The 114,292-nt window shown below is 56.3% G+C and overlaps 2 protein-coding genes across 10 annotated transcripts; one reads left to right on the plus strand and one right to left on the minus strand.

Annotated features, from left to right (window-relative positions):
- The first annotated feature begins 1,766 nt into the window (after positions 1-1,766).
- On the plus strand, positions 1,767-58,843 carry ADCY7 (adenylate cyclase 7). Of its 7 annotated transcripts, none has more exons than XM_066243943.1 (26): positions 1,767-1,877; positions 31,073-31,509; positions 33,517-33,726; positions 34,867-35,028; positions 35,778-35,927; positions 36,334-36,482; positions 36,971-37,082; positions 40,873-41,000; positions 42,370-42,528; positions 42,737-42,869; positions 45,241-45,432; positions 45,769-45,803; positions 46,278-46,361; positions 46,453-46,525; positions 47,772-47,869; positions 48,670-48,754; positions 49,097-49,222; positions 50,679-50,756; positions 51,783-51,976; positions 52,836-52,926; positions 53,298-53,453; positions 54,859-55,005; positions 55,462-55,566; positions 55,960-56,074; positions 56,569-56,693; positions 56,879-58,843. In XM_066243943.1, the coding sequence occupies exons 2-26, from the start codon at positions 31,339-31,341 to the stop codon at positions 57,023-57,025; spliced, it is 3,225 nt and encodes a 1,074-aa protein (XP_066100040.1). In that variant the 5' UTR covers positions 1,767-1,877; positions 31,073-31,338; the 3' UTR covers positions 57,026-58,843. The 7 variants fall into 7 exon arrangements, with proteins under 7 accessions (XP_066100040.1, XP_066100035.1, XP_066100037.1 ...); XM_066243938.1 differs by lacking the exon at positions 1,767-1,877 and adding an exon at positions 2,183-2,267; XM_066243940.1 differs by lacking the exon at positions 1,767-1,877 and adding an exon at positions 10,237-10,474.
- Positions 58,844-59,649: 806 nt separating this feature from the next.
- Positions 59,650-91,672, minus strand: BRD7 (bromodomain containing 7). Of its 3 annotated transcripts, none has more exons than XM_066243947.1 (17): positions 91,361-91,672; positions 90,931-91,139; positions 82,124-82,253; positions 81,760-81,817; positions 79,192-79,336; positions 76,121-76,231; positions 69,925-70,106; positions 68,845-68,968; positions 68,202-68,277; positions 66,073-66,180; positions 64,818-64,953; positions 64,254-64,365; positions 62,851-62,907; positions 60,967-61,081; positions 60,561-60,704; positions 60,062-60,205; positions 59,650-59,864 (listed from the first exon to the last, which is right to left on the minus strand). In XM_066243947.1, exons 1-17 carry the CDS (start codon positions 91,407-91,409, stop codon positions 59,818-59,820), a joined length of 1,947 nt encoding a protein of 648 aa, XP_066100044.1. In that variant the 5' UTR covers positions 91,410-91,672; the 3' UTR covers positions 59,650-59,817. The 3 variants fall into 3 exon arrangements, with proteins under 3 accessions (XP_066100044.1, XP_066100043.1, XP_066100042.1); XM_066243946.1 differs by having other exon boundaries at positions 59,650-59,824; positions 60,967-61,078; positions 91,361-91,671; XM_066243945.1 differs by having other exon boundaries at positions 59,650-59,824; positions 91,361-91,671.
- Between the last annotated feature and the right edge of the window lie 22,620 nt (positions 91,673-114,292).

Raw genomic sequence — 114,292 nt, forward strand, 5'->3', positions numbered from 1 at the left:
ATGGCCCTTCCTCAGATGGCATCCAGTCCATGCAAGGCCACCTATGGAAGAAGACACCCCCTGCCCGTCGAAAGTGCCGCCCGCCATTCACTAAGCTCCCCTGGGTTCGCAAGGGCGCACATTCGCAGAGCCTGCCCAGGGCCAGGGTCTCTGGGAGTGGGATGCCAACTGGTTTCGGAAAGCAGGCTCTCAGAGCTCGCTACCCAGGCTGATCGGAGGACCTGACAGACGGCATTGGTATCCCCCGGGGGCTCGGGAGGAGGTGAGCTCTGGGAGCCATGCCAGACCTGCTGAACCGGAAACTCAAGCTAGGCCCAGCCGTGTGACTTTGCTACCAGGCCCCGGGCGGCCCTGATATTGGCTCCACTTGGAGAATCACTGAGGACTGAGCCGGCCTCACGGCCAGGCCAGGCCGCTGAGGCGACCGAGGTGACCGCAGCCCAGGTGATGGGGCTGTCTGGGCAGGGAAGCGTGAGCAGTGCAGCAAGAGGTGTGTTTAACTCACTCTCTTCAGTTGTTTTCCCGCTCCTGTTGGGAGAGGAGGTCATAGGTGTGCGTAATGATGACACATGGGACACTGCGAAAGGCTGAGAGCTCCTGGTGCTGTGAAGGGGCCAGCGGGGAGAGCACACGGCCCAGCAGGGCCATCTCACGCCCAGGGGTTCCCCCTTGTTCCTCAGAATGGACTGTGGCCGCAGGCGGCCACCTCTGGGCTGAGGGGCTCACTGCTCTGACGCACATAGGTGCGTTCTGCTGAGGGGTAGGTGGGGCCCCGTGCAGGCGTTGGCTTCGACGAGGACCAGGTGTGCCCATCACCATGTTCATCCTGGCACAGGGGAGTCCCAGCTGCTGACGTCTACCCCAGCGAGCCCTCAGGACAGAGCAGCGGCCTTGGCGGGGAAGTGGCTCCATCCCAGAGCCTGGGGCCTCCTCTCCCGCTCCCTGCGGTGGAAATCAGATATTCACCTTCCAGGATTCCACCCTCTGCTTCCTCAGCACCCTTCCAAAGCAGGTGGCCTCTGGGCTGGGCTCCGCTGTGAGGTCACGGCTGTGACACAGCCAGGGGTCCCCTCTAAGGTCAGCTGTGGTAGCTGGCTCCAGGACCTCTCCACAGGGTTCTGAGTGGACCTAGAGCTTGTCCACTCTGCTGGTCATAGGGTCACCTGGGTGCTTGTGAAACTGTAGACTCCCGGGACTCTCTCCCCTGGTGCTCTGGCCAGGGCCACCCAGGTCGGACCTGAGAAATGGACTTAGCAGTGGCACACGTGGTCCCTGTCAGCAAAGCAGGTGTCCTGGGTCCTCGGTGTGCGTAAGTGCGCTTTGCACAAGTGGGGAGGGAGAGACTCGTGAAGGCCTATGGTCCTGATTATCGCTGCAGCCTGTGTCCTTTGTCCCGCCCAGTGGTGACTCAGGAGTGCTCTCCTGCTCACCCAGCCTGGGTGTCTCAGAACAGGACAACTGATGTATGTATATTTTTTCCTGCCAGCTCTGGGGCCCCACCCTGGGTTGTGAGAAGCAGTGAGTGAGGTCATGACGAGGTTGTGACACCTACTTTCTTAGGCCAGCTTTGTCTTCCTGGTGTCAGAACGGACAGGTGGATAAAAGGTGGACCCACGGGGTGCAGGGGGTGAGGAGGGGGCGTGCCCAAGGCTCCCACCGCCTGACCCTCTCCGAAACCTGAGTGGGACAGCACTTTTCTATCCCAAGCTTCCTTCATCTCTGCAGGAGGACATTCGCTTGCAGAGTATGGATCCTTCTAGAAACAGGGCATACTGGAGTAGGAGAGGATCCGGGGCCAGTGTTTGCTAGAAAGTGTTTCCCTCTGGGGCAAGGCAGCAGCCGGAGCTGCAAACACCTGCCTGGCTTTGAGAACACAGGTTTGAAAAGGTTTTATTTCCTGCCTGGGTTCCGAGGTGCCCAGCTTTGCCTTCCACCCTGACCTGGGCAGGTGGGCGGCCGTGAGTGGGTGTTCGTGCGTTTCAACATTTCTGGTGAAGACTGAGCAGGACAGTGGCAGATGGTGCCGGAATGGGGAACGCGGCGTCAAGGGCGCCCCTCCTTGCCGCCCACCTCGCCAGCGACAGCGGCGACGGCCCGGGGCTGGGCTGGGCTGCGCTGCGCTGGACCGGACCCCGACCACCAGCGGGGGGCGCCTGCGGCCACGCCGTCCCTGCCCGCACCGCCGGATCCCGCCCGTGGGCGGTGCGCGCTGACACTCAGGCAGCGGGGACGCAGGGGCCGAGGCCGCCGAGGGAGCAGCAGGGCAGGTGAGCGCTGCAGCGGGACCCCGCGGAGGCGGCGCGGCCACTGGGCCGATGGCGCGCGCGCCGCGGGTGGGGGGTGCGCGGCGGCTGGGATGCGCGTATCTGTGGGCTCCTAGCCCCGCGCCGCAGGGCCCCAGCCGTGGAGGGTTGAGCCGGCCCCTCCCTCGGCTTCCCTCCCAGGCTGGAGAGGGGGGACAGCGGCGGGATGCCGGCTCCGTGGGACCACAGCCCTGCCCCCTGCAATCAGGCGGACCAAAGCCTCGGGTGGTCTCTCAGAAGCCCCCTCGGCCCTCTGTCCCCCGCCCCCCCGCAGGGCCCTTGTCCGGGAATGTGCCTAGATAGGGCCCCAGCTGGCAGGACAAAACGGGGACCAGTGCCACTGTCCCGACCAGAAGGCAGACCTGGTGGAGGGACATGGCTGTGTCCACCCCCCCCTCCACCCCGGCCCAGGCCCGCACCCTCGCGGTTCTATTGGAAAGCTCTGTGGCTTATGATGGCGGAGAGGGGCAGTTTCCCAGACATCGACGGGCAGTGGGGAGGGGGCCACCCTGGAGGGTCGGTATACAGATGACCCTTGAGCAACAGGGGTTTGAGCTGCTAGGGTCCACTTACATGCGGGTTTTTCTCAGTAAACGCAGCCAGTCCACCGCATTCCCCAGGCAGGCTTTGCATCTTGGATTCAGCCGAGGGCAGATGGAAAATGGTCTTTCTGACTGAGACCCCCGTGGTTGGAATCAGGGTGGGGGAGGGCTGGCGAGCTGTGTGCCCCGTCCTGACCCAGGGCCTTGTTCAGCACTGCTTCTCACGGGGGACTGAGCATCCTGGGATTTTGGTATTGGATGCCACAGTACTGTAGTCAAGTTTTGCCAGGAGTCAAAAGTTTATATATGCGATTTTTCCACTGTGTGGGCGTGGGTGCCCCTAACCCCCTCCCCCCTGGGTCAGGGGTCAACTGTAGGCTGTGTCAAGTAAAAACAGCTCAAGGGGAGAAGACTGAGTGAGGGCAAGGCTGGGGCTTGGAGCAATCCAGCCACAGCGGCCAGTGAGCAGGACCCCTCCCTAGCGGAAAGGGTGTGTGTGTGTGTGTGTGTGTGTGTGTGTGTGAGACAGTGGGTAGACGCTGGCCCCTGACTTGGAGCCCCACTGGGGGAAACCCAGACCTAACCTTTCCTACGATGGAAATGGGCAGAGGTGGTGACTGAGCCTGGTGGGAGGTGGGGTGTGTGGCCTGGAAGTGTACTCTCTCCAGGCTTATACCTTGGGTCCCTGCTCTCAAAGGCCAGGAACCCGTGTTCTGAGTCCCAGACCCAAAGCTGGAAATGCATCTGGGTCCCATTGCTAGAAGTAGATAGATCCTCTAAGATCAGGACCGTAGACGCCCGATGAGACCATAGACGCCCTGGGTGCCTGAGTTGTGCCTTTGACGGCCAGGCCTGGGCACCGGGGTCCCCGCAGCGCGCTGAAACCTGGTCCAGGGGGCTGTGCACGGAGGTAGGAGTGAGTGAATGGCCCGCCGGCCTGCAGTGGTCTCAGGAACAACAGGCAGGCCGGGGCTTGTGGCAGGCAGTCCCTGCTGTCCACGTGGGCCAGCGCCCTTGTAGAGGAGGGAGGCTGGTCTGCTGTGGATCCTGAGCTTGGAGCGGGTGGGGGGTGGTCGGGGAGGGTAGACCCCAGGAGTGGCCGGCTGGGTATGGGGACTAGAGGCGGACGGCCTCACGCATGGAGAGTCGGGTCCCCGGGGGGTCTTTTGGAGCTGCACCCCCCCCAACCAAGGGCTGAATGCTCAGGACCCTCAGATGCTGAGTCCTCTTCCGTCAGCCCTCGGACTTTCTGTGGTGGGTGCGCCGGGGCCTTTTATGGGGGGGGGGGGGGGAGGCAGGGAGCCCTCCAGTTTCCGAGGCCAGATGGCTTACAAAGCCCGGGTCTCCCCTTTCATTGTTTCATCCTGTGAATTAGGGCAGAATGAGGGGCCACATGTACAAGTGGGAAAGTTGATGTCATCCAAGGTCTGGTAGCAAGTTAGGCCCGGGGCCAGGATGGGGCCTGGCCTCTGGCTTTCCCATGGTCCTGGCAGAGTCCTCTGCATAACCGTTTGGGAGCCAACCTCACCTGAGCAGGCAGCGTCTCAAGTGGGCCTGTTAAGTCCTTCCCCAAGGGAAAACACACTGCCTGCCCACCTCCCTGCCTCCTGTTCCTGCCCCACACCCGGGGGTGCTCTGGGGCTCTGCTGCTGACTACCACCTCTGAACCTCCTTTCTCTGTAGTTGGGCAGAAGGGGCCTGCTGATGGGTGACAAGGACTTAGTTGACTCCAACAGAGGAGCCTCCAAGTGGCGTCCCTGTGCCTGGGTGGGGGGCGGAGATGTGCTAGGCATGGTCCCTGCCTTCCTGAACCTGCGAGCCAATAGGAGGGACAAAGTGGCTGCACCTTGACCCCAAGCACTCTGGAGAGAGGCTCACACAGGGGCACCAGTCCGCACTGTGCCCCGAGGAGGGTGGGGAGGAGCATTCACTGGGGTGTCTTTGAGGAGTTTGTTGACAGGTCCTTCTACTTATTCACACTTTCTGTATCTTCACAATTGTCTATAATCAGGAGGAAAAGCAAAACTTGATTCTTTTTCTGTTTGTTCTGGGGAAGGTTTAAGAGCAGCTCTGTTGGTTTGAAATGTGGCATTGGGTTTACAGGTGGGGCTGGGAGACCGTGTAAACTTCTGAATTCAATAGGGGGACCCGTGGGAAGGTCCCAGGATTCTGAGGTGTTTCAGTACCGATTAGCCTCAAAACCTCGCAGAGCGGCCTGGACCTTGGGCACAGGAGCTGCTCATTGGCATGTCACCTCTCCCTGAGTCTGCTGGCATCTGTCAGAGATCCACCTGATGGGGGCTGGCCTGCAGGTGGGTGGGAGCCAGGATGATGACGGCCCCTTTCCATGGGGGGCCCAGGCCAGGGGTGACAGTGACAAGGTTGATGGGAGTCTCCAGGCCCTGAGCCACCTCCACTTGGTTCCCGATAGGCACTTCCTCCTCTTTGCAGTATTGCTGTGTGACCCCGAGTCCTGGGCCCGCTGTGGGCCCTCTCCCTCCCCCTCCCGTCGCTGCTGTGCCCTCCTTCTGCAAAGCCTTCCCTCCAGGGCAGCCCCACCCTGGGTCTTAGGACAGGCTCAGTGCTCAGCCCCCTCTCGGACAGTTGACCTCAGGGGTCCCCTTTGGCGCTGGTGGTCCTGTGGGTCAGGGACACGGCCTGGGACCCATCTAACTTCGGAATCAGGTTCTAGGGCATGTGCCTTTCTCTGCTTGTTGGACATGGGCATTTGGGCCTGGATTGTCAGTCTTAAGAGGGGGAAAGGAAGGCAGGAGCTGCTGCCCCTCCCAGCCCTGCACAGCCCTCTCTGCCCCCCCAGCGTGCACAGAGGAAGCTGGTGGGGCCCCTCAGGGTGGGGGGCTGGGCACTGGGCCAGGTGCAGGGTGCTGGCCGCCCAGCCAGTGTATACTTGGGGCAGGGGCGCCGTTCCTTCAGGTGATGACCACCTGCTGGGTGAGCAGCGGGCCAGCTGTTTGCAGAAGGCGTGGTGTTTTCAGTTATTAACGACCATGGCTGTTATTTGTTGAGGTCTGATGTATGAAGGACAGGAACTTGGGCTCTTTCTTGAGGGAACCCCCTAGGCTGGAGTCCCAGCTCCACACTCTCTAGCCACGTGACTTGGGGCAAGTGCTTCAGCTTCCGTTTCTCGTGTATAAAAATGGAGACGCTAAGGATGCTTACCTCAGAGGCCAAGGAGCGGTGCCAGGTGACAGGGAGCCAGAGACAGGACAGCCAGATGCAGCAGGTGAACTTCAGCGGAAAGACCCTGTAGAGAGGGCGTTATTGGGACAGTTGGTGAAATGGGTTATGGACTGTAGATTATTGTGCCCATATGAAATGACCTATGACTATTTATATGGGCCCTTGTTCTTAGGAAGAATGCCCTGAAGTACTGGGGTTAGAGAGACATAGTATAAGCATCCCACTCTCAAACAGTGAAGAGAAATAAAATGAGGCAAAATGGTACAAATAGGCAAGTTAGGGATAAAAAGTTTAGGTGCATTCTTTGTACTTTTTCTGAATGTTTGCAATTACTTCAGAATACAAAGTTTGAAAACAATACCACCCCACCCCCCCAAAAATATTAAAAAATATAAAGTAGGCCCTGGCTAGTCGGCTCAGTGGTAGAGCATCGGCCCAGCGTGTGGATGTTCCGGGCTCAATTCAAATTCGGTCAGGGCACACAGGAGAGGCACCCATCTGCTTCTCCACCCCTCCTCCTCTCGCCTCTTTCTCTCTCTCTCCCTCTCTTCTACTCCCTTCCTGCAGCCATGGCTCAATTGGAGTGAGTTGGCCCTGGGCACTGAGGATGGCTCCATGGCCTCCGCCTCAGGTGCTAAAAAAAAAATGGCCCCAGTTGCAACAGAGCAATGGCCCCAGATGGGCAGAATATTGCCCCATACTGGGCTTGCAGGGTGGATCCCGGTTGGGATGCATGTAGGAATCTGTCTTTGCCTCCCTCCTATTGCTAAATTAAAAAGTAAATAAATAAAGCAATGCCCAAATAATGGTGTGAATGAAATGACATTAATTCATGTTACTTAGGACAGTGCCCACACTCAGTGACCATTAGCTGTTCTATTACTGTTGCTTTTATCATTTGTGTGGGCAGTGTGTGTCTGATCTCACTGTCACAGTAACCTGTGTAATTTTCCCATTTTTTAGATGACCTAATTGAAGCCCAGAGAGGTTAAGGGGTTTGCTCAGGGCCACACAGCAGTGAGTCCAGAGCACTGATAGGAGACCTGCTTAAAGTTTTAGATTGGTTGCCAGCATCTGAAACCATGAGATTTTACATGACAACCCAGATTTCTGGTTTCCGTGCTTACTTGGAGGGCCTGCAGCGCTGAGTGGCAGCTCCTGCTCCTTACATACTGGGCCCCAGTCCCCAGCCGGCCAGCGGCCTCACTTGCTGATGTCCCATCTGGACTCTGGGGGCTCCACATTTGCTGTCCTGGGGAAGTACCATTGTACACCTGATCCCAGGGTGTCAGGGCCCAAGACGTGGGTTTTCCCTTCCCCTAAGAGGCCCCCACCTTATACTCTCCCCTCCCCCACTTGCTCTTCCATTCTTCCATTCAGAGGGTGCTGCATAACATGGGGGGGAGGGCTGTTCTGGAGCTCTGCCCACATGTGGGAGGGGCTGGGCTGCAGGGGATAAGGAGGACAAGGTGGGGGCGGAGCCTGAGGCTTTGTGGCCCTGTCACATCCCTAGTTCTCCCTGGGTCCCGCCCACTGCCCTCAGTGGGGCACCTGGCTCTTCAGAAGGGGTGCTGGGTGGTGTGCTCACTGCCCCAGGAGGAGGGTGGAGGAGGCACTCACCAAGGGGCCCCCCGGGTTTGGTGTGTGGAGGTGGGCAGTTTTCTTCTCTCTTTCAGCCTCTGGTAGCTTCCTCTGTAAAATGGGGCTCTCCTGCCCCCTGGAGGGCTCTTGGAAGGAGTGGAGCGAAGGGGGGGGGGCGCTCTGTAAGTGGCCGTGAGGACTTCCTGCCATGTTTGGCCTCTGGTTTGGCTCCAGCCTGGGTGCAGGGGCCGTAGATGCTGGAGAGGGGGAGGGGGAGGAGAAGGAAGAGGAAAGAGCGAATAGGTACAGGTGATGGGGGCTGTGGGCGAGGGCTGGCCAGGCCTGGCTTACCTGATTTGTAGGCATGCCTTCTATCCCCATCTCCAGTGAAGATAGGGACACTGAGGCTCAGAGAGGCAGCGTGGCCCCCAGAGGTCCTGCAGCCAGGAGCGTCTGTCTCCTGGGCCCCCGCTCTGCGCTCCACTCCTGGGGACGGGGAGGAACCCCCCTCCCCCCTTACCTTTGAGCGGCTGCAGAAATGATTCACCTTTATGACTGAAAAATCAGAAAACCTAAGCAATCTAGGGGGAAACACCCAGAATCTGTGTTCTTTAAAGGAGTCCGTTAACATCCTGGTGTATAATACATCTTTCTGGGTGGCTTTTGTTTTTTTGTTTGTTTTTTAACATATGACCATAAAAAACATTGAGCATCCCAGTTTCTTCGCTGCCGTCTGAGGAAGTGCCGTCCGTCCAGCTGGCCCGGGCTGTCAGTGGGGTCCTGGGTGTTCCGGACAGACCTGGCTTCCGCCAGCATGTGGTCCGCGAGGAGCCTGGTTGATTTGCTCTGTCCCTGTTGCTGGTCATCGCGGTTGTTTCTGTGCCGCTGCGGTCTGAGCGCGGCGCTGTGGAGCTGGTAGCCGAGTCGTTGCATACAACGGGGGTTCTTTGTGAAAGGGTCCATTAAGATGGGTCTGTTTCTCAACTTGGTGCGACTCACAGACTGGATGCGGGTTTGCGGGCGTGGAGGTCCCAGAGCTCTCCGTGCCCCCGGTAAACGGCTTTGCGGTCAGAGGATGAGACGGGGAGGCTCCCACGAGAGGGTTCTGCCGGGAGAGGAGTTAAGACGCTGTGCCCGGGCTGGTACTGGAAGCCATTAAGCTCCTTTGGGGGAGGTGGATGGAGGGGAGGAGGAGGTGGCGGAAGGTTTTCCACGCTGGGAGGTGACCGTGGAGTCTGCAGCCCTGCACGGGGGCCTGCGTTTCCTCCGCCAGTCCTGCTGGTGCGCAGGCTGGGAACGGGCACGGGGAGCCGGTGGACCCTGGTTGTGTCAGTACCAGCTCTGAGACCTGGGTGAATCGACTTCCCCTTCTGCCACACATCCGTCCCCTGTAGGAAGGGGGCTGAAAAGGATCCTGTGGGTACGTGAGACTCAAAGGAGACCCCTGATACTGGAGTTATTTGACGAGGTTTCAGTATTGCATTATGGGAAAATGAAACGTAGCAAAGGAAGACAGAGGAGCTGTGACCACCGCCACGGGCCCCTCCTGTCGCTGCCCTGGTTTGTTCTTAGCTCTTGGCCAACCTGGGGTCATCTCTGGGTCCCCCAGACGTCCCCTCCAGACCTCGTACTGCTTTGTGGAAGCTGTGGGATTCGTTCCTAAAACAACGTTCTTTAAGATCACAGCTATTCATCAGCGTTCAATGTATATTTTCAGTTTTTTAGAGTCAGGATCCGAATGAGGTCTAGGTAATGAGGTGGAGTGATGTCTCAGGTCTTAGCTGTAGGATTGAAACCATTTGTCCTCTTCCGTGCCATGCTTCTGCTTGGAGGTTGGGTCCCTTTTCCTGTAGAGTCCCCTATCATGTGTAACACGTCCCTTATCCCCTGAACCTTCTTTAAATTGGTAGTTGTATCGGGAGGCTTGCTCTAATTCAGTGTTGATTTTTCCCCCCTCTGCATAAGAGTACGTTGGCGGTGGGGTTACAAACTTCTGGGATGTTGACACTGCCTGGTTGCATTTTGGGGGGGTCATGCTGGCAGCCAGTGATGTTCAGTTGAGGCTTAAAGGAGCAGTCTTTTTTTTTTTTTTCAGTGATCATAAAATTCCGTTTCACCTGGTGACGGGCTGCTGACTTTGATCTTGTGGTCTTGGCTAGAGAGACCTGCCTCTCTCGGGCCGTTGTGTTTTCTATAGCTTTTCTCCACTGTTGCTGAATTACATGGTGGTGTGTTTCACTAGAGAAATTGAACACAGCCATGACAAGAACAAAACGCAATTAAAACAGTAGCAGATTCGAGCCGCCTCGTGATAACTCCTCTAAGATTGGGAGAATATTCTTCCAGATTTTCTGGAATGTGAAAACACACATGCACGCACACGCGCGCGCACGCACGCACACACGCACGCACGCACACGCACACACATCTGCGATATCTTTAGATGAATAAGAAACGGCCCTTCTCATGTCGTTCCAAGGGCTGCCGCTCTCAGGGCCTGGCATCTCCCCTTCCAGGATCTGTGGGGCGGGGCGGGGCGGGGCGGGGTGGGTCGAGTCCTCCTCCCTGCCCTTCTACCGCTCACATCTGCTGGGCGTGGGGAAGGACAGGCGTCCGCTGGTGTCACCCAGCTGCCAGGATTTTCAAAGGAAACAAGGCCTTGGGGTTGGCAGAGCCGTTGCTTTCACATCTGTTGTTTTAGCATTCTCTGCTGTTACTCAACACGCTGCCTGACCCGGGCTGCCCCTTCCCTTAGCCAGAGCCCCGTTGTCCAGGCTTGGCCGAGGCGGGGGCCGTGGGAGCCATGGAGCCAGTCCCCAGCCCTCAGGCGGGCTGTGCCAACACGAGGTAGAGTTGTTCATCTCTCTTCTCTAAGGCTGTGGAAGTGGGACAGAAACCATCCTGGAAATGTCTACACAGAAGGGGCAGCCGCTATGTGGGTGGGGGCTGAAGCTGTTAGCAAAGGTGCTGTTTACCCAGCACACGTGTATCTGTGGGGGGCTCAGAGGCTCACACCGCCACCCCTAAGCACCTCCCACGACTGGCAGTCCAGAGGCCCTCGTTCTGTGCTATAACTTGTAACTGACCCCAGAGGGCCCCTCTACTCTGGAAACTCAAGTTTCCTGCCTGTTCAGAGAAAGGGCAAAGGAGAGCCCTACCATGTGTTCCCAGCCTGGGAAGGGAAGGGACCCGGCACACCCCCTGAACACCGAGGAGGTGAGTGGATACATTGGAATGTATCCCCACCCCCACTGTGAAACATCAGTCTGGGGCCTTGAGGCTGAGCCTGTCTCAGCGAGGCGCTCCCAGGGCGGGGTGAGCGCGCCAGGACGCACGCACGCACGCACGCACGCACGCACGCACATGGCTAGCTGTCCCGCGTGCGCTCTGCATTTCTCTGGGTTCTTACTGGGAGAGTCTGGGTGCCGGTTGATTTGGTAGAAATGTCGTGAAGGTGTCTTGAGTGCCCATGTGGGGAGAGGTGACCCTCACTCACTCCTGAGCAGGCGACAGGGAAGATGAGTCCAGCCAGGACCGGGGCTGGGGGACCTGCTTCCATGATAGCAGGTTGGTGCTGGCTTTGGCAGGAGGCCTCCGTCCCTTGCCACACGTGCGCTCGCAACGTGGTGGCTGGCTTTCCCCCACCGGCTGATCCAGCAGGGAGCATGGACCTCAGAGGCCCCACGCTGTGTTTCTGCAATATTTTGTTGGTCATCTAGGTGCTGTGGGAGGGACTGTGCAGGGGCGTGAATGGCAGGAGGTCTGGGTCGTTGGAGGCAGCCTGGGAGACTGACCACCCCAGGGTCCCCCAGATCACGTCCTACCAGCCTAGTGACTGACAGCATTCTTCCTTCACAGTTTAAACAAAAGCTCCAGGATTGAATTTCACGGGACCAGTCTAAGTCCCCTTCCCGTTTCTCAGACCCTGGGGGATCGGTTTCCCATAGGAACATGGAACTGTCACCAGAGTGGAAGGAAGGTCACAGTAGTATATATCCACTATGGAGAGGCCTGTGGCCCAGGGGAGATGATGGGGGCAATGGGGAAGGCTTCCTGGAAGAGGTGGCATTTGCACTTTTCTTGGCAGGATGTATAGCATTTTCACCATTCCAGGTGGCAAAAAGGCATGGAGGAGAGAGGCCACTGGGTAGCAGGGTCAGGGCCATCAGGATGGAATGACGGGTTGGGCCAGGCATGGGGGGTCAGGAGGAGGAGCCAGGATTTGGCTCAGGGGGCACCATGAAGCGATGGAAGGTTGTTGACCAAGGAGAGCATGTCATCCAGCCAGGAACTAGGATGTGGAACTGAGAGAACACCCGTTGTCTGGCTTCCCTTGTCTGCCAGTTTTAAGTGAGCTCTTACTACACGCCTTGCTCACATCCCACTGAACCCTCACAGCCTCCCAGGGATTTGAATGACGTTGTCCTGACTTTTGGCTCCACCCCCTTGCTTCCCAGGCCCTTCTAGTCTGCTGCCTGACCCTGATCCCAATGGGGAAACTGAGGCCTGGCAAATCAAAAGGGGAGCTGGGGTTTGCGTCCGGTCCGGGCCTTGTGGGACGTGGGGCTGCCAGGTTCTCCGAGGGCTCCGGCTGTTTGGAATAGGAACTGCAAGCGTGGGCTGTGGCCCAGCACCAGCTCCGGGCAGCTGTGACATGCAGAGGCTGCGGACGAGGCTGCAGAGCTTGCACCCCTCAGAGATGGATGACACACCCCCCCCAGCTATGTGGGTGGGAAACTGAGGCCCAGGGCCTGTGTGTGAGCGGCAGAGCCAGTCAAGGCTCCGTGCCAGGCCGCTCTCGCCCTAATTGCTCATTATAAGGATACATTTACTCTTCCCTGCCTCCAACCGTCGTCTCGGGGCTTCTAATGGAGGTTTTTGGTGCTTGATTTATTTTCACTTTTTGAAAATTGTTCCAGCTTAAAGCTTCCAGTTTCCATGAAGTCATTGGAGCCAGGAGCCTGGCTGACAGTTCCCCGCCCCCCACCCCTGTTGAGGGCTCGGCTGCAGCTAGCTGGGAGGGGGCCCCCACGCACCCCTAGAGGCGCTGGGCCGAGGCTCTGCTGCCCCCGCCGTCGCCGCCGCGGAGCAGGAAGTTGTGGGTCCCAGATGTGACTCACTCGCATTAGGTAGCCGGGAGACGGAGCCTCACATGTGTGAGGCTGGATGCCGGCTGAGGGGGCGGGCAAGGGCCGGGCCACCTCCAAGCCGGCTCTGACCCTGGCCCGGCTGCCCAGGAGCCCTGGAGGAGAGCCAGGTAAGCCGGGGTGCGGGGACAGGGTGCTGTCTGTGCCCGCGGCCCGGCCCTGAGGGGACCATTGGGCAACAGCCTCTCCGGGCTGGGCAGTGGATGGCCAGGGTCTGGGCTGGGGGCAGGGGGGTGGAGGAGGCGCTCAGAAGCTCCTGGCCAGATGGCTGGGCAGGGTGGGTCCCGGATGAAGGACCAGAGACAAGTAAGTTGTCACTGGCATTTTGTGGCTGCCAGAGGTGCCGTGGCTACCGTGGTGTCAGTTTGGTTGGCCCGTTCTGCCTAGAACTCCGTGCCCGACAGCCTCTCAGAGCCCACGTTGCTCGCCAAGCTGTAATTTACATGTCCAAGTGCATGTTGCTTTCCTCAGTGACTGAAGTCCAGCCAGGGAAGGGCCAGCGAGTTTATTTTACTCAGTGAAGAAAATAAACGAAAGGCCCACACACTGGCAGGGAGGGATGCGTGCTGAGCCCGAGAACCAGGGTGCCCGGAGAAATGCACTGGCCTCCCTTTCCGTCCAGCCCCTCCGGCCTGGGGCCCCGGGACCGGTGCGGATCATCGCGAGTGGGTCCTTCCTCCTTCCAGATCTTTCTGCATGCTCACCAAACACATGTGCACAGACCCAGCGGGAAGCGGGGGCCTCTTCCCTGTCACCGTGTGGCATGCAGGACAGTGGGCACCGAGGGCTTCCTCTGTGACCAGCCTCGGGGAGAGAGGCCCGAGGAGGCAGGAAAGCAGAGGGCTGAGCTAGGCTCCCAGCGACAGGCCCCCTGGGCCCGAGGCCTGGACCGGCGCCCGTGTCCCGGCTGGCTCTGCCTGCTGTGTGACCGTGGGCGGCCACTAGCTCTCTGGGCCTCAGAGTGCAGGTGGGCGATGTGAGGGGTGCCCAGACTGGCCTTGCTCCGAGTAAGGGCCTGCTCGTCTGGGGGCCCTTGGGGGGGGCGGTAGCCTGTGTGTGCGTCAGCATGTTCAAAACACGCTCTGTGCTGACTGTAATGTGTTTCAGACGGAAAAAAAACCCTGTCCATGGGACCTTGAATGTGTGACTTCGTGACTGTGTTTTTGCCCCGGACAAGGCTGAAATACTACAATGAAAAGTGAGGACATTTGAGAGGAAGTGTGTGTGTGTGGGGGGGGGGGGCAGGCTGGCAGGAAGTGCAGGGTCTGCGGGGTGCCGTCTTGGGGGGCCTTCTCGGCACCCTCCTCTCCGCCCTGTCTGCAGTCTGCCCACCTCTCGCCGGGCCCTGGGCTTTCTGGGGGCCCATGGCTACGGGTGTGAGGTGTGGGTGTGCAGGAGGGAGGGGAGGCCCTGGGATTGCTCAGGATTCTTGGCCCTCAGGAGGGCAGGTGTGAGCTCGGGGGTAGGGGAAGAGTCTCCTGTGGAATTTTAGGGAGAAAGATGTGGCCGTTTTCTTGGGGTGGGGGCATTGAGGAGTGCGATGGGGCTGGCGTGGGGCCTCCGGCAGCTCTCGGGCTCTGCAAGGAGACAGAGGTCCGACCTGGTGTCACTTCGGGGAGTGCCACCCCTCTTTACAGTTTGTAACTATGGCTTTAATCCAGTCCCCGCCTCTCCTGCCAGCGCGTGTGGTAGGCACCTTCTGCCCCAGCTCCCAGAGGAGAAGACAGAGACCCAGGGGGCACTGTCTCATCCTGGTCACAGGGAGTGGGTTTCCAGGGGTGTCCACTCATAGCACCTCCTGGGGGAGCTGCCACGTGTGAGGTCAGGACCCTGTGCCTGTCTGTGGGGAGGCTAGGCGGGACACGGCCCAGCAGGGGCTCTGGGTGGTTTTGAAGGGCGGCTGCGGGGGGGCTGGCTCTCACTGGCGGAGGGCGGGCTCAGGCTTCTCTGCAGAAGGGGCCCCTGCTCTGCGCTCCCTGCTGGGCGGCTGGGGCTGAGTTGGGGCCCTGTGTTCTCAGACATGCTCTCGAGTCCAGCCTCAGCTGGGAGGTAGGTGATCGACCCTTTGGGGTTTGCATAACGAGCCATCCCACCAGCTCCAGGGATCACAGAGAGGGGGCTAGTGGCCATCCCTCAGCGCCCCCCTCCTGTCCTGGAGGAAGAGGGGGTGGGCACTTTCACACAAGCCGATGGCAGCTTTGCCCAGTCGTGGCGGCCAACGCTTAACCTGCTGGGAAGTTCCAGGACCTCTGAGGGAGCAGGCAGCGCGGTCACCCTGGACCCCTCCCTCAGAGCATCCGAGTCCGGCCTTTCATAGGTCTCAGCTCAGGGTGGGGGGGTTGCTGACAGCGGACCTTTGGGGCGTTTGCTTAAAAACCTATGCAGCTGCTCTGGCCAGATAGCTGGGTTGGTGAGAGCATCGTCCCAAAGCACAGAGGCTGCTGGTTTGATCCCTGGTCAGGGCACACACAGGAGCAGATTGGTGTTCTCAGGCCTGTCTGTCTGTCTGTCTGCCTCTCCCCCCCGCCCAGTTCACTGGGGCTGGGTTGCGGTGAGGGCATGAGCCCACCACATCCGAACAGCAGCCAGAGCGGCAGAGGCCTCTGGAGGCCGTGGGGTCCAGCAGTGAGCCAGGAGTGTGGGGGAGACCAGCGGGCCTCTGGCGTCTGCGCGGTGGTAGCTCTGTCCCCAGAGTGTCCGGTGCTGGTAGGGTCAAGGGAGGAGATGCACGTTCTGCGCCTGGCGTGGGAGCCACTGACCAAGGGGGGTGCTTGTCATCGCCGGTGTGTGGCGTGTGGTGGCGCTGCTCTGTCTGTCTGTCCTGCCTCGGGTGGGAGGGCGGACATGTCAGGGGTGGGTCCCTGGGAGGGGAGGGTGGGCAGGGCCAGGTGAGGGGCCTCCCCGGCAGCCTGTGCCCCAGGCTAATCCTCACTCCTCAGTTTCCTCATCTGTAGAATGGCAGCGCCCGGGGGAGTTAAAGGCATGAGAAACATGTCCCAGGCGTCTGAGCCCAGCACGCTCAGGGCTTCCCTCCTGCCATGTGGCCCTCTGCCACCTCCTACCTTACTTGCCCACCTGTGGCCCCACCCTTCCCCCCGCCCCCTGAGGCGTGCCCACCTGATAGTCATCAGCATCCAGCTCCACCTGCCACTGCCCACGGATTTCACAGCTGGCCGCGTCACAGCTGGGCACTGTCCAATGCTGGGCGCACACCCGGGGTTCCCATGCACCCCACCCCGCCCTGGAAACCCTGTAGGTGTTGGTGGGGCGGGTGGTGAGCCTGGGGCCAGAGGTGGGCTCAGCTTCTCTTGGGTGACTTTCCTCCTGTGACACTTGAGACCATCCTTTCTCCAGCCCTCTCTGATCTCTTTGACAGGTCTGTTTGTTTTTATCTTTTTATTGAATGTATTGGGGCGACATTGGTTTATAAAACTACACGGGTGTCAGGTGCACAGTCCCACAGTGTATCCCCTGTACGTTCACTGCGCGTTCACCACCCGAGCCAAGCCCCTCCACCACCCCCACCCCTGTTCCTCCTACAATTCCCACGCTGTTGTCTGTGTCCAGAAATTTTTTCCTTTGCTTGTTCCCTTCCCCTTGTTCACCCTGCCCCTCTGACAGCCGTCAGTCTGCTCTCTGTGTCTGTGAGTCAGTTTCTGTTTGGTTTATTTTGTTCATTAGACTCCACATGTAAGTGGAATCATATGGTACTTGTCTCTCTCTGACTGGCTTATTTCACTCGGCATCAGGCTCTCCGGGTCCATCCATGCTGTCGCAAAGGGTAAGACTTCCTTCCCTGTAATAGCTGAGTCGTATTCCATTGTGTAAACAGACCACAGCTCCTTTTTTTTTTTTTTTTTTTTTTTTTTTTTTTTTTTTTTTACAGAGAGAGAGAGAGAGGGATAGACAGGGACAGACAGACAGGAATGGAGAGATGAGAAGCATCAATTATTAGTTTTTCGTTGTGTGTTGTGACACCTTAGTTGTTCACTGATTGCTTTCTCATATGTGCCTTGACCGTGGGGCTACAGCAGACCGAGTAACCCGAGCCAGTGACCTTGGGTCCAAGCTGGTGAGCTTTGCTCAAACCAGATGAGCCTGCGCTCAAGTTGGTGACCTCGGGGTCTCAAACCTGGGTCCTCCGCATCCCAGTCCGACGCTCTATCCACTGTGCCACCGCCTGGTCAGGCTGACCACAGCTGTTCTATGCACTCATCTGCTGAGGGGCACCTGGGCTGCTCCCATGTCCTGGCGACTGTGAGTGACGCTGCAGTGAACATGCCCGTCTTCTTCCGAGTCAGTGTTTTGGGTTTCTTTGGACACACAGTATTCCCAGAAGTGGGACTGCTGGGTCACGAGGTGGTTCCGTGTTTAGTTGACAGGTCTGTTTCACAGGTGTTTTCTGAGCACCAACCGAGTGCTGTGCCGGGGTGGTCAACCCGAGCTGACCTGTTGTTGAGATGGACGGACGGACGGCTGATTCCCCCCCCCCCCCAAGGAGCGGGAATCAGTTTCCCTCCCTCTGGTGCCGCTGACTTGGGTCAGTGGTTTCTGATGTCACTGACTGGCTAAGCAGGGGGAGGTCCAGGATCCTGGGGTGCAGCTGTTCTCTGCACGGATAGGGAAATTGAGGCCCCGAGGGCTGCACAGCCTCGGGGCTGGTGTGAGTTTCGGTGAGGGGGGGCTGTGAGGGAGGCGCATTCCCCTCAGTTTCAGTGCAGGGGGTGTGTACTGGGGACCAGTGGCCGCGCCCTCCCGGCCTGGGCAGGCGGACTCCCTGCCATCTCCCTGCCGTGCAGGCGTGGGCTCTCCAGGGTGTGCCTGTCCCTGCTCCCAGCCCCCCAGCCCCCCAGCCCACGTCCCTGTCTCCCTGCGGCCCCTCCCACTGGCGGAGGAGGAGACCTTGGAGGTTTAGTGCGGGCCCTGGGCTAATGGGGTGTCCTCTTTGGAGACCTCCTGACCCCCTGGAGTCGCTGCTCAGGTCCCCTGGGGAGCAGCTCCCCTGCATTCCTTTGACAGGTCCCCCTTTCTGGGTAGGAGGGCAAGAGGAGAGCAGTGCCTTTTCTTGGGGGCTGGCAAGATGTGAGCCCGAGCCCCCGGGGCCTCGAGTGCGTCCCCAGTGCCTGCTGGGGGCGGGGTTTCTCCGCTGCCGCCCCTTCCTTGCGGTGGGTGTCAGCCAGCCTCTGTGTGAAGCCCTGAGTCTTTGGTACCATTTCCAGTCTGTTCAGTGAGTGAGGAAATGGAGGCCCAGAGAGGTTACTGAGCACAGCCCGGGTCACACAGCCCCTCTGCTGTGGACCTAAGGTTCATACCTGTTTGATCTCAGAGCCAGTGCTCCTGCCCAGTAGGCTCTCCTGCCTCCCCTACTGCCTGGCCTGCGCTGTCCTGCTGTTGCCCACCTGGCATTTCCCCCTCACGGGGCTCATTTATCACACATCTCTGTGCCCCCCCACCACCACCATGCGCTCTGCGAGGGACCCCCCACGTGTTGGTGGTTGTGATGTCAGCACCTGTCTGGGTACCCGGCCGGCTGGGCAGGAGCCCAGGGAGCGCTTCCTGGTTGGATGGGCATGTGGGGGCCCAGGGCACCTGGTTCCCTCCGGCAGAGACAGCACAGCAAGGTCCAGGCTGGCCCCTGCCATGGGCAGTGTCTGGACTTACGAGTTTTTGTAGCCGGGAGGTCATCTCTCTGCCAGGCAGGTTGGGGAGTGGGGGACGCTTTCATCCCCGCTGTGCAGGGGAGAAACCGAGTCCCGAGAGGCGGGTGTCCTGCCGGAGCTCCTGCAGGGAGGACTGGGGATGGCGGGGCTGGGGCCCGGCCCTGATTCCTGGCGCGGCGCAGGTTGTATTTGACCCAGTCCGTGCTGTTTGGGGTCTGAGTGTCTCATGTGTGCCAGGCAGTATTGGATCCTAGAAGCTGGACAGCATGTGGCCAGACATCAGCCTGGGAGGACGTGTCACCTCACCAGGCAGTGGCAGGCCCGGCGCCTGGGGTGCTGAGGATGGCTCTGCATCCCAATGAGGTGGGGATCAGGTGGCCCTCCTGGAGGAGGTGGCAGCTGAGCGTGGCTCGGAAGGGTGGGCAGGAGTCCGCCAGGCAGAGGGAGTTTGGGGGTGGGAAGGTAGGCCATGCTTTTAGGCTGCCAGAGCCTAGAGTCCGGGTGGGGCTTGTTTGGGGAACCGAAATCAGTCAAATCGTACAGCCCTGAAGAAGGCCTCGGGAGCTCTGGAGGGCTTTTCTGGCCAGCGGTGAGCAGGACCGGGTGGCCTGTTCTGGGGGTTCTGGGCGGGTGCGGGGGGCCCTGGTGGGGGCTTGGGTTTAGGGGACGTGGGGCGCTGTGGGCTGAGACTCCATCATGGCCCTCTGCATGCCCAGCCTGACCCTGGCTCGGGGACGCAGGGGCTTGTGGAAGGAAGGAGAGTGACCGGAGGCGGCAGCTCCAGGGCGCCTGGGGGGAGGGCCTCCCCAGCGCAGCCGCTGTGTGGGTGCCGCTCCGGAAGCCGGGCTGTGGTTGGGGGGTGGTCGGCTGGGGCCGCTTCCCTGCAGGAGGGCTCTTCCGGCTGGTCTGGGCCTCACCGGGCAGCCCCGCCCCCCGCGTGTCCTCACAGCCTCGCTCCGCGCTCAGGAAGCTGTGGGGACGTGGGGGACGTGGGGGACGCGGGGTCCAGGCCGCCGGCGTTAGGATTGTGGGGAAGGGCGCTGCAGGAGCCCATCCGGGGGCCTCCGCCCGAGGCCTGCCTCCAGGGGCACCGGGATGGGCTCCGCGAATGGCCAGGCGGGAAGGAACCCCCCACGGTCTGCTGAGCTCTGGGTGGGGTGCTTCCCCACGGACCTGTCTGTGGTTAGCTTGCCTGCTCGTCTGAATGAGGCGGGCCCTCGCAGACCCTCAAGACCTTTCCTGCCCTGGAAGAGTCGGGCCCAGGAGGGTGGGGGTGGTGAGGGGCCCAGCGGAGACTCGGCCTCCTGACAGACAGTCAGCCCAGGGCTTTGCCCATGGCAGGTGGGGAGACTGAGGCAGGGGCCACCTCCCGCCTTGCAGGGGAGAGGCAGGAAGTGGCAGGAGGCTCTTTCCTGCTCGCTCTTCTCCAGGGCACTTCTCCTCCCTGAACTGAAAGCTGCCAGGGCGGGGCCGGCCCCCCCACCAGCACCATGTGCTCAGCCGGCCCAGCCCCTGGGCAGGTAGATGTGGGGGCGTGGTGAGCTCCCCAGGCTGCCAGAAAAGGGGAGGACTCTGGTCTCTGGGGGCACCGTGGCCCAGGAAGTCTTCTTGGGGGAGAAGCTCCAAACTGACTCTTGGAGACGCCAAAGTCAGCGTTTGCCAAAGAGGGTGCATTAGGGATTCCGTGCAAACGGTGTCTGGGTGATGTTGAGCCGGTTCATTCAGCGAGTGTCTACGGACTGGACTCGCACTGGCGCTGCCTGTGACCGACCGGCGCTGGGGTGGGGGTGTGGCTAGGTCTGATCGCTGCTCGCGGCCTGGCTGTTGGGCAGAGCACATCTCAGGAAGTGCAGGTGCAGGGTTCAGAAGGAGCTGGGGCTTTGGAGGGAAGCAGGTCTGGGTTTGAATCTCAGTTTGGCTGCTTCCCCGCTGGGGGGCTTTGGACAAGTAGGTTAGGATCCTGGTGTTGGCTGCCCTGGTTGGAAATAGAGCGAGAGCCACCCTGTCCCCACCCTGGGGGTCAGGACGGAGGGACCTTTCCCCCCGCCGCCCCCAGCCGGAGCTCACTTGCATGGAGGCTCTCAGAGACTGACCTGCTGGTTTTCTGCCTCCCTTATCTCTTTGGTTGGGTTCAGAGGTCGCAGTGTGTGTCTGGAGGGCTGGGTGTTATGTTTTCTCTCCTGTCGGGGGGACCTTGAGGGCTTGGGGCGGGGACCAGATGCCCCCTGGGAGGGAGTTCTCTCTGGCTCAGACTGACAGCCCCCAACCCCTGTCCCCAGCTGACAGCCACTCCCTTCGAGACCTGACCAGGCACCGAGGGGGGTGCTGCTGCGCGTGGCCCCAGAAAGCAGTCCTGAGGTGCTGACCGCTGCCCTGTCCACCCCTGGAGGCGAGGCCACTTCCAGGGTAGAGCGGGGAGCCTGGGCTGGGTGACCCCTCCAGCACTGTGGCGTGTGACAGGTGGCAGGCGGGGGCAAGGTCTGGGCTCACTGCCAACCTGACAGTATTTGTCCTCTCGACCTGGTCCTCCGTGCCTGGGGCAGCCTCAGCCTGCTTCACCCCATTGAGCCCTCTCAACGTCCTGGGTGGTCAGAATGCCACTCTCCCCTGTTTCCAAATGGGAAACTGAGGCACAGAGGGTAGGTAACTTCCTCATGATCATGCAGCTTAGACATCATGGACCTAAGATTTGTTCTTTCTTTTTCTTCTCTCTCTCTCTCTCTCTCTTTCTTTCTTGCTTTCTTTTTAAAGATTTTGTTTATTCATTTTAGGGGAGGGAGGGGGGAGAGAGAGAGAGAGAGAGAGAGAGAGAGAGAAAAGGAGGGGAGGAGAAGGAAGCATCAACTTGTGGTTACTTCTCATATGTGCCTTGACCAGGCAAGCCCACAGCCCGGGGTTTTGAACCTGTGACCTCAGCATTCTGGGTTGACGCTCTATCCACTGTGCCACTACAGGCCAGGCTGTTTTTTCTTTTTCTTTTTTTTAAAAAGCATTTTAACGTACTTTTATATATACACACATATATGTATCTCTGCACCCCCCCCCTCCCAACAAACATGCCAGGAAGACTTTTCATGTTGACATATTAAACTTATAGTTAACTTTCACCTGTTGCCTTCTATTGTCCTTTGAGTTTTTCTGCTGGTGTCTTTAATTTTTACTTTAGTTGGAAAACCACTTCCTTGAGGTGTGATGGACACACAGAAAGCTGGACGCACTTAAGGTGCACAACTGCATAGGCGTGGTGATGAGTTCCCGGGAAGCCACCACCCTATGCTCTGCCACACATCTTTCCTCACCTCCAAAAGTTTCCCTTCACTCTGCTGTTTTTGTTGTGATAACACATAAAGCTGACCCTCTTGGAAAAAAAAAATTATAGTCTACGATATGGTGTTGTGAGTTATAGATGCTATGTCTATATACCGTAGATGCTGGTTTTTCTATTAAAAAACTTAAAAAAAAAAAAGATTGCACAAGTTCCATTCTGACAGTAGACACAGAAACCGGAGGTAAATGCAGGATGATTTGTTCGCTGTTGGAGCTCCCGTGTGGGCGCTCCGGTGTTCTGGTTCCATCCCTCTCCGTTCCAGCGGTCGCTGTGGCCACGTGGATTTATTTTTACCGGATCCTTCTGGACGGTATGGTTCTAGCTCCTGCATGCTTTTTGACAGCTGCATGGTCTTCCAGTGTGAGGATGTACCCCGATTTACTTCACCGGCTCCTGACGGACAGATGGGTTGCCTGCAGTCTTTTGCTATTCCAAATAACGCTGTGGGGAAGAATAACTCAGGCACCTCGTTTCACGCACCTGGACGCGTTTGTAAGATAAATTCCTCAGAGTACATAGATCGGCTAGGTCAAAGGTCTGTGTGCACATGAGTGAACTGTTAGATATGACTTAATTGCCTTTCCCAGGGGTGGTGCTGAATCACACTCCTGTGGTGGGGGGCAGGGGGGAATGTGAGTGTGTGTCTACCCAGCCTGGCCAACACAGGGTGATGAAATGTTCTGATCGTTGGCAGTCGGCTCTGTAAGAATGGCTTTTCGTGGTAGTCTTAATTTACGTTTCTCTTATTATGGGTGGGGTCCGCTTCTTTCCAAAGTTGTTAAGAGCCTTTCCGTGAACTTCCTGTTCAGACCCTTCTCCTGTTTTCCCGTTGGGTTATTGGTCTCGTTCTCTCCGATTTTTGTAGGCACTCTTTACACACGAGGGAGGTTGATTCTTTTTTTTTTTCTGAAGCTGGAAACAGGGAGAGACAGTCAGACAGACTCCCGCATGCGCCCGACCGGGATCCACCCGGCATGCCCACCAGGGGCGACGCTCTGCCCACCAGGGGGCGATGCTCTGCCCATCCTGGGCGTTGCCATGTTGCGACCAGAGCCACTCCAGCGCCTGAGGCAGAGGCCACAGAGCCATCCCCAGCGCCCAGGCCATCTTTGCTCCAATGGAGCCTCAGCTGCGGGAGGGGAAGAGAGAGACAGAGAGGAAAGCGCGGCGGAGGGGTGGAGAAGCAAATGGGTGCTTCTCCTGTGTGCCCTGGCCGGGAATCGAACCCGGGTCCTCCGCACGCTAGGCCGATGCTCTACCGCTGAGCCAACCAGCCAGGGCCTGGAGGTTGATTCTTTGCGATGAGGTGCAAATGTTTTCCTAAATCTCTCATCTTTTGATTTTGCTTTTGGTAGTGTTTACGACGTAGTGGGAAGGAAAGGTCTTTCATTGTACTTATCTGTCCTTTTCATTATGGCTTTTTGGGTTTTGTGTCAGGTTAGGAAGGACTTACCCACTACAGCATTCAGCGAGGATTCTACCCTGGTTCCTTGTGCTCTGGCATCCATCCCGATGTAAACGATGGGTCCTGCTTGGTGTGTCTCCTCTGGCCTCCGCTGGGTCTTTAAACAGGCTGCTAGCCGCGCAGGCCTGAAGACGCGAGCGTCCATCCCTCCTTCCCTCTCCCGCTCTGTGGTTGCTCTGGTCACGTCTGTCTTCGGGCGTGTGGGATGGATTCCGTCTCCCACCTCCCAGCCCCCGTTCACGCCTTGCTGTCCGGGTAGACCGTGGGAAGCCCACTCTTTTGTCATCCTGGGCAGGACTAGCATCACATGAGGTCCCCGAAGGCCAGCTAGACTTCCCTCTTTCTGTTTCCTTTTTCCTTAAAAGGATTCAGATATGTGTTAAGCATGGACATGAAAGTGTTTCCATTCATCCTCAAAGGGGAGCCCAGTGAGGTCAGTGCTTAAAGGAATGAATCACTAATGGTGAAATTTCAGGCAAGAATTGGCGGGGGGGGGGGTAGGGGGTAGGGGGAATGCTGCCATTTTTTCCAACAGGGTGCCTGGTTGATGAGTCAGTCAGTTAGTAAGCACCGTTGCCTGAACAGCCGCCAACTGCAGAGCCCTTGCAGATGCCTGGGAGAGGTGGGGACCGAGGTCTCTGTCTTCTGGGAGCTTCTGCCTCCGGGCCCCTGACCTGGGGCCTGGCACACAGAGGTTCTGGCAAATCTCTGTTGAATGAATGAACGAATGAATGAATACATGTGTCTCTCTGAGGTGGGCGGATGCACTCCCCCAGGCAGTCACTGGCCTGTCACTAGAATGAATGAATGAACGAATGAATGGATACATGTGTCTCTCTGAGGTGGGGGGATGCACTCTCCCCAGGCAGTCACTGGCCTGTCATTAGAATGAATGAATGAACGAACGAATGAATGGATACATGTGTCTCTCTGAGGTGGATGGATGCACTCCCCCCAGGCAGTCACTGTCATTAGAATGAATGAATGAACGAATGAATGGATACATGTGTCTCTCTGGGGTGGGCGGATGCACTCTCCCCAGGCAGTCACTGGCCTGTCACTAGAATGAATGAATGAACGAATGAATGGATACATGTGTCTCTCTGAGGGTGGGGGGATGCACTCCCCCAGGCAGTCCCTGGCCTGTCACTAGAATGAATGAATGAACGAATGAATGAACACATGTGTCTCTCTGAGGGTGGGTGGATGCACTCTCCCCAGGGAGTCACTGGCCTGTCACTAGAATGAATGAATGAATGTGTCTCTCTGGGGTGGGTGGATGCACTCCCCCAGGCAGTCACTGGCCTGTCACTAGAATGAATGAATGAATGAATGCATGTGTCTCTCTGGGGTGGGTGGATGCACTCCCCCAGGCAGTCACTGGCCTGTCATTAGAATGAATGAATGAACGAATGAATGAACACGTGTGTCTCTCTGGGGTGGGCGGATGCACTCCCCCAGGCAGTCCCTGGCCTGTCACTAGAATTGGCACAGGAGATAGCAAACTGGATTTATTATGCCTGGCAGCTGGTGTCTGGGGTGCGGGGTAAGTGGGGCACTTTGCGAAGGGGACAGACTGATGAAGGTAATGCTCAATCCAGGGGAAAAGCAGCAGAGAGGACTTCAGGTGCAAAGAGTAACTCCCCCGCTTCCAGAACTGGCCCTCTGGGGCCAGGTGGCAACACCCAGGCTGTCCCCTCCCTCAGTTTTTCCTTTGTCCCCCCCCCCCCGCCCCCAAGCAGCCCATAGCTGGGCCTCGGAGGTCTGAGGTCACCACGCCTTTGCAGGAGGGAAACCAAGGCCCAGCGCAGGGAAGGGACTTGTCCAGGGTCAGGGAGCAGGCGGTGGCCCAGCTGGGCTGGCACGCAGGCCTCCGGACCTCAGACGGCTCTGAGCCTGTCGTTGTTGGAGGATGGGGTAGCCAGCTGGGGGTTTTGGGGAGCAGAGAAGGAGAGTGGAGCTGATCACATCATGGGGGGAATTCAGCTTTTACCCCTGCCTGGTGGCTTTGCAGGCTGTCACCGGGAGGTGCAGTGGGGGGTCCCGGGAACCCTGCCCCCTCTGCGTCTCTGCCCCATGGCTGGGTCTCCCCAGCTCTGGGGACTGAGCCTTCTTTCCGGGCTCATTTGCCATTTCGTTCTGCAAACTTGGCCAGTCCGCAATGCTGACATGCACTTCACTCTCCTCTCAACTTGGACGTTAGCGCCCGAGTCTGCTGATGAGGAAGGTGTGGCCCAGAGTGCGGGCAGCTCCTCACAGAGCCAGTGATGGTGGAGCTGGGATCTGAACCTGGGGATCCTCCCTCCCCCGCACGGCTTACCTGGGGACAGGTGGGATGCAGCAGCGCTTCCTGTTCTCAGGGTGACCCTCTTCCTGTTTCCATCTCCTTCCTCATCGAAGCCATTCGACTGCCTCTCTTGGACTTTCTGCCCGGTTCAGGATTCCAGCTGGTCGGTTCATCCATGTGTCTATTCTCCTCTCCCCTCCTGTGTCCCCCCTCTCCCCTCCTCAGTCCCCCCTCTCCTCTGTCCCTCTTTTCCCACCCTCTGTTCCCCCTCTCCCCACCTCTGTCCCCCCTCTCCCCTCCTCTGTCCCCCTCTCCCCTCCTCTGTCCTCCCTCTCCCCTCCTCTGTCCCCCCTCTCCCCTCCTCTGTCCCCCCTTCCCCCCTCTGTCCCCCCTCTCTTCTGTCCCTCTTCTCCCCCCTCTGTTCCCCCTCTTCCCCCCTCTGTTCCCCCTCTCCCCTCCTCTGTCCCCCTTCTCCACCCCTCTGCCCCCCTCTCCCCTCCTAAGTCCCCCCTCTCCCCTCCTCTGTCCCCCTCTCCCCTCCTCTGTCCCCTCTCTCCCCTCCTCTGTCCCCTCTCTCCTCTCCTCTGTCCCCTCTCTCCTCTCCTCTGTCCCCCCCTCCCCTCCTCTGTCACCCTCTCTCCTCTCTCCCACACCCAGTGCCAGGGCCCAGCTGCAGGATGTAGACACAGATCCTCTGACCACAGTTTGGGGAGCAGGTGCTGGTGTTTGGCAGGAGTCTGGGATGGCCTCCTGACTGGGCTGTGGGGGCGGGGGTTGGGGGCGTCTCGGGAGAGAAGGGCGTGGGGGGCAGTCTGAGCACAGGCTGCGGGCTGCGGGCTCAGGGGGACGGGAGGCTGGCATTGGCGGAGGGCAGGGCTTGCGTGTCAGTGAGGCTGGCGTCCTCCGGCCCCACGAGGTTCCCCTTTGTGCCAGGCCTGTGCCGAGCACACGGCCGCTGGGCTCCTTCAGAACGCTGCGGGTCTGCTGAGGGCCTTGGCCTCCAGGTGAGACGTGGCACAGGGCAGCTCTGTGGGGGACCAGGTGACCCCGCGCCTGCCGGGCGCCCAGGGACCGGGGAGCCTGTGCTGCAGGCTGTTGGCTGCGGCGCTCTGGTGGCCCTGGTGGGGTGTGGGCACAGGGCCGGGGCCTGAGGAACGGGCCTCTCCTTGGGCCTGCCCGCCCCCACTTCCTCTTTCTGCGGCCAGCGCCAGGGCCCCGGGCCCTGTGCAGCACGGGGCCTCTGCCGGGGCCAGAGGAAGCCAGACGGGGGCTCCTGCCGGTGCTGCTCCGTGAGGAAGTGGGTGCCCTGTGTCTGTGAAGGCTGGGGGCGGTCAGAGCTCCCCGAGGATGTGGGAGGGGTGCTGGCCACTGGCCCAGCCGGTTCCACGGGGGAGGTTTCCTGAGCTCCCTGAGGGCCCAGTCCTGAAGTCATAATTTGCAGTCCGAAACCCGATTTCTGGCAGCTCTTTGGGCTGAGGCCCCTGGGCCCTGCCAGTCAGCACCAGGGGCATAGCTCAGAGGCCTTCCTGGAAACGGAGGCCCTCCTGGATCTTGCTGGTCCTGAGCAGGCTGCCTGGCCTTGCCCGGGGCCCTGATTGGGAAGGGCAGGAAGGGGTTGACGTCTGAGATGTTATGGGCTCTTTGGGTGTCGGCTCCCTGAGGGCAGCAGGCAGGGTGGACCCTGGTGTCCTGTGTGCCCTGAGGGAATGACTGACCCTCTCTGTGCCTCAGTCCCCACACCATGCAATGGAAGCAGTAGTCATGTCCACCCACAGGGCAGGTGAGTGGGTTTAGAGCCCACAGCCGCGGGCACTCGGTCCATTCTGTGGGTGGCATCCTCCCCCGCTCCGTCCAGGTGCCGGGGCTGCAGGGAGCCCAGTCCCCAGCAGGGTCACCCGGGGGACGGGATTAATACTCCTGGTATCCGTTTCTACCTAAGCGTGCCCCTGAGCTCCCTGATTGCTCCCTGAGAGGAGTCTCTGGGGGCCACTAGAGAGGGTCCGAGGAGCCCTCCCCAGCCTCCCCCAGCCCTGGGGTCTCCTGCTGCCCCAGGTCCTCTGCAGCCCGGCTGGCTGGGCCTGGGCCGTGGAGCCTGGCACACGGGGACAGCTCTGCGTGTAAGGGAAGCCATAGGCCTGTCTGCGTCTTTGTGGGCCCAGTCTTACCTCTGACCTAAGTGGGACCGTGCCCCAACTCTGGACCCACCGAGGGGCCACACGGTATCCTGGATATAGCGAGCAGGGGGCCCCACATGGACCTTGGGACTCTTGGTTGCAAGTGACAGAAACTCAAACTGGCTTTAGCTGCAAGTGGCATCGCTTGTCCCACGGGAGTCGGACATCTGGAGGTCGCCCGAGTTTCCGGACAGCTGGATCCAGGGGCCCGGGGGGGGTTCTGGCCTCTGTCTCCCACCAGCACTCCACGTTGGCTGTATTCTCAGCTGGGCCGTCTCCCCGTGTTTCGGGGTCCATCAGCCGCTCCAGCCAGGAGCAGATGGAGCGCCCCTTTCCAACGGGTCAGAAAGCGTCCCAAAGAGGATGCTTGCTGAAATGGTTGGTCACATGTCCTTCCTTAAGCCAGCCACCAGGGCTTGAGAGACTCTGCTGACCAGCCAGACCCGGGTCACGCGGCCTCTGAACCAGGGGACTGCCTCACAGAAGTACGAGAGACTCTTCCCCCTACTGGATCCTTTGGGGTCCCCCTCCGCCACAAAAGGGGGCTGCTCCCCCTGCTCCCACCAGGGTTATCATGAGGTGTGGATGACAGGGAGGGAGGCTGGGACTGCTGTCCATCCAGGCCAAGGGGCTTGACTCTCCCAAGCACATAGCTCCGCTCTTGGTGTCTGTGGAGTTTGTCCAGGGTGAGGGAGGGACAGGGTGGCAGGGCTTGGCCAGACCTAAGGTAGGACCGGTGGCAGGAGTACTCCGTGGTGGAGGACTGCCTTGTGAGGTGATGAGCGCCCTGTCACTGAGGTGTGCAAGCTGAGGCTGCCGGGTTATTTGTTAGAAACACGGCAAAGGAGTTCCCCCCTCCCCGCTGCCCGCCGAGTCGGCGACCAGCAGAGGAACTGGGGACTGCACAGAGGGGCCTTGAGACCGTCCCTGGCGCGGGTGGGGGCTCTGCTGGGTCTCATTTGGGGGGCTGGCTCCTAGGGAAGAGCTGGCCTTGGCGGAGTCTGATGGTGGGGTTCCCAGGCCATCTTTCCAGGAACGACAAGGGCAGGCTCTCCTCCCGGCCCTGCCTGGCCCTGCCCTTCCAGGAGCTGGACGAGCTCCCTGGATGGGCCCAAGAGTGCGGGCACTGTCCACCTCTGTTTCTCCTGCCGCTGCCCAGGAAGCGGTCTCATTAGATCCCTGAGAGGAGTGTTGACCAGGCCTGGGTTCCCACGGACTCTTGCAGCTGGTCCCTCTCTCTGCATGCCTGCTTCAGCCAGGTTTAGTGCGCCTGGCAGGGCAGGGCCGTGGCGGGGGGCGAAGGGCAGCGTGGGGCGAAGGGCAGCGTGGGTGCGTGCATGTACGCGCGTGCCTGTGCATGTGTACACGTGTGTATGCATGTGCACGCCCGTGCGTGTGTACGCGGGTGTGCGCGTATGCATGTGTGTGTGTGTGTGTGGTTTTGCCCGAGGGTGGCCCAGCTGTGGATGTTGCCCCAGCCCCTGGTGTTTGAGGGTTCTCTGGCCGGCAGCCCTGCTGCTCAGGCGTTGGCACCAGGCCCGAGGGACGGGCCGTGTTGGGTACACTGGTGGTAGCTGGTTTGGTCTGGGAGCTGCCGCTGCTGGAAGGGGCTCAGGAGGCAAGCCTCTCCGCTGAGCGAGACGGCGGGGCTGGGCCGGCCAAGGGCGCTGCTTTGGGGGCCGACAGACCTGGGATTGAGCTCCAGCCCTGTGCCCGGCCCGACCTGACCCGCCATCCGGCCTCCCTGGACTCAGATTTGTGTCTGTGACATGTCCTCAGCAGATATGAGGATGGAAGTGGGTAGGGGGTGACACTGTTGCTGTTGTTAGGACTGCAAACAGCTACTTGAGGCATGCCCTGGACGGGGGCTTCTCAGGGCAGGGACCTTATTCTGTGTTACCAACCCTGCAGCACAGGGTTGGCATTTACGGTTAGTACTGAAAACAACAAAACAAAGCACCTCTTGTGGAATCAAGACTGGCACCTGTAGATTTCGAGGCTGTAAACCAGTGGGCTGGACCATTCACAAATCTTAAAATTAGCTGCCAGCATTAATAAATTGGTGTTTCACACAGCGATCAGACTGCAGCTTGTCGAAGCGCTTCGGGTGCTTTGGCAGCTGGGGCCCAGCCTCCGCCCCCGGGCTTGCCCAGGTGAAGTACCTGCCGTGGCTTGTGGACCCCTGTCTGGTCCTGGGGGGAGCCAGGGCCCCCGGCAAACAGCCTGCCTCCACCCCCGGATGTGTGGCTTCCCCTTACTGCCCCTGGGTTTGTGGGACAGGCGCCCTCGAGGCGGGCCTGGGGTGTGGCAGCTGGCCCCAAGCCCTAGTCACTGTGTCTAGGGGTTGTGTGGCTTTATGTAACTTCTTGTGTTTCGGGACCAGCAGCCCCAGGCAGGGAGATCCAGCCTGGCACACGGGCGTGGTAGTGGGCCTTGTGTGCCACGGGCACAATTCACAAGAATTTTTGGAGCACGTGAATGAGCACGTGAATGGATGATGTCGGGAAAAACGGGGCGAGCGTCGCAAGCCGGCAGCCCGCGCCCACCTCTGTCCCCAAGGGTCCGCCGTGCTCCTCTCCGCGGTTCAGGCTCCTCTTCTGTGACGTGGGGCCCGCAGACGGCTCAAAGCCTCGCCCGTGGGCCCTTTGTAAGGAATGCAGTCTTACGTGGACACTGAACACAAGGGGGACTCTGGCCCAAGTGGGTGTGGGGAGGGTCTGAGACACAAGACTCACAGACCAGGGCGATCTTTACACAAGGGCCATCGGAGCAGAAGAAAGCCTGCGAGCACGCGCCAGGGGCGTGCTCCCCAAACGCAGGGCAGAGGCGGCTCCTCTGACGTTCCTGAGGAAGCGAGGGCAGTGGCAGGAGCCGCAGTGGGAGTGCTTAGATATCCACGTGGAAGAAGGAAACAGTGCCCGCTCCCTGCCTCACACCGTACACACTACTCATCGAGCTGATCAGAGACCCACCCGTGACAGCCAAACAGTCAAACCTCGAGAGCGGTGCTGCCCAGCAGAGGTGCCCAGACGCCCCCCGTAATAGTCACTGGCTATTATATTCATGTGGATGTTGAGCCCTTGAGATGTGACTGGTGTGACTGAGGGACTGACATTTTCATTTTGTTTTAAGCGACTTTAATTTTAAAGAGCCACGTGTGGCTGGTGACTACTGTACCTCGTGGGAGCAGTTTGAGGGAACACACAGAACTAGCTTTATGACCTCGGGGTGCACAGAGCTTTGTACAGGACTCACAGTTAGGTTCAGGTGAAGGCTGACCAACCAGACCCAGGCTGTGGAAGCCTGTCCTGCTGGGCCCTGATGCCAGCCCTTCCCTGATTCGGCCTGTCCAGGTCAAATCTGGGTCCCTTTGTGTGTCTGCAGAGCTGAGGAGCCCACGTGTCTGGTCAGCCCAGCCTGGATGCCCAGGAAGAGGCCAGAAGCACAGTGACCGAGGCCTGGCAGGGGAGCAGGCCGGCCCCGGGTGGCCCAGAGCGCTGCAAGCTGACGGGACCCCTCCCCAACCCTGCCTGCCGGACTCGGAGAGGCCAGAGGCCTAGGCCCGCAGGGGAGGGTGTCGGCACCCAGATGCCCCCCAGGCTGTGGGGTCTCCTGAGTGGACCGCCGGGCAGGTGTGCCCACGTGGGAGCATGCCGGCCAAGGGGCGTTACTTCCTCAACGAGGGCGAGGAGGGCCCGGACCAGGACGCCCTGTATGAGAAGTACCGCCTCACCAGCCAGCATGGGCCACTGCTGCTCCTGCTCCTGCTGGTGGCCATGGCGGCCTGCGTGGCCCTCATCGTCATCGCCTTCAGCTCCGGGGTGAGTGAGCGCGGCCCCCCCCCCCCCGGCAGTGGGGGCTTCTCTGGGGTTCGGATCTCCGCTCTGACGCTGGGTGGTTGTGAGGCCTTGGGCGAGTCCCTGAGCCTGGCTTTCTGCAGCTGTGAAGTGCTATGCTGGCAGAAAGGCAGGTTGCTCATCTTAAATTTTGAAATCTGGGGCGGTTTTAGCTATTAACATGAATTTGGCCAAATAAGCTACTCTCACTTTTTTTTTTTCTCCACAATGAATTTTGATTCTGTTGAAGACCATGGTCAGGGATGGCATGTGCATCCGTGCTGCCACTGCTGGTACCATGGCAGACATCATGAATCAATCCCAGCACTCCTTCTCATGGAGCCTGGTTCTATTGAGGACCATGGTCAGGGATGGCATGTGCATCCGTGCTGCCACTGCTGGTACCATGGCAGACATCGTGAATCAATCCCAGCACTCCTTCTCATGGAGCCTGGTTCTATTGAGGACCATGGTCAGGGATGGCATGTGCATCCGTGCTGCCACTGCTGGTACCATGGCAGACATCGTGAATCAATCCCAGCACTCCTTCTCATGGAGCCTGGTTCTATTGAGGACCATGGTCAGGGATGGCATGTGCATCCGTGCTGCCACTGCTGGGACCATGGCAGACATCGTGAATCAATCCCAGCACTCCTTCTCATGGAGCCTGGTTCTATTGAGGACCATGGTCAGGGATGGCATGTGCATCCGTGCTGCCACTGCTGGGACCATGGCAGACATCGTGAATCAATCCCAGCACTCCTTCTCATGGAGCCTGGTTCTATTGAATACCATGGTCAGGGATGGCATGTGCATCCGTGCTGCCACTGCTGGTACCATGGCAGACATCGTGAATCAATCCCAGCACTCCTTCTCATGGAGCCTGGTTCTATTGAGGACCATGGTCAGGGATGGCATGTGCATCCGTGCTGCCACTGCTGGGACCATGGCAGACATCGTGAATCAATCCCAGTACTCCTTCTCATGGAGCCTGGTTCTATTGAGGACCATGGTCAGGGATGGCATGTGCATCCGTGCTGCCACTGCTGGGACCATGGCAGACATCGTGAGTCAATCCCAGCACTCCTTCTCATGGGCCTGGCTATGGTGTCAGAATCCTTGTGACCACAGCTGTCCAGTTGACACCATTAATGTCACCTCTGACCTGGGCCCTGTCCTGCGACAGCTGCTCCCGTGTGCCACTGTTGGGCACTTGGAATGTGGCTGGTGTGGCTGAGAAACTGATTTTTAATTAGTGTAAACTCAATAATGAATAGTCGAATGTGGCCAGTGGCTCCCGTATGAGACGGCAGGGGCTTAGACGAAAACGAGAGTGTGGACAGGACGATACGTGTAAAGTGCCCGGCACGCAGTAGGTGCTCTGTGGGAGCTGCATAAACCACAGGGCATTTGTTCCAGCATTTGGCAAACAGTTACCGAGTACCCCTGTGCGTAGGCGCTTAGGCCGGCCTCTGCTCATTGGGCTTCAGGGCCACTGCGGACACCGTCTCTCCTGCGAGCCCCCCAGGGTCCCCGTCTGCATCTCCATCCAGTGCCTCCCTTGTCCAGGATGTCTTTGCTCGTTTCCTCAGAAGCCTCTGTCCGTTCTTTAAGAGTCGGGGCCGTAGCCTCTCCTCTACCAGGCTTTCATAGATATGCGCAGAGCACCCCGGGGGCCCGGGGAGACATGATGGGGAGGGGCAGAGAGTGAGCATGGCAGGGCTGGACGGTACAGGAGGCTGAGGGCTTTGCGGGGACTGGGGCAAGGCCATGGAGCCTGCAGCTGTCTCAGACAGCAGCAGAGACCAAGCTCAGAGGCCACAGAGCACCTGATGTTTATAGAGTGCATAGACACCACGCAAGTGGAGGAAGCCTCGGGCGATGCTGCTCGGGGCAGGCTGGACAGGCTAACCCGGCAGGCTTCCTGGAGGAGGTGGCACCCTACTGGAGAAAACCATGGCATTTGTGTGTGTGTGTGTGTCTCACGCCCAGGACCCTTCCACGCAGCATGCTGTTCTGGGGACGGCGTTCTTCACGCTTGCCGTGTTCGTGGTTCTCTACGTGCTGGTGTACATCGAATGCCTTGTTCGGCGGTGGCTCCGGGCCTCAGCGCTGCTCATCTGGCTCTGCCTTGTGACGCTGGGCTACATGCTGGTGTCCGAGTCGCAGATGAAGGCGGGCTGTGTGTGGGAGCAGGAGCAGGTACTAGGGGACCCGGGCACCCCTGGGGGCTGGATGCCCCTGGTTGGCCGTACCCTCTCTGGGCATCGGGCCCCTCTGGAAGCTGGAGCAGCATCTGGCATGGTGGCCCCAGCGGCCTCCCTGCTCCCACGGCTGTGGTTCTAGGACTTAGGATGGGCCCTGTGACCTCGTCCTGTTAGTTCTCTGTCCCGATGGGGTGGGACTGAGGTGGGAGGGTGTCTGCTTGGCTGTCTGGCTGTGGCTTTTCTGGGGACTCTCATGGGGTTGGCAGTGACATCTCCAGCTCAGAAAGGCACAAAGGCGTGGAGTGGCTCACGCGCCAGGAAAGGCAGAGGGGGTGTCCTGGTGCTCCCGCAGGGTGGCCACATCCTGGTTCCTCTTGGCTCTGCCTCGATTCGTGTTGTTCATTTCGGGGGCAGGCCATCCCGGGTCAGGGCAGAGATGGCCTCAGGGCCGCCCACCAGCCTCCCCTCGCCAGCTGAGAGAGAGACAGAAAGCCCTTCCTCAACCAGCTTGAGTCACATTGGCCTGGCCTGGTCACGGACCCAGCCCTGAATGGTCACGATTGCCGAGGGGTTTACCGTTTGGCCCGTGGGCCTGGGTCCTCTGCTGCTCCCAGGCTGGGCTGGGCTGGGCTGGGGCCCGTGGCCGCCGTGCCCCCTAGAAGCTCAGGGGCGGAGCGCGCTGCTCTCGGAAAGGGCAGGTGCCGGGCAGGCAGCATAGCTGCGGTCAGGTCTGGGTGTGGGTGGCACGTGGGGCTGTGCGGTGCAGGTGAGCAGGACCTGCCCGGCCTTCCCGGCCTAAATTCCCTGTGGAGGGACAGTGGGCAGCGAGCCGGAGCTCCTGGGGTCATGCCTGCAGGCCTGGGGGGCTCCCAGGAGGCGGTGGATAAAGCCGACTGGTCTGACCCCGAAGCAGGCTTTGCTGTTTTCCTTCTGCACTGGGGCCCATCCCCATGTCTGACCAAGCAGGGGAGGGAGCGAGGGGTCCTTTGGAGGGCAGAGGGCACCCGGTGGCCTGGATTCAGGTGTCTGCCCCCCACCCCGTCACCAGGAGACGCGGCCAGGGCCAGACAGCAGCTCCACCTGGGGCTGCGTGCTGGGCCGTGGGGGGGGTGGCCTCACGCCGCCCTGTCCCCAGGTGCCCTTCTTCCTGTTCGTGGTCTTCGTGGTGTACACGCTGCTGCCCCTCAGCATGCAGGGGGCCGTCACAGTGGGCGTGCTCTCCAGCGCCTCCCACCTCCTGGTGCTCGGCTTCCTGCTGGGGGTCTTCCCGTCCTCCCATCGCCAGAGGGTGCTGCAGGTGAGGGCCCCGGGGGCGGGCCGGTCCTGAAGCCGGGGAGCCGTGTGTGCAGACCAGCGCCCCCAGCAGCAGGGTTTCTTGGGCAGCCCCACCTCGTGGGCAGGCACCCGACCCTGTGGACTTTGCTGGCCTGTGGTGCCCCAGAGACTCAGCCCCTCACTCGAACCCTGGCCCTCGGGCCGCCTTGCCCGGTACAATGCGCAGTGGCCCCATCCGGACAGGGCAGGGTCATCTCGGGTGTTCTGTCTCGTGTCTTTGTGTTGAGTGAGCAGAATTTGTTCCTACTTGGGGGTGACTTGTATGTACATGTGTTGAGCCCCTGAATGGGTTGGGGGTCTGCTCCAGGGGGTGGAGGCTGGAGCCCTGGGCAGCCAGGGGGACGCTGTGCTCTTCGTGACAGTCCTCGGTGCTCCCCTCGGGCTCTGGGCTCTGGGAGGTGCCATGCTCCAGCTGCCCCAGATGTCGCTGGCTTCCCTGGTCTCTGCGTCCATCCCTTCTGGACCGGGCAATGCCTGGCAGAGACCAAGATGGGCCTGAGCCCTGGTCCTGTGGTCACAATGACTCCCTAGGAGACCCGCCCCTGTCTGGGCCTCAGTTTCCTTGCCTGCCCCGGGGGGGGGGCAGCCTGAAGGGGTTGGAGGTCAGGCAGTGGGCAGGGGTGCCATCACCAGCTCACCAGGAGGACAGTGCCCAGGGGCGTGGGCTGGGCCGCACCCTGAGCCCGCCTCCGCCCGCCCGCCCGCCCGCAGCTGCTGGCCAATGCGGTCATCTTCCTGTGCGGGAACGTCACGGGCGCCTTCCACAAGCACCAGATGCAGGACGCCTCCCGCGACCTCTTCACCTACACCGTGAAGTGTATCCAGATACGCAGGAAGCTGCGAATCGAGAAGCGCCAGCAGGTGGGGTCTCTCCCCCATTCCGGAGCCACAGTCTGGCCCAGCCCAGTCCACCCTAGCTGTCCCCCGGGTCCCGGGCCCTCCCGGCCTGACTTCCCTGTGGAGGGACAGTGGGCAGTGAGCCGGAGGTCACCCGGGCCCCAGGTCCCAGCCCCTACACCCTTGCCCTCTGGACACCAGGCTCTCCTAGAGCAGGACATGCCTGGGCCCCAGGGCTGGACGCTGGGCAGGCCTCACCCCAGGGGGGTGCCGGGGACCAGGGACAGTGAGTGCCCAGCCGGGTTGGTGGCAGGACACAGGCCAGCAGAGGTGGAGGGGACGGTGGGCAGAGCAGAAAGGAGAGGCGTGTTGGCCCAGTCTGGGCCCTGATGTCCTCCTGCCTGTCCCCCTGGCCCTGCCCCTGTGTCAGGAGAACCTGCTGCTGTCGGTGCTCCCGGCCCACATCTCCATGGGCATGAAGCTGACCATCATCGAACGGCTCAAGGAGTGTGGGGACCGTCGCTACATGCCCGACAACAACTTCCACAGCCTCTACGTCAAGCGGCACCAGAACGTCAGGTGGGCGTGGTGTCCCCCGGGGGGGCCGCCCTGCCTCTTGTCTGCGCTGTGGACGGCCCAGAACTCAGACTTCGGAGCTGGGGGGGTCTGGTGCTTCCCGGGAAGTCTTGGTCTCCCTGAGCCTCGGGTTGCCCCTCTGTAGAATGGGAGTCCTGTATACAGGGGAGGATGGAGTGGCATCTTATGAGGGACTTCAGTCCCGAAGTCTGTGCAGAGGTGACAGTCCAGGTACAGGGAGGAGAAGGAAGTCCCCCGGTGCCAGAGCCCTCGCCTGTGGGAGCAGCTTCCCGTCCTCTGCAGGGGGCTGGGGGGGGGTGTCTGCAGGTCCCCTGCGCAGGCTTCGGACCCTCTGGAAAGTTCCGCTCTGTTTGTGGCGGGAGCCTCTCTCCCGTCCCTCTGGGGGCTGCGGAGTAGCCGGGAGACGAGGACTCCGGGTGGTCCCCGTCTTCCACGGGTCGGCTCTGACCCTCTGCTCACCCCGCCCCCAGCATTCTCTACGCCGACATCGTGGGCTTCACGCGGCTGGCCAGCGACTGCTCCCCCAAAGAGCTGGTGGTGATGCTGAACGAGCTCTTCGGGAAGTTCGACCAGATCGCCAAGGTGAGCCGGATGGCGGTGCGGCCCTCCCCTCTGCTGACTGGGAGGTCCAGAGCCCAGCCCTCGTGTCCATGGGCGCCCTGCCCCGAGCGCCCGGCGCCGTGCTGAGACGGGTGCGAGAGGCCTGGGCTGAATTGTCGTCTTCGGTCAGTACATGCTCCCGACTGCTCCGTGGTGGGAGTGGAGGTCAAGTGGTGGCCGAGGCTGCTAGAATTCTGCCCCCAGAATGCAGAGCCGGTGAGGAGACTGACCACAGCAGGGGATGCACAGGGGCCCGGGAGCTCAGATGGGGGCTCCGGAAGGCTGCCCGGAGGAGGAGGAGGATGGCTCCACCTCCTCATTGCTGCAGTGTCGGCAGCCTTGGCCTCACCTGAGAGCTTGGGAGGCCGACCCAAATCTGCCTTTTGACAACATCCCAGGGGAACTGTACGCATTAAAGTTTGAGAATCCTAAAAAGAGACCCAAAGAGGACAGGGAACAGTGTTCTGGGAAGAGGGAATAGCCTATGCAGAAGCCTGGAGTAGAAAGTTCGTGTACCCATGGGATGAAGGTGGCTCAGCGTGAGTGGGACGAGAGTGTGAAGGGGCCAAAGTCACAGGGTTCGTCGTGCAAGGACTTGAGGCCTGAAGTCGGACTTGACCTAGGGCTCTGATGAACACAGCCGGTGACAGCAGGGGAGGTCACTGGGCAAAGAAAGTCTCCAGGGTACAGCTGGTGGGACAGATCTGGAGACCGGACCGGGTGAAGTGGGGTCTCACTATTTTGCCTGTGCGAGCAGCACCCAGCCCAGGAGGCCCGTGTGTTTAGGGGGAGGGGCCTCAGCTATTTATTTACGTGTGTAACGGTCCCAGGCCCTGCTGAGTGACAGCCCAGAGCTTGTATGGGGCCTCGTGCCTGTCCTTAACTTGTTCCCAGCCTACATGCCCTGTGGTCTGGAGAGGGCTGCAGGGGGTGGGACTGGGGAGTGCCTAGCCCAGACTCGAGTGGTCAAGGCCGGCTTCCTGGAAGAGGTAGCCATCAAGTAGAGACCCACATGTAAGATTTAAAGCAGGGCCTCTCTATCCTGGTTGCATATATTTGAATCATGCGGAAAGTGGAAAGCAATTTGTGTCCACACCTGTGAGAGTTAAGAGCCTCCCAGGCTGCTTTGTGTGCGGAGGACCAATGGTCTCAACTTGATGGGAGGCAAGTTCTGGGCCACACACTAGGAAGAGATTTTCATGGTCAGAGCTGGTCAGTCTTCAGAGAGACTGTCTTGCCAGGAGTGGGCTACATTTCAGGAGATGAGCTTCCCATCACAGGGGTAACCAAATTATAGTTGGACATTACTGGCCAATAGTGCCCTGGAGAACTGTCCCCCCACCTGCAACCCCCCAGGTATTATGGGGTGAATGACTGAGACCTGTCTACCCTGGAGCCTTCCTTCAGCAATTCCTTCCTTCCTCCCTCCCTCCCTCCTTCCCTCCCTCCCTCCCTTCTTTCCTCCCTCCCTCCCTCCCTCCCTCCCCCCTCCCTCCAGGTCCTTTCCCTGCCACAAAGCCCAAGGACCTGCCCTTGCCCTCGGTGACAGCCCCAGGAGGCAGCCCCATTTTATAGATGGGATCAGGAAGGCTGTGGCAGGTGCCCCTGACAGACGGGCAGGGCAGACCCCAGGCTTCTCTCCTATCAGTAGTCAGCTCCCAGGACTGAGGCTCCTGAGAGAGGGCCTGCTCTCTGGGGGGTCACGTCGCATCGGGGCTCAGAACTCACTGCCCACAGCACGCCCGCACCACTTCCCCTGTTTGTGTCAGAGACTGAGCCTGCCGGCCGGCCAGAAGAACAGCCTGGGGAAGGGGAACCGCTGGAAACCCCCGCCCGTGGGCTGGGTCCTGAGGAGATGAGGGAGCCCTGGCTGGGTCTGGGCGCCCGGGGGAGCCCTGGCTGGGTCTGGGCGCCCGGGGGAGCCCTGGCTGGGTCTGGGCGCCCGGGGGAGCCCTGGCTGGGTCTGGGCGCCCGGGGGAGCCCTGGCTGGGTCTGGGCGCCCGGGGGAGCCCTGGCTGGGTCTGGGCGTCTGGGGGAGCCCTGGCTGGGTCTGGGCGCCCGGGGGAGCCCTGGCTGGGTCTGGGCACCCGGGGGAGCCCTGGCTGGGTCTGGGTGTCCAGGTCCTTTCCGGACTTCCTGCTGCTCCCAGAATAGCCGCTCTGCTTGTGCCCCTTGGCCGGGCCGTTTAGAGCAGTGGTCCCCAACCCCCGGGCCGCGGACCGATACCGATCCACAGAGAAAGAATAAATAACTTACATTATTTCCGTTTTATTATATTTAAGTGAACGATGTTTTATTTTTAAAAAATGACCAGATTCCCTCTGTTACATCCGTCTAAGACTCACTCTTGACGCTTGTCTCGGTCACGTGATACATTGATCCGTCCCACCCTAAAGGCCGGTCCGTGAAAATATTTTCTGACATTAAACCAGTCCGTGGCCCAAAAAAGGTTGGGGACCAGTGGCCTAGAGTTCGGCGTGTGCCAGTCGGGCCCAGCAGGGAGCAGCTGGCACGCTCCGGTGGGGTCACGGGTGGGGGGTTTGGGGAAGGGACTGCTCAGAAAAGCATGACAGGTACGGGGACCTGAGAGAGCGATGGTGCCCCATCCGGTCACTGACGCTAGGCTGTCACCCCCAGTCCTTACGGGCACGGGAGCGGGTAGGCACTGGACCTGGGGATAGAGGGTACCTCGGTGCAAGGAGGTAGCCAGCCCTTTGTTACCGTACAGGAGCGAGTTGAGGGGTCCGTATCAGGAGCCAGGGGGCAAGGCTGCTTGCTGAGGCCTCCCTGGGGGGCCGGGGTGGGGAGTGGAACTAGCATGTGGTTCTTCATGTTCCCGAAAACTGTACCCACTTGGCTTTAGTATGTGTGGCCGTCTGTGCTGAGGGCTTACAGAGCATCTAGTGGCCACAGAGCCACCTCAGATGGAACCTCTGACAGCTGGCCTGGGCCTCCCCTTTCCCCCATGGGCATTTTCTTATGTGACTCTGGCCTCTCTCATCCTCATCTTTTCTCTCTGCTTTCTCCTCACACCCCAGACCCTGCAGCCCTAGCAGCATAGCCATCTTCTTGGCTTAACCTTAGCTTAACGTACCTGCAACCTCTCTGTCTTTATCTCCCTTATTCAACCCACTTCAGCCACGCTGCTGTATTGCTTCAGCTGTCTGGCCTCAGGGCCTTTGCACATGCCATTTTCTTCTTTTTTCCTGGAATGCTGTTCCTCTGGATACTGGTGTGGCTTGCTCCCTTGGTTGGTTTGTTTGTATTTTTTTAGGCTCAAACATTATCTTCTCCAAGAAGCATTTTCTGGTCTCCTGGGAACTCCCTTTCCCCTCCCCGGCCTCATTTTTCTCCTTAGCAATTATCACCGTTAGATGTCTAAGATTTTATCACGTGTAATGTCCACTCCCGCCACCAGTGTGGGAACTGCATGGCTGTCTGGGGTATTTTGTCGCTGTTTACGGCTGTGTCCCTGGGCCTGGGCGGGGCACTCAGCAGGTGCTCAAACATTGCACGGGTGAAGGAAACAGAGGGCATTCAGGTGGCCGCCCTGAGTAACGCTTGTTTTCGCCACTGATGCTTGGAGTTCCTCCTGGAGAGTCCCAGTGTCCCCAGTCCTTTTACCAGAAGCAGCTACGGGTGACTGGACCCCCAGGAGGAAGCCCCTGGCCAGAAAAGAGCCTGGTTTACCCTGGAGGGTGCGGGGGAGGTGGCTGGCTGGCCTGTGCAACCCCGGGCCCCACGCTGACCAGGCCTCTCCCTTGCCCCGCAGGCCAATGAGTGCATGCGAATCAAGATTCTGGGTGACTGCTACTACTGTGTGTCGGGCCTGCCCGTGTCCCTGCCCACCCACGCCCGGAACTGTGTGAAGATGGGGCTGGACATGTGTGAGGCCATTAAGTAGGTACCGCGGGCAGGTCCGGGGCACTGGGGCCCGTTCCTACGACCATCCCCTCCTGCCTCCCAGGACATGATGGGGAATGCTCTGTCCCCATTTTCCAGATGAGGACACTGAGGCTGGGGGTGCAGGTGGCCTGACTGGATCGCTCAGCTGTTGGGTTTGCATCCCTCCCAGTGGGACCCTGAGTGTCCGTGAGCTCAGAGCTGGGGGCGCGAGGCCGGGCAGCTGGGCCACCTTCCCCCAAGGACAGTCTCAGCCGCGCCAGGAGACACTCGCAGCCTTGGGGACTGACTCCAAGGCTCCGTCTGCTTCTCGCTCCTTGTGCAGACCCTGGGGTCAGAGGGGCTGGCCCTCAGAGCTGCAGGGAGACCCCCAGCTCCCCGGGGCTCCTTCCCACCAGCATCCACTTCTCGTGAGGGTCTGGGAGCCCCAGCAGCCATGGTGGTCCCCCAGGTGGGCGATGGAGAGCCAGGTGGACCGGGCTGAGCCAAACCGGCTGTAGTTCAGAGCAGACGGAGCTGGCACAGCCGGCTCCCTGTGGGGTCATAGCTCCAGCTCGCTCTTCCCCTTGAAATGTCACCAGAAATGGTGGGGACAGCACTTCTCAGGGAGCTGGGGTCCAGGTTCTAACCTGGCTCTGCATCCCTGCCCACGGGACCTCAGGCAGCCTCCCCCATCCCAGAATATGTGGAGGTTGTGCAGGTCCCTGCTGCTCCTTCTGCCTGTCACCCTGTCCCCAGCCCTAGTGATGGACACATGGCCCTGGCTGCTCCCTGAGCCCTCATTCTCTTCTCAAGGGACCCAGAGGCTTTGCTCATGTTTGGGGGTGCCCTGGGCCCTGGGGAAGGTCTAACTTGGCTCCTTGTGCTGAGTGATGCTAATGACCCGCTGAGCTCATTCCTAGAGAAGGTCCCCAAAGGCTGGCTGGCCCTGTGTTCTTCGGGTCTGTGGCTTTGGAGGGCCCCTCTGCAGACCCTGCAGCCGTTTCTAACTCAGTCAGGGCTGCCGGCCTGGGAATACCTGGTGATGGTATTTGAGGACCTTCAAAACGAGCCTCAGTGACTGGTGACACTTAGCATCCTGCCTCCTCCTCCCAGCCTCTGAGCTTGGGGGTGGCCACACCATTTGCCCGGTCCCAGAGATGGGCTGCTAGGTCGCTTTTGAGGAGGCAGCCCCATCACACTGAGAACCTTCCCCCTGTGAGCTGGGCCTGCCCTGTTCCTGCCCCGTGCCTGCCCCCTCACCCACAATGCTTGCCCCGTCCCTGCCCTGCACCACACCTCATACTGGGACCTCGACCCCGTCCCAGGGTTCAGGGTCCCCCACGCAGCCCAGGCTGCGGTGAGGTGACCCGGTGGCTCTGCCCAGGCAGGTGCGGGAGGCCACGGGCGTGGACATCAGCATGCGCGTGGGCATTCACTCGGGGAACGTGCTGTGTGGTGTCATCGGGCTGCGCAAGTGGCAGTATGACGTGTGGTCCCACGACGTGTCCCTCGCCAACAGAATGGAGGCGGCCGGAGTCCCTGGGTGAGGCTCAGCTGGACAGCTGTGGGGTCAGAGGCCGACTCTGGGCTGGAGGTGTCGGGGGGGGGGTCAGAGACGGAATCAGCGACACCTCGCGGTGCGGGGAGCCGGCCTGGGTTCCGGTCCGCTGGGCTCTGGCTGCAGTGCGTCCTTGGGTGGGTGCCAGCCCTCTCTGGGCCCCACTGCGCTGTCTGACGTGGACCCTCCCCAGCCGGGTGCACATCACAGAGGCGACGCTGAGCCACCTGGACAAGGCGTACGAGGTGGAGGACGGGCACGGGCAGCAGCGGGACCCCTACCTGAAGGAGATGAACATCCGTACCTACCTGGTCATCGACCCCCGGGTACGAGGGCCCAGATGCCGCGGGCTGGGGGTGGTTCCGGGGCGAAGGGGGGTCATCGACCCCCGGGTACAAGGGCCCAGAGGCCCGGGCTGGGGGTGGCTCCAGGGCGGGGGGGGGGGTGTCATCGACTCCCGGGTATGAGAGCCCAGATGCCGCGGGCTGGGGGTGGCTCCGGGGCGGGGGGGCGGTCATCGACTCCCTGGGTACAAGGGCCCAGATGCCGCGGGCTGGGGGTGGCTCCGGGGCGGGGGGGGGGGGTCATCGACCCCCGGGTACGAGGGCCCAGATGCCCCGGGCTGGGGGTGGCTCCGGGGTGAGGGGGGGGTCATTGACCCCCGGGTACGAGGGCCCAGATGCCGCGGGCTGGGGGTGGCTCGGGGGGGGGGGGGTCATCGACTTCCGAGTACGAGGGCCCAGATGCCGCGGGCTGGGGGTGGCTCCGGGGCGGAGGGGGGTCATTGACCCCCGGGTACGAGGGCCCAGATGCCGCGGGCTGGGGGTGGCTCCGGGGTGGGGGGGGCAGGGGAGGCTGGCCGGGGTGGGCATGAGCGCCTCATCGCTGGGCATGGTCCAGGCCCCAAGCGGCAGCTTCCCTGGGTCTTCATGTTCTCTCCTACGAAACTGGGGGGGACAGGGGGGGCCTCCCTCACAAGGGGGACAGCTAATCCAGTGACACCCTCGCCATGGCCTGGCGCATCGTAAACACCCTGGAAATAAGTCACTGAGTGTGTTTTCCATGCGGTTTTCACTAATCTCCCGGATTTTCGAAAGACATTTTAAACACGCTTTGGATGAGACGCAGGGAAGTGGGAACTGGCCATGGGGCCAGGCCTCCCCGTGTCCTGGGCTCTGACCCACGGCGTCGGCCTGGTGGGCCAGCGATGCCTCCGCATCCATCAGGACCCCGTGGTGGTGGGGCCCTCGGGCTGCTCCTGGCCGCCCATCCCTGCGCCCGCTGGGCTGCCCCCCCCCTTGTCCTGTGGGTGCCGGTGAATCATCCTTGGGACTCGCTCAAGAATGCCGGCTGTGCAGGCTCTTCACGCTCCCTCCAGCTAAGCTCCGGCCGGCCTCAGGCTGGCCTGCTGCTGCCGCTGGCCTCCAGGGAGCGGAGAGCCTCCTCCAGCCTCTGCCGACCCGTCTGCCGCCCCTCCCCCGTCCCCTGGGCCTCCGCCTGCTGACCTCCTGTGACCCACAAGGGTTCAGTAAGAGTGTGTCAAGCGGGACTGGACCGGGTCCGGCACTGGACCTGCTGCCCTGCCTCCCACCCCACCCTTGTCCAGTCTCGTCCCATCTCCTAGTGGACAATGCAGACAGCAGCAGGGGGTGTCGTGGAGAGTGTCCATGCGCCCTGTCCATGGCCAGCACGTCCCCGTAAAGGGGGCATGTGATTTCTTGAGTCCCTGCTGCAGGGATGTCAGACAGGGGGAGGGGGACAGGCATGTGACCCCCCCCCCCCATGCCCAGGCAGGTGCTCACTGAGGGCACGGTGCATTCTGGGACCCTGGGACTGTCACAGTGGCCAGGTCCATGCCATCCCCTCTGGCTCGGCGGGCAGAAGCCTCTCAGCGTTTAGAAATGCTTCTACCCCAGACGGAGGCTGGGGATTGGCTGGGAGGTTTGCCGCGGTGGCTTTGCGAGTGTTTGTGGGACCCAAGGAGATGGGGGCCCCTGGACAGCAGTCCAGGGGGGGATGGGGGTACGGGGACAGCACCCTTCTCCCCCCCCGGCTGGTCCCCACGGAAGGGACATGTACCAGCTGCAGGCAGGAGGGGCGGGCCAGGTGCCCGTGGCTTCCCTGGGTGGGGTGCCGTCACAGGGTGGGGCGCTTGGGGGGACTTTCAGGCCCCAAGGACTGTATCTGGTGGCTTTGCAACTTAGGACCTGAACCCTTGTCTGTCCCTGGGGAGGCAGAGAAGGGTGTGAGGGCTGGGCTTGTGTGTGTGTGTGAGAGTGTATGTGTGTGTGAGCGTGTGTGTGTATGTGTGTGAGTGTGTGAGTGTGTGTGAGTGTGATTGTGTGTGTGTATGTGAGTGTGTGTGTGAGTGTGTGTGAGTGTGTGTGTGAGTGTGTGTGAGTGTGAGTGTGTGTGAGCGTGAGTGTGTGTGTGAGTGTGTGTGTGTGTGAGAGTATGTGTGTGTGAGTGTGTCATTCATCTTTACTCCTGGCCTGGGGAGGGCCGGTCCCCAGGTTGGGGCTACCCCTCCAGCCCAGCCAAGGGGCGCCCTGAGCTCATCCAATCCCCAAGGACTGCAGACCCAGCAGCTGGTTTGCCATTTTCCTCTTGGCCAGATGGGCCACGCTCCGGGCAGCCTTGCATGTTGGGGGCTGGAAGGCGAGGGGCGGGCCGAGCCGTGTCCGTGTTCACCCGCAGAGCCAGCAGCCGCCCCCGCCCAGCCACCACCTCCCCAAGCCCAAGGGGGACGCAGCCCTGAAGATGCGGGCGTCCTTACGCATGACCCGCTACCTCGAGTCCTGGGGGGCTGCGCGGCCCTTTGCCCACCTCAACCACCGAGAGAGTGTGAGCAGCAGCGAGGCCCCTGTCCCCAACGGCCGGAGGCCCAAGGTAGGACCCGGTCCGGGGACCTGGGGGCCGGGATGCCTTTCAAAGGGGGCAGCAGAGCCTGTGCGCCAGTGCCCTTTCAGCCAACTCTGTTTCTCCCTCTGTGAAACGGGTCTGGTTTCTGCCCTGCCCCCTGCTGGGGACGTGAGGGCACATGGAGGGTGCTTCCCCGTGGCTGGGAGCCCTCCGTCCTCCTCACTCCCCGGACGAGTTCCGCTTCGGTTCAGGATGCCGGCAGCTGGCATAGTCCCTGGCACCCTGCCTGCGTCTCTGAGACAGTAGACCCAGACCTGTGAGGGCCCCGCCTGCTGAAGAATAACTGTCCCTTCTCCCCTCCAGGCCATTCCCCTGCGGCGCCACCGGACCCCCGACAGGTAGATGTGCTGTTCCCTTCCCTGTCAGACTGTGGCCTGCCTTTCTGGCCAAGTCTTATCCCAGTCACCTCCTCCAGGCAGGCTGCCCTGATCAGCCTCCGCCGAGGAGGGCAGCTCTGCAAGGCCCAGCCCTGACCACGGGGTTTGCTGAGGCTCGGGTCAGAGTGTGTCTGGAAACCAGAAGTGCACAATGATTGGGCGCTTGTCACAGACCCCCTGGTAGCAGGTCGGGGGTGGAGTGAGGGCACCCTGTGGGTCTAGAGGAAGAGGCGTTGGAGTGGGGGCCGGGGGTCTAGTCTCTGTTTCTTGCTGGGCCGCTGGCCAGCTGGGCCATGCCGGGCTTTCGTTTGCCCTCTCGGGCCTCAGTGGGACCTGCCTGTCCTTTGACCGTCCTGCACGGGGCTCGCCACCCCTGCCTCTGCTCACGTGGACGGGGCTCCCTGTGGTGATGCCATTGTGGGTGTCTGATTCCAGGAGTGCGTCCCCCAAGGGGCGGTCGGAGGACGACTCCTATGACGATGAGATGCTGTCGGCCATCGAAGGTCTCAGCTCCACGAGGTGAGGAGTCCTAGACGTCGGCTGGCCTTGTCCCCCCCCCCTTCCCCCTCCCCCCTCCCCCCCTAACTCACTGCCGTGTCTGGCCCTGCAGGCCCTGCTGCTCTAAGTCTGATGACTTTTACACCTTTGGGTCCATCTTCCTGGAGAAGAACTTTGAGCAAGAAGTAAGGGCCCTGGGCCAGCCCATGAAAAGGGGCTCCAAGGCTTGGGGTGGGTGGGGGGTCTCAGGCCATGGGGCAGCCATGTGCCCACAGCTGTTCAGGATGGTGTATGGGAATCGCTCCAGCTGGCTGTTTTGGGGGTGGGGTCAGAGACTCAACCTGCTGGCCTCACCCCGGGGTCTGACGGGCCCCCACGTGTGACTCACCCACTTGGGTTTGGGAGACTTTGCTCCCTTCAAATGCAAGACCCTTGGTGGCTGAGCACCCAGTGTGGCCTCAGGGCGACATCGGCCTTGCGGTCAGGGAAGAGTGTTGAAGGGACCTGGACTGGTCACCTGGCTGCCACAGCAACGTGCTTTTATAGCTGCTTTTATAGCATTAGTGACAATTCACTTGTTTACTGAGCGCTTACTAGGGCCTGGCAACGTCCCAGGCACCCACGGCCTGTCATTAACCCTCACACGGCCGGCCGAGGTGACACTGTCCTTCATCTCACAGACCCTTGGAGGTCTCGGGGTGTCTTGACCTCAGGGGTGGCCCGTCTGAGAGGGCGGCCCAGCCCACGTGCTCTAGTGCCGGGACCTCTCCTGCGCCGGCCCTCAGGACTGGGGGGCCTCCTCTAGCTGGGGCTCCCTGAGTTGGGGGGTCCCTGGGTGTGGAGCTGGGGTCTGGAGGCAGATGTGGTCACCGGGAAACGTGCCTGGGGACCTCCCTGGGCCGTGTGACAATGCAGCCAGGCTGCAGGGACGCTGAGCTTGGCTTGCTCCCTTGCAGCAGGAGCCCTTGTGGGCTGAGGCTGTGCAAGGAGGCCTGGTGTGGAGAGGCAGCCGGCCTGGGGTCCCCGCCTGACAGCTCAGGGCTCCGCTCGGCCTCACTCCTCGGTGTGGGGGGAGGACAGACCCAGCTTCCACCCCCTCCCCCCCCCGCCGCCACAGCAGCCCCTGACCTCAGATTCAGTTCCTGGGCTTTTCAGGGACCTCAGAAATCAAAGGGAAGACCTGAGCAGGGTGGGGGAGGGACAGTGTCACCTCCAAACCCCAAAATGGGAGCAAGTGAGCGTTGTTCTTCCGTGATGATGATGGGCCATCATCACCGCCACTCAAGGAGGGCTGCGAGGTTTGTAAGGTGATTAACGTGAGCCGGCCTGAGAGGGAGGGGTCAGAGCAGGCGGCCCTCCAGCCCGGGGTGGGGTGGGGTGGGGGTGGCATCAGCTGTCCTGGGCACCCCTCACTGCCTCCGTCACCCCCAGTACCGCCTGGCGCCCATCCCCCGGGCCCGCCACTACTTCGCCTGTGCGAGCCTCGTGTTCATCTGCATCCTGCTGGTCCACCTCCTGCTCATGCCCAGGTTGGTCGGGGCGGCAGACGGCCGAGCCCACTGGGGGTCGGGCAGGAGGGGCGGCAGCTGGCGGCAGGGGACCAGCTGATAAGAGCGCAGCAGCATGAGGCCTCACGGTCCCCCACACCTGGAGTTCCTAGCGCTTGGTTTTTTGCTGTAATCGAATGTGCTGGCTCCCTTGAGCCTCAGGCCTCCCTACTCCCTGATGCCTCTCACCTTGGAAGTCCCCCGGTTCCCTGCACAGCCCGCAGGCATTTCAACTGGGACTCCTGCCCCAGGAGTTTGTCCCGCCCTCCTCCCCTTTCCCCCTCAGCTGTGGGAAACTGAGGCTCAGAGGGGGTGGGCGAGGCCTTATCCAGGGTGCAGACTCTGAGATGCGTGTCTCTGCCTCCAGGCAGGGGTGGGGGTGCGAGGTCCCAGGGAGGCAGTTGGTTCTGGAAGTTGGTTAGGCCACGGGCCCACGAGCCCTGTGGTTTAGGATGTCTTGACTAAAGAGAAAACAGGTCCTTTTCTTCCACAGTATGTCTGTGCCAGACCTGAGTCTCAGGGCTGTGTAGTCACTCATTTCTTACATTCTTGACCCAGAAAGAGGGACGTGAGTTGATCTTGGGCTTCCTGTTTTGGCCGGGCCTCGTGTGCTGTTTGTGGGGCAGCGGGGCCACGGTTTTTAAAGGGCCCCTTTGCTGAGTGTAGAAGAGCAGTTTGGGTGGGGGCAGAAGGGGACTGTGCACCTGAGAACTGGGGTGTGGGGCGGGGTTGGGGAGCGTTGGCAGATGGTCCCCAGAACTTAGGTTTTCCCTCCTCCCCAGGACGGCAGCTCTGGGACTGTCCTTTGGGCTAGTGGCCTGCGTGCTGGGGCTGGTGCTGACCCTGTGCTTCGCTGACGAGTTCTTGGTGAGTTGGGAGGGGGCACTGAGCACCCACTTGGGCCCCACAGGTGTCAGGGCTGTGGACGTGTGGGCCCCTGAGCCCTGGCCCGTCAGCCCCTCCGAGCCCTGCTGTCTCACGGACAGTCACCAAGTGCCCGAGCTTCTCCTGAGAGGGGTCTCCTGGTGGTCCCCAGGTGGGCATGCCCTCTGTCTGTGCTCCGCACATGTGCTGTGCTCTGGCACAGTGCCCGCCGACTCCCCCCTCGCTGAGCTCCTGGGGGCTGTCACGCCTGCTGGGCCGTTGGGCTGTGGGCTCCCCTCCTGCCCGGGGGCTGCAGCCGGGTGACTCAGCCCTGTGACTCCACAGAGGTGCTGCCCAGCCTGGGGGACCCTCCGGGCCATCTCCGAGAGGGTGGAGACTCACCCGCTGCTGCGCTTGTCCCTGGCCATCCTGACCATCGGCAGCCTGCTCACCATCGCCGTCGTCAACCTGGTGGGTTCTAGGTCGGGGGGTCCCCACGTGCACCTCCAGGGGGGCGGGAGCCAGTGCTGATCCCAGAAGCCCCCGGACTCGACTCTAGTCACGCAGCCTCTCCAGAGCCCCGAGGCCAGGCCTGTGAGGTTCCATGGCTGGGGCCAACCCTTCACCCTCTGTTTTTCAAGCGGGGTTTGGGGCCCCGAGCGCTCCTGGGCCGGCCCCACAGGAGATGTCCTGAAGCACCTGTGTCCTTGACACCCCCCGTCTCACACGCTGGGAGGACGCCGGGCCCCTCGGGCCGTGCCCACGCGCCCCAGACCCCCCTCGCTCCTGCCGGTCCCCCCAGGGAGGACGCCGGGCCCCTCGGGCCGTGCCCACGCGCCCCAGACCCCCCTCCCTCGCTCCTGCCCGTCCCCCCAGGGAGGACGCCGGGCCCCTCGGGCCGTGCCCACGCGCCCCAGACCCCCCTCCCTCGCTCCTGCCGGTCCCCCCAGGGAGGACGCCGGGCCCCTCGGGCCGAGCCCACGCGCCCCCGACCCCCCTCCCTCGCTCCTGCCGGTCCTCCCAGGGAGGACGCCGGGCCCCTCGGGCCGTGCCCACGCGCCCCAGACCCCCCTCCCTCGCTCCTGCCGGTCCCCCCAGGGAGGACGCCGGGCCCCTCGGGCCGTGCCCACGTGCCCCAGACCCCCCTCCCTCGCTCCTGCCGGTCCTCCCAGGGAGGACGCCGGGCCCCTCGGGCCGTGCCCACGCGCCCCAGACCCCCCTCCCTCGCTCCTGCCGGTCCCCCCAGGGAGGACGCCGGGCCCCTCGGGCCGTGCCCACGCGCCCCAGACCCCCCTCCCTCGCTCCTGCCGGTCCCCCCAGGGAGGACGCCGGGCCCCTCGGGCCGTGCCCACGCGCCCCAGAGCCCCCTCGCTCCGGCCGGTCCCCCCAGGGAGGATACCAGGCCCCTCGGGCCGTGCCCACGCGCCCCAGAGCCCCCTCGCTCCGGCCGGTCCCCCCAGGGAGGATACCAGGCCCCTCGGGCCGTACCCACGCACCCCAGACCCCCCTCCCTCGCTCCTGCCCGTCCCCCCAGGGAGGACGCCGGGCCCCTCGGGCCGTGCCCACGCACCCCAGACCCCCCTCGCTCCGGCCGATCCTCCCAGGTCCCACAGCTAGAGTCAGGGGCTGTCCCCACTCCATGCCCGACACCCGAGTAGGCTCTGCCCACCTCCCTCAGTGTCCCCGGCAGGGCTGGGGGCTCATTGGAAGCGCTGATGCGTGTCAGCCTCAAGCTCAGGGTGGTGCCTGTGTACCCGTGTGTCACACCCTCCTCTCCGCTGCCCCCTCCCCGCTGGGGAGCTGGTCGCTGCTCCGGGGAGCCGGGCACAGCGGCTCTGCCAGCTCAGCTGCTGCAGAGGCCTCGGGCCCAGCCCTGCGTGCCCCGGCGGGTCCTGGACCCCTCTCACGAGGCCCGTCTCCTTTGCAGCCGTGGCAGCCCACCGGGAATGGGACACGCCTGGGGGCCGTGAGCAGCAGGGAGGGCAGCCCGTGCGAGCTGCTCCCGGTGAGTGAGACCCGGGCTGTGCGCCCCCCCAGGAGCAGGTGGAGAAGCGGGGCCCACGTGGGGCTGAGTGGGAGGCTGCAGGGCCCTGGGGCTGGCGCCCTTTGTCCAGGGCGGTCGGGCGGCGGCACAGGGTGCCAGCACAGGTCCCGACCCTCACTCCGTGGCAACCATTACAATGCCCGTGTGGCAGGCTCAGGGTGATTGCGGTCAGTCGTGGAGCCAGGACGGGACCCCGGGCAGGACGGGACCCCGGGCAGGACGGGACCCCGGGCAGGACGGGACCCCGGGCAGGCCGGGGTCCCAGGCAGGCCGAGGTCCCAGGCAGGACGGGGGCCCCAGGCAGGCCGGGGTCCCAGGCAGGACGGGGGCCCCAGGCAGGACGAGACCCCGGGCAGGACGGGGCCCCGGGCAGGACGAGGCCCCAGGCAGGCCGACACCGGATGCCATCCCTGGTGTGCTCTGCCCACCGCAGGACAAGGGTTGTGGGACTTCGGGGTGGAGGGGGGCAGCGGCACATTCGGAGCTGTTCTCTACAGGGCAGGAAGGTTACAGAGGCGGGCAGGGGAGGGGACGGTGAGGAAAAGCCGAGGCAGGGGAGGGGAGCAGGCAGCAGTGGTTGTATCAGGGGCAGGGTGGTGGCCAGAGAGGTTCGCTCCAGCTCGGGGTGGTGGTGAGTGCCAGGGAGGTCTGGTTTACACTCTAGGGGCAGCACAGGGGCCGCGAGCCGCAGAGGAACGTGGGCAGACGGGCACTGGGCGAGCTCAAGGCAGAGCGTGAGGCAGGGCGCTCGCTGCTCAGGTGTGCGCACGCCCCTGCCCTGCTCTTGGTCACATCCCCGAGCGCTGGCCTTGTCGGTGCCCTCGTCCCCTTTGAGGGCACGCACTCCGAGTGGACGCACTCTGAGTGGACGCAGAGCTGCCGTGAGAACAGCATGGCACTGGTTCAGCAGGGAGGCCCCAAGGGCAGAAGGGCTTCCGGCGGGGTCTCTTCAGGATGTGGTGGGGTGACCAGTGCCCGTCTCCCCAGTATTACACCTGCAGCTGCCTCCTGGCTTTTGTCGCCTGCTCCGTCTTCCTGAGGATGAGCCTGGAGCTGAAGGTCGTGCTGTTGACCGTGGCCTTGGTGGTTTACCTGGTGCTCTTCAACGTCTCCCTGTGCTCGCAGTGGGACTGCTGCAGCCACGACCCGGGCAACCTCACCACGGCCAATGACACCCTCAGGTGGGGCCCGAAGCACTCACCGCCCTGACTGTGGCCCTTCATCTGTCGTTTCCCACGGAGGAGCTTTTGAGTCCCAGCCCTGTCAGCTGGGCCCACTGCGGGGGCGAGGGCTTGCTGGGTCCCACTCCGCAGCACGGAGGAGATGGGTCGAGGTCTGCAGCTCTCGGGGCTCAGTGTCACTCATCTGCAGGCTCTCTCGGGAATGTCCCTGGTCTCATGGAGGCCGCCTGGGCCGTCCCGTCTTTAGGCCAGTCTCAGGGTAGGGAGGAGGAGGCTGCAGCCGCAGCCCAGCGCCCAGCTTCGAGCCAGAGTGCTGGAACGAGCAGCTGTGTCTGCTCTGTTCTGGAAAGGTGGGTGACAGCTGTCGCACAGGAAGGGCTGTGTGGTTCTGGGGGCTCCAGGCCGCAGCTGGACTGAGAAGAGGGCCTGGCTCCCCGTGACCTAAAGGCTGGAATGTGGGGACCTGGGACTAAACTGGCGCCTGGCTTGCACCTGCCAGCCCCCGCCTGTCCCCACGACTGGACTCACCGAGGAGCACCGTCTGTCACCGCTCCCTCCTGCCTAGGGGCTTTCTCTTCAGGCTTGGCAAGGCTATTCCTTGTCGCCCGGGCCTGGGCTTGGATGTCCCCTCAGTGAGGCCTCCCCCACCGCCCAGCCAGCCTCTCCCCTGTGCCCCCCCCCCTATTATTTCACCTGAGGTTTTGTCTTGTTTACTGTCTGCACCACGGGAACCGAGGGCTGAGGGCAGAGACGGCCGGGCTCGGTGGCTCTCCCCAGGGGGCACTGAGTCTGGGCCCCACGCCACCCGCTGTGTTTGGGGCTGGGTGGGAGCCGGAGATGACCCCCCCATGCCCTGCAGCTCCCCAGCCTGTTTGTGGAGCGACCTGAAGACCATGAGCAACTTCTACCTGGTTCTGTTCTACGTCACCCTCATCATGCTCTCCAGACAGGTGAGGCCAGGAGGGCCCGCCATGCTCCCCCCCCCTCCCCGCTCCTCTGGCCGGATCTGTCCTCGGCTTGGGGAGGGCGCGGGTGGCGCTGGGCTGCCTTGGACTCGGGGTGGACGGCCCTGTGGGAAAGCCCCAGTCCTGCATCCGGGTCCCAAATCAGTGTCCTTAGCTTCCGGAGTCACCTGTCGGGACCCACATGACCTGAGGTGGGGGGGGGTCTTGTGAGGATGGTGAGCGGTGGCCAGCCGGGATTTTAAGGCTGTTGAGTGAGGTGTTGGCCACGGGCACGGGGCAGGGTTCTGCGTGGGCCCAGTGCTCAGGGGTGGTGTCCCGCGCCCACGGGGGCCAGACACTGCTGTCGCCGTCTGCAGATCGACTACTACTGCCGCCTGGACTGCCTGTGGAAGAAGAAGTTCAAGAAGGAGCACGAGGAGTTCGAGACCATGGAGAGCGTGAACCGCCTGCTGCTGGAGAACGTCCTGCCGGCCCACGTGGCCGCTCACTTCATCGGGGACAAGCTGAACGAGGTGTGCGAGGGGCAGGAGGTGTGCGGGGGGCAGCTCGCTCTCGGCCAGGGGTGGGGGGGCACTGAGAGCACGCTGCCGTCCTGTGCGGTGAATGAGGTGTGTGTGGGGGGCACTGAGAACACGCTGCCGTCCTGTGCGGTGAATGAGGTGTGTGTGGGGGGCACTGAGAACACGCTGCCGTCCTGTGCGGTGAACGAGGTGTGTGTGGGGGGCACTGAGAGCACGCTGCCGTCCTGTGCGGTGAATGAGGTGTGTGTGGGGGGCACTGAGAACACGCTGCCGTCCTGTGCGGTGAATGAGGTGTGTGGGGGCGGGGGCACTGAGAGCACGCTGCCGTCCTGTGCGGTGAATGAGGTGTGTGTGGGGGGCACTGAGAACACGCTGCCATCCTGTGCGGTGAACGAGGTGTGTGTGGGGGGGCACTGAGAACACGCTGCCGTCCTGTGCGGTGAATGAGGTGTGTGTGGGGGGGCACTGAGAACACGCTGCCGTCCTGTGCGGTGAACGAGGTGTGTGTGGGGGGCACTGAGAGCACGCTGCCGTCCTGTGCGGTGAATGAGGTGTGTGTGGGGGGCACTGAGAACACGCTGCCGTCCTGTGCGGTGAATGAGGTGTGCGGGGGCGGGGGCACTGAGAGCACGCTGCCGTCCTGTGCGGTGAACGAGGTGTGTGTGGGGGGCACTGAGAGCACGCTGCCGTCCTGTGCGGTGAATGAGGTGTGTGTGGGGGGCACTGAGAACACGCTGCCGTCCTGTGCGGTGAACGAGGTGTGTGTGGGGGGGCACTGAGAACACGCTGCCGTCCTGTGCGGTGAATGAGGTGTGTGTGGGGGGGGCACTGAGAACACGCTGCCGTCCTGTGCGGTGAACGAGGTGTGTGTGTGGGGGGGCACTGAGAGCACGCTGCCATCCTGTGCGGTGAAGGTGGGCGGCTACAAGGTGCTCTCCGCGGCCCTCGGCCTCCCCCGTGTGCCCCGATGACAGCTGTCGGGACACAGGCTCCCCGGCCTGGGTCTTCAGCCCTGGGAGATGGGGACCACTGTGTGTGCCCGACAGGGTGGCTGTGAGGGTCGGATGGGTCAGGTGTTGGCATCAGGACAATCTGTGACGAACACGTGTGTGTTCCCCCAGTTAGTTTGTGCACCCAGTGTTAGAACCTGTCTCCTGATGCCTTCCTTCTCCCTTGGGGGGCTCTCAGCCCCACTCTGCAGACAGGGTGTTTGAGAGCAAAAACACCACCCCAAGACTAGCCCTCCCCGACTAACGGACAGACCACCCCTCCACCAGCCTCCTGTGCAGCCAGGCTGAGAACCACTGTGCTGCCCTCACCCTTTCCGGGGCCCCCGCCTGCGCCCTGCGCCCTGCAGCGGCCGGCCCTAAGGCGCCTTTCCCTGTTCCCGCCCCAGGACTGGTACCATCAGTCCTACGACTGCGTCTGCGTCATGTTCGCGTCCGTGCCGGAGTTCAAGGTGTTCTACACGGAGTGCGACGTCAACAAGGAGGGCCTGGAGTGTCTGCGGCTGCTCAATGAGATCATCGCCGACTTCGACGAGGTGGGACCCGAGTCCAGGCAGCAGGGCGGGCCGGCCGGGCACCAGCATCCTGGCCGCAACAGCTCCCTCATGGGTGGGGGATACATTTCCATCATCTTTATTCAGCAGGTGTCTGCTCTGGGACGGGTGGCTGGCTGAGATTAGTGGTAGGTCCTTGCAGGAGAGGAGTCCCCAGCTAAGCCCAGGTGGTCAGTCTGCCTGACTGGGAGAAGGAGACAGGCGACCCTCCAGTGGAGTGGCTGTAGAGCTAGCTGGCTCTCTGCACCTCAGCAGGGACCGGCGTCCAGGGACGGGAGGAACGGGGAAGCTGGCGGTGTCAGGAGGACCCTGCTTGTGCTTACTTAGGTGTGAGCTCGGGCAGCGCCCCGTATGAAGTGGCAGCGGGCACCCCACCCCCTCGCGGAATCAAGGACAGGCCACTGCAGCTGCCGAACTGCCCTGCCCCCTCTCTTGCAGCTGCTGCTCAAGCCCAAGTTCAGCAGCGTGGAGAAGATCAAGACCATCGGCAGCACCTACATGGCCGCAGCAGGGCTCAGCGTCCCCTCAGGGCACGAGAACCAGGTACTTGCCCAGTCTGGTGGTCACACAACCCAGCCCTGTCACCTCAAAGGGAGCCCCCTCCCATGCTCTGCTTGCTGGTGTGGGGGCAGGTCCGCTGAGCAGAAGCCTCTAGTCTGCCTGCCAATAGCCCCTCCCATGGGCCTCGTGCCCACGTGGTGCCCCTGGTCAGGGTGCCCTGGAGCATCAAGGAAGAAGTCCTGGCAGGAAGACCCGCCCCAGCCCCTGTCCCGCCCCCGCGGACATCGCTCTGTCCCGCCCCGGCCCCGCCCTGCCCCCACAGACAGAGCTCTGTCCCACTCCAGCCTCATCCAGCCCCCTGGCCCCGCCCCCACAGACAGCGCTTTTCCTGCCCCGCCCCAGCCCCGACCCCACGGACAGCGCTCTGTCCCGCAGGATCTGGAGCGGCAGCACGCCCACATTGGCATCATGGTGGAGTTCAGCATGGCCCTGATGAACAAGCTGGACGGCATCAACAGGCACTCCTTCAACTCCTTCCGCCTCCGCGTCGGTGAGGGCCTGATGGAGGACGGGTGGGTGGGCGGACTGACGGACCTCTGGTGGGAGACAGCGCCCACCCCTGGCAAGCCCCTCTCTGGCCTGTCTGCTGTCCTTGGCCACCTACTGTAACAGGTCCTAGAGAGCCCAGATTTCACGATCCCAGTGGTTGGGTACTCTCTCTTTGCCTACCAGTGACACAGTTAACCTTTGAAAGTTTTAATACTACATCCCTACAGGAAAGGGGGGATCACCAGCTGTAAGTGGGTCACCTTAAAGGACACTGAGAACTGAGGTATTAACTTGAGCAGTCACTGCTGGCCACAAGGGCCGGAGCTTGGGACCCACTGGCTGTGGGAAACGCGCAGGTGCCAGATCCGCAGTGCTGGTGTTTGGGAGGCCCCAGCCTGGTGGCCGGTGTGTCGTCCAGGCGCTCTGTGGCCCTCCCCAAGGGCAGAAGCCTGAGGCTTGTCTCCATGACGTGCCAGCTGCAAACGTTCTCTCCAGGCATAAACCACGGGCCTGTGATTGCGGGGGTGATTGGGGCACGGAAGCCTCAGTATGACATCTGGGGGAACACAGTCAACGTCGCCAGCAGGATGGAGAGCACCGGAGAACTTGGGAAGATCCAGGTAAACACCCAGGCGGGCAGACGTGACCAGGAGGGAAGAACTTCCCAGGGGTGAGCGAACCGGGCGGCCGCCACCGTGAGCCCGGCTGTCCCTTGCTCGGGAAGGGGGTTGGGGCACCGGACGTGTTGGGAGCCCTGGCCGGTGCCTGCTGCCCTCCCACCACAGGGTTTCTTCCTGCTTCCCAGGTGACTGAGGAGACATGCACCATCCTCCAGGGCCTTGGTTACTCCTGTGAGTGCCGAGGGCTGATCAACGTCAAAGGCAAAGGTGAACTGAGGACTTACTTTGTCTGCACAGACACTGCCAAGTTCCAGGGGCCCGGGCTGAACTGAGGGCTGCTGGCAGGGCCAGTGCTGGAGGCCGCCAGGGAGACAGCCCCACGCGTCACGAGGGCATCCCAGGGCTCCGGCCACCGCCACCTGCTGACATGTGGCTGTGCGTGGCTTCCTTGGACTTGCATGAGAGGACTTCTTGGGCCCGTGTGCCAGCCCCTAGCTTGTAGTGACCACTGGGCCTTACCACAGGCAGCTAGGAGCTTGCTGCACAGCAGGAGGAGGTGCCTTTGTGAGCTGGCACCACGACACATGTTCCAGGTACAGGAGGACTGAGACGAGTCACTGGGGTGGGCTGGGGACCTTCTGCCCAGCGGACCGGCTGTGGGACCCCATACTCACCCAGACGCTGGTGCAGACAGCTGGAAAGGGTGCTTCTGCTCTGTAAATGGTTTCCAACAGTAGGGAGGAAAAACCACGGTGGACACATGCTACTTCCTGCTATCTCTGGCATGTGTTTGTTTTAAATGGATTCATTATTAATGGAGGTTTTATCCTTTTTAATGACTTCTCAGATGCTAGACAAGCCTCTCCCCTCCAGCGTGCTCTGTTTTTTAACCACGGGCACGTAAGTAGGACTGCTGTCCAGTGTCTGCGTGACAGGGCTGCCCCAGCTGTGGGGCGCCACGCTGCAGTGGGGCTGAGGACAAGGGCAGGGAGCGCTGTGGCCCTGGCTCCGAGTCAGACCATGTGAATGCAGCAGCACGAGGGTAGCCTCAGGGAGCGAACGCCGAGAGTAGGCACCACTGCCCAGCCCTCTTGACGACCCGCGCAGGGTCGGGCGGCCCTGAGCTTCACCTCGTCCTGCTTCCCTGCCGGACAGGAAGGGACGGGTCTGTGGACAGCTCGGGCACCCCTGGGACCGCTCTCGTGCCCCCACGTCCGCACAGCTACCTCTGAGGGGCTCCAGACTAGGAGCCGGTCCTCGGTGCGGGCATGCGGAGCGGTCCCCGGCCTGGGAAGCCGGCCCCCTGGCAGGCACTGAGATGGTCTCATTCTGACCGAGTGGGACAAGGCACGGGCCGAGCCGGCTCCCAGCTCCAGCTCTCGCGGGCAGAGGAGGTCCACCGGGTTCCACGGCGAGGAGCAGCCCGTCTGCCCACTCTGGTTCTGAGCAGACCTTGCTGCCTCGTCACAGAGCAGCCGCAGGATCTCAAACCCAGGTGACCGTCCCTGTCCAGCAGAGGTTCTCAGCTAGAAGTCACCCACAAAGCCCCTGAAATCACACACAACCATGCACACGGACTTCGAGTGATTTCATAGGGTTGTGGGTCGGCCAGGCGGTGTCGAGGTCAGCCTGGGCTGGGGGGCGGCGTGTGTGCAGCCTGGGCAGGTGGGGTGGGAAGCGGAGCCCACGGTCTGCCTGTGGGGCTGAGGTGTCGCGTGCACCCGCAATGGTACGAGCGTGTGACAAGGATCTGCTGTTGGAAGGATCTGACAGCAGAAGTGCTAGTGCGGGAAAGGAAGCCTTCCTTACACGACTTCCCAGACGAGGGGCGGCTTCAGGGGAGCACTGTGCTGACGCACGCACTCAGAGCAGCGCAAGAGGCCCCACGGGCTCCCAGAGGGCCAGCCGCCGCTGGGCGGGCCTCCTGACTGCACTTTCTCCCATTGCACATTCAGCCACCCTCTTCTTCCAGCAACAGAAATTCCAATCAGGAGTTTAAAAAAATAATTGGTTTATCATTAATGTAATTTTATTTCCCATTCAAGTACTTTGTTCAGATAAGACTAAGTTTTCGACTGCCGATGGGAATGTATAACTGACCACAAGTCACTTGCAGTCATTTTTTTATAAACCTGTTTTCTAATTATCGAGTCACCTCTTCACACGTGTTGTGTTTTATGACAGGACAAGGACCTTTTCTAACACTGACCTTTCCTGTGGGTCAAGGACTTGCTTAAAGGTTTCCGCTAAGGAACTTCCCCCACTGACCCTCATGGGAAATCACACCGAAGTTTTCGCTTAAGAAAAGTTCCTAACAGAAAAGGCCCCTCCCCACCGTGTCTGTGACAGGTCAGGGTGCGGAGCATGCTTTGAGGAGGTCCATGCACATAACTGGGCTGTTCAGTATACTGAGTATTTATGGGTCTGTAGCGTTGGTTTTACAATGTTACTTCGTTTTTATGAAGTACCAGTGTTTCTACTCAGTTTATTAAATTACCGGTACGGAAAACCCAAAGGTCTCCACTTAATGTTTCTCGGCCTTCAGGAGCTAGTTCCATAGCTCTCAAGTTCAAGAGCGGCACTGCCCGTGTCTGTGGGCGGGGCTGCTCAGTGTGGCTCCTGTGAAGATCCTGCTGTGTCCCCATCCCCCACCCCCGTGGCTCAGCGCACTGTGGCCACTCCTGCCACATGGGGCCACTTTCCCAGTAAACCATCAGATGTGAGCCGGTAAGTTAGTTACAACTTGGTTTGTTCAACGGGGACTGTGTTGAGTGTGGGAACCCTTCAATTACATGGAGGACCTGCTGCCCGTGATGGTGGTGGGGGTCAGAAGAGGGGCTGTTCTGTTGTCTGAGCTGCTCTCTCCCAGCGGAAAGGTCAAGGGGGACTCAGCTGATGCTCCCAGTCCCAGGGTCGGTGTGACTACCTGACAGAAGTCCAGTCTCTGGGACATTAAAATTGTTCCCCAAGTTTAATTAAAAACACAATATACAAATACTTAGTATCTTCTGAAAAGCATTTCCAAGTGAAGAATGAAAAATATGTACATAATCTATAATCAGCTACCAGTCAGCATCAGACCCCATCGGGGCCGCTCTCGGCCACACCAGTTGTGTTAGCTTCTTCAGTGTCTGAAAGACAGACAGACGGACATCAGGCAGCACTTGCCCCCTTTTGATGGAAAAAGAAATGTGAAGGGAAAGGCGGCGTCCCCGAGGGTGGGCGCAAACGGCCCTTCCTAACTGGGACAGGGCGAGGGCGACATCGGTGATGACTGCAGCTCTCCCCTCAAGTGTGTGAGCCTCCCCTGTGGACAGAGAACACGCAGAGCGCGAGTCCAGGCTGCCCAAGGGCCCCCCGGCACCTACCTTCGGTCAGGTCCACCAGGCTGCCTCCCACAGCGGGGCGGGGCACTGAGATGCCCATTGCCTTCCGGACCCCGTACGTGCTGACCACGTCACCAGGAGTCACTTGCTGGGCAAGCTCTTTAAGATTATTGGTCACCTGTTCAGCTAGAAAAAAATAAAATGAAAACAGTTCTAGGTATTGAGATGTGGCTTCTTTACAGAACTTTTTAAAAGTGAAAAGAACAAATCAATGCAAGGACTGAAGTGTGCACCGTGGCCGGGTGTGACCTGCAGTGGAACCGCCTCTGAGCGGTCCTCCCCGGGGGGTGGGCCTACCCAGGTGCATCTCCCTATAGGAGGGGCCCAGCAGACAGATGGTGTTGGGCGGGGCCTGGTGCTGAGCCGTCCTCCCCGGGGGGTGGACCTACCCAGGTGCATCTCCCTATAGGAGGGGCCCAGCAGACAGATGGTGTTGGGCGGGGCCTGGTGCTGAGCCGTCCTCCCCGGGGGGTGGACCTACCCAGGTGCATCTCCCTATAGGAGGGGCCCAGCAGACAGATGGTGTTGGGCGGGGGCCTGGTGCTAAGCCGCTCGTTCTGGGCCTCCTGCAGCTCCCTCAGCAGCCTGGTGGTCTCATCCAGCTTCCTCTGGAAGACCTCTGCTTCTGCAGGGAGACAGAGCAGCAGAGACACCCACCCGGGGCTGCAGCGTAAGCAGCAGCCCAAGTCCCGCACTGGGGCTCTGGGAGTCAATGGTTGATCTTCTCAAAGGGGTCTTCCCCTCCAATGATACCACCCTGGCCACGCTCCCCTGGCCCAGAGGCCCGGCGGGAGTGACCGGCTCCGTGAACCCGTGCTCTGGGACCTGTCAGTCCTGATAGCCCGTGTCCAGCAGTCCTCCCATCAAACTCTCCTGGAGATACGCACCTTCTGAGTCAAAAACTTCCACAGGAGCTCCGAAGCTGGCCACCGCCTCCAGGGCCGCGAGCCTGCTCTGGCTGCCCGGGTCGCGCGGCCCCGCGGGCTCCACCCCGGGGAGCTGCTTTGAGGAGAGATGAGTTACTGAGCGCGCTGAGCCCCACCGGGGCCAAAACGAGCAAGCCGGCCGGGCTTCTAGCCCCGTCACCCCACCGACTTCCTCCGCAGCTATAATTTGATGCCTATAAAAATGCCATTCCCAAAGCCAGGCAAAAGGCGTTCATAAATCCTCCCTGCTCATAAATTAACGGCGTATCTCAGAGTCTGCATTGCGGGTTTCAGACCAGCAACTCGAACACGAGTGACAGCAGCCTGGGGCTGCCGGCACTGAAGAGCCTTTGGTCACTGTGACCAGGCCTCCTGTCTCCGAGGCTCGCGGGCCATGTCAGCCCCCAGGCCGGCAACGGGAGGCTGCCAGCGCTGCACGGGAGACACACTCCACCCAAAAAAGAATGGAGTTCTAATTTTGGAATCACAAGACTCAGTTTCCATAGCCTTAACGATGCTTTTTAGGAACAGGTCAACCAGACAGTAAGTAACCGGAAGTCAGCGTTTCCAGTTAGAGGGGTGGTGTGCTGCAGGCTCCAAGGATCTGAACACCTGGTTTCTCAGCACCGCTCAGCGAGGTGGGTGGAGAGCTGTCGGGATCTGCCAGGCCCCGCCCCTCAGGGCCCTCACAGCCCGAGTCCTCTCACTTCTCAGCCTGGCCCCTTGCCTGTTCTTCAGACTTCTTTCCTTCTCACCCTCACCCTCACCCAGCACCCGCCTTGCCAGGCGCCTCCGCCCCGGAAAGCACATGGTTTGTACACAGCTCCCTCCCACTGTTCTCAGCCCTTCAGGGCCCAGTCCTCCCGCTCCTGCCCGCACTGAGGTCTGCTGTCCCGCCACACTATGGAGCACTCCAAGGTTCACTGACAGCCACCGGTCTCCTGTGCCCAGGCTGCTCTGCAGCTCCCAACTCTGCGGGCCTTTCTTGCCCGTCGTCCGCACGAATCCCCCGCGTCCTGCCTTCACACTGGTCTCCACGTCCTGCCCGGCAGGCTCTCGTGCTCCGAGACTAGCCCACACCCAGCACCCCGGAGCAAGGGGGCTCTGTCCCGGCACTGCCCACGTGCGCCCCCATCAGCGGTGCAGACCCGCTCGGACAATCTTGGTTCTGTTGTTCCCATCGCTGGGTCTCTGTTCTCTCCCCTCCCTCGGTGACACAGCCCCGCAGCTCGTCACTGGTGCCTCCCTTCAGCCCGACACACTCGATCCCAGCACCCACCGCCTGGGACAGAACCTCAGCCGCTAATGCTGCACGAGACTCTCACGTGGGCCTCTCCACAGGTTCTTGTGGTCACGCCCTTTCTCAGGACGCTGGTGAGCCCTGCTCTCAGCTCTGCTGAGGTCATTACCCATGTGGCCCTGCCAGCTGGGAGAACAGCCATCTGTCCTTCCAGACTTGGTCACCCCCTCCCGGGAAGGTCTCCTCAGCCTCCAGCCTGTCCCCATGCACGCACACCCCGGCCGGCTCTCACTCCCTGCTCCCGCCTGTCCCCATGCACGCACACCCCGGCCGGCTCTCACCCCCTGCTCCCGCCTGTCCCCATGCACGCACATCCCTGGCCGGCTCTCACCCCCTGCTCCCGCCTGTCCCCATGCACGCACACCCCGGCCGGCTCTCACCCCCTGCTCCCGCGCTGCCTGCAGCACCGGCTGTGCCCCCTCCCCAGCAAACAGCTCTTTTTAGCACATCACATACCCAGTAAATATTTTTCTTTTCAAAGTTCTATCCCTTAGATCTTTTATCCTATCCTGTATGTAAATCTTCCCTATAAAGAATACAATCACCTCCATTTCTTTGACTGTGTCGAGTGTACTAGTCTGGCCTTCATCTTCGGGTGATGACTGTAAGGACAGAGGAAAACTTTCTGTTAGAGGGTACAGAAAAAGGCCAACATCAGAGAAACAGAACAGCCCGAGTTCCACAGCAAGAGAAAAGGAATATGAACATAAATTATGGGAATATAATATTTTACACTAAAAACGAATTAGTTGAATTACTAGTATTTTGAGTATATTGTAAGTCAAGAGTACCTACTACTAGTGACTTCACGATGGATAATTCTGTGCCTGACCCAAAAGCTACACGCACGTGTAAGAAGGAATTTGGTGACTAACACAAGTGCCTACATCAGAGAGTCTGCTGTCATCAAGAGGGAAATGTGCTGAGGCAGAAATGGGAGGGGTCGGAGGGGCCGCCCGCACGAACAGGCAGCAGAGGGCAGCCGTGTGCAGGGGCCACGGACAGGGCCGCCCCCCGTAGCCCCGTCTGCAGAGGATACACAGACAGAAACACCTGCAGCATGCCCACAAACCGATGACGACGTCATCTTTTTTGTTGAAAGGTTTTATTGTGATTTAACCAATTTCCGATTTTTAAAACTTCAAACAGTGTATCCTTATACATAACCTTTTCCTCACTTTCTAGAATACTGAGAATAATAACTGTTAGAGCCAAGGGCAGAGAATGAGGAATCTGAACACTGCCACATCGGCCGAACAAAGGCCGTTCAACTGCCGTTCAGGACTGTTCACTCACTCAGGCTGACGACCGAAGGGGCCGGGAGCACTCCTGACCTGATGGACAGTGGGGGCAGGGGACAAGGAAACGAGCCACAGTCGCCAGGACACTATGGGCCCCGAGATACAGGGCTCCTCTAACCATGGTGACAAGGGCGTTCTGGAGAACAACTCTCCCTTACACCACAAGGAACACTTTCTGGTTCTGATCTTTGAGCCAAGTCTCTAAATTACCCTGGGTTATGAACTCCGTGAACTGGAGAGGCTTCCCAAGTGCTAAGAAAAGAGCACCGAGCAGGCTCTTGGTTGCACGAGGCTCCAACCACTCCTGCCGCAGAACAAAGAGGGGCAGCCTCCATCATTTCCATGGCGAGCGTGAGCCCCTCCTGCCAGGCACCGCGCACCAGCCGACTGCTGGCTCCTGCCAGCTCGGCCTCAGGGGACGATGACAGTCCTCTGGCCCTCAGGTCCCTCAGGTCCCTCAGGTCCTGGCGCCCGCGGTACTGCTTCCGTTCATTGTCCTCCGCCCGTGGTCCCCACCCGGGCTGGGCTGCTTTCTCGGGGGAATGGAGCGCAGCTGTCATACTGGTCAGTGCCATGGTTCCTAACACTGCAGGACTGACGCTGAGAGCCAGTAACAAGTGACCCTATTTTCTGAGAAGCATTCTTACCGTCTCCAGCTCCTGCAGGGTTCTAGAATGCCCTCCTTTAGTTAGAACATCCAGTAAACTGTCTGCCATGACGTATGGATAATCTTGACACGTGGCCAAAAACTCATGGATGCTGGAACATAGCCGGGAAAGTCACTGCTCTACAAGCCGCCTCCGCCAGCTCCATCTTCCCACCACAGCCAACTGTCCCTGCAGAGGCCCTTCACTTATACACGGCGATGCAAAACCTCCTCCCGGCACAACACTGTATTTCCATATTTACCAGTGACACACTCATCATGAGATAAAACAATATCAAGAATACAGTGAAATGAAATTCTTGGGGAACGGTCAAAGAAAAACAGGAGCTCAGTGGTGCAGGCCCAGGGCCAGGCCGGGGGGCTGGGTGCTCCTCCCTCCTCTGTACTTTCTCCCTAAGTGTTCTTACTCATCTGTGACTCCCACATATACTAGGCCTCTCCACGTCACCCTCAAGTCTAGACCACACCCTTCAGATACCCCCATGTAGATCAATACTTGAGAAAACGTGGACTCAGAACACAGATGAGCTAGCTGGTGGCTCACCTGAACTCGCTGGGCACGTCCGGGTCTTCCCCATAGGTGGAGTAGAGTAAGTCAGAGTCGTCCTTGCTGATGTTGGCGAACGTGGAGTCATAGTGCGGTGCGTACGAACTGTAGGGCCCGTAATTCAAGTACAGCACTGTTGACAGAAAGAAAAGGCTTCAGTACTATTGTTTAACCTGCATGTCAGTTTATTCTGTTTCGGTAAGCACCACTGCCTTCTAACTTTACTACTTTATCGACTGGTACACAAACCTAAAGTAGACATGTCCCTAAACCAGCCTTCTCAAAGTGTGCGCCCTATGGGATTCCAGAGAAATATGTGCCTGCTGGGGACCAAAAAACCAATAGGGTTTTTGGAGTTTAGATTTTTTGGGGACAGAGGTGTGGGGAATTGGCTGTAAGGTGACAGTCTGCCCAACCCCCCACCTCACTTGCCTGATTAGGTTGCAAAAGGCTGTTAAGCTGTGGTGCTGGATTGTTTACACTATCCCCCATGTTCCCCAGAAAGACTGGAGGCAAGTTTCTTTTAGCCTTTGTTTGGTGTAAAGTTAAGATTATATGTATGGTGGGGGTTTTCTGCACTCAACACAATTAAGAGTAAAAAGAGGAATTCTTCAATGTATTGACAAGGAAATGAGAGTTTGCCTTTCAAATAGATGCCCAAACATTGAAGAAATTGCTAGGACACATCAGGCTCATGTTTCTTATAAACACAAGAATGAAAAAACACATTCACTCTGAGACCTGCTGAATTTACTAAATCTTAATAAGAATGTATGTATATATATGACTTTTTTGTCGTTTTTTAATCCTTTTTTACAAATTCTAAAAAGCATAACAAAAAATGTAACATAAAAATGTTTTTTTAATGTCAGAATAAATTTAATTTTGTCATATTTATTTTGTTTAATTACCATAAAAGCACGTTGGACTTTACATTTTTTAATATTTGACTTATAACATATTTCTCAGAAATTTGTATATAGTGCACTTACAATTATTTGTAGGATTTTAAATGTGCTCCAACTTCAAAATGTTTGAGAACCACTGACCTAAACTGATGCTTATAAAGTCACAACTCAAGTGAATTTCTCTCCACAAAGGGAAGAAGAAATAAACTCATTTTTAATACTAATACCTGATTTTTCAGTTTCTTCTTAAGTTAACAGCTACTTACTTAAATATGCACAAATGCCCCGCAAGAGAGTTAGTGAATCAAGCAATAAACGGTCACTGTCATGAGTGGTCGCCTCACCTGGGGTCACTTTGTTCCTTTTATCTTCTTTGAACCCCTGCAGGGTGTTCACTCCGGACTGGAGCCGTCCTGTGGTCATGCCCAGCCTCACAGGGCAGTAGCCGGGCTCTGGAACAGAAGACCGCTGCAGTGAGACGGGTGCGGTGGAGGAGGCTTGCGTGGGGAGGGGTGCCTCACACAGCGCTGCACCCACGTGGCTTCACGCCACCCTCGTGACTGCACTGGGCAGGGGGCTTTCTATCCCCACTGTTAATGTAAGAAAATCTGAGCTTAGAAAGGCAGGCTTTCTAAGGACCCACACGAGGTCCTCCTCCTTACACTCTCCTGCTCCCCGGAAGGCTTTATAACCACGGTACATTCTGCTTTAAAACAGGATTTAAAAGTTGGACCTTGCACGGTTATGATGGAGGTGAACCAGCAGCAAATATGAGCAGAGGCCGGGTAAGGGCAACTCCCCGGTCAAAGACCAGGAAGAGCAGTGCAGTGAGCAACAGCCGGGAAGACGTGACCTCTGACCCGGGACAAGGCCGTGATGCCTGGGGATCTGAACAAGCAGAGGCCGCAGGCGGTGCCAGGAGGCTCCGGCCGAGGGGAGCAGGTGCGGCCCCCAGCCAGCTCGCTCTCGCTCTCCTCCTGGGGATGCGGCCCCGGGAGAGGGCCAGGGCACCTCCACCGTCAGCCAGGTGGCGGTCCTGGGTGCTGCCGTGAGTGCGCGGGCCAGGTGAGCTCCGGCCCGCTCGCTAATGTCTTCAGGGGATGGAAACTGGACCGGGGCCCAGAGCCCGGGCCCAGAGAAAGGGAGGGGCAGCTCTTCCGGAGCCCCCTAAATCGGAGCCCCGAGTCACCGCCACCGCACGGGAAAGGTCAGTGTTCTCAAGCCAGTGGCAGTTTCTCTGGCCCCAAACAATACAAATTCCTACCAAAAAAAAATTTTGGTACCTGAAATTTGGTTTCCTACCTAAAAACAAAAAGTGAATTTTGCTTTGAAAACAGCGCCAGAGCCTCTCCTCCAAGCGAGGCCCCGCTCCTGAAGCGCCCGGGGGCGGACCGCGTGGACACAGGAACAGCGGCCATCCTTCTACCCTGCACAGGACCAGGCTGCTCGCTGCTTTGGGCTCCCCTCCCGGACGCGCCTTTCGGGACCAACCTGAACCCCCCGGCTAAGGAGGCCTTGCTGCCCCTGAGAACTGGGGGGCACCCTCTGCTCCACACAGGAACAGGGCCCGCCCCGAGGTACTGACCCCCGGGGGGACAAGTGGCCGCCTCTACATGTAAGGTTGCTGGCGCTGTTGTCTGCCGGCCCCACAGTGCGGAGGGAGGGGGCTGGCCCTCGGTTCGTTCCCTACTTTCCACCTAAAGCCTCCCGAGCTCCTCAGACACCGTGACACCGTGAGCCAGAAATACCGGGGGCTGTTCCCTGAGGCACAGCAATTCTGTCCTTACTCGTTTTGATATCCCCACTTATCTCCCTCATAATGGCAGCATAAAAAGTTATATATAAAGTTAACATTATCCCATTTACTTATTACAACACACGATTATTTCCCCTTGGCCGAATGACAAAAGTTGCTATCTTCACATCAAGTTTTAAAATATTTCCTATACTATTTCCAATAAAAAATATCACATGAGAAAATAAAACTATGACAAGTTATAGAACAGTGACTGTCTATAAAGTTATAAACCCTCTACTGACCACAGGGAGAGACACACGGCCATCCGGTATGTGTTGTTCCTTTACTGTGAACAGTGTACACATGCATTCTACTCAAGTCCGCTGAGTCTGTGACATCACAATCGGACGCTGAGAACTGCAGAAATCACAGCATACAGACCACAGCCTCTCACCACCAGGGCTAGCAGTTACTCCCTCATGTTTTGGCTTCGTTAATAGGGGTCCAATATTCTAGGACTGTGCATTTTGAAAAAAAAAATGGATTGATCCATATAGTACTATTTTAGGATGAAGAAGTTAGGCTAGCTGTTCACATGAAATACGCGGTCTAGTCAGATTCCTTGTAGGTCATGCTAAAGCGAGGTTTACCAGGACTCTGGCCTTACAAGGGCACCTGGGCTCCTGCCCTGTGCAGAGCAGGAAGTTCACGCGCAGTCTGACTCCACACACCTACCTCCTAGGACGGGGTCCACGGGGTGCAGCAGTCCCAGCGTCGTCGTCCCATCGGGCCTCCTCCTTTCAAATTCACACTGCAACGACCCAAAGTGTTCCCGTGCATGAGCGGGCTTACCCCCCATCACACTAGCAAGCTCCACTTCAACGTTACAGGGGCGGTCACGTGCCACTCAGGCACCGGCAGGCACACTCGTCTCCACATGCTCTGGTGCCAACGGGCTGAGAAAGGACGGTTGGGAAAACCCTCAGAATGTGCAAGAACGGCGTGGTCTAAGGCAGCCTCATTCTGCCCGCTCTGCTTAGAGGACAGAGACCGGGACAGGGAGCGACCTGCCCAAGGTCAGGGATTCCCTCACTTGGGTGCAAAGCAATGTGCTCAACAGCAGGGTTCAAAAGACCAGAGTATAAACTTTTTCTTGTAAGTGTAAAGCATGTGTTTTGTTTTCCAATTTTAGAGCATATTAACTTCACTAAAAAAAATATCCAGTCACAGAGGGTAAGAGAAACCATGTCATTTACAAAGAACGGGAATGTCCCCAACTGAGGAGCCCGCAGGCAGAGAGGGTGGGAGGACACAGGGATGGGGAAGGGGACGTGTGGACCGAGGCCGGAGCAGCTGGAGCGGCGGGAGAAGCCAGCACCTGGCTGTTGGCGAGGCGCCGGGTCAGCTTCCCTCCGGACTCCCGCACAATGCGGTCGAGCTGCTCCTGCTCCCGCTCGGACCCGTGGGTCTTCACCCTGTCCTCCAGGGCGTCTCTGTCCTTCCTGAAAACGCACACGGAGACGCGGTGAGGAAGCAGGTGGGTGAACACAAGCAAAGCGGAGACACACCAGCTCACTTCAACTTTGCCCCTGCGGCCTGGGAAGGCCCTGGACACGCGCAGCAAGGCCACCCACACACCCGGTGAGCTCCTGCCTTTGAGGCCAGTGTGACTCCCTGCAAACATTTCTCATTACATTCACAGAAACGGATTCTACCAAGAACATACACTGCTCGCAAAAATTGGGGGATATTTCAAAATGAATATGAAGCAATAAAGTATCCCCTAATTTTTGTGAGCAGTATTTTATGTTTGATCTTTCAAATTTAAATTAAAAATAAACATACATTTAAAATGTAAACATCTTAGAAACAGAAAACTTGTCACAAGTTTACTTCTTCTGAGTTGTGATGGCAGAAACCGCAGATTGCTAACTCCCCCAGAGCCCTGCCAGGCGCCTGGCTTCAGGGCTGGTGGCTGGTTCTAGGTGCCGGGGTGGGGCCAGCGGGAAGGGCCAGCGGGAAGTGACCGCTCCCTCGGCGGACATCCAGGGGAGCCCCGGCACACGTCTCAGCGCCGGCCGCCCGGGCAGGAAGCCGCTCTGACTGTGCTGAGGGTTATCTGCTGCCTCAACTCCTTTGTGAAGACACAATTCTCCTCAACAAACAGTTCCATTTAAATCAACTCATTGACAATGAGTCCCTAAAAATAATAACTCCCTTAGAATACACACTCAGAACTCTGTTCTGAACTGTGCCTGGACAATCCCACGTGGCGCTCTGTGGGAGAAGAGGGTATCACATCACTGAAATGGACATCACTGAAATGGACCTGCAGGTCAAACCGACCACCCAGGTGGACCGAAACCGGGCACTCCCAAGGCAGGCACCGGATCGGTAGCTTTCCCCCTTACGAGCTGGGAAAAGATGGCTTAACCACAACATTGCAAAGATGCTTTACTTTCTGTTTTCCTTGTTGGGACTCTTGAAGGCGTGGGCCTCTGCCTCGCCCGTGTCCTCCCTCTGCACGGGCCAGCCGCCGCCGTCCCCGCTCTGCGTGGCGTCCGCTCTGTCTTTCTGCCTGCGACTCTCCTGCAAGTCTGCCATGAAGTCTATGCTCTGCTTCAGGCTCTGAATCCGCTCCTAAAAATATGCAAGAGTATCTTTATTGTATGTCTGTCATTAATTTTTTTCACAGGAGAAAATCAAGTTTTAATACCCAGGCATGGGGAATTCACTAGGAGACGGAGAGGATGATTAGTGAACAGACGCACAGTGGCCTGGCAGGGCACGTGAGGACACAGATCGAATAAGCCTTCTAGGTTCCTCCCTGTCTGCACCTGGTCTCTCGGCAGGTTCCAGAGAAGGGGCAGGTGTGTGTGTGGGCTTTGCTCCGAGGAAGCAACGTATCTAGTAAGTATATGTGAAAGGATTTTTAAATTTGGTTATTTTGGCTTATGTTTGTTTTGAATGGCCATTTTCTAAAACCGAAAAATGTAAAAGGATTTCAGGGGTCAGGGGCAGGTTAGGGGGATTTTTTATTAACTGACTTTATGGAGGTGACAGTGGTTAACAAAATCCTCTGGGTTGCCCTGGCTGGTTGGCTCAGCGGTAGAGCGTCGGCCTGGAGCGCGGGGGACCCGGGTTCGATTTCCGGCCAGGGCACATAGGAGAAGTGCCCATTTGCTTCTCCACCCCCACCCCTCCTTCCTCTCTGTCTCTCTCTTCCCCTCCCGCAGCCAAGGCTCCATTGGAGCAAAGATGGCCCGGGCACTGGGGATGGCTCCTTGGCCTCTGCCCCAGGCGCTAGAGTGGCTCTGGTCGCGGTAGAGCGACCCCCGGAGGGGCAGAGCATCGCCCCCTGGTGGGCAGAGCGTCGCCCCTGGTGGGCGTGCCGGGTGGATCCCGGTCGGGCGCATGCGGGAGTCTGTCTGACTGTCTCTCCCCGTTTCCAGCTTCAGAAAGAAAAAAATAAATAAATAAAATCTTCTGGGTTGCAGGTGCAGCACTCCCTAATACGTCATCTGCACGCTGCTGCGCTGCGCAGCGCACTCACGGCCCCAAGTCAAGGCACCTTCCCCCCATTACAGTGACGCACTGCTTTTCTCACAAGAGCTTGTCTTTATCTTGTGATTAACTTGGGGGAAAACCCAATTATGCCAAGAATATTATATTTAGGAACCAGGACAATAAAGTCCATTCCTTCAATTCAGATGACTTCATTCCCAATGTAAGAGAACGCTTTATAACTTTATTGCATCATCAAAAAGTTCACGGGATAGAACATATGAATCAAGCCTAAGTATTCTTTTTTTTTTTTTTAAAGATCTTATTTATTCATTATAGAGAGGAGAGAGAGAGAGAGAGAGAGAGAGAAGGGGGGGAGGAGCAGGAAGCATCAACTCTCATATGTGCCTTGACCAGGCAAGCCCAGGGTTTTGAACCGGCAACCTCAGCGTTTCCAGGTTGATGCTTTATCCACTGCACCACCACAGGTCAGGCAGCCTAAGTATTCTTTGCAGTACTAAACTTAAAGTGAAATTTGGCTTAACAACATGTTAACATTTTAAACGTAACAGAATGGCTTATCCCTTGAATGTTAAGGAGTAGCAGGCATGTAATAACCTACGACATATGAACACGGGGGTGTCCTCATATGCTGGTGCCTGGGACGTTCCCGGCTGGCTGGGGGGACAACGGGCCTCAGTAGACCCAACGGCGGCTGGCAGCTTCCTTCTCAGCACACAGAGGTTCTTCTCAATGAAAAAACCTTTTTTCTACTTTGTGAAACATGGGCTTAATCTTGCTCTGAACTGGTAGGCGGTGAAGTTTTTACTGTGGTTAAGGGCTTGAGGTTTCTGGAGGCAGATCTGTTCCTAGTGACGACTCTGCCTTTGAACTCGGAGCCCTGTCACTGGATAAAATACGGAGGGCCATCTCCTTAGGGACGCATAGCAACAGCAGGGAAGGCTTTTGCAGAATAATAGAAACTAAGAGCGAGAAAGGCCCAGAGGTCTTTCAAACAAGGACAATGGAGACCAGAAGTGCCAAGGGACTCAGGCCAGGCCTCTCTTCGCCCGTGACACGTGAGCCGGGCAGGCTGTGAAGACCTCAGACCGGGGTCCTGTTGTTGGTGCTTTGCTTTTATTTTAAAGTAACCTTGAAACTGTTAGTTATATATTTTATTGTAGACAGAGATGTGGACAGAGGAGAAAATGAAAGCCTTGTTCGCTTATCTGGAGAGAGGAACAGAGTTAACAGGTGACCACCCCAGCATTTTCCCAAGCATTATACATATTAGCATACTGGAGTCACACTGAATATTCTGTTACCAGAAATGTTCTCACTTAATAAATGACGAACATTTCCCCTTTGTATCATTAAGTATTCTTTAAAATGCTTCCAATAAACTGTATATAGTATTTCATCTGATTTTATGTACCATGACTTCATTAACAACCTACTATTGGATATTTAGATTATTTCAAAGTTTCCACCATTACAAATACAAGTCTCATGAACATCACTGTGAATAAATCTAAGACTCTCTTTGGGATAAATTCCTAGAAACGGAAACACTAGGTTGAAGGGAATGAGTATTTTTAAGGCTTTTGATATTTTACTGCCAAACTGCTTTTCAGAAAAGTAGTGTCAATTTGTTAGTATTTAAAGTTTCTCTGAATCCTTTTCAAATAAACAGCATCATTTAAAAAAACTGATTTGATTTTTAAAAACATCTTTCTTTACTACATACTTAGAAACATTGGTGAGCGTGGCCATTTCTGTAACTGTTCACCAGCCATTTGTGTCTCCCTCGGGGAGTGTCACTTAGGTCAGTGCTGTTCCCCGCAGTCCAGGACCTGTGCTGGGTCTATGAAGTTTGGATAACATCGGGGGGCTTAGCTCTTTTGCAGACTAGCACCGACCAGCGGTTGAAGACCACAGACTTCGGTCACTTCTGACTCACCTCTCCATCTACCATCTGAATCAGGAGGGCACTGTACAGGTACAAGAATGAGCCTAGACCACAAAGTTCTCAGTAATCTTTATTTTCATTCTAGAATTTACAAAGCAGAACCTGCGTTAAGAACATTTTGGCCTGGCCTGTGGTGGCGCAGTGGATAAAGCGTCGACCTGGAACGCTGAGGTCTCTGGTTCTAAACCCGGGGCTTGCCCAGTCAGGGCACATGCAACAAGCAACCAATGAACTGCTAAAGTGAGGCAACTATGAGTTGACTCTTCTCACTCCATCGCCACCCACTGTAAAATCAATCAATTAACATCTTAAAATTTTTTTTGAGGGTGGGGGAGGTTAAACATAACATACACAAGATTAAAAGAATTGAATTAGAGAAATTTTCAACATTTTGACACAAGTAATAGAAATAAGTCTAATTAATTTTCCTTTGAAAGCAATGACTCTTTTTGGTAACTGAAATGTCTCCTAGCTAGCACCTAGTTTAGCAGCCCTCAACTTTACAGCATTAAAGGACACTAGAAGAGCTGACCTGAGTGCTTACACACGTGCCAAAGAGGGCAATACTATTCTTATCCCATTTAATGTGAAGGAAGGTTGCAGAGCCTGCTTCTGGTCACACGGCAGCCCAGTGGCAGGGCCAGGACTCGAACCTGAGGAGTCTGACTGCAAAGTCAGGGTGCTCCAAATGGCACCGGCTGCCCTGCTGCGTCTGCATGACAGGCAGCGTCCTCCTAGTCAGGGGTCAGGAGAGCTGCTCTGCGTATGCCTCCTCTTTATAAAAAGAGCACGTCTACGCATCGCCATTATTTGTGTGTAACTGAAAAAATAACGAAAGACTGCTCTACAATCTCTACACTGACCACTCAAAACAATGATCTCTTAGAAGACACCATTCATGGAAGGGAGTGCTGGGCTCTCCTGGGAACGCTGCTATCTGAGGAGTTACCTCAGGTCTAAATTTGAACATGTAAGAATCACTGTTGTAAGGATCCCTCCCATCTAGGGTGGGGAGAGCAGTCAACAGGAAGCTATAACACAGGATGGGTAGGGCTCAACAGGAAGAGGTCTGAAGAAAGGAAGATAACAGAGAGAAAAGGGAGAGTGGAGAAGGTCTGTCTTCTGTGCCTCCAACCATCCCACCCCCAGTCAAATCCAAGGGCATGTTGAATCTTTCACATGTCATATTTACGACATACATTATATAAAGCTGATAAATAATGATAAATAATGGCATAGTGGTGAGTCAAAGTTGATAAATTTACTTTGGCTATTTACTCCTGCAAATTAAACTTTCTCCTAGAAATTCAATGTACATATTTTGGAGTGACTAAAGTTGCAACAGCCAAAAGCACTTTTCCTTCAAATACGATAATAACAAGCGCCCGCAGGTTTTAAAAGCTGGAATAGGGATGGCCTGGCTCTGTATTCTGAGTCTGTCTGCCAAAATTCGGGTAAACATTTTACAGTCTCCTTTGCTCTGCAAGTTTTGCCAAAGAAGGGTAAGTGGCTGACATCACCATTCCCCAAGCCTTTAGGAAAGGATGGGAACTGATGTTGTCTAAATATCAGGAGCTCAAGAATAATGGTCAATCCAAGTGTTTGCTGCCCCCACGAGCAGCCCCAGGAGTCTGGCAGAGTCCAGCCCACAACCCCTCAGACACCAGCGGACCTGGTAGGCTAACAGACGCACAGCCGGTGCAGGGTGCCCGTCTGAGCTGGGGACGTGTGCGTCCAGGGCTCCCCTGGAACCCCGGTCTGAGCTCACGCTCTGGACCCCGGTGTTTCTCCCTGCTGGCTGACCCCACGCACTCCTCCTTTCCAGAGCCCTCTCCTGTCCTGTCTTTATCGCCCCCACGGTGGTTCTCATCAGGCACCAGCACTTGCTCCCGGCAGTGATCTCGGAGGGCACAGCGCACCAGCTCCTCTGCAGACGAGGACGAGACCCACGGTGGTTCTGTCTGGCCTGCGGTCCACATGCCAGCGGGAAAGAGCTCTCACTAGAGCCGTCTTCGGACCCCCGCCATGGGCAGGTGCCGGGCCTCTCTCGGTCATCTCCCGCTCCCTCAGAGCTGTGAGTGAAACCTCAGACGGCCTCTCCCTGGAGCTCTGCTTTCCTCCCAGGGGCCCCTCCACACTCCGTCTCAGGTCTGCCATCGCCTTCGCTCCCAGACCGCACCCTCACAATTCCTGGCCACCGCTGCAGCCCCCCTGGACCGTGATGAGCCGGCGGTCCACGCCCCTCCCACCGCTGCCTCTCTGGGCCCCAGGCTGGTCTTCCGGAGGGCTGCCCACCGGGAGCTGCCTTCCAGACGGCTCCAGGCTGCGGCTCAGCAGCACCTTCTCTCTCTCTCCCTAGTGGACGGAGTTCCCAGGCCTCACCAGGACAGCAGACCCTCCCTACAAAGGGAGCAGAGAGCTTTCCTCCCCCAAGGTCCCCTGATGCACCTACCCGCTGTCACCCTGGACGCCGGCTGCTGCTCCCGCCGCGCCCAGGTGAGCCTACCTGCTGAGGGTCTCTTCAAAAGCCTCAGATTAGCCATCAGCGTAAATACTAATATTTTAATGCAGTTTTTTTTTTTTTTTTTTTGTATTTTTCTGAAGCTGGAAACGGGGAGAGACAGTCAGACAGACTCCCGCATGCGCCCGACCGGGATCCACCCGGCACGCCCACCGGGGGCGATGCTCTGCCCACCATGGGGCGATGCTCTGCCCCTCCGGGGCATCGCTCTGTTGTGACCAGAGCCACTCCAGTGCCTGGGGCAGAGGCCAAGGAGCCATCCCCAGTGCCCGGGCCATCTTTGCTCCAATGGAGCCTTGGCTGTGGGAGGGGAAGAGAGAGACAGAGAGGAAGGGGTGGGGGTGGAGAAGCAAATGGGCGCTTCTCCTATGTGCCCTGGCCGGGAATCGAACCCGGGTCCCCCGCACGCCAGGCTGACGCTCTACCGCTGAGCCAACCGGCCAGGGCCAAAATACCAATATTGACCTGCATCAGTTCCAAGTGAGAATCTTCCTGCTTTTAGTCTCTATATTAAAAAACTTTTCATTTAACAGTTCAATTTTAATACCATTTACCTATACAGTAAAACCAGTGCTGAACTGGCTCTATCTCACTATGACCAAAAAACAAAGGAATAAAATTTTATAATAATCATTACTCAGGACAGAGAATTTTCTTTACCTGGCTTAGAATTTTCATTCCCGAGTGCAACAACTTCTTCGCAGCCTTATAATAAATGGTGTCTGGTTTGTTGTAAATCATCGCATTGGTACACATGAGTTTGAAGTTCTCCTGCAGAGATGGCATTGGGGAAGTACATTAGGCCGAACCAAGGCCATTCCTTCCTGACTCACACTTATAATTGTACTTATCATACTTACATTAATTCCTGCAATCATAGGGGCTTCGAAACATTAAAAACAAACTCCCTGCCTTCCTCCACTGTTTGCGAAATGATATTAATAGCAATTTATTAAGTTTTCAGTCTCACAAACAAAATACTGAATTTATTTTTTAATAAATTAATTTAATTATCTTACGGCATTCTTTTCAGAAATTAATTTAAATACCCTACGGCACCCTTGTCTGAATTCTTAAACGTTTCATAACTGTATATAAACTTTAGATACCAAGAAGAAAATTTTAATCTTACTGCACAATAAAGAATAAGAAGAAACTACTTCTATCATATTTAACAGAATATTCTTAACTAGTTAATCTAATTAGAAATACTAGTTTTAAAAAAAATCATAAGCTTCCATTTATTTATGAGTTACATATTTTATTTCAGATCTTGACTGAAAACTGGGAACAGTGCTAAATTATCACAGTACTTTCTACTAAATCTACATTAATGGAGCAAAAAATGTTACAACATTTGCACTAATTTTCTCTTACCTGCTTGGATGCTATTATAAGTGAAAGATAATTTGCAGAACGTTGTAAAATCATGCCAATGTGAAATAAAGCATACAACCTCAACGAGCTAAAATGTGCGGAGTATCCAAGTTACCAAAACTGTACTTTTGGTTTAAATTTCAAAGTACACAGACATGCTGGAGGATGAAATTCCACAGCGTATTTTCATGGTTAAGTAATTTTTTAAATTGTATAAATGAGCGAGTGATTATGCCAAGGTCTTCCTAAGTTTAAATGATAAAAACCAAATAACAAAAATTCTGACACCCCCAAACAAAATCCTCCAAATCAGAATGTTCCCACGCAGTGCTCAGTGCCGAGTGCCGACAGCCAGAACACTTAGGGGCAGGAGGCAGGGAGAGGAGCACTGCTGAACGGCAAGAGTGAGGACTGAGTCAAGGGCCACTACAAACTGTATTCAGTTCAAAGTGGATGAGGCACACACAGGCCTCAGTTCCTGGCCGAGTCTCAGATCAGTTCGTACTGCGCTAGGTCCTAATCTCTAAGATTGTGATCAAAGCCTCGGACCCACTCCCTCCTCCAGCCTGTGCACGTGTGCACACGCACACACGTGAACACAAAAGTTTTCATGTGACTTCAGCAGGTGCCTGGTTGCCCGCAGGCTCGTTCATGGCTACCCCCAAAGGCCCAGACCGAGTGCCCTTGGTACAGATATTGTGAAAAGCTTCCACTCCATTAAGAATGATTAACTGTACTTGGGGGAAGGAGAGGCAGGCAAGGGAGACACAAAGGACTATGGTTCACACTAAATGACCAGTGGGCAAGAGAGTTCTGGGCTATTCTCCCGATCACAGGTCTGGTCTGCTAAGGCGGTCTGCAGATTCCACAGATCGTACTGCCATGTGTGAGGCCTCACTGGGGCTTTTGTGTAACAGCCCTTGGTCGTCTGAAACGCTGAATGACCTCTCCGCATACTTTTCATGTAATTAAAGTTTCTTTGAAAAGTCTAAGGAGCCGGGTAAGCTAAGAAGTATTACTTTGGGTTACTGAAAAAAATGTAGTAATGTAGAAAACTCCAAAGAGTTAAAAAATACTTGTTCATTTCAATTATGAGAAGTCTGAACCACTTGCTCAAAAACACTTAGAGGCACACTTCTCTCTCTTGTCATCACGAGAGAAAGATCGGGGAAAACTATTCATAAAAAGAAAACAACAGAATTGGTAAGATTTTTTCCATTAAGTAATAACAGAGTTGGAAATATGCTGAAATAAACATTCTAGTCTAATTTTCACCAGATGAAAATTTGGGAAAAGTTTCCATTTCTCTGAATACAGGAGAATGTAATTCTAGTTTTTCAGAGTAGTGGAGTATTAGCAATACATTCACACTGACAGTAAAGACAGAATTAAGTGCGGGTGTTACTCATAAATCCCAGCTGACTGGCATGTGGACGGAAGAAGAGAGCAAGGAAGGTGCTGTTCCCTGCCGTGCTGTCCCTCTGGGACTGACGAGGGCCAGCCCTCGGTCAGGTGAGCAGCTCAGAGCTCCTGAGGAGGAGACAAAGGTAAAACAGAATTCTAGCCAGGTCAGTGTGTGGCGGCTTAGTGCAAGGCTAATTTTAAAAACGTGGTTCCTTTCTTGTGGAAGATTAAGAAAAAAAGTATCACCTCTCAAATCAACACATTCCAAGACTACGCAAAAGTAGAAAAAGCTTCAACTAGAACCTTTGGTACACACATCATGTGGGTGGTCTGTGGGTTCCTCCCTGGCAAGTCTTTAATTTCCTTCTCCTTAAAGCGGAAGGAAATACGCTCAACAAACATCGCTAAGGTGAACTCGGAGCAACCGGCCTTCATCAAAAGTAGAAAATGTAATTAAGTCTTTTGAGTATTTCCGGGTAATTTATTCCCTATTTGAAAAGATATACATACCTTAGATGTCTAGGAAAAGTAACTAATTCAATTTCATGAAAATACTACTTTTACCTACACTGATGCGAAATTAAAAACATCACGTTATCTTTTCATTTTAAAGGTTTAAAAAATGAATTATAGAACACATGAAATTCAGAATTTTACTAAAACTCCCAAAATAATAAAAGATAGCAGATGGCTTATTTGATCTGGTTTTGTAGTCCCAAGTTCAAAAATGTTTTCAAAGACAGAAATATACAAAGATTTCTGGATATTAAATTAAACGTATTTCTTCCCAAAACCAAAGCTCAATTAGATTCTGAATACCAGACATGCAGGTTCTTTCCAAGTTTCTATCAATAGAGGATCCAAGGACTTGACTTTCAAATGAATAAAGATATGTTACTTTGTATCATAGCTCTTATGTGTCCAATCACAACACAATCAGCTACAGTTACCTTCAGTTCTTCTATGGACTGGTAGTCATTGTTCTTGATCTTTTCTTTCATGGTACTAAAATCCATTGGGTGTTTAATGATCATGGAGTAGCCCGGAGCAATAAAATCAGTCACAGGAAATGAAAAGAAAGCACTTGGGTCTTTTCTGTGAAGATATAAAAAAGAAGATTTTGTTTCTACTACAAATTTACTGGTCTAGGAGCAGAAGTCAGAGGAAACCCTTTAGAGGTAGAAAAAATGTGTAGTAGGCTAACATGTTTTTCACTGAAAATGGAAGGAATAACATTAAAGACCAATGAGTAATAACAAGGTTATGATGTTTTACATACTAATTGTTCTTTTAAACAGAGAACCTTTCAAAATATGCAGCCTAAATAATTAGTAGCACCTCTTATACAGGGAAAATGAAACAAGATAAAAAAAAAACCTAGCCTAAATGACCGTCTTGGCCTTTGGGAGATCAGTACCACCTATTCTTATCAACCACAGGGAAAAAGAAACAGTCACTATAAATGCACATGTGCAATATTCCACAGGGGTTCCTAACTCCAGGTGTGGACTCTTGGCGGGCCGCACAATTATTGCATCCCGTGAGCATACATATTTTCTGAATCAGTGGATATGACTTCTACCCTGTGTGTGGGTGGATGGGTGGGGGTGTGCTCAAAACACTGACATGAAAACAATCCTCATAGCCCCCAAACTTGAGACACAGTGCTTCTGACCACAGGGCCCCCACTCCGGCTCTGTGTGAGGGTCGCTGCGGGAGCTTCCCCTCAGGCCAACCTCATCAGCCTCCCGAGGAGGGAGTGCGGGGCCTGGCCCTGGTATTTCAGGGCTGGGCACCAGGGCGGGCACTGGGGCACTGGGGCACTGGCACTGGCAGTACTGACAGCGCCGAGAATCATAACTTTATGTAATCAGGTCTGCAGACTGATTTTTTCCTCTAGAAATTTGGCACACTAAAGTTTTCTTACTCCAAAAAACAACCTAACAATAAGAAAGAACAGCAGCACCTTTTAAAATGTCTTTACCATGTGCCAGGTCCAGTGGCAGGCAGTCGACATATTTTATAGCTAATCCTCACAAAAACCATCAGGGAGGTGGTCCCCTCACTCAGCGATGGGGACACGAAGGGTCAGAGGTCACACCATTTGTTGTAGGTCGTAGTCTGATGCAAGCTAAAAGCTGCCCTTGTTCTTCCCAGCACGCTGCCTAAGCACTGAGACTGAAGACTGGCGAGAACAAGCAGAAGTCCAGCCGGGAACTTGCACTTGCACGTGTATGCTGTCCGTCATGGCTACTGTGAGTGGTAACACTAATCATCTCTGGAGGACCTCTTCAGAGCAAATGATCTACACCCCCTAAAATTAGTCATTTTAATGTCGAGTCCCACTTGGGTCCGACCAGAAATGGTAGTCCTAATCTTGGTCAATCACACTCTTGATCAGCGTTAGCGCTGAGCCTCAAGGATGAAGACTCATCCAATCACAACAGCTATTCAAAATATGTGGCTCTGGACTGTCACTCCTAAATGATGTTCTGCGCATGTGGACATCCTTGACTAAGAGACAGTCTTAAGCAGATTTCTTACAAGAGAACATCTCTAATTTACATTCCAGCCTTAAAGAAAAATTAAAAGGCAGCCAAAACACTATAGCCATACATTCTAATTGAGCCGGAATGTCCAATACTTACCTGTTTCACTCTTTTGGGACAAGTAATGAACGATTTATTCAAGTGCAAAGACGTGAGATGTCACTTTGTCAACTATTCTGTAACGCCAGAATGCACAGAGGCCACTAACCTCTGCCCTTAACTGTAGAGATGAACAGGAGATGAACACAGATGGCACTAGAGGCTGTATCTTACAAAGCTACTTAGGATGTGACCTGGGTGACATGTACGACAGGGCGAGGAGCAAGGTCACCCTCACTGCAAGCCCCACACCCGTCGTCCTCTGCAAATAACGAAAACGTCTTTCCCATGAAAACTGAAGTTCTGAGTCAAGAGAGGTGGCAAGATAAGTACTTTAATAAAGACTGAGTTATTTTTTTCCCTTTTTAGAACTTAACACTGGTCTAACCTAGGTACTGAACTTTTTAGAACCAGTTTCTGCATTTACAAAGGTCAGAAACGCTCTGTGTTGTGTGTGCCTCTCCCCCCGACCCGGGGACTGCTGGACCCTCACAGCACGACAGACCCTGCACAAACCCACAGCAGGGATTTTTAACCCCCAGCAAAGTGGAAATATCGGACTGTTTACTCCTGGTTCAAAGCTCTCACATCAGAAGTTACTTCAGATTAGAGAGAAATTTGCCATCAAGAGTATTGGGTAACACCATCCAAGTTGCCAGCTAAAACAAGCTGAATGAGGACAGCTCAAAGTCAGCCTCTGGGAGGGCTCCCTCTGCCAGGCAAAATATTTATCATCCACTTTAAAATCAAGTGTGCTTGGATTCAGGCCACCAAATGCAGCTTTGAGTAATCAAAAATGAAAAAGTGGTTTGGATCCTATATTTCTCATTCCAATCTCTATGTTATAAAAATATCGGAGAACACATTTACCTCTGCAACTGTCTCATCAGTTGATTCAAAGCTTCTTGAAGGGGTGTCTGTTCTACTTCTATAGCAAAGAAGAAAGGAAAAAAGCATTTTAAAAAGGAAGATTCTAGAGTGTATCATTTAGCTTATTTTCTTCCTATATGACCTCATATCCACCATTAAATATCTCAGACAGAAATGCTATTTACCTTACAAATAAGGATGAATTCAAAACTGTAGCAAACTGAAAGCTCTTATGCATCAGAGAAATAAGAAACTTTTAAAGATGCAATTCAAGCCTTCAACTAAAAGCTACAAGCCAGCTCCCTTTCCCTGCCCCCCCTGCCCCCCCCCGCCCTCCCTCCACCCCCGGGCACAGCTTCCGGACCTTCCTGTTTGGCCAAGGAGCTCGAGAGCGGCTTCTCCGGAGGCAGGTCAAACCGGGCCGGGGCCTGGCACTGCCGGTCGCTCTCTGCCTCGGTCTCCACGCGGTCCCGGTCTCGCTTCTTTCTGTCCTCCTAATGGTCCAACAAAGGGAGGTCATTCAGACAGAAGTATTTCAAAATACCTTTAAAACAAACCATTTTCATTTCAGTGGAGAAAAGATGCCTCTGAAAATTCTTAGTAAAATCTTAATGTGTTTTACCGCCATCTACTGGAAAAGGAGAGAATAACATGTTCATAAACTCGTGGGGAGAGGGCAGCCGTTTGACACTATGTCAGAAATAATCACTGAGAAAAATAATGCTATAACATATCTACAAATAAATCTAATGAAAAATATCTAATATGTTTTGGGAAAAATGCAGTATTACAAAAAGGCCGCTGTAGAGGACCCGAATAAAGGAAATATATCATGTTCATAAATTGAAAGACAGTTCTTTCCAAATTAACCTATAAATGAAATGTAATGCCAATCAAAATTGTAAGATAGGATTTTTCATGGGATCTGACAAGCCAATCTATAAAAACTTGAACAGTTTTGAAAAAGGTGTATCTTACCAGATACAGAGTGTTTGTATAAAGGACAATAATTAAGACAATGTGGGTCTGACACAGGGACAGACAAATAGACCAAAAGAACAGATTACACAGCCCAGAATCAGACCCCCACTTAGAGCAGGTCCAGGTGTATCAGAAACGGCGTCATTATGGATAAAAGACAAAAGGCTACTTCGTGCTGGGACAACTAATTATCTACAAGGAAATGAAATTAGTCTCTAGCTCATACCACACAAAGTAAATTCCACATATGTTAAAGACTTACATGTACAAAGCAAAGCTTTAAAACTTCCGATAAAAGAATCTTTATGACCCAACAGTAGGGAAAAATTTTCTTACCCATAAATCAAGCTAAAAGGCTAACTATCGACTGAAATAAAGTAGTTAAAACACAAATAACTCAAAGTATTAGCACAGATTACATAAAGAACATCTACAGATTCATGTAAGAAGGCAAATAACCCAATAGAACATGGGTAAGGAGTATCACAGGCACCTCCCAAATGAAACATGAAAATTAGCTCAAGCTCCCTAGAACTCAAATTATAAATTTAACACCTAGAGGGCATTTCATATCTCTGCCAAACTGAAAGTATCAGTTCAGAGTTGCTTCATTTTAGTTGTTCATTGGTTGCTTGTTGTGTGTGCCTTGACCAGGCAAGCCCAGGGTTTCAAACCGGCAATCCTAGTGTCCCAGGTCGATGCTCTATATATACACTTGAGCCGCCACAAGCCAGGCGAATTTTCTCAATTTTTAAACAGACGGCACTGGGCCTGACCTGTGGTGGCGCAGTGGGATAAAGCGTCGACCTGGAACACTGAGGTTGCCGGTTCGAAACCTTGGGCTTGCCCGGTCAAGGCACATATGGGAGTTGATGCTTCCGGCTCCTCCCTCCCCTTCTCTCTCTCTCTCTCTCCTCTCTCTCTAAAAATTAATAAATAAAATATAAAAAAAAAAATTTTTAAAACAGACGGCACTATATGCCTCAGAAGATTGCTATGAAGAGTAAATGAGATGGTGTCTGTGAAATTTTAGTGCAGGACTGGCACATGGTTACCACTTCTACTCCTGCCATTGATAAATATTGATACAAGCGGTCTACTGTCTGCACACACACCGGTGGAGAGGGCACATAGCCTGTCCTTGGAAGCTGACAGTGTGACAACAGAGATGGACAGGAAACCACTCATTTAAAAAAACCAAACACATTTCGAGGAGAGTGTAACTGTTGGGTGGATCTGATTTCGCCTGGCTTCTGAGAAGTCACAGGTGAGCTGGGCTGATGGAGAGAGAGTGTAGGGCCCTGCGGAGGAGAGAGAGGGCGGTGGCAGCGGAGGGAACTGCATTCCGGGCGGTGGAAGTACCCTGTGTGCAGGAAGGTCTGAGGCAGCAGACAGCAAAACGGGCTATTTCCATTACTGCAAACACACTGTATGTTTCAGGCTACATTTTAATTTAGCCACAACTCTAGCAGGTTATTTCATTAGCCAGCAACACTTTTGAAGCAAATCTTTGCTCGTTAATATTATAACACTGCTCTACAGTAGGGACACACCTGCCTCCTTCTCTGGAGCTCCTGCGGGCAGGGCCCACGTCTGACCCAGCTCTGTGCCCTCATGCTCTACAGGAGACAGCCCGGAATGGGAAAGCGAATGCAAAGGAACAGCTCGTGTTATTAGTAAGTACTGTCCTTCAGATCAGCTGGTTGTGGAGATTTTATACATATGCATTTGAAAAAACTCCATGTAGATGTCTTTGAAAAAATATTTTATATATATATATATATATATATATATATAATTTTAAAATAATGCTTCCAGTATGCAAAACAGTTTCAGAATTTCCCTGTAACAGGCGATTCCGGAACCCAGCTGAAGAAATCGCGCTGTCGCTTTGAGGCCGCACCTCACTTTGGCCCTGGGCTGCAGCCACCCCCGCCGCGGATGGGAACCTGTCCTCAGCACTCCCAGAACACTGCTCACACCTAACTCACTCATCCTCTCGCCACACACTCCCCGCCCCGAGCTCCCGCGCAGGTCAGAGACTGTTTTCCTCCTCCTCCTCACCTGAGCCCAGCACAGAGCCTGGCATGTAAGATGTATCTGACAAACATCTGTTGAATAAATGAATGAATAAGCAGCCCTTCAATAAGAGCAGCAATGCCAGTCTTATGCCCTTAGAGTCCTTTCTTCTCTGGGCAGAGCTATCGCTAAGAAGGACACCTCAGGAGGGAATAGCAGAGTAGAAAAGAAAGGGAGGGTTTTCTGTCAACCTAGATAAGCCACAGCAGCCCTGAGATCCTGGGTGTGGCGGCTGTCATAGCAAACAAGCCAATGACTTGTGTTTTGACAGACTTCCCATTCTGCTTAGTAATTATAGTCATTCATTTCTCCTCTGTAGTTAGGAGCTACTTCAACATCTATGTCTCAGTCAACTCAGCAATAAAATGAAACTAAGAGCACCTACCCCACGGAGCAGCAAGGATTAAAGCAGTGGTTTTCCACTGCTGGTCCGTGGACTGGGACCAGTTTGCCAGAAATTTTGTGCTGGTCCAATAAAGAGTTAACCGCCCTGATGTTGCAGGAAGAGCACAGACCCAATGATTATAGACCCTATAATTGTCCTACAACATCAAAGTGGTTAACTCTCTCACAGACCGGGCGGCTGAAACACACTGGATTACAGCACTACAACAGTAAACACAGAACGCAGAAAAACACATGGCGCGCCGCGAGCACTTACACGATAGCTTCCACGAGTATGTATCCCCTGTGGACTTAGTACAAGGGCTTGAGAATTAGTCATATGAATAAGAGTTTTACATAACCTCAGCTCTATAACTATCCTGCACGTTAATGCTTGTAATAAAAAATGTTTTTAATAACACATTTTACTCTGATAAATCCCCTAGCAATGGGGCCAGCCAACTTCTTGAAGCAGCTAAACCGGAAGCTGACTTGCAAAGCGGTTTGGACAGAATCTGGATTGGGGTCATGCTCTTCAGAACAGGGCTGAGTTCCAGCAGAAGAGTTCAGACCTTTCTCCTAGCTATTCAATGACAGCCTTTGAAGCAGGTCTCCTTATACTCCATCTCTATAGCAGCCTCTGCTAGATACTGTTACCAGATTAATAAAGACGCAGCTTCTAGCATTCTTCCAACAGGAACGTTTGACCCCCAGGGCCTCTACATTCAAGCTCAAACTTCCTATTGCAACATCTCAGCGGCCTCGCAAATCTCATCCTATACTCACTCCCCTTCCTGCTCCTTTACGATGATCATACTCGTCTGCTGGCTAATGGTGAGGGGCAGTGTAAGTGTATTCACATTACTATACAGCCAATGTCCAGGACTTTGTCACACCCATGAAATACTACCTACTTCCCCCTAACATAAAACACTAAGCACAGGACCCAGCATGTATGTGCTTAGTAAGTACCAGTCATTTGTAAAGGTCCCATGTAGTTTTTCAGTAATCATAGTGGGTGTATGTACAAATGTGTGTATCTGTATACATATGGGTGTACGTACACATGTGTGTATCTGTATACATATGGGTGTATGTACACATGTGTGTATCTGTATACATATGGGTGTACGTACACATGTGTGTATCTGTATACATATGGGTGTATGTACACGTGTGTATCTGTATACATATGGGTGTACGTACACGTGTGTATCTGTATACATATACATGCATGCACACACAATTTTATAAACACTTCTGTAATCTTTACAAGTCACCACTTCATCAGTGTGATGGCCAGAGAACTGTCCCTCTCACTCCTTACTTTACTTAGCTGTCCTCATGTGCCTGTATTGCTACATCACATGGTATGAGCATTTTTTCCATGAGTAGTTTTTAAAATATGTATCGTGTGAATAAGTGACTTGAAAACGCTGAAGGCGACTCTCTGGGAGGGAAATGTTCTACAAGAGTTATGCCAGCATGCCAACTCTCTGCCGACTGCTCAGCATTCACGTTTGAGGGAAAGAAGCCAACCCCCCATTTCACAGGAGCGACGTCCAGATCATGGTCAGGTCAAAGCTGAGGCGTGCTCTGCCCTCAGTGATCAATGGAGAGAAATATTATTGGTCCTGCCTGCTGGGGCATTTAAAACTGATACAATCGGGAATTTCCTACCAAAAAAAAAAATCATTTAACTAAGCTTTGAAAAATTACAGTTTATCTTCTCACTATTCTGGCCTGGAAAAAAGAGATGACCCAAACAGCCTCTACAGAGCCACTGACCTCAGAGAATCTGGAAATATCCCATAATCCTTAACCCCAGGTCCTCAGGAAGTAGGACCCTAAGCAGACTCACTTCACTTGAGTTTCCACTTCACTTTTTGTAAAACAGAAAGCACTCACCTACCCGTCCTCCTGTATCAGGTGTTATGAATCCGACCGGATGCAAAAGCATCTTAGCAGACAAGGGAATCCAAGTAGAACAGTGGTTAATGATCTTTAAAAGCCACTGTCAAGAAAGGGCAGAGTGGCCGGAACAGAACGGGAGGCTTCCCAGAACCTATCTTGAAGAGATCCTTATAAAAATATACAAAGATGTGTGTACAGTGAGGCTCACTGCAGCATTATTTGTAACATTAAAATATTACATGAAATAAAACGTGGTACATCAATATACCTAAATACAATGTAGTTAATGAGATAATTGATATAACAAGAAAGGAAGACTGTAGCAGCTGGCCTTACTGAGGAACCGCCAGAACTAGAACCGGAAGTGGTTAAAGAGGTTACACCTCAACTTCCAGTTAGAGGAGACGAAGGCGGGAACACAGAAGAGACAACAGTGGGTGAAAGATGCCGACACATCTGGGGATGCAGACCAAGTGGAGGAGCCTGCAGACCAGAGGGAGCACGCTGCCTCCTGCATGCACAGCTGGTCACCTGTGAGAACGCTTCAAACCCAGAGCCCTGAACAAGCTCAGAACCTGGCGAGAGCCCCAGAGCCCGCAGACCGAGGCCCCGGTCGGAACGGAGAGGAGCCAGACAGCGGAGCACTGGGCGGTGAGACCTGAGTCGCCTCCTCCTGGCTGGCCCCCGAAATACCGGCACCAGGTAAAATCCTTCCAGGAGAGATTTCCTCTGGAGAAACTGAAGAACCCAGAGAAAGTATCCTTTAGGACAGTGGTTTTCAACCCTTTTACACTTGGGGGCTAGTAAAAATAGAATTACTTTAGGGACTGCTATGGCAGAAATCACCTGAGCATAAGCAAATTCGGCTAAGATCATTGGGTCTGTAATCTTCATATAACATCAGGGTGGTTAACTCTTTTGCAGACCGGCAGTTGAAAAACAAACACTGCTACAGGGGACAGATATTTGGGGGTTCCTCACCAAAATAATCAGGTCTCTCTGTTTAGTGACTCTACAGTGAAGTACACCAGATGACAAACTCTGTCTAGGTATAAAGCATTTAATCTGCTTATTTTGTGCTGCACATTTAAATAGACTACAAAGGCTCAACAGATAACTAAAGAATGCTTTTAACATAAGAGGAGACCACATAAATGTATTTTAAAAACTTGAAGGGAAATAGAGATAATAAAGGGAGTAAAAGAAAACTAAAAGAAAACTTAAAAAAGGAAAAAACTCCATCGATTAATACCCTCAGAGAAATAAAAGATATTACAAGTACGAACAAGATGCTACTTAAACAAGGACAATTAGAGATCAAGAAGAGTTCTTAGAAATTCAAAATACAAGATCTGAAATAAAATTCAACAGCAGAACCAGAAGATAAAGTTTAGGAACTCTCCTTGAAGAACATAAAAAAAAAAAGAGAGGGAAAAGAGGAGAGAAATTGTAAGAAAATTAAGAGGATGAGTCCAGGAGTCCAAGATCTAAAATGGCCAGGGTTCCAAAAAGAGAACAGAGGAAACAGGGAAGCAAATGATCACAGAACCACTTCGAGCAAACATCTCGGAACTGAAAGCAAGACTGTCCCCTGTGAAACAGAGCCCTGAAGGACTGTCCCCTGTGAAACAGAGCCCTGAAGATAAAAGGGAGCACCCTACGGATGTCAGGAGAGCAAACACTGGTCATACACACGGGCTGAGAACCACGGTGGCAACCAACTTCTCAACAGCAAATCTGGAAGCCAGAAGACAGCAGAGCAATGGTTTCAAGATCCTGGGACTCCATGCGGGGTCAAACCATCAACCTACATGAGAAGACCATATGAAGGTAGAACGAACATCTTCAACATGCACGACCTTATAAAAACCTACCTCCTGTGGATGCTTTCTTAAGGAGTTGCTAAAGTTAGGACTCCACCAGGACGAGGGAATAAACTAAGAGGAAGGCATGGGTCCCAAGCAGAATGGAAAACCCTAAATCTAGACCAGAGCCAGAGGGGACACTGCAAGAATAGGTCTCAAAATAAAGGGAAGTGTCTGACCGCGTGAGAAACTGAAATCAGATGTGTGTTTCAGATCTGCACTTGGATATCATATTTGTATATCATAGTGAACAATTAAACAGAATCACCAATACTGCTCGAACCAGCGACTGCGGTGGACGTGTACTAGGAGAATAGAGGAAGGAGAATGCTAATTTAAATTCTCATCTTCTGTAACATGTCATCGGTCAAGGAGGTAATGTCATAAATCAGTAAACAGCAATATACACCTGCATTCAGCAACGGAGATAAATATGTGTATATAGAGAAAACTAAAAAAGTTTGGGAAGTAAAACTCCAGGACAGAACAGAAAAATGCTGTGTCAAAAGCCTTGCCATACTCTTGGCCTTTTAAAACTATATTCACAAATTACTCAACTACCATATAATAAAAAATAACTTAGTAAAAACAACTAGTTACCACTGGAGAGATTATATAAGAACTGGAGTGAGGAACACCCCGCCCCTTTTGTTCACTTCTGTACCAGTAGAATTCCTTTTTATTTTTATTTTTTTGTATTTTTTCCGAAGCTGGAACCGGGGAGAGACAGACAGACTCCCGCATGCGCCCAACCGGGATCCACCCGGCATGCCCACCAGGGGCCACGCTCTGCCCACTAGGGGGCGTAGCTCTGTTGCGACCAGAGCCATTCTAGTGCCTGAGGCAGAGGCCAAGGAGCCATCCCCAGCACCCCGGCCATCTTTGCTCCAATGGAGCCTTGGCTGCAGGAGGGGAAGAGAGAGACAGAGAGGAAGGAGGGGTGGGGGTGGAGAAGCAAATGGGCGCTTCTCCTATGTGCCCTGGCCAGGAATCGAACCCGGGTCCCCCGCATGCCAGGCCGACGCTCTACCGCTGAGCCAACCGGCCAGGGTGAATTCCTTTTTAAAAATCCTATACATATACAGAGAAACACGTGCTAGTTCAATATACTGTGTTGGCACAGTAGGGAAAGGCAATGGGAACAGCAGAAAGGAACAGATTTAAGACACTGCAAAGAGAGAACCTCCAAGATGTAAGGACTTACCAATATGTTTAATCACAAGGAACAGAACACTTGTATCGTGTTCTCAAGCGTAAGAAAAACTATAAAACTAACCTACGGCAATCTATCCTCAAGATGCAGTAACTGGTTTAATAAGCCTTTTGTGACACCTGCCAAATGGGGACCTGCAGGAGAAGCCCAGGATGTTACTTATTTAGGATTCCTCCCAGCTTACAAAACCAAGGGGGGCAGCTCCTTATTTGTATGTCTATTAACTGTCAGTGGTTTGGACAATGCTTATTTTTATTACTGGTGCCACGTCCCTTCCAGGTGTCCATCAAATCCGCTCTTCAACAGATTCGAACTTCGTTTTCAGAGACGGAAGTTGCCCGTTCAACTATCTTTATTTTGGAACAGAATGGTGAACTTGACAGACCCACTCTCTTTCGCGAGGCGTTCTGACACTCCTGGAGGCACCCCCGGAGGCCTCCCCGGACCGGCCCGGACCGGCCCTCTCTGCCCATCAGGCCGCCCCCGGCGTGGGAGTGAGCGTAGCTGGCTCCGCCTGTCATTAAGCAGAACTGCTGAAACGCACAGGTGACTTCGCGTTCCCATTCCCACTCGGCCCTGCTCCTCCTCCCAGCAAGGCAGCCTTTATAAGCGACACGGAGCCGAGGGGAACCGAGTGGGACCCGGGACGGGGACGGGGACGGGGACGGGGATGGGGATGGGGACCGGGACCGGGACGCACCCGGGCGGCGCGGAAAGGCGCGCGACCCCACTTACCTTCACGCGCCTGCGTTTCCGCCCCTTCTCCTCCCCCGGGACCTGCTTCTCGCCTTTCTTCCTCTTCTTCCGCTTTCTGTCCTTGTGTTTGTCATGGTCGTTCTTGTCTTCGAAGAGGCTCGAGTCGTGGCCCGAGCTGCCGGTGGAGAGCTCGGTGACCTCGCTGCCCCCTACCTTGAGGACCAGCTTCAGGGGCTTCTCCACGTACTCTGGGGAGGGAAGGAGAGCGGCGCGATGATGGGCGCGGCGGGGGCCCCGGAGCACCTGCTCAGTGACGGGCGCTCGCCGAGCGGGCGCCCCGAACGCCGCGCCGGGCTCCGCGGGGCCGCCTCCCGCCGCCCTCCGCGACACGCCGGGGCCCGGGGGCGCGGGCGCTCGAGGCGGCAGGGAGGCCGAAGGCGCGGCGCCCCCGCCGCGGCCCGCTCCTCACCCTCGTAGACGTGTTTGTCCGACTTGTGCTTCTTGTGCTTCTTGCCCATGTCCGCCCGGGCCCCGGTGCCCGCCCCCCGCGCCAGGCCCAGGCCGTGCGGCGCCGCTTCCGGTCCGGGCCAGGCGAGCGGAGGGCGGGAGCGGGGCCCGCGAGACCCCGCGCCGCGAGGCAGGGGGCCGGCGTGCGCCGAGCGGCGCGGGGCTCCGCACTAGAGGACGACGAGCGCGGCGCGGCCGGGGACCGAGACAGGCGGCGCGTCGGCCAGCGGCCAGCGTGGAGGCGGGAGAGAGGGCCCGCCGCGCACGCAGGGTGTAGTCGGCGGCGCGTCGCGGCCCCTGGCGGCCGGAGGTGGCGCTGCAGCCTGCGGGCTGGGGGCGGAGTCCGAGCCGGGGGCGTGGCCGGGGCGGGTCGACTGTTCTGACTCTCCCCTTTCTTCTGTCACTCTCCCTTCCATCCTCTCTCCCTCCTATCTCTTCCCCTCTACCCTCTTCCGCACTTCCCTCGTTGTCTTTCTCCTTCCCCCTTCTCTCCTGTCTCTCTTTCTCTCTCTCCCTCTAAATCTGTTTCTCTTTCCTCTCTCTTTCGTTTTTCTTCCCTTTCCTTCCCTTCTTCCCTGTCTCCTTTCTTCCTTTCCCTTCCTCCTTTCTCGACTCCTCCCTTTTATCCCACTTTCCTTTGCTTCTGTTCTCCGGTTAGCAATATTTATTGCGCCCTGCACTGGATGCCAGATCCAGCAAACCTAACACAGAAGTAACTCAGGGGTTCTAAAAAAAAAAAAAAGAAAAAGAATTCTGTGCTGATATGTAAAGGCCGCCAAGTACAGGGCAAAGCTTGGCTTCAGCCGTTGGCTATTACTATTCTCGCTCTGCTCAAGGAGAACTGCTATGTAACTATGTAACTCCCCCGTGGGTCTGGCCTCCATGGTGGCTTGCTTCATTCCCCGCTGAACCCCCAGGCTGACCTGTCTGCTCCCCAGGGCAGGGTTTGGACTCGTGCCCTTGGTATGTATGTACAGCACCCAGGACAGTGACCGTTACAGTGCAGACGACCCTCGGAGCTAGCTTGCTCTCTCCCCGTTTTTCTTCCCTGAAGAAAAGGGTCTGGTGAATCCTTTTGCACTACAGAGTGAGTGATCCCCCCCCCCCATCAGAGGTCCTGTATCGTGTTCCCTAAGTGTTCGCACCTGGGAAAAACGAGTAAGCGCACGAAGGCACTTCACAGAAAAAGTTCCTGGGAGATAGAAACCCTAACTCCTCTAACTATTTATTCCCAGCTCCAGGACCGTGCTGGGCACAGAAAAGGCACCAGAAAAGGCTAGTTTGAATGGAACCATGCTGTGCCAGGCAGACTCTAAAATGACCCCTAAGATTCCTGCCTCCTGGTACTGAATGTCCTCCGCCTGAGTGTGGACCAGCTTAGAGACTTGCTTCTAACCAACAGAATACAGCCAAGGTATGTGAGTGTGAGATGTCCCTTTTGTGATTCCAAACCTACTGGCTTCTTGGCTTGCGGACCTCGATGATGCAGGTGGCCACGCTGGGGAGGCCCGTGTGCCGGGAGCCGAGGGCAGCCTCAGCCGAGCTGGGCTCAGCACGGTCCCTCCAGGGTCATTTGTTGGATGAGTGAGTGAATAATTTTTATTGTTTTGTAATGATGATTCCTCTTCTCCTGAGGGTCTTTTGGGTTGGGGACAGGAAAGGACCGCGGCCTTCAGAGGAACCCAAGGAGGAGGAGGACAGAGGCACTGAGGAAGGCTGGCCACTGGGGGGTGTGGCATTCCCAGGAAATAGCCTCTGCCCAGCTCTGTCAGGCCCAGGCTTCTAAGCAGACCTGTTGCCCAGGGCGCTGTGGCGGGGCAGGCCAGACTCTTGACCCTGAGGTATGCCAGGCTGCCACCACAGCAGGGCCTCCAGACCCTGGTGCCCCAGTGGAGAGGGACCTCTAGGACACAGCCCATGTGCTGGACGCCTGACGCTCAGAGCAGAGTTCGGTCTCCCTTGGTTGGGGCAGATCTGAGAGAGCAGGTAGGGACCCTTTTTACTGGTATGCCCAACTGGCCGACAGATGACCAGGAGCTGACCCCGTGTGAGCCAGACATATGAAAAGCCGTGGACCTCAGGGGCTTCTGGGACGCCCACCTCTGCCCTTCTGTGTCCCTCAGAGCCCCTCCTGCAGCAGCGAGGCTGGGCGAGGCACCCTCACGGCCAGCTGTTCTTGGGCTGTTCCTTCTCTTGTCCTTGTCTGAACCTCGGTTTTCCCCTCTGAGAAATGGGCAGAACCAGCCCTGCACAGCCTGTGTGGTTGGCATGGTGGGGGGGGGGGGCGGCAGGGAAGTGAAGAGTAAAAAGGCTTCCTGCCCAGGTGTGACAGATGGAAGGAGAGTATGCAAGGGCGCATTTTCCCGGGTGCCCTGGGATGCCCTGCCCTCTGCCCCTCGGGGGAGGAGAGGGAAGCGGTGTTCTCCGAGCCCAGGCCCCTGGCAGCTGTAACAGATGCCCCAGTTGGGCAGCAGGGACTGGCCAGCCTGGCACCAGCCTGTGAGTGCTGCGGGGAGAGGCCCGAGGGGCCGAGGCTGGCTCACTGGGCTGCTCTGTGGGGTTGCAGTGGACCGAGGAGATGAGGAGATTCGCTCTGACAGGCTGTTGACAACGCGGCTTCCAGGGTTGCGTGCGGTCACAGGCGCACAGCGGAGCTGCCCCAGCCTCCTGCCTCTGCGTGAACAAAAGAAAGGCAGCAGTTGGCAGCTGTCCATGTGGGGATCTTGGCTGCCGCTGCCCTGGTGGCCTCAGAGCTGCTCGCTGGAGGACAGTGAGTCCGGCCCCACTGCCCATTGCTGACAACCCCAAAAGTTGTCATGCATGATTCTGCCGTGACAAAGATAAACCTGGAGTCCTCAATCTAATAGGAAAGAGGACACACAAGGACCTCCCTTTTTCCCTCCCTCCCTCCTTTCATCCAGTTCTGTTGAGTGCCTGCCCTTGTGCTGGGCACTGTGCTCAGTGCTGGAACAAAGTATGGCCGAAATAGACACGGTCGTCTCCTCACGGAGTTCACAGTATGGTGAGGGAGGCACTCGTTACACAGGTAGTTGCACAAATAATTATTTAATTTGAGCTGTACTAATTGCTATGAAGGAAAACAGCAGACTGCTGTTATGATAGGATTCTGAGCCAGTCTGGGGGGTTCAGGCAAGGCCCCCTGAGGAAGCCACATTGACCTGGAGGATGAGGCTTAGTTTGGGTGCCCTAGAAGCAGAACCTCTAGGTTGCTGAGGATCTGTTCCATTTACCCATCGCTCGTATATACGAAATGATGGGCTTTTGTGTATTAACCTTGTGTCCTGCAACCTTGCGGTAATCATTTATTAGTTCCAGGGTTTTCTGTGCGTGTGAGTTCTTTCAGGTTTTTTTCATAGATGATCATGCAATCTTTGAACAAAGACAGTGTTTTCCTTCTTAATATGTTTTGCCTTTCCTTGTCCTATTGCATTGTCTAGAACCTCAAGAAGGGCATTCAGAAGCAGTGGTGAGAAGTAACATCCTCGCCTTGTAGTTGAGCTTTGAGTTTCTCGCCATTAAATATGATGTTAATTGTACGGTTGTTGTTGTTGTTGTTGTTTTGTAGATAATCAAGATGAGGAAGTTCCTCTATTTCTGGTTTATTGAGAGATATTTTAAAATCATAAATGGGCGTTAGATTTTGTCAAATGATTTTTCTGCACCTATTGACAGGATCATTTGATTTTTCTTCTTTAGCCTGTTGATGTCATGGATTATATTAATTGATTTTCAATGTGGAACCGGCTTTGCCGAAATAGTTTCTAAACTCAGTTTCTCTACCCACCTTGAGGGAACTGCTGTTGTGAGTGAGCAGGGAGAGGAGAATGTGACCAAGAGGAAGGACTTTACCTGGTCTGAGTGGAACGGAACCCCGAGGCACATCACTATGCAAACTTGGCTGGCAGGCAATGCCTCGTTAAAAAGAAACATGGTATTTAACAACCACGACACACTTCACAAAATATGGATTCTTGTCCTTCATGAGACTGGTCATCAGTCAAGAGCAGGCAGAGTGGACCTTTCCTACTAATCACATTCTGATTGGCTTGGCCGATACCCACCCTGCTTACCCAAGAGGCAAATGTGCCCATTTGCTCATTAAATACAACTGGAGAGCCTCTCTCTCTCTCTCCTGTGATCTTGTCTTTCAGAGGCCAGTAGGAATCAGGCTTGGAACTGCTGACATTGTCAACCCTAGGAGAAAATTTGTAAGGACCAGCCAGATCCATTTATGCCAAATCTTACCCCATTGTGGAGTTATTTGCACCCGGAACTGCTTGACCGTTTGCTGTCACTGACGTTTAATTAACCCTGTAGTAGCGTCTGGGAAGGCGCTGGTTGCTGAACAGCTCTCTCTCTCTCGTTTCTGAGGCAGCAAAAGGAAAAACAGAGGTTTTCCCTTTATCCAGAAGGAGAAAGCTTGGAGTGGGAAATAGAGCCTTCTTCTTCATTCCTGTTAAGCTTTCACTTGGGTTAAAACCCCCTCTGCAAAGCCTTCCTAGCTGCCCCATTAGGAGGAAATAGCCCCCTCATCCATGTGCCCTTGACACTGACTTAGCCAGAGCTGCTCTATCTCGCCGCTTCCACTCTGCCCACTCTCGGTCCACTCTTTCCACAACAGCCAGAGTGACCTTAACACGCATAAATTAGCTGAGACTGGGTCAGTATCCTGTTCACACCCTTCAGTGGCCCCCTTCACACTCAGATACGACGAGAGCTCTTGTCCCGGGCCTACAAAGCTCTGTGTGACCTGTCCCCAAGCCCTCCTCTCTGACCCAATCTTGTGCCTGCAATCCACTTTTACTTGTTATGCCGCAGACCTAATTCGCCCAATTTCAGTCCCTGGACCATGCCACGCTCTTCCACCATGCAGGGCCTTCATACATGCTGTTCCCTTGTTCTGGAATGCTGTTCCCACACTCTTTAAACAGCTGGCTTCCCCTTGTCTCTCACAGCTCCCCTGAGATTAGGCTGTGGACCCCCACAGGATAACACATCCTTCATTGCCTTCAGTCTCTCCCCTGGATCACTCCCCCATTCTCCGGCCTGTTTCCTGTGATCACTTCCCAATAAATCATTCCTACTCAAATCCTTGTCTCAGGTCTGCTAATGGGTTCACTAACCAAGACGCTAGGACTCCTCCCGTTGGCTGTGGTTAAGGGATGATGCCATCTTAGAGCGGCTGGCAGCTGTCTGGCCAGCCACGAGGGGCAAACCCTCCAAGAAGGGCCCTGACAGAGAGAAGAGCGGAGCCGAGAGATGGCAAGTGATGTGATTTCAATGCAGGATTAGGGCCGTACGCCACGGTGCAGACGCTTTAGGAAATTCCCCACGAGCTCTCTCTGTGCACCTGGGTTTTTCTCCCACAGCCCGCCGTCCTTCTCTTCTCTCTCCAGCCTCTCCAAAAATTCAGTTGTCCAGAACTATTCATCCTCGTGTCTCTTAGTTTCTGCACTTGCTCAACAAAATTGGTCTCTTTGGGGAGTCACCCTTCTGGAAGTTGTGCAGGTGTGGGCGGGGAATGGTAAAGGAAAAAGTGAAAAGGAGTGCACGAACGTCGGGAGGACGGAGGGGATGTGCTGTGTGGTCTGTGTGCGCATGTGTATGCGTGTCGTGCTTCTTGGCAGGACTCATGAGCTCCAAGGTCAGGAGGTAGCGGTCAGCCTCGTCAATTGGGAACTCCTGTGGGAACCCAAAAGCTGGCATCAGAGGTCTCTTCTTTCTCTCATCTCTTCCGGCTCTCGGGAACCTTGCATCTCTTTTCTCTTTGCTGTCCTCGGCTTTCTTTCTCTTTCTCCTCCTCTCTGCCTCCTTCCTTTGCTCCTAGGTGGCCCGATGTGATCATCAATTCACAATCCACACAGTCTCGACCCAACTGCCAATGGAGGCGCTTCCCTTGGTCATGTCCCAACTCTTGTCCAATCAGCTGTGGCTGTGATGCTGGGGGCGGAGCCTTGTGGAGGGTGGCCAAGGAAGTATCCTCAACAGTCCTAATCCCTTGCAGGTGCCGATGCCAAGATCCTCAGGATAGCGGCTGGGAGGGGAGGTAACAATAGTAATAAGAGCCGATAGTGACTGAGCACTTCTTTAAAGCAGGCACAGGAAGCACATTACCTCTTTTATAACAAAATTTTATCAAAGTATGACAAGTACAAAAATCTTAAGTGTATGGCTCAATATGCGTATTACTTCTTTTAATTCTCACAGCAACCGCATGATGTGGGATGTGATTTCTTATCACCTCCAATGTGCAGGTATGAAAACAGGCTCGGCAAAGTCCATCCACTCGTCTAAGGAGTGGACCTGGGATTTGAACCCAGGCAGTGCCACTTTAGACTCCGAGTGCCTAAGCACTACTGTATAACAAACTGCTCATGGAGCCGAGTCAGCGTCAGGGATAGATAGAACCTGTGGATTCATGCCGGCACAGGGAGACAAACCAGGTGAGTTTAGTTTCTAAAGCGTATCACATGCTATGTGGGAATAACTCCAGTCCGGCTCTCCCCTCTGAGTCGTCCTTCCCTTTGTCCCCGTCCCGGCCACTTGGTGTCTTCCTCTGCTTATCCCCGGGCAGCGGGCAGCACAGCCGCAGCTGGAGGCAGCCTCTGGGAACCACCAAGCTGCTTTATGATGTGCAGATGGTGTTTCCGCTGAGCCCCTCGCTTTTCATGTCGGTGGCCTCTGGGAGCTGGGCCAGCCCAGATGTCCCTGATCATGAGAAAGCCTCCCCTGGCAAGGCTGGTGGGAGATGCCAGCAACGGGGGCCCGAGGCCAGCTCTGGCTTGGCTCCTCTGGTGTGGGGGCTTGGCTGGATGCGTGTGAGGCGATGATTCTGTGTCATTTGTGTCCCGCCCTATGGATTAGGGTGGTGCGTCTGCCGAGACAGGAATATCACTTCTGAGTCTGCAGACAGACAGAGACACTGCGCAGCTAGGCTTTCAAAGGGACTGGAGATTGATGTCTTTTTTTTCCATACGTGTTGTCTTTATCTGACCCTCAAGCTATCTATGGGCACAGACTGCCCCTCCTATCAGACGGTGCTGTCCCGTGGCAGGAGCAACCTCACCCCGTCAGTGATAGACTGGACCAAGATCAGGAGCCATGTGTCTCTTCCATCAGATGGGGAATTCTACAATCAGCGGTGCATGTGTCTTTCCCATCAACCTAAGCGTCAACAGTATCAGGGGAAATGTGACTTGGCTGTCTGCTCTTAGACTAGGCGTTCCTCAAATCAGGGAAATGTGGCTGCCATCAGATTGGGAGTTTTCAAGTATGTGTCTGTCTCTTTTGTCAGGCCGAAAACTCCCCAGGGATGAGATGAGTATCTCCCTCAGTCAAAGCAGGAGATTCCCCAAGAGTGGGGATGATGCCATCTCTTCATCTCTTTCTTCCCAGAGGATGGCCCAAGCAGGAGAGAGGCTTGCTGACAATCTGGGGCTGGCCAACTTTCAGCCTGAACTCTACAGAGCTGCCCACAGTTCAACTACCTCGGACAGTTGGGAACAGTGTCAGCCAAAGCGGTGCTGGAGATACACGATAAAGAAGAGCAACTGGGAAATTTAGGAGCACAGAGACAGTGTCTGTCTTGTGACCTGCTCTAGAGCCTGCCTCTGGCTCAGGGCTAACTCGATAGCAGATTAGTGAATGAATGGATGGATGAATGAATGAATGAATGAATGAAGAGCTCGTTCCTGCCCCTGAGAAGGTCACATTCAACTAGAGAAGGAACGAAGCTCACTTCTCTTGAATGCCTCTATGTGTTGGACATAATTTTAGGCTCTTTCATGTATATTACCTTATATAATCCTCAGAACAACCCTAGGGGTAAATTTCACCTTTTTTCAACTTTACTGATGAGAAACTTGGGGCTCAGAGAGAAAGTGACATGTCCAAGGTCTCACAGCTGGTGAAGAAGGGAGCAGGGATTTGAACTGAGGTCCTTTGATCTCCAGATGTTTGCCTCTTCCTGGAAAAATTATTGTCATTTAATTTCAGACCCACCCAAGACAGGTGTGTATGATGTGGCATGTGAACCAAGGGAGAAGGAATTTTAGGAAAGTTTCAAAGAGGAAGTGACTTGGAGATGGGTTTTGAAGGATGAGTAGGAGTTTACCAGACCAAGATAATGGGGGGGGGATGGTTAGAAAAGGAAGGGCAGATTGTGCACCCGGGAGATTCCCTCAGGGGTTGGTGAGCAGCTTCCCCCTCCCATATGTGCTGTTCTGTGGCCCTCCCTCTCTGGGAGCCGGACTTCCTCCCTCCCCCTGGGAGGATATGCAGGTGGAAACCTATCTCCTGCTGGCATTTCACTGCTGAGATGCTGGGAAGTCTCTGCTGTGAACCTCCCACCCTGGTCCCAAGGCCAGCTGTGCTTGTAGGAGGAAGGAAGGGTGGTTGGGGGCCAGCGGTGATGAGAAGTTTGCTCTTTGGGCCAGGGTACAGGGCAGTGAAGGAGGGCTGGGACCCTGGCCCTGCCATGGGCCAGACGGCGGAGGCCAAGAAAGATGGGGATGAGTACATTGTCCCCTATGTCTGTGACCAGTGTCCCTCTCTCTCTCTCTCTCTGGTTTAGAAAGCAGAATACAAGTGATCACATCCTCTGTGAATGTGGACATCCCTTAGATATCTTTTCTGGGGACCAGCAGGTGTTACACTCTCCTGGGTGGGGGAGCTGAGTGCCTTTAATAGATTCTGGTCAGACTTTGTGAATTCATCATTTTGCTAAAACTGGGTTGAAAACACAGGACAGCTCTTAGTTGAGCTCATCAGGGTCCAATTAGCGTCACAGATTCAAGAAGGTCAGAAGGAAAGAGCAGGGACCCTTTAGACCCTTTAGCTTTCTAGTTGCCTGTGTGATTTGATCAGTAGAACCTTAAAACAAGCCGGAGATTTTTACCTGAAGCCCAACGTGAAAGTAACAGATACAAGCAGAGCAGCCCGTGCGGCGGGAGATGGAGGACCCGGAGGAGACCCACTCGGCCTCCTGTTGACCCCGCTTTGGCCCTCTCAGCACTGTTCTCGGAACCCCATGTTCCCCAGCGGCCTGAATATTGCACCCCAAGTCCCAACTTTTACCACTAGGACAACTGAGTCACCGAGGGGAGAATGACTTGCTTAACCTCACATGTGTAGTAGGGGTGTAGGTGGCTTCCCCCGAATTCCTGGGCTGCAACTCAGCAGGGTGTGGGGCTCTGGTCAGCTGTGGTACCGGCGCTGAGGGCCTCCCCTCCAGGCTGTGTCCACCAGGCCAGCAGCTCAGTCATGACCCGGGGCTTTGGGCTTGGGGCACCGCTACCCAACAGGATGAGAGGAACTCTACCCTCCAGGGAAGGCACTGTCCCTTTTGCAGGGGCGCCAGCTGAGGTCCAGAGAGGGCCAGACTCTGGATTCCGCGGGTGTCAGGTGGGCATTAGGCAGGTCCGAGTCAGCTGCCTTTGGCTCGGTTCCTTCAGCACCTTCCCTGGTCCCAGGCTCAGCTGGCCAAGGGAGACCCTCCCGCGAGGCCCGGCAGACAGCCATCTGCCCAGGCCTTGCCCAGCCGGGAGCCGTGAGAAGCAGGTTCTGATATGGAAGCTACCAGGGCGTTACTAATGGGCTGTCGGCTGCAATTAGGGCGGCAGCCTTTCATCTCCCCGCCACGCCCCTTCTGCTCGGGACAGCCTTGCAGCGGGCAGCTTCCCGTCCCGACTCCGGCTCCGTCTGGCGGGGCGGGTGCCGTGCGCCCCTCCTGAGGCGGGACCCCAGGCCGGAGCCGCAGCCGGAGCCAGAACCGGGGTGAGCGGGTCTCTCCATAAGCCTTCCCCAGGGCACGGCTCCGGATCCAACTGTTGCGTTTCCCGGGGAACACACGTCCAGTCCAGCCGCCTTCTCGTCTATCCCTCGGCCCGCCAGGCACAGCCTGTCCCAGCCTCGGGCCTGGACGGCTCCCATCCACTCCACTCCGGCCTGCCCGAGATTGCCTAGGTGTTCTGGTGACTTCTGAGGGCCTCGCATGAAAGATAACGCCCAAATCAACAAATCTGCCATTGTGGCTTTGAAGAGACTGTTTCAATCACTTTATTTTGTCTTTATGTCAGCGTTGCCAGATGGCTTGGGTCTTTCTGAGGTCCTGTACCGAGGGGGCGCACAGAGAACTGGTGCAGCTTCAAAGCTGCTTTTTAATCTTTAGCAACATCACAGCCGCTGGGAAACTGCCTGGGCTCTCTCAAGTCTCCCCCACAAAAGAGGCGCGGCCGACGCTCTAATGAAAGCCAGATAAAGGGATGGCTGGGATCAGAAACAGAGGGAAAAGAGCAGTCGTTAGTCTTTCTTGTAGCTGTTTCAAAAGAAATTCTAAGACAAATTATGGCTTTGGGTGTTTTTCTAAAAGGACTGACGCAGGGAGAGGAGCTGGGGGAGGATGCTTTGACCCCTCGGCACCCTTCCCCTGGCATAAAAGGCAGAGGAGACGGAAAAAAAAATAAAAAAAGGCTGAAATACAACAATAAACTTTCCGCGTGCGCGCGCGCACGCGCGTGGGGATGAAAGCCTCGCTGGCATAATTATAGGCGAGGGCGCGCCGGAGCGAGCGGGCGGCCTTACCTTGCCGCCAGCGCTATTAATGATGAGGCTCCCTCCGTTCTCTTCTCTGGAAGGGTGCCTTTGGTTTTCGGGGAGGGGAGGGGCCGCCGCGCCTCCGCGGCTGACATTTGGCGCAGGCTGGGGCCACGCGATGCGGAGCTTCCTCACTTCGGGGTCGGTGGGGGCTGCCCAAGCCCCGCCGTCCTCGGGAAGGAGGCGGATGTGCCCCCGGGTCATTTTCCCTTCCCACTCGCCCGCCCTCCTTTAAGGTGTGGAGGTCTGTCTCTTGGGAGCTGGGGAGGGGTTTTCTGACCTGCCGGCCCACCCCTGCGTGTTCTCTCTTTTAGAGATCAGCCCGATTCTGGGGGAGTCAGGGGTGGGGGAGCCTACAGCTCTCTCTGCGGCACCCACGCGTCCAGCGCCGCTGTGTCCCCCAGCAGGGGTGGTGGTGCACCAGGCTGCCCCCAACTCCTCTCCCAATTCCCATCTCCCCTCTGCTCATCTTGGTTTAAGTGGACAGTTTGGGGGAATGGGCCCCCCAAGGTTACAGAGGCCGGCCAGGAGGACAGTGTAGGGGGCCTTCCAGGGGAGGGGCAGGGTGCACAGTAGAACGTGCCGAGTGGCACCTTATGAGGGCACCATTGGCTCCGAGGGTTGATGAAGATGAACAGAGTCACAGGACCGCAGAGCGCCATCCCTACAGCCGTCTGCTGCTCACTGTCCGGGTGGCCGACTGAGGTCCAGGAAGACGAAGGGGTTAACCTAGGTCACACAGCAGGTTAGGGACAAAGAAAGACTTCAAGTCCATGTTCCTCTGGAGGAATCAGATATTCTGAGAGAATCGGGGGTCTTGTGTGACATGGGGACAGAAGAGAGTTCAGGGCCCTTTGGGAGAGAGACGGACAGGGTCTGGCACACCCTCCCTCCCCAGATATCCCATGGTCTCCCTTTGTCGTTTTTCAGGGCTCGTGGCTTTTGACCTCTGGAATGTTGACAGAGAGGTGTTCCCGGGGCTTCCTGAGCAGCAGGCCCCTTGCCCCGGGTGGAGTCCGGTGAGGCCCCGGGTGGAGTCCGGGGAGGCCTCCCTCCCACAGGCCGGTCTCCGCTCAGCTCACCTCTGCAAGGCTCTTGCCCTCCAGGGGGACTTGAGAAGGGGAACGACAGAAGTGTGCTGCCTGCTTGAAAAGGTCTTCCCTTCTCTCCATCTTGCTCTCAGCCCCAGAGGAGAGAGTTGGATGTGTGCGCCTGCCGGAAGGGCAAAGGAGGGGGCCCCATCTCATCCTGTCTGCCTTTGCTCTTTCCCTGCGTGTCTCCCACTCCCTCTGTCTGTCCCCTCCCTGTCCCTCTCCAGCGATGTCCTGGCCTGGGGCTCTGGCTTCTGTCTCCCGCACACTCCCAGAGCTCCTGCTGCCCCCGTCCCTGCTGCACCTGTCACTGATCCAGGGGCTGCGGGTGTGAAGAGGCGGAGAAGCCCACCCAGGTGACTGAGAGGGCTGAAGCCAGCTGGAGGGGAGGTGGCAACGTTGATGGGATAAGGGCTGAGGTGTCAGGTCACGCTTCCTCCTTTGGGGCAGAGCCAAGGAGAAGCTGCCTGCCAGGCCCCCTGGCTGTTTTAATGAAGGAGAATTGGGGTAGATGAGAGGTGATAACCATTTGGGGGCAGATTTCTCCTGCTCCCTGGTATGTACGGTGAGCACCGACAGCACCAAGCTTTCCTGGTCACAGTATTGCACCCTAGGCTGGGGCACAGGCTCTGGGACCATATTTTTGAGGTTTGAATTGTGACTCCTCTATTTCTTAGCCTGGGGACTTGTTCCAGTGGCTTACCCTTTTTATGCCGCTGGTCTGTGAAATGGGACTAATAAATAAATGTATATACTAAGCGGGTTAGGCTGTCATGAGGAATAAAGGAGTTGTTAATACATGTAAAGTTCTTGGAATAGTGCTGGGCATACTGGTACCCAGCAAAGGTGAGCTAGTGTTGTTCTGGTCCCCATCACACCTCTGCAGCCATTGTTGTCAAGATCAACTACCCGATAAGCTACTATGGGAACCAGTCCTCATGCTCGGGTGTTGTGGGTATACTGGGGTAAATGACTGTCTCTTCTCTCTCTAGCTTCTCATAGCAGGCCCCTCTCTCCCAGGGGGCCCCTATTCCATGTGGTTCTACAGGAGGGGTGGAGCCTGCCATGGCCGTGTGACACAGGCCTGGCCAATCAGAGAACCTCATTTCTCAGGCTGCAGTGATAGATTGGCTCAGAAAAGGTGTCAGGACCCAAACCAGGCCAGGGACCTCCCCAGAATTTTGCTGCCAGAAGTGTAAGGAAAGATTTTTTTTTTTGTATTTTTTTTGTATTTTTTTTTTGGTATTTCCCCGAAGCTGGAAACGGGGAGAGACAGTCAGACAGACTCCCACATGCGCCGGACCAGGATCCACCCGGCACGCCCACCAGGGGTGACGCTCTGCCCACCAGGGGGCGATGCTCTGCCCCTCCGGGGCTTCGCTCTGCCACGACCAGAGCCACTCTAGCGCCTGGGGCAGAGGACAAGGAGCCATCCTCAGTGCCCGGGCCATCTTTGCTCCAATGGAGCCTCGGCTGCGGGAGGGGAAGAGAGAGACAGAGAGGAAGGAGGGGGGGGGTGGAGAAGCAAATGGGCGCCTCTCCTATGTGCCCTGGCCGGGAATCGAACCCGGGTCCCCTGCATGCCAGGCCGACGCTCTACCGCTGAGCCAACCGGCCAGGGCAAATTTTTTTTTTTTTTAATTCTCTGAGATCCTCAGTTCTAAGGGTGATATGAGCTGGAATCACTAGAAGCCAAACCTTCTCCAGTTACAGGAAGGAAGCTACAGTATGAGGAAATGAGCCTATTATGTCAAGAAAAGTAGAAATAAGACATAAAGGTGGATGGGGGGAAGAGAGAGAGAGAGAGAGAATGACGCCTTGCATCCAACCATGCAGGCGCTCTGCTTCTGCGTGTGCTTGTGTCCTGCTGATCTTGGCAAACCACTTAGTTCGTTGGAAGACAGAGCTCACCAGTTGGAGAGGCGAGCCTAGGGCGAGAGAGGTCCCAGAGGGAGGTGGGTGAGTAGTGGGCTCCCGTGTCTGTTGGACCTGAGTTCTCATTCTGCCTCAAGTACATGGCCTCAGGCAAGTCCTTTAATCTCTTTGTGTCTCAGTTCCTCATCGTGAAAGTGAAGTTTATCTTGTAAGGTTGATATGAAGAATGATCAGCTGACTTTTCTTTTTTTTTTTCTTTTTTTTTGTATTTTTCTGAAGCTGGAAACGGGGAGAGACAGTCAGACAGACTCCCGCATGTGCCCAACCGGGATCCACCTGGCACACCCACCAGGGGGCGACGCTCTGCCCACCAGGGGGCGATGCTCTGCCCCTCCGGGGCGTCGCTCTGCCGCAACCAGAGCCACTCTAGCGCCTGGGGCAGAGGCCATGGAGCCATCTCCAGCGCCCGGGCCATCTTTGCTCCAATGGAGCCTCGGCTGCGGGAGGGGAAGAGAGAGACAGAGAGGAAGGAGAGGGGGAGGGGTGGAGAAGCAGATGGGTGCTTCTCCTGTGTGCCCTGGCCGAGAATCGAACCTGGGACTCCCACACGCCAGGCCGACGCTCTACCACTGAGCCAACCGGCCAGGGCCGATCAGCCGACTTTTCTATAAAGTGCCCGGTACATAGCTGGTGTCCAACAGAGGGTTGTTTTGCTACTGTTATTAAATTTCTTTTCATTGAATTCATTGGGGTGAATTGATTAATAAAATCATACAAGTTTCAGGTATACAACTCCATAACACAGTATCTGTACACTGCTTACCAACCAAAGTCAAGTCCCCCTCCCTCGCCACCTGTCCCCCCACCCTCCTCCAACTCCCCCACCCCCTTTCTCTCCTGAAATCCCACACTATCATCTGTGTCTGTAAGTTTCTTTTTCTTTTTTAAATTTTTATTTATTTATTCATTTTAGAGGAGAGAGAGAGAGAGAGAGTGAGAGAGGAGAGGAACAGGAAGCGTCAACTCCCACATGTGCCTTGACCAGGCAAGCCCAGGGTTTTGAACTGGCGACCTCAGCATTGCAGGTCGATGCTTTATCCACTGCGCCACCACAGGGCAGGCTGTGTCTGTAAGTTTCTTTTTCTTTGCTTAATCCTTTCACCTTTTTTTACCCATGATTAATGTCTAGTGATTTATTATTTGTTCTCCAGGTGTAGAGACATGGACGAGCATGGCGCACGTGTGTTATTAGTTTTCTTTTAGTTGCAAATAAAAGAAACCCAAATCAGACTGGCTTGAGGGGGAAAAAAAAAGGACCAACTTGGCCAATTCCCCAGGGTCTAGTGGCTTCTGCCTTGAAGGGTACACTCTGGGGAGGTAAAAAATAAATAAAAAAGAAAAAAACCAAGAGGAAATTGTTGGCTCACATAAGAGTCAAGTCCAGGGTACTGATGGGTTTCGGGCATGGCTGTATCTAGGGGCTCAAATATTAGCACCAGGATATAGTTTATCTCCTCATCTTTTACCTCTGTTGTCCCATGGTATAGGTTTCATTTCAGGGTTATGCTGGAGCCAATTGTAAAACATTCCGGAATTTTGGGCCAGGTTGTTAAATCACTGGTAGCATAAAGTTGGCCATGGCGGGAGTATTTCTAGCCTGGAAATTGATAAATACTACAAATCAGAGCTTTTTATGAAGGGGGAGAGAGCCAGTTCACCAGAGCACGACTGCTCCCTTCTCCCCAAATCACCTCCTTTGTCATGGTGAGGTGCTGCCCCAGCAGCTGGCTGCCACCCTGCCACCTATGCCACTCCAGTGGGAAGGGAGTCGCTCTCTCCCCCGAGCTCCTGGAAATGTTCCAGGGTTGGGTCTCATTGACCTGACTTCGATCACCTGCCTGTTTGTGAAATAGTGACCTGGGCCAGGGTGCCAGGGTGTAGAGTATACCGATTGGTGCACGTCCTTTCTGGAACTGGGAGACGGGGTCAGTTCCACCTGACCCACATGGACGGAGCGTGGGTGGCGGCGGTTCGCTTGATCGTTAACGACTGCCGGACCTGGAAGCCTGCGACAGGGAGTGTTTGCCATTCGCATATCCGTGGTTTGGTTGGAGTCCCTGCTGCAGACCGAGCTTGTCCGAGCCGGTCAGCTAGGACGGCTCTGCTCCCGTTCTCTGTCTTCTTCCGCCCGGACCAGCTGGCCAGTCCAGAATGTCCTCCTCATGGCGATGGCAGAGTCACGAGAAAAGAAACCGTCACGCCCTTGCAAGGCCCAAGCTCAGACTGGGCACGCCATCGCCTCTGCCCCATTCGATGGCCCTCAGCAAGTCACAGGACTGCGTCCAGGTTCAAGGAGCGGGCTCATAAGCTTGGCTTCCTTAGTGAGAAAAACTAAATCCTGACAGGGGGGAAGAACTGGGACCCTTGAAACAACCTAGCACCTTTTCTATAGAAAATCAGGGTGCCATAAATTGCAGAAATAGAAAGGATGCCTGACAGGTGAGTGTCAACTGAGGGTGATGGGAGGGTGGGGGACAGATGTGGCTGTGCAGGTTTGTGTGTGTGGGGGGGGAGAGAAGGTAGGACGGAGGGCCAGCAGCAGAGGACAAGACTGGAGAAGGGTCTTCTGTCTCTTGTGAGCTGGATGACTGCTCTCGGTCTCCAGACCCAGAGGAGCGATATCAATTCTTGTTTCCCCAGGATTGGATTCTGAGTAAGGGTGTGAGTGTGAGTTCATTTGTTTGGGAGGTAATGCCAAGAAACACTGACAAGGGTGTAGGAAATGAGCAGTGATGTGCTGGTAAACTGGTTTTCTTGGGGGGGAGAGGGAACCTTTGATTTTAGTGTCTGCCAATTACCCTAGTGTAAATGTTCCCACTGTGGTTGATGTCAAGCTACCAGTATGATGCAGCTGAGCGAGGAGCTGGGAAGAGAAGCATGGCCTGGGCTCCTGTGAGCTGGTAGGACAAGCCATAGGATGGCAAATTGGGCAGAGAAAGAAGGTGCTGGCACAAGATGCAAAATCAAGCCATTTGCCAATGTGAGTGACTAGAGCCCAACACCACTGGGGACAGCCGAGAGTGGTATAGAGCAGTGGTCCCCAACCCCCGGGCCGCGGACCGGTACCAGTCCGTGGGCCATTTGGTACCGGCCCGCAGAGAAAGAATAAATAACTTACATTATTTCCGTTTTATTTATATTTAAGTCTGAACGATGTTTTATTTTAAAAAAAATGACCAGATTCCCTCTGTTACATCCGTCTAAGATTCACTCTTGACGCTTGTCTCGGTCACGTGATCCATTTATCCGTCCCAGTCCTAAAGGCCGGTCCGTGAAAATATTTTCTGACATTAAACCGGTCCATGGCCCCAAAAAGGTTAGGGACCACTGGTATAGAGCAAATACCTCTGCATTATCCCATTGAGGGTGAGGGGCTGAGGCACCTGTCCATCAACTCCCCGACCATCACTGGTTCAGGTTCTTCCCAAGGAGGCGGGAACTCCTTGGCACTTCCGGCGGGGACTCTGGTTGCTGGAGGAATACTCACACAAGCAAGACGTGGCGAGTTGGGCAGCATGCATGGAAACGGTGAAGTCTGCGGCAGGGACCGCTGGAACATTGCCTGCAGAGGGCGGGGCCTCCAGTAGGGTCCCTTGCCCAGCTTCCTGTCGCTTCACTGAGGGAAACGTGACCCGCTGCCCTCAAAGAAGACGTCAAGTGAGCACCTTCACCATTTTCAGTGATACCGTTTGGTGTGTTCTGGATGTGGAGGTGTTTTCTGGAATATTTTCAGATGGAAATCTTTTCAAATCGCTTCTCTGGGCCCTTTGATGTTTCCTTCTAGGGGTCGGGGAGTTGGGTGAAAATAGCTTTCTTTTTCAATAGCTAAAATGCATTCGTTTACTGGAAGCTCACTCCTGTTGGTGATTTGCGGCATGGAGTGGATGTGTTGGGTCCTTTGCCACGTACGGCTCCCCCCCTCTGGCTTCTGACAGCAAAAAAACGCAACTGTACCTGAGTTTGTCCTCTGGATGCAGGAGGGGACGGGCCTGAAGGGGGTGGGGCTTACACTCCTGGGAGCAGCCTTTATTGGGGGACCATTGGGACCTGGTGGATGACCGATCAGCCTCTTGAGTAGGGCACCTCTCAGGCATGTCCTCAGGGTCTGGTTAGGATCAAGCCCCTTCTTCCCAGAGCAGTAACCTGCTAAGCCACCCAGCCTGTGTTGGCCACCTTCTCCTCCTGCCTCTCCTCTCTAGCTCCAGACAGGACCACTTCCCTGATAAGCTAGGTACATTCACACCGGGGCTGGGCACAGCATCGGGGGCTCAGTAGGGTTTTGAAGAACATGACAATTCCAATCCTGGGGGGCACCAGCTGAAGGCTGAACGAGAGGCAGGGACGGTGAGGCCTGCAGGTGCTATGTCCTCCCAAAGCTGCATGTCTGCTCACCGTCATCTCCCAAACTCCAGACTCCTGCCTCGGGCTGGATGGCTCTACCTGGACCCCCAAGTTCAAAATGTAACTTCTCACCCCACCTCCGTGGCCAGAGTGCCGGCTCTCCTACGTGGCCGGTCTCACGCCGTAAAGCTAGGCACTGTCCCCCAACCTCTCTTTCTCCTGGCCACGCCGGGGCTTGTTTCTGGTACCGTATACATCTTTCCTGAAGCTCTCCACATCTCTCCACCTCCCCCGACACCTCTCTGGCCCCTGCCGGCGGCATCTCATCTCCAGCCTCACCTCCCTGGAGTCCTTTCTTCGGGACGACCTGGGTCACGTCGTTTCTCACCGGGACGCCCTGTCTGTGGCTCCCCGTGGCTCTGAAGAAGAGGTGCAGGTTCCTCCTCGTGGCCTAACAAGGCCCTGCAGGAGCCGGTCCCCCTCCAACCTCCAGGCTCCATGTTCCCCTCTCTCCTTAACGCCCCCAGTCCCCCTGCTGACCAGAACTGCTTTTAGCTCCTTGAACTCTCTCGCCTGCAGGTCTTCACACACGGTGTTCTTGCCCCACACTCTCCTCCCTCCTCCCTGGCCACCCGGACTCCACTTTTAGGATTGGCTTAAACGTCTCTTCCAGGGAGCCTGGGTCCCCAGCGCCCGGTTCCTCATGAACCTCTGTGTACATGGACCTCCTGAATTCTAATGTCATCGAATCACATGTCCCCTGCACAAGGCAAGCTGCTCCAGAGGGGCCGTGTCTGACGTGTTCTCAGGTGTGCCCACGCCTGGGAGCGGCTGTGACACCCGGGGAGTTGGTCCAGAGACCTCGGCTCCCCGCTCTCCAGGACAGACAGCTGCTCTGCAGCCTTTGTGTTCCCCCATGACGTCTGTCTGTCCGTCTGCCTGTCGTATTCAGGTCCTTCCTGGGGAAGAGCGGGGGGAAAGGCGCGCGAGGAGGAGGAGGAGGAGGAGGACGAGGAGGAGGATGAGGAGGCAGGGCAGGGGAAGAAAGGAGGCCCTGCTCCGTGGCCCAGAAGCAGCCAGGGTCCCCCGCGTTCCCACACCTCTCATCTAAGTAGGTCACCCGGAAGAGCTCTGCGTCCCTGTCAAAGTTTCAGGCAAAAACAATAACTTGGTTTTGACCTTGCTCTCTTCAAAAAGCAAGTTGCCGCCGAGCTGCAACATCAAAAAGAATAAATAATTGTTTTTCTTTCTTGTTGTTATGATATGGATCATCTGAGCGGTTAGTGGTAAGCAAGAGGCTTTGATTCGACTCCGGCTCCCCAGCGCTCCGGCCTCTCTTTATGTCAGCAGGCTCCTGTTTCCACCCCAGGACAGCAGAATCCCTTGATTAAATTCATATTTGTTTTAATCTTTCCCTGCGTCTGATCTCCAGCTCAAAGATGGTCAGGGAGAGAAAGCCAGCCATCCCGCTGTGGCCACGGGGAGGGCCCGTGTCAGGCCTCACGCTGTTCGTTCTGTCCGGTGCGATAAGGCAACCAGCCCGCGGTGGCCCGTCCTGCCCACTGTGTCAGCCCCGGAGCCCGCGCGGCCGGCAGCTGTGGCGGCTGGGACGGCCCACCGAGCTGCCGGACCGGAGTGGGGGTTGGTGGGGGGGAGAGGGTGAGGAGGTGGGGGGACCGGGCAGCTGGCAGCCTGAGCTGGACTCAGAGTGCTGGAATTCTCTTGAAAGAAATTTAAAGCTGAAAAAATGATGGCTCGTGAGTGCACGGGCTGGAGTTTATCCACCTGCTCAGTTCATAGCAGGTGACTTTTATTCTCTGTTTTACACCCCCCCTACACTTTACCCCTCCCTCCCTTCCACCAGCATGGAGGCAGCCTTCCAATGCACTGGGTAAATATCCTGCAATACATAACGCTGCTTTGTATGTGGGTGTCTGTCTCTTTTTCTAATTGTGGCAAAATACACATGACATAAAATTTACTGTTTTTAAAAGTATGCGATTTTCATATACTACAGAGAAAGAGGTCTTGTGTTCCGTGCAGGGCAGCGGTCAAGAGGATGGGCTCGGGATCAAACCAGCTGCGTTCACAACCCCCAGCTCTGCTGCTTCGCCATCCGCTGCCTCAGTGTCTCTACCTGTGAAATGGGACAGTGTGTTTGCTTCTACTTCATAGAGTTGTCTGGAGGGTTAAATGAAGTAATAATGCTCAAGCACTCTGAACAGTGCCTGACGTGTGCTAAATGCTCAAAAATGTCTTAGTTATTTTTATTGTTTTATTTATCACTTTTTATTGTGCCATCTCTCGCTCAGCCCGGTGTTTCTGAGAACCACCCATGCTGGTGTCTGTGCGCTTAGCTCCTCGGTTAACTGTATACCACAGAGTGGGGTGCATTGCTTACATTTTGTTCTCCCAGGGATGGACACCTAATTGGTAGTGTTGGGCAAATAAGTTTGTAAAATTTGTGCGATTTTGCTCACTTTTATTAAAAATGGCTGCTGCCCACGTGATGATGCTGTCAGGTGTTACAGTTAATTACCTTCCTGCTAGGGAAGGGGCTTGGTTATGCTAATGTTTGCTGGAGGAGGGGCTTTCACGCCAACAGTTTTAAGAGAAAGAGGCCACATTGTTCCAGAGAGGCAGGCAGTCGAGATGGCAGGGTACTGAAGGAGAAGCCAGTTTGTGCAGAGAGAAGGAGATGGGGAACAGAGGTGAATAAGGCTGGTGGGGGTCTTTGATTCTAGGAAAACTGGTAGAAAGTCAGTGGCTTTGGGAGCCTGGAATGGAGAGGGAAGAGTTTGCCCGCTGTGTGTATTTACTCGCACGCCAGTGCAAGGCTAGAATAAAAGATGGCTCACCAGGTTTTGGCTCCGCTGTTTCATTACGGTCTCTTCGAATCTAATACGAACTTGCACCCGCCTGGTGGTGGCGAAGGCCGCAGCTACTGGCCATATAGGCAGTGAGCTTCCCTTGCAGACCAGTGGGAGTGGGGTCACTGGGTCCTAGGTCAGGGGTTGGCAAACTCTCCAGGAAGAAGAAGAGAGTAAATATTTTTGGCTTTGTGGGTTGCCACAACCACTCAGCTCTGCTGTGGCAGCTCAAAAGCTGCCGTAGGTCATATGTAAATGAAAATGTGTGGCTGTGTTCTAATAAAACTTTATTTACAAACACAGGAGCTGTCCAGGATTGGCTTGCGAGTGTGCAGCCCCCTGTACACGGTCATAAGAACACCTGAAGTCACTGACTCCCACTCAGACGACACAGTCTCTCCTGCTGGGCACGCTCACAAGCGTCTGTCTCCCTGTGTCCTGCTGACTGAATTCTCTGTCATTGATTCAGAGTGCGGAGAGGAGTCAGAGGGGCTCGACCCTCAGCCCCGACCTTCTGCACTGTGCCTGCATGCATCTCCTGGTTGAGACCTTTCCCTGTGAAGTTTGAGTTAACGTGCACCTGGGCCATTGACTGTGTGTCCAGCACTGTGCTGGGCACTTTGTCCTCCCAACAACCCCAGCGAAGTAGGGACAAGCGGAAGTTCCTTTTCCAGATGAGGAAACGAAGGCTCAGACAGGTGCAGTGACTCGCCCAAGGTCACACAGCCAGGACAAGGTAGAGCCAGCACATGAAATCACATCTGTGGAAGGCCGGATCGGATTCCATTCTAAGCCCTCTCGTGGGGGCTCTGTGATCCAGTTACTGTAGCTCCAGTCAGAGGCAGCTCCCTTCCCGGGGCTCAGAGCTCTGTTTGCACCAGTTCCGTGATTACACCGAGGCTTGTAGCCTGTTATTGTGTCTCCAGGTGCTCTGGAGGTCTGTAAACGTCACCAGCCAATGAGTCCAGATGAGGCCACCCTCACATGTCCGGTGGGCTCTCCCTGATTGGATAGCTCCCTCCCTTTCCCACCTTACTCTGTAGAATATGGACGCTGAAACAGGGCATTTGTCAATTACTAATGATGACTTATATCGAGATGCACTATGTGTGTGGTAAAAAAAAGACTGTCTGTACAAGGATTAGTTGACTTCATCCCCACAACACCCCTTCGATGTCAGTGCACTTAATATCATTCCATTTTACAGATGTGAAAACTGAGCCACGGGGGGGGGGGACAGCAGGGATGTGACTTGTCCAAGGTTACACACCTAGTAAGTGGCAGTACCAACATCTAACCCCAGGAAGTCTGGCTTCAGAACCTCTCTTCCGAACCCTTGTCTCACCCTGTCCGGGCTGGCTGTCCTGGGCTGTAGCCTCTGGGCCACCTCTTCCTCCTGCCTGGGGTCCTCCGTGAAGCCACACCTTCGCTGTTCTGCTCAGATGGCTGCTCCGGGCCACTGCCTGGTGCCAGCCTGGGCCACCCTCCCGGGTGGGTCTCCCTTAGGCTGCCAACCGGTGAGCGGCTGTGCACACGCCCCGCAGGAGACCTGCAGGGGGACGGCCCCGGCCCTGTCAGAGGGATGCCACCGCACAGCTGCTTGGGCCCCAGGCGTCTCAGCGCTGGTTGCCACCATCTGATCACCTGCTCTGGTCACTGCTTGAACAGATGCCGGCGGGGTACGGAGAACATTGGCAGGCTCAGTTGCCAAGTTGGGCTCCTAACATCGGACTTTTCTTCCATTGGGGAGGATTTATAATTTAGGGGTCTCAGTTCAGTCTGGGTTCCGGTTTCATACAACAGAAATGGGTGATGGCAAGCTCAGGCACACGAGGAATAAACGGAAGACTACTGAGTAGTTCACAGCAGCAGTGGAAGTGTGGAGTCAGCGGAGCCCGGACTCTCCCTGATTCCATAGGCATGTTCCTCCAAAACAGGAAAGATTCTGGGTAGGGATGAGAGAGAGAGAGAGAGAGAGAGAGAGAGAGAGCCACCTTCCACCACCCCCTTAGTGTGAAAGCGACCTGAACATGCCTGACCCTG

The sequence above is a fragment of the Saccopteryx bilineata genome, chromosome 9 (genome assembly GCF_036850765.1).
Source record: "Saccopteryx bilineata isolate mSacBil1 chromosome 9, mSacBil1_pri_phased_curated, whole genome shotgun sequence".
Classification (NCBI taxonomy): Eukaryota; Metazoa; Chordata; class Mammalia; order Chiroptera; family Emballonuridae; genus Saccopteryx; species Saccopteryx bilineata.

Coding starts and splice junctions, on each gene's coding strand:
- BRD7 (XM_066243945.1), bottom strand. CDS start 91,409: ATGGGCAAGAAGCACAAGAAGCACAAGTCGGACAAACACGTCTACGAG. Junction 91,140..91,360: donor GGACAAACACGTCTACGAGG/GTGAGGAGCGGG, acceptor TTCCCTCCCCAG/AGTACGTGGAGAAGCCCCTG. Junction 64,366..64,817: donor GACGTGCCCAGCGAGTTCAG/GTGAGCCACCAG, acceptor GCTATGTTCCAG/CATCCATGAGTTTTTGGCCA.
- ADCY7 (XM_066243943.1), top strand. CDS start 31,339: ATGCCGGCCAAGGGGCGTTACTTCCTCAACGAGGGCGAGGAGGGCCCG. Junction 37,083..40,872: donor AGTTCGACCAGATCGCCAAG/GTGAGCCGGATG, acceptor CTTGCCCCGCAG/GCCAATGAGTGCATGCGAAT. Junction 47,870..48,669: donor CACCTCCTGCTCATGCCCAG/GTTGGTCGGGGC, acceptor CCTCCTCCCCAG/GACGGCAGCTCTGGGACTGT.